At 42.5% G+C, this 144,179-nt stretch overlaps 2 long non-coding RNA genes and 1 pseudogene across 2 annotated transcripts in view; 1 reads left to right on the forward strand and 2 right to left on the reverse strand.

Moving 5' to 3' along the window:
- Positions 1-3,941, forward strand: part of LOC129048373 (uncharacterized) — a 6,388-nt gene extending 2,447 nt beyond the window's left edge. Inside the window, exon 3 of the long non-coding RNA XR_008510672.2 lies at positions 3,850-3,941. This is a non-coding gene — a long non-coding RNA (uncharacterized LOC129048373). The remainder of the gene's footprint in view (positions 1-3,849) is intronic.
- Positions 3,942-43,754: 39,813 nt separating this feature from the next.
- On the reverse strand, positions 43,755-117,635 carry LOC129048374 (uncharacterized). Its single transcript, XR_008510673.1, has 3 exons — positions 117,555-117,635; positions 55,229-55,336; positions 43,755-44,078 (listed from the first exon to the last, which is right to left on the reverse strand). It is a non-coding gene; the product is annotated as an uncharacterized LOC129048374 (long non-coding RNA).
- On the reverse strand, positions 65,555-66,266 carry LOC100434564 (large ribosomal subunit protein eL19-like; annotated as a pseudogene).
- Positions 117,636-144,179: the final 26,544 nt, after the last annotated feature.

Raw genomic sequence — 144,179 nt, forward strand, 5'->3', positions numbered from 1 at the left:
CAATATGTGGCCTTTGGGTCTGGCTTCTTTCAGTTAGCATAATGCTTTTAAGGTTCATCCATGTTTATCAGTATCAGTACTTCATTCCTTGTTAAGGCTACTATTCCATTGTATGGATATACCATGCTTTATCCATTCATCAGCTGATAGACTTTTGGGCTATTATACATAATATTGACATGTATGAATTTTCATATGGACAAATATTTTCAACTATCGTGGGCATACTGTACCTGGCATAAAATTGCTGGATCATATAGTAAGTCTATATTTAACTTTTAAAGGAATTGCCAGACTACTTTCCAAGATCATGACACCCTATTACATTCCCACCAGCAATCTATGAGTGGTCCAGTTCCTCCACATCTTTGTCAATACTTGTTATTGTCTGCCTTTTTGATTATAGCTATTCTAATGGGTGTGAAGTGATATTTCATTGTGGTTTTGACTTGCATTTCCTTAATGACCAATGATGTTGAATATCCTTTCATGTGTTAATCGTTTATTCGAATATCTTCATCAGAGAAATGTCTATTCAGACCTTTTGCCTATTTTTAAATTGGTTTGTCTGTCTTTTTGTTGTTGAGTTGTAAGAGTTCTTTATATATTCTGGATATAATTTCCTTATCAGATAGATGATTGGCAAATATTTTCTCTCATTGGGTAGGTTGTCTTTTTACTTTCTTAATCGCATACTTTGAAGCACAAACGTTTTAAATTTTGATTAAATTTGATTATCTGGATATTTTTTGTTCCTTGTGCTTTAGGTTTCATATCTAAGAAGTCATTGCCTAACCTAAAGTCATCAAGATTTACACATATTTCCTTCTAAAAGATTTGTTGTTTTAGTTCTATATTTAGGTCTATGATCTATTTTAAATTAATTTTTGTATACTGTGTGGGGCAGGGATCCAACTTCATTTGTTTGCATGTGAATATATAGTTGTTTCAGTATAATTTGTTGAAAAGACTGTTCTTTCCCCCATTGAATGGTCTTGGCACTTTTCTTGAAAATCAATTGACTACAGATATATGGGTGTATTATTGGACTCACAATTCTGTTCCATTAATCTATATGTCTATCTTTATGCCAGTACCACACAGTCTTGCTTACTGTAGCTTTATAGTAGTTTTTGAAATCTTTGCATGAATCCTCCAACTTTATTCTTTTTATTTTTCAAGATTGTTTTGGCTATTCTGGGTCCTTTGTATTTCCATAAATACTTTGGAATCACTTGTCAATTTACACATGCACATACACATACAAAGGCAGCTGGAGTTTTGATAGAACTTGTATTGAATATTGAATTCATAGACCATTTGGGGAAGTATTGCCATCTTAACAATATTAAGTCTTCCAATTCATAAATTCTTTATATTTAATCTTTTGAAATTCTTCAACAATGTTTTATAGTTTTCAGTGTATATATCTTATAGTACTTTGTTTAAATCAATTCCTAAGCATTTTATTCTTTTTTATACTATTGTAAATGGAATTGTTTTAATTTCATTTTCAGATCATTCTTTGCTGTTGTATAGAAATATAATTGATTTTATATAATTATCTTGTGTTCTGCAACCTTGCTGAACTTATTTAGTAGTTCTAATATATTTTAGTGGATTCCTTAGGATTTTCTACAAGATTATACAGTCTACAATATTATGTTATCTGCAAATGGAGGTAGTTTTGTGTCTTCATTTCTAGTCAGGATGCTTTTTATTTCTTTTTCCTGGCTAATTCTCCTGGCTAAAACCTCCAGTGCAATATTGATTAGAAGTGCCAAAAATGAACATTTTTTTTCTTGTACCTGATTTTTAGGGGGAAAGCATTCAGTCTTTCACCTCTTTTTGGCTATGGGCTTATTACAGATGCCCTTTGTCTTAGTTCATTCAGGCCGCTGTAACAAAATATAATAAACTGAGTGGTTTATGAACAATAGACATGTATTTTTCACAATTCTGGAAGCTAGGAGGTCCAAGATTAAGGTGCCGGCAGATTCAGTGTCTGGTGAGGGCCCACTTTCTGGGTGATCTTTTCTCTGTGTCCTCACATGGTGAAATGAGTAAGGGAGATCTCTCGAGCCTCTTCTATAAGGGCACTAATCCCATTCATGAGGGCTTCACCCTCACAGCCTAATCATCCCCCAAATGCCCACCTTCTAACACCATCCCCTTGCAGGTTAGGGTTTCAACATATGAATTTCGGGGGGACACATTCAGACCACAGCACCCTTTCTCAGGTTGAGGAAGTTCCCTCCTATTCCTACTTTATGAGTGTTCCCTGTTTCTTTAAAAAACAAAAATTATGCCCAGCTTAGGGCATAATTATGTCCTCCTCCATTATTTTATTTCCATATCATTCAATTCCAGCTTAGAGCTGTCTGAATGTCTCGTTTTGTACATTCAAGAAGGTATTGTCATATCTGATGCTCACAGTGACAACTCAAAGACTAAAAATTCTATGATATCCCAAGTTTCAGGAGGCGCAGCACTATATAAAACACTTTGAAATATTTCTGTCCAAAGTGGTTTAAATATTACTTATAGTAACTAGTAAAAGTTTAAAAAGTGGTTTAAATAAAGTGAAAAGTATTACTGCTCAAAAGGTGAACTCCCCCGCCCATCCGGTTCCCCAGTGAAGTCCTGAGCTGCTTGCTCTGTTTCCTTCTCCATGTCAGTTAAAATCAACACATTCCTTTTATTACCTGATGAGGAAACAGGTACCTCTCAAGCCTGCAACTGGTTATCTTCCAAGTCCTTTAGTTCTTCTTCCTTTATCCCCACTAATTGCAAGTCTCCCTCCATTATCTTCTTATTTCTACATTGTTCAATTCCAGTGGAATACAGGAATTGGCCCATGGGGAAGAACAGAAAAACAAACGGAATGAAAATGCTTCAGTGTTTCAGGAGATTTGTTTGAAGCTGCAGTGAGGGTGAGCCTCTCTGATCCGCTTCTCCTCCCGTGTCCCTGCTGGGCTAAAGGAGTTCCCATGAGGGAGGCTGGCAGCTGACAGGACCACCCAGGACTAGGACTTCTGGCCCCCAGACTACTCCTGGGTGTGCCCCATAGTGGCCCCTGAAGGGGCTGCCTCCTTCTTTGCTGGACCTCAGCCTCTTTGCTGGGCCTTGGGTCTCGGGACCTCCAAGGCATGTCATCTTCTTTCTCTGTGTCCTCCACTGCTCAGATTGTGGCCGCTTCAGCCATGGCAAATGGCAAGGACCCCAGTTTCACTTCCCAGCCCACCCACACACCAGGCAGAAACTCTAATAACCACTTTTCTGGGTTTCTACATCTTATGTCTCTGGATGACTAATCATCTCCAGAGCATGAACAATTGAGTCATCTCAAGCCCCAGGCTTGGATTTGTGCACAAGGCAACCAGCTTCTCCTCGGCAGGCTCTGGGAGCACTGGCTGAAGTAGGTGTGGCCCTCCTAAGTCACTGTCCTGGCCTGGAACTCTTGGAGCACAATAGGCTCCTCCGGGTTTGTTGAAGAGCCTTTGCTCAACTGAACCTCTTTATTGTGGGCTTTTGCTCCTTTCTGAACAGGCTCTTACAAGTAGAGCATGCAAGATCACGTTATGTTTAGAGTCCCCATGAGGCCATGCTCTGCAGGCGGCCTTGGGACACCAGCGCATCCTCTTCTGGGAATAGAACTCCAAGCTCCTTTGAATAACAACTACTCCCCTTCTCTCTGAGCTGACTCAAGCCGGCCAATTTACATAATTCCAATCTCTGGTGACAGTTATTGCTTCAGGGATTGGCACATAACCCAAGTTTGTCCTACTAGAATAAATCCTGGGACTTATTTATAAGCTGACAGAAGGAGATGTATTCTTTTTTCCACAGCCTCTATCCTGAAGAGCGTTGGACCCTGGAGCTGCTGGCCACATCTTGATCTGCCATATGTGGTCCAAGAATGAAGTCAATACGAAGGGGAATGAAGGTGCTGAGGGATAAAGATATTGTTTGACATTCTAGGAGCTCCTGGATCAAGCCATGCCTGAACTCAATTTATCCCTTGAACTTTTCAATTACATGAATAAATTCTCCTTTTGCCTGAGCCAAGGTGGATTAGTATCATTGGCATTCAGAAGATTCCTAAAGACTCAGGTCTTCTGCACATCTATAACCATGGCAATTGTGGTCCTGCTCTCCTTTCCCCTCCCCTGAGCAGGCAAGCTTTCCTTCTCCATCATGCAAACCTCCTGGGTCATTCAGAGTATTTCTCAAATATTACCTGGAGTTTCCCAAGACTTCTATTCTCACTGACCATTTCCTTCCTAAACTGCTAGGATGATAACCTATAACTTTGCATCTAACCAATCCCTTAGCACTTTCCTTAGAGACTTCTTAGAGATCTTTTTGATGCCTAAGGGTAGGAATCAGGGCTTCTCTATCTTGTATATGCACTGCCCACCACCCACAGGTCCATAGAATAACAGCTGAGGACCTGTAGCTCTACAAGGGCAGGGACTGTGACATGCCAAACTGTACATGGTAGTTACCACTAGAGGGCGCTGGCGATGGGCAATAAGCAGGACTTCTGCATTTTACATCTGTGTTATCATTTGAGTCTTGTATGAGCATTTATTTTACAAATCTCTATCTTGCAAAGCAAACCCTCAGTGTGAATAACTGAGGAGTGGTGGATCCGCCAGCTCTTCCGTGCAGTGTTCTAAAGCCTCTTGCTCCTGTCTTTCCTATGGGAAACCCATAGTTACGGCTTCAAGCAGAGACCTAAGCACCACCTCAGGGTCTTGACCTTGTGTGGGAATAATCTGTCACCAAGATGCAGACAGAGACAAACTGCTTCACAGAGCATTTTATCCCCTAGAAAATCCCCAACCCCAGCATCCTGGGTGCTGCCCAACCTCTTCAAATACAAGGGCAAATAAAATAAATAAAAGTAAATATTGTACTCATAAGCAATAGAATGCCTAGCAACCAAGAACAAGGGAGGGCTGAAGGAAGAAGGTTGACTTTCGCAGGCCCTTGTGTATAAACTGCAGTAAAAGTCTTCTCTGTGTGAATAATATATTTTTGAGCGTTAAATTATAGAAGGTGTAAGGAATGCTAAGGCTGAGACCCAACAGAGAGAGCTGGCCCCACCCTGAATGGGAGGGGCAGAGGTCTCCTTGGTCTTTGTCCCTGCTGACTGGTATTGAGGGAGGGGGAGTCTCCGCTGTAGCTTCAGGAATGGAACACAGGGCACCAGGCTTCAGTTAAACCCTTTAGGGACCCTTAGCCCCGAAACAATGCTGGTGCAACCCCACATGTAACTCAGAAGAAAATGTTAAGTCACGAAATAAATGTAAGAGCGCTGATGTTTTTCTATAACGCCCATTTCAATGCTTTGTTAGAAAGTATGTACGTAAAGAACATGACATTGTTCTCATTAAATTTTTTTGTTACGAAAACTTTTAAACACACTCAGAAGAGTAGCATTTTTGAACCTCTCATCTGCGTACAATATTATTAAAATTCTGCCACATCTGCCTCGTTGATCTTTTTGCTCTTTTTCTTTGTTAAACTATTTGAAAGCAAATCCAAGGCATCATGTCATTTCATCTGCACATACCTTGGTATAATCCATGAAAATTATGGACATATTCTCATATAACCATAAAGCCAGTATCATACCTTAATGAGTAGGGTATATTTTGTTTGTTTTTGTTTTGGGCATCCTCCAACCTCCAGTACATAACCCATTATCAGATTTCCCTGATTGTCTCAAAGGGTCTTTTGCATTTGGTGTGCATTCTCATTGTTAATACCCTTGTGTCGTAAGTCCCCTACGTGCATGCTTAGATTGACTTTTGGAAATCTAAGATTATTTGGTATTTATTGAAAGCAGAAGAGAGGGAAGAAAAAAAAAAGAAAGACAAAGCAGTGAAAAGGAAAACATAGAAGTGGTATTTTTATAAGATCTATGTGAAATTTTGCTGGCTGTCACCTTTGCCCATATAGGATCTCCACTGCTTAGGATAGGATTAAACTGTCCCAGCTTATAAAGCAGGCATTTTCCCCAGTGTCTTCTGAATTCTGAAGATTTTGGGTGGGATGTGGATAAAGCGTTGCTGTCCTTGTCTGTCACCATGACAACTCCAGCCAGGACTTGGCCTTGCTAGGGTTTTCTGGTGGATTGTGGAGCCTGCTAACCCTAGGTCAGAGTGAGCAGGAACGTGGATTTACAGATATACAGCTGCTCCTTGGCATGGCTTCCCCAAGAAAGTAGGAGAGGGGATCTTGAGGGCCAAGGTTAGTAGCAAATGTGAAAGCTAAGAAGAGACATGGAAAACTTCTCTTGACTACGTGGGGGTTGGTGGGGGGGGGGGTACATCTGACTCCCATGAACAGACAAATTTAAGACGAGTGAGAAGCGTTCTTACCTTCTGACCCAGCAACCCCACCTCTAGGAATTTGTTCTGAGAAAAAGCCAGAGTTTGCACAAAGATTTATTTTGTTTGAGAATGTCCCTTAAGCATTCTTTATAGCAATAAAAAGAGCTGGGAGGATTGCCTTAAGGCTCAATGATGCAGAATTGGTTTAATAAATTATAGTTCATTGCTATAAGGGAACACTAAGCATCCATTCAAAATATGTTTTGAAAAAATATTCGGAGATATGGGGAAATGTCCACAATATATTAAGTGGAAGAAAAAAGAGGTTATAAAAAAATCAGTCTGATGTCAGTCTCATTTTTTAAAAATTAAAAGAAAAACAAATGAGGGAGGGACTGAGAAGTCTAAAATGTTTCTTAAAATATATATAGTTTTTTCACTAAGTGATAAAATTTTTGACATTATTTTTCAAATTTCTTACGATGAACACCCATCAACTTGTAATATAAAATTTTAATTTAATTTATTTATTTATTTTGAGACAGAGTCTCAGTCTGTCACCCAGGCTGGAATGCAATGGCGTAGTCTTGGTTCACTGCAGCTTTGACTTCCTGGGCTCAAGTGATCCTCTTGCTTCAATCTCCTGAGTAGCTGGGATTATAGGGACTCACCACTACACCGGGCTAATTTTTGTAAAAAAAAAATTTTAGCAATAGGGTCTCACTATGTTGCCAAGGCTGGTCTTGAACTCCTGGCCTCAAGTGATCCTCCAGCCTCGTCCTCTCAAACCACTGGGATTACAGTTGTGAGCCACTGTGCCCAGCCTAATTTTTATATTAATAATAGTAAATGTAACAAAGAGGCAAAAGGAAAGGAGGAAGGAAAGAATGGGAGAGACAGGGAGGGGAAGAGAAGGTAAAGTCCAAAAAGAAAAGAAAAGGGAGAGAAAGAAACAGAAAAGAAAAGAAACCTGGGCCTGTGAGATTTAAGAGCAGTTTTAGAAAGTTCATTTAGGGTTAAAAAAAAATCTGTTACAAAAGAAGAAAAGGAAACAAAATAAAGATTTAGAAAGTCTAAGTAATTTTTAAATAAGTTGTTGGCACATATACCTTGACTGGACAACCTCAGGCCAAAATTTTCTTTGGAGAGTGTGGCTTCCTTCCTTTATAAGACTAACGTAATAATGAACCTTGACTTTTTAGGTTGTGAGGATAATAAATAATTTATAATACTGTACAAATGAATTTATAGAATTTTACTGAATGGTCATTAGGTAGCCGTTCAATCAATTAAGAACCCGGTATCGAGTTTCACAATTTATTAGCTAATAAGGGTCTGCCTAGGGGACTGTTGCTCACTAAAATGTGATGACAAAGTTGGATAATACTCTCCCCATGAAGTTTTCCAGGCCAGTCAGAAAGTACTGTGTTCAACGTGAACAGAAAGATGTGCAGCTCCTGGTGACAGCTACTGGCCTACAAGCAAATGAAGCTTAAAGCAACATGTTTCTTGGGGACACTGGCCAGTGTGGCCTCTGTCATCAGGATGGTGGTGTCACCTGCCTATTGTCCTAGTCCCTGGTTCTGCAGCTTTTGCTGGGGCTTTGGGGAATAGGATGGCAGAGGAGGGCACAGTTCGGGCTGGGAGGGTCCCCAGAACTCCTTCCCTCTCTGATCCCTTATTGCCTTTTCCAAAACAGACCCATGGCACGGGGCATTTAGAACAGCACACACATCCTACAGAAAACATTCAGTTAATTCTCAGTTGTCCAGGGCTGTGTAGTCTGGTTATGATTTCAGGCACGCTGATTGCCTTCCTCTCCCCGATCTTTGGTTAGCTGAGATGCCTCCTAGCATTTCCACACATCATGGCTGAGGAGAAAGTTGAAGCTCCTGCCAAGAATGGGAGATGATCACTGTCCAGGGCTTTCTGGTCCCTGGCACACTAAGAACCTCTTACGTGTTGGCTTCATCCTCAGCATTCATCTAACAGGTATTTATTGAGCACCTGCTCTGCACTGGAGCCTATTCTAGGTACTAAAGATATAGCAGTGAACAAAACAAAGTTTTCCTTCCAGAAAATAAACAGTAAGAAGACAATAAACAAGAAAAATACATAAAGCATATAGTATGCCAGATGGTTTAGAGCTAAGAATGAAAATGAAGTAGAGACTATAGCAGCAAGAAATCTGAAAGGATGCTATTCAGACACAGTGACCAGGGAAGGCCTCGCCAAAGAATGCTATTTGGGTGTTTTTTTTTGTTTGGTTTGAGATGGAGTCTTGCTCTGTCTCCCAGGCTGGAGTGCAGTGGTGTGATCTTGGGTCACGGCAACCTCCACTTCCCAGGTTCAAGTGATTCTCCTGCCTCAGCTTCCAAAGTAGCTGGGATTACAGGCATGCACCATGACATCTGGCTAATTTTTGTATTTTTAGTAGAGATGGGGTTTTGCCATGTTGGCCAGGCTGGTCTCGAACTACTGACCTCAGGTGATCCGCCCGTCTTGGCCTCCCAAAGTGCTGGAATTATAGGCACGAGCCATCGCACCCAGCCAAGAGTGCTATTTGTAAATGGGAGTGAAGGAGGTGAGAGAGTGACCCGGGCAACGATTCGAAGAAAGAGACATCTAAGCAAGGACGCCGCGAGTGCAAAGACCCTGAGGTCAATTGGTTTCCGGCATGCCTAAGCAATATTTCTCAATCTTTTTCTTATTGCCCTCTTATGGAGTTCTTTTACACATTTTTATTTTCACTAATTGCCCCCTCATGACATTTTAAAGCCATAGATACATCGTATATCTGTTCATTTACTGTGTGTATATCTGTGCTTTATAAATGTTAAAAAGTAAGATACTTTTTGCCCTTAAGAGCCAACTTGTGTACCCTTGGGAGTGGCATAGTCTCCACTGAGAAGGCAGAACTTCTGCTCAGCAGGAGGCCAGCGAGGATGAAGCAGTGAGGCCAGAGCTGCAGAGGAGAAACATCCCAGGGCCAGGGCCAGCCCAGCTCAGTCAGGGCCTTGTAGCTCATCACCAGGACCCTTCACTCTGAGCAACACGGTTTGACTCATGTTTTATTAGGATTGCTCTGGCCACTGTGGGAATATAGAAACAGATGGCAATAATCCCTGTCTTAAATAAGGTTACGGTAGAGTGAAGAGACGGCGCTCTCTTTTTCCTCTCCTTCCTGCCTCTGTTCCTCTCTCCCTTTCTCCCTTCTCTCTCCCCTTTACTCCTTCTCTTCCTCCCTTCTTCTCTCCTTCCTTCTCTCCCTTCCTTCCCTCAGTCCTTTCATAAACATTTGCTGAGGGCCAGTTCTGGGCAGGTAATCAAGGGATGTTTGAATTCACTGTGCTGAGTTGTTATAAAGGTGTGCACAGCACGTTATGGAGGCACAGACAAAGGAGCTCTGTGGGAACAGAGGAGGGGCCTGGGCAGAGACTCAGTGGGCTTCTTAGGGGAAGAGTCATTGGGAGCCAGATATGCAGGGATGAAGAAGGGCTGGCCAGGAGCAGAGGTATAAGAAGCACTTCAGGTATAGGGGGAGGCATGGGCTGAAGCCAGAGACATGGCCAGAGGCAAGAGGCAGGAAGCTCCAACATTTGGGCTAGGCTGGAGGGAGGACCAGGTGGGAGGGAGGTGACAGAGAGGCCTCAACTGTCCCCAGCACTGTCACAACACCTAGCTGGGAGGAGCGCTCCGTAGATGCTGGAAGAAGGAAGCCATCGCTCATGAGCTTCTTTGCTTATGTAGGATCTTACTTACCATACCTTGTCTTGGGTTCAGGTCTCTCAGCGTTGAGGGCCTCGGCATCAGGACACAAAGCAGGGCCTGATCTTATGGGGCCTCAGAGGCCACATTCAAGATCTCAGACTTCATCCTGTGGCATGAGGAGCACGGAAGGATTTTGAGCCACACAGTCACGTGGGTACTTGCATTGGCTACTGCATTCAGGTGGTGGCTTTGAGGGAGCCCAAGTGAAGGCAGCTGGGGGGCCGAGATGCAGTAATGGGATCAAGTGAGAGATGCAAAGGGCCTGCAGTCAGAGCCCAGGTGTGCAGGCTCTAATCTTCCAATCTTCTCTAATCACACTCATTATTTGTCTAACTCTGGCAATATGAGGAAGTCAGGATCCAGCCCAGCTTCAAGGGAAAATCCAAATCTGTTCAAAGATGGACATAACTGGAGAGGCATGATTGCCTCTCCAGCAGACACAAACATCGCTGTCTGCTGCTCCTCCCGCTTCAACCTTGGACACAGTTTCCAAAATCCTCTTCCCATTTTGAATGACCCATGATAAAGTCAGTGAGAGAGAGGTCACAGAGTTTTCCCTGAGGCCTGGGCAGGTGCAGCTTTATTTACCTGACAGGTCCTTGTGACGGGCCTTGGCACAGACATGGTCTTCCCAATAAGAATGGCATGTTCTACGCAGACCGTGACCTGCAGCCCAGGCTGCCCAGGAGCTCCAGCCTGAGTGCCTCGCACTGTCAGTGTCTCAGCCCTGTGGATCCCTGCTCTCTGCTCTCCTCTTTTTCATTAACTTTAACTGCACTTGGGCAGATTTGCAGGAATAAATCAAGAACAGAACAAAGATCTGCATCCAAAGCACAGACTGATGCTCCTTTTGGGGCCAGAGCCCATGAGGAAAATTGCTTCTGCTCATCATTTTTCATTTTCTAACAGCCTCATCTTCTCCAGTTTCTAAATCCCTGGAGGAGCCAGTAGCAAAAATGTTTCAATGGCCAAGTCTCGATATTGGAGGAAAACAAGACGTGGAGGTGGACCCCTCCCCACCTCCAACTCCACCCCACCATTCACTACTTGGGGTTAAGGATGAGAAAGGAGAAGATTGCTCACCCCGCTGCAAAGAGAAGTGGAATTTAAGCCACAAGAGACCTGGACAGCTGCTTTCAGCAACACTGATTGCATGTGAAGAAGGGGATTGCACAAGCCCAGCTGCCTGGGGAGGTTTCGTAAAGCTTGGAATGTGAGGTCTGCCTAGCCAGGGCCTAGACACTCCTGCTGGGTTTTCTTACCCATGGCAGTGAAGACAGTTCATTGGAGGACGCAGCTGTAGTTTAGGATGCCAGCCCCAAACCCTGGGAAAAATGCTCAGATGTCCTTAAATCATTGTTAATGCCCCAGCACGTGCTCAACTCCTGTTGCTCTCTTTGGGACTAATGCTATACGTAGAAAAGGCTTGTGCTATAGTGGTGAAGGGTCAGGCTTTGAGAACAGGTAAGTCCTGGCCCAAATCTTGTCTCCAACCTCCTATTATACTATAGCATACTATATGACACAACACGATGCTGTACTGTGCTACACTACACCACTATTGTACTATCTAATACTATCCACTACACTACACCCCTATTATACTATCTATTAGTATTCTATTCTATCCTTTGTTATACTGCCTAGCACAGTGCCTGGCACTTAGTACACAGAAAAATGAGTTATTCCCATTATTGAATAAGTTTGGGATGCCATCTTGGAAATCACTTGAAACGGCCAAATCTGAGGTTCTGTGTGAGGCTGGACCTGAGAGGGAGGTGAGGAGAAGGAGAGAAGCGGGTAGCATCCTTCAAAGCAGCTGAACCAGCCTGCTCCCCGGACAGGGTGTGAGGGGCCATGCCTAGAGGGGAGGGGGTGAATCAGCTCGGTGTTCCTCAAGGAAGCCTCAAAGGTCCTGGAGCAGGGCCAGAGGACGAAATGCAAATGATGTTGTTTTATTGAATAAGCCAAACTCACCTGGCAAATCTCCATCTAGCAAATCTCAATCGGGTACTTTCCCACACCCCCTGTGATTCTCTCTCCCCTGGATTCATTCAGACGCTCATTCTCCTATACCCCCACTATCTTATACACAACTCCACAGTAGCAAGGATAATAATGTTTTTTGATTATCTGCCAGCTCTTTGATGGTGCGGACTGAATTCTTTCACCTGTGTGTCCCCAGCACTGATCACAGCACTGAATCCTTTCACCTGTCTCTCCCCAGCACTGATCACAGCACCTAGATGGGAGGAGTGCTCCGTAGATGCTGAAAGAAGGAAGCCGTCGCTCATGAGCCTCTTTGCTTATGTAGGATCCTACTCACCACATCTTGTCTTGGGCTCAGGGCTCTCAGCGTTGAGGACCTCGGCCTTTCTTTCGGGTATTTCCCAGACGTGACACGTGCCCGGCATGAAGGCAGCTATGTGAGTTAACTATCTCACAGTTTACTCTTTCCAGTTTCACAGGCTGCTCCTTCTTCCTGGTAGTTTTCTGGCATTTGAGCAGGGCCATACCTGCCCCCTTCACACATTCCTGGGCTTAGATCCACATTCCCTGGGTCTTCATCATTCCAGACGCAAAGACCTGATCTGTCTTGCCTGCCAGTGCTCACCCCACACCTTGACAACCTCTCCATCATTTTCATTCCTTTCGCTGGCCCTGCTCCAGGACCTCTGAGGCTTGAGAAGCAGCAAGCTGATTCACCCCGTCCTGTCTAGGCGTGGCCCCTCACACCCTGCCCAGGGAGCAGGCTAGTTCAGCTGCTTTGAAGGATGCTGCCTGCTTCCCTCCTTCTCCTCGCTGCCCTCTCAGGTCCGGCCTCATACAGAACCTCGGAGTCAGCCGTTTCAAGTGATTTCCAAGAATCATCATTGGAAAAAAGCCTTGTAACCATCAAGTGGTGCTGATCTAATATGAGCCAGCACAAATCCTACGTTAAACTAAGCAAATGGCGTTAATCTCATCATCGTCATCAAGCCTAGGCCCACAGCCTGAGGTGACATGGGGTGACTGAGTCTCTGGATTGTGTGAAGGAAGGCTCCAGTGATCAGGTTGCTGCAAGATCAGGTTGACTTGGGGTAATAACTGCAGTTGCAATTACATGTGCTGTTTACATACTTTGCCCCTTGTACTTGATATAGTCCAGAAAGAGCCCTGGGCACAGCTGCTTATCGCCTCTCGAGGGTAAGCCACACACCCTGTGGGAGCAGGAGATCCACCTTTCCCCTGAGAGAGAAATAGGGCCCAGATAATGTCTAGTTTAGGTACCTCTTCAGACCAGATACCCTTGAAAGGATATCGCTTTCTTGTCTGTCTTTCGATATCATTACAAGATGGAACGCCTCCTCTGCATAAAGAAAGAAGAACAATTCTCCAGTATCTTCAGTTTTTTAAAGAATAGAAGGATTGGTACAATCACAAGTCTTTGAAACAAATTTCCAGTAGTTTTTCCAGGTATTGCTGGAAGATTTGGAAATAAAGAAGTAGCCCTTTAACCCAGTCCAGGAAAATAGGCAAGCTTCATCATCCTCTAAATGATCATGCCCTCAGAACTTGCTGCAACAGAAAAACCAGCTCTATCTATGTACAGTACTGAGAAAGTAGGGCCACTTCCTCTCACTTGGGATCTGGGATAGATAACACATGCCTAAAAGCAATCTGTTAAGTATGACTGAAAGGGGCCTGCAGATTAAAGTTGCAAGCTTCCAGCTTTGGGGTGCCCAGGAGGGCATCTCCTCCTGAGGATCAACAACAAAAAGAACAAAGCAATGAATCTGAGCACAGCACATTCAAGTTTATAAACTCTTTTCTAACATTCCACCTCACTGCAACAGAGCAGTGCTACTGTGAAACTGGGGACAAAGAAGAGAAGGGCATCTGTAATCAGGGAGCTCAGGGTATGTGCAAAATGATGATGATAAAAAAAGGCAAGGAACAGCATAATATGCTGGATTCAGCAGGAGCTGGGCCTCTGAGAGCTGGGGAGCTAACAGATTGCAGCCAAAGCTGCAGCCCTCACGTTTTCTGACTTGAGAGATAATGAAGCAATAAAAGCAGCAGAGGCAGCCAGTAAGGGCTCTGCTCCACAGGGCTGTCTGTGTGAGAGCAGCTGCTTGTGGGTGCCTGCTCAGAGTCCATCCAAGGACTGCAGGCGTCCAGCAGACTAGCAAGGCAGAGGACCAAACAGCCAGGCCTCGGTGGCCCAGGGCTAATTCCCTCCTTCAGAGACACCAGAACCTTGGCTCCCCAGCCTGTCACTGAGCCTGTCCCAGGGTGGGGCAGCCCATATGGTTGAGCTGTTGCATCGCCAGAGACGCCAAGGATAAATAAACCCTGGGACTACAGATGGGAGGCCAGCCAGGCTGGCTCCACTTTTTGATCTCATCACGGGGGGCAGTCCGTGTGGAAACCCTGGGAGGCACCTTAGCGATTTTCCAGGCCAACAACTTCATTTGTCAGATGAGAAAATCCCCCTCCCCCTCCTAGGGGTTAAGGGACTTGCCAAAAGTCACATAGTGAATCAATTGCAATGCAATAAAAAGCGGTGGCTGAGACCACAGCTGGGCTTGAGCTCCAGCTCTATTGCTCTGGAGCTTGGGCAAGTTACGTAGTTCTCAGTCTCTTCATCATACAATGAGCATAAGGTTAGGACCTTCCATGTTAGGTTCTTGGGGAGATCAAATGCATGAAAAGCCTATTGCCTGGTTCATAGTAACTGCTTAGTAAATATTGTTAGTTGTAACTTATTGTCATGACTTTGAGTCGTTGGAAGTAGATCTCAGAGTCTCCTTCTGCCCAGGTTGGGGATATAGTGTGATGGATAAAATCTTGGGAAACTGAGTTTGAATTTCGCTTCACCTCTAGTTTTGTGACTTTGGACATGGTATATAATCCTTCTGAGCTTTCATTGTTCTCATCTGTAAAATGGGAGTAACTCTGCCACCACACACAGGTTTGCTAGGAGGAACAGGTGGCGAAATGATGACATGCTCATGGCAGCACATGACACTCGGAAAATCACAGCTGTTACCATTAGCAGCTAATCCAAAGTTCCTTCCCCCACTCGGCAGTGAGGACAACTGCTTTTAGTTTGAAGAATAATAAGTTGATACAATGAAGATGCTGAGTGTGTGGCTGCCCTAAAGGCTGGCAGGAACCACACAGTCAGCTGGTGGATGGCATGATCTGAAATGGACCACATGTTTGAAATTATGAACCCAGATGTTAGGTCTTGGCACCTAAGGTTCACACCATTAGACTCAATCCTTTAGGTGTCTCTAATGGTCTTCAAGGTGCCAGGAAGCTTGCATTAAAATGCAAATCAGTTTCCTGAGAAAGGAAACACATTAAGTTATCCACTTAGCAAATTGCTGAGCTGAGCTGATTTGGGGTGAGAAAGGGGAGAATTTGAAAGCACAGAGGTAAGAGTTATATCTCTAAAGAAAGAAAGTTATTTTTCTACTGAGCCCAGTGATGAACCAAGGCTATGAACAATAGGTATAGTGGGGTCTCACAAGGTGACTGGGGACACTGGAGGAGAGAGGCAAGGGGCAGAAAAACTGTTCTTTTTCATAGCCTTAGGATCCTGTCCTGGCCAAAAGCACATAGGTGTAAATTCTTCTCCAGTCTTTGCTGTGTGAGGCTGGGGGATTGCGGAGAACTCGTCCAGATGATGAGGCTTAGAAGAATTCTCGGAGATGCACACATGGATGATGAGACCCAGAAACTAACACTTGGGAAAAAGGGTCTGTTTCTTACACACGTTGTGTCCCTTGATGCTTCACACCCTGACTTAAACACACTGGGGCCCAATGAATGGTCACACAGGGAATGGTCAAAGCTACAGAGATGAAAAAGATGGTCAAGGACGTTAAAGGTTTGTTTTGTACACAGTAGAAGTATGTCTCCCTTAGCAGTTATGGCATCCCTGTTCTTAACACAATCACATCTTCACTTGCTGTCTTGAACACGTAGGACAGCAGAAAAGTCCTGGCAAAATTTCTATGTTAAGTCCATAGCTTGCAATTCTTTCACTGAAATCTAGAATAGCATGCCTTGAAGCAAAGAATAAGAATCACTTTATGTGTACAATGTCTTCCTATACTAAGAATGTGGGTATATCAATATTTCCCTACAGGCTAGTGCTATTTTAAAGATTTAATTTTTTTAAACTTAGGGTGCTTGGGACAAAGACTAGTGAAAAAAATCATCTTTATACTAGGAAAGCCTCTTCTAAGCACCTCTCTCAGGTTTGGGAATTTCTGATTCCCAGTTTTGATCTATCCCACAACCTTAGTCTACCCTAGAACCTCCAAGTTGGTAATAAAATCCTAACAATGGCTGCACCTTTCTAAGCCCTTATTCATTAGCACTGTGCTCATCACTTTACATGTTGATTCTTTTATTCTGTACAGTAACTCCAGACCATTTTCATCCCCATTTCACAGATTCAAAACTGAGGCTCATATGAGTGATTAATATGCTCCAAGTCATATAGGCAAGAAAGTGGCAGAGCCAGGATTTGTACTCAGTGTGCGTGTGAGTTCTAAGGCTGAATATTAGCTGCTTGCTGCTTAACCACTCTGCCTCCATTGATGAGAGGAAAACATACAAATCCTTCTCTTCAAGTTGCTTTTTCTCTAAAGTATCCTTCAGGCAAGGAGAAAAACCACTGTTGAAGAAAATACCACTAAACACACAAGACTCCCAGAAGAACAAAGAGAGGCAAAGGAGGTCCAGGGAAGTAATGGAATGTGGAACAAGGATTCGGCCATATAGAAAATATTCCGCACTTCAACTTCTTGATAAGAAGTGCATCAAAGTACTTCTTAGAAAACTCTACCAAGAAGACATAGCAAACAGATCTTTTCAGATATGCTGCATACCACTCTATTATTAGCTCCATTGCAATCTATTCACTGAGTGATAAGAATTTTCCAACAGACTGTTAGCTCTAAAAGTCAGTATCTCCTGGAAAGATCTTTAGGTGCAGGAAGTCAGATAAAGTATTTTTTAGAATGATTTCTGAGTAAGCTATGTAATTAAGGTTTTTAGCTCCACTGCTCACTAGCTGTGCAGCCTCAGGCAAGATGCTCAGCCACTCAGTGCCTCTTTATTCTCATCCTTACAATGGGGGATCACTTATGGTGCCAAGGTGCAGTGAAGGGCTGGACGTGTAGCTCATAAACCCTAGGAAGTGGCTTTCTCTATAAGGCCTGATTTGACAGCTTCTCAGAAGATTTTATATTTGGGGAACCTTGACAAGAGAGAAAATCCAATCCATGCACCACAAATGTAATGCCTCTCAGTCTGGAAACATACAGCAGGCAAGTGGCATGAGCCAGGACACATTGGAGGCAACAGGTGCCCGGTTTGGGTCTAAATCTGGCTGAACCTCTCAGTGTTAAGCCAAAGGATGCATGCGGGGGTGAGGAGTTCCCTCCCTATCTGTGACTGTTAAAATCCTTGCTTCTCCTATGGGTCTGTCTGAAGATGATCGCCATTCCTGTTGAGGCATAGTAGGGAATAAGCCAAGTGGAGTCTTAGCACTTTTACCCTGAATTGTGTGGCTTTTGTCAAGTAAAGTCAGAAGGACATTTATTTTCAAGACAGGCTTTTGTTCTTTTGGAAAAAGAAAAATCTCTCATCCTTTCTGCATGTGGCTACAGCAAGCTTCAATTCACAAAGCTGCCAATTTTAACACATGTGCATGGGCACACACACATGCATACCCACGCACACTCACGCACACACAAGTTGATTCTAGTCCTGGCTCCCTCTGAAACAATCCATCTTCAGCCTTTGCTGTTAATTACGACTTTGCACACTGATAACCAAATGATACTGAGCCTGGAGTGGCTGTCCCTTGTCTCTCCGCATCACATTTACGCAGGTTGATGAAATCATTCTGGGCAAGGTTAAGTCAAGCCTCCGTGGTGCAAAGGTTCTGCTTAAAACAAATACTGCTTGCTTTTGGGACCTGGCAGGGAAATAAAAAAGAAAACCAAGATGCTCCAGGCTTCTGTCCTGGTTTCCAGGCAACCAGATGCTGGGTACAGGAAGGGAGAGGGGCTTTCTTCTGGTGCCAGACAGTATTGATAGACAGAGGGCTAACTTTCAGAGCCAAGGACATGGGGAGGGACAGAGGAAGCCTGCATAAGCCTCATTACCCTAATCAACCATAGAGTCAGCTCGCTGGCAGGGAGAGCTGGAAAATGAGCCCATCCACAGGGCTGAGCCAGGGAGAGAGATGCCTTTCTGCAGTACTTTCCAAAGGTACTGCCGCTATAAGCAGGAGGATTCCCGGGTCACCATCATCTTGGCTGCTAAAGATGGGTGTGCAGTTCAGGTGAGCAGAAGGAACCTGACAACTGTCTCCTCGGGGAACCACTCCAGGGTGTGTTAGTCCTGGTTGGAGGGCAGAGGGCACAGAACAATGGGCAGGCCGAGGTGTCTCATGCTTCAGTACCATTTAATGGATCCTCTTCATGGCTACTGTGCACCAAGCACCTTGCTAAGCCAAGGCAATCCAAGGGTGAAATGGATGGACAAGCACCAAGCCATCCAATCACCTTTGCTATTTCTTTTTGTAAATATCCAGAGCCCCGTGGGATCATGGGGTATAGTGGAGTCTTCTGGGGGCTCCTCTGCAGATCTGGGCTAAATCTGAGCTCTATCACTTACAAGCAGAGCCAGTGACTCTCAGCACAACACCTAATCTCTCTGAGCTTCTCTCTCTTCTGTCCAAAGGGTCATTATGAATCAGCATTCAGCACAATCATTATTTCTATTTAAAAAAATTAGAGTTTTCTATCTTTTCTCAAGTTTCTCTGGCGACACAGTAAAAACTCTGTTCAGCTAAGATGGTAAGAATGTAGCCTTCCCCTGTCATTGTATTTGCAGTCCTTATAGTGCTATATGGCACACAGAACGTATACTACATGTACATTACAAAAACATGCGGCAGACATTCAGCATCTCATTAAATTCTGGATGGCATAAAACCGTATGCCAGGAAGTAGCATTCCCATTTTGTAGGGGATGATTCTAAATTGCAGAGAGGTTAAGAGGGCTGTTGGTTCACAAGGAAGCAGGGTGTCCACGCCAGAATTTGCAGGAGGAAGAGTTTGGTAAATTGCACTGAAAAAAGAAGTCCCCAGCCCCGCCCATTGTGGCTGTGGCCTTCTTCCGGCCACTGGACTCAGGCCTACTGGAGTGGTTCCTGGTACCCCTGGGGGGTGTATGCAGGCTTCTGCCCATCTGAATTGCATGACCCTCTGTGGCTGCCAGGTTGTCCCCATGTTGCATTTTGGCATCTCATGTTGAGCAGCATCCGCTGTTCTCTACTGGTGCCTGTGTCCTGGATCCGAAAAAATGAAGCAAAAGAAAACAAATACAACAAGCAAACAAAAATAGAGAGGAATCAGATCCTGGGGTTTTAGTCCTGGCTCCCCCGTTTACTGGCTGTGTGGCCTTGGGCAAGTTCCTAAAATTGCCCAAGACTTGGGTTTCTCATCAACAACAGGGCAAAAACAGTGCCCATCTCACAAGACTGTGTGAGATTCAATGACAGATGCAGACAGCAGGTTCAGCAGAAAGTGCCTGGCACTTAGGAAGAATTCAAGGCTTCTTAGTGGAAAGTCTTCAGAAGATGCTCTCCGTGCAGCTAGTGCAACGTGGCTTCCTTTAGCGAGATGTTGGGGAGGAGCCTCTCCAGGTCTGGGGTTATGATGCCTACAGGACAGGGACAGTAACAGCCACTGGCAAGTACTGGCGACTTACAATGCACAGGCTGGCCACTATCCTAAGCACTTTATAGGATTTGCCTCATCTATTCCTCACATTGACCCTGAGAGGTAGACCCTATTGCTGCCAATTTCGTTTTACAAATGAGAAAACTAAGACCCAGAGAGGTTAAGAAACTGACCCTGGGCACACAGCTGTTCTACCCCAGTTTGTCACCTCTCTGCCCCCAGCCTCCCAGCCCAGAGCACGTTCTCCCAGCTGGCCTTTTGGGGTGACTAAAACCTTTCCAAAGAGTTGTTACTCTCAGATGACTCCCAGAGCATCTCAAGGTGGGCCCTGAGAGTGAGGCTGGCACTCTGCCCCCACACCTTGGGGAGGCCAGGAGAGCTCTTGGTGGGAAAAGGAGCTGTGGCCCTGGGGGTGCTGACAGCTGAACCATCATTCTTGCTTCATGTGCACCAGACTGACTGCTTCCAGTTAAATAAAAGTATCAAAACCCATCACATTCATAAGAGCACCTAGGGATAAATGCAGTACTGAGCTGTCATCACGCTCTCACTCCGAGAGTTCCAGGAGCTCATGTGCCATGCACATGGAGCTCCTTGGCAGTTGGGACGGCTGCTTCCCTCTCACCCAGGTGATCGCATTTCCCAGGCCAACCTCTGGGTCCTGCCATGACCCCCCACCACCTCGGCAGCTATTTCCAAGTTTTACTACTACTTTCTTGTGTTTTATTTTTTGCACCAAATTGTTCTACCAACTTGCCACATCAACAAGGCCAGCCCTGCTGTGCAGGAGGGGGTTTGAATGAGTTGGGCACATTCCAAACCGGGCTGGGATGAGCTGGGGCACTTCAAGGGTCTCCCTAGAGGTTGCCCCTAGGGGGGCAAGGGCATAAGGAGGGACTCCGGATGGATCCCTGATCCACTTGTATCTGTTTTATATCTTAGAGCTCTGCATGAAATTTTGTTTTAACAAAGGGGTTGGCGGCCAAAAACGCATTAAGTAATTAAATAGTTAAATGCATAAATCAATTAAATAAAACTGCTGAACAACCTGATTTCTCAGGTCCTGCCTAGCGTGAAAACCCTTTTTGCATAATCAGCAGTGGACGCTGAAAATGCGAACTGCTGAGTGAAAATGAGAACCACGCTGCCCGTACTCGCCGCCCGTACTCGCCGCCTGTACTCTTCTTCGGTATTTTCCGGGGCTACAGAGGTAACAGGAAACCATAAATAAGGCCAAAGACAATGAAAGATGAGACCTGGGTTTGGCACGTAACCAAGAGTTCTCTGCTCCTGTGATACAGACAAGGCCCGGCGACTATGGCGAGGGTCTGTGAGCGGCGGTGAGGCCAGCCCTGTTGCTGGGGCTGGAGGACACCAGAGTCCAGTTGAGCCCCACTCCCCAAGATCCTAATGTCCCCCATCTTCAGCTCTTGAGTGGTTCTTTCTACATCTCAATGACAGTAGGCACGATGCTGTGGGAACGTGGGTGACATCCAAAGCTTAGTGATGCCTTCTGGACACAAAGCAACTTCTGCCAACCAGAAGAAAGACTGCGCACCTGCACACAGAGCACACACACACACACACACACACACAAACACACATACACACACACATACCTACACATACACACATACCACACACATGCATATATACAAATTTGCACACACATACACACATACATATACACACATACACATGCACAAACACATACATACACACATACACACATGCACATATGCACGTTCACACACATACACACGTGTGCACACACATACACACCGCACACCACACACATACACACATACATGTATGCACACACACACACCCCCTATACATACACATATACACACATGCGCACACACACCCCTGCACATACATACACACGTGTGCACACACACACATGCACACACACACAGCACATACACACCACACACACATACACACACACACACACACCACACACACAGCTATTCGTTTGAGGAAAAGCATGGTTTATTTAGATGGTGCTTTGCATAACTTTCTAAATTGAGTTCAAATTGGCATAAGACCATGTATTTTGTGCTGTCCGTTGACCCCTCTTAATGTCATGACCTGATCTTCTTTTGAAGATTAAGGCAGACATTCATCACCTGACCCAGGGGGCCTCTCCTTGGTGGCTCTGGTCTGTGGCTATTTCCACAGCGAAGCAAATATCCTTTCTGTCAGGTCCCAGGGGACAAACTCTGAGCCAGGGCATGTGGTGGGGGCCTGGGGACTCCTTAAATCCTCCCCTCTCTCCTACCCCCTAAGGGCTTATGGATCCTTTGGGTACGATGCAGAGCAAGGACCAGGCCACCTGCCTCCCACTCAAGCCTCCGTGGGGTTGGGACAAAGATTTTTCCTGAAGGAGAGGAAGACTGGACAGAGGTTTCTGGGTTGTGCCAAACCATGGCTTAGTTCTGCCTGGTGATGAGGAACAGCTGTGCCCCAAAGGCAAAGCACCGTGGCCTGGTAGACTTGGGTTCCTCCCCAGTGTTTTGATAAAAGCTTGAACAGAGATGAGAAACTGTGTCTCTCCCCAGCAGCCTCTCTCATGCCAGGCCACAGGCCCATCTCCTAGCAGGTTACCAAGACCAGAGGTGGGCTTCCTTCTCTCCCGCTATCTGAGGGGTGGCACACTGGAGTATTCTCTGTCACCGTGGAGAATGATAGAGGCTGGAAAAGGTAGAAAGGACACCCAGCCTGCTAGCTGAGGAGACGAAGCACAGCAAGTCTGCTGGAACAGCCAGCATCCCAGAGGAGGAAGAATGATGACCGCAGGAAACTGGTGCAGTTCAATTCCCACCTCAGCCTCCACCAGCCAGGCGAACCTCAGTTTCCATAGCTGTACTTAAAGAGCTTGTAGGAATTGAGACAGGTAGGTTGTAAAGGGCACTTTGGTAGTTTGAGGAGATATGAGTTGAAAGATGGAATGAGTACCTTTTTTCTAGGAAAGGGACAGAAATGATCTGTCATCTCAGATCATAGTCATGGTTAACAGGCTGTCCATCTCTGCGCTCCTCTGTGGCTTGGTTTTTACTGCATCTCGATTTTGCAGCTTTCCCACTTCAACTACCAATTAAACAAGCATTTAGCCTTCTTTGTTGGGTTCCTTTTCCCTCACAAGTAGAGCTAGCTGGCTGGGCGCGGTGGCTCACCCCTGTAATCCCAGCACTTTGGGAGGCTGAGGCAGGGAGATCACAAGGTCAAGAGATCGAGACCATCCTTGCCAACATGATGAAACCCCATCTCTACTAAAAATACAAAAATTAGCCGGGCGTGGTGGCACACACCTGTAGTCCCAGCTACTCGGGAGGCTGAGGCAGGAGAATTGCTTGAACCTGGGAGGCAGAGGTTGCAGTGAGCCAAGATCGCGCCACTGCAGTCCAGCCTGGCCACAGAGTGAGACTCTGTCTCAAAAAAAAAAAAAAAAAAGAAAGAAAAAGAAAAAAAGAAGTAGATCTAGCTGCTTTTAGGGCAGCCACCCTACCCCCACATACCACTTGATAATGGTAAGAATCACCAGGGGGACCCTATTATTTAAAGAAAGAAAAAGAGGAGAAAGGAGCAATCTCACTCCACTCCAAACAGACCCAATCTGAATGGTCAGAGGGAGGGCCTAGAAATCTATATTCCTAACAAGCTCCCTAGGGGATTCTTATCCTAAAGCAAATTTGGGAAATATAATTCAGGGCATGGCCTCCACACTATTTTTTTTTTTTTGTCAAGACTCAAGATGAGAAATACATTAATAAATACACTTTACGTTGCAAATCAAGATGTACTCATATAGCTGGCTGATTAAGAATGTTTCATGGGGCTGGGCACGGTGGCTCATGCCTGTAATCCCAGCACTTTGGGAGGCCGAGATGGGTGGATCACATGGTGAAACCCTGTCTCTACTAAAAATACAAAAATTAGCTGGGCGTGGTGGTACATGCCTATAGTCCCAACTACTCAGGAGGCTGAGGCAGGAGAATCACTTGAACCTGGGAGGTGGAGGTTGCAGTGAGCTGAGATGGAGCCAATGCACTGCACTACCACCTGGGTGACAGTGAAATTCCATCTCAAAAAACAAAACAAAACAAAACAATGTTTCATGGAACCTGATTATCTGTACTCCATTTTGCCACAGTCCATTCCACTCTATTCTACTTATTTCATTTTTAAAAGTGAATGTTTCATGAAACCTTATTATCTGCACCCGTTTTACCGCAGTCCATTCCACTCTATTCTACTTGTTTCCTTTTAAAAGTGCTGGATACCACCCAGTGATCAATTTCACTAACCAGCTGGCAGTTTAAAAAGTGTTGATTTAAGGTGTGACTTTCTGGTAATTCTTCAGGCTGGTTGTGGACTTTATCAGTGGCTACCAGAAGCCAGTCTTCCAACTCATAGCTTAAGAATCATCAGGGCCCTTGATAAAGGTGAAAATTTTCAGGTCCCATCCCCTGAGGTTTTAAACAGCTTCAGAGAGTCGTCAGAACCACAGTGTCCAGGAGTCTCAGCACCACTAGCTGGAGATTCTGAGCCCAGGGAGAGAGAGCTTCTGATTGATCCAGGTGGGTCACATGCTCGCTCTTGGTCAGATAAAGGATGACACACCTTGATGGGCAGTTCTGCCAACACTGCGTCCCTTGGAACTGGGTAGCTCCCTAAAGTAAGTGGAAGAAAGGGGAATGGGTGCTGCCAGCAACACCAATGACCACAACAGAGGCCATCTTAGGCCACCCAAATAGCAGTTTGTTAATCTCTCCTTCGTCTTAACTGCTAGTATCCTCCCCGATGCAACCTGGAGTGCCCAGCTGGTGCATACAGCAGGCATCCATGTGCATGAGTTGTATGGAATACCTGGGAATACTTGTATTCTGACTTCTGGTCTTGGTCTGAAGTAATCAGGCTTTTGACTCTGTGCTTCATTTTCACAACTGAAGCCAAACTCTTTAGGGCTGGCTCCATTGATTGCAACAGAGTCTAGATTTTTATTTATTTTATTTAACAAACTCTTCCATATACAAGCCAGTATTCTAAGTGCTTTACAAATATTAACTTATTGAGTTCTCATAAAAACCCTATAAGAGAAGTACTATTACATGCCAGGAACCATTTAAGGGGTTGTACCCATATTATCTCTATTCTTCCAATCCATCCGGTAAGGGGACAGGAATTATTTTTCTTCATCGACAACACACTGAGATTCAGAGGTTATATAACTTGCTCAAGGTCTCACAGCAAGTGGCAGAGTTGCACCTTGAACTCTAGTAAGGAAGAATGAGTAATGCCAAGGGAATCTTTGAAATGGCATTTAATCCTAGAGTTACCAGTTAAGCTCTTCCATGCTAAGAACATCCAAGTTCAAATGGGCCAAGCCCTGGGGGAAAAGTTGTGTCTTCTTACAAACAGAAACAGAGGCACAAACCAAAAGGACTTGCCTAAGTTCCAGCTGTGGGCAGGAAGCCAGTAAACACATGAAACCCCCAGCGGCTGGCTGAACATTCCTATAGCTTCGATGTGTCCTCATTCTGTTAAAATGTAATGACCAGGAAATTCATCACCGCTTATATGAATTTTTTTTCAATGAAAAGAAGAAAGCTCTGTTCACTCATGGAGACTTTTATTCAAGCTTCAAGCTCTATTTTAATTTTCTAGTAGCAAGTATTGCAGTCAGCCGCACTCTAAAACAATGACCTCAAATTCCTCTTTGCCTTCATTGCAGTGACAATGTTGTTACAGCTGACTAATGTTTTTTTCTCAGTTAGCATGGCTAACCAATATTTTCTGAGTTAAATACGTCTCTCCAGGTTTCCCCAGGTAGGTTCTGGGAAGGAAACTCTTACCCCTGATTTGGGAGAAAGGTCTCTGGGTTCATTTAAAAATAATAAATATACAAGTGTATATTAATTAATGAAAATAAACAAATGACATCATCTGTGGGTTTAGAACTCTTCTGTTCAGCTGTTGGATCCAAATAGGTTTTTATGATCCTGGATTTACATTCAGATTGGTATAGTGCCTGTGACTATGGTAGATTTTAACAGAGAGAAAGGAGTTACATTATAATCTGTATGCAATAATTCCTTTCCCATAGGTGGCAAGAACATGCTTTTCTTCCTGAATTTCCTTCACTTGGATGTGAAACGTAAAAATAATCAGTTGGAAAGTGTATCAGTTATTTATTGATATTTATTGCTGTGTAAAAAACCACCCAAAATATAGTTGCTTAAAACCACCATGTATTGTTTCTCATGGCTCTGTGGGTTGATGGGGTGGTTGTTTTTCTAGTTTTAACTGAAAGGCTCAACTGAGGCTCATTTGTGTGGCCTCATTCAGCTGGCCCCTCAGCCGGGTCTGGGGGGTCTAAAATGACCTAATTTACCTACCTGTCTGGCACCATGATACTTGGCCAGGCCTCTCTCTTCATGTGATCTCTCAACATCCAGTAGCTTGGGTTTTCTTACATGGTGGCAACAGTATCAGGGCTTCATTATGCCCAAACTCTGGAGCTCCTTAATGTCACCTCTGCCACATTCTATTGACCAAAGGAAATCATAAGGCCAGTCTAGGCATAAAGGCATGATGAAATAGATTCCATATTCTAATAAAAAGGGCTGCAAAAACTATTTTCTTTGTTTTCACATACAAAATACATTCACTGCTTGCCCAAAAGTTGTATCCCATTATAGTGTCAGTCTTGGTCTCAAAGTCAAGGATCTCGATCCTCTAAATGCAGATACAGATAAGGTGCCTTGGCTGCTTTTCTACAGGTGCAGCACTATGGACACATCTCCCCTTGAAGCAGAGGCCTATAAACTAAAGAGACGTGGTACCTGCCCCCTACTTTGCAACATACTTGGTGAAACAGGGACAGGATAATCGCCATAAACAATTCCATTCAAAAAGAGGAGGAATGGGAGGCACATGGCGGTTACCAGTCCACAACACTCTGAAATCCAGCCAGGCATCAATTGCCAATTTCCCAACTCTAGGAGTATGGAATGCTCCTTGATTAGGATCCACTTCTACTCCTTTGGAGTGGTTCCAGAAGCCATTGTTCTTGGCTCTTGGCTCCACTCTCTGGGATCTTGGCTCTGCCCCGAGTTGTCCTTCCTTTCCTATAAGAGATGGCAGATGTTTGCAATTGAGTTGTTTTCTCTGCCTGCTTCTGCCTATAGAAAGTGGAGGGTCCAGAAACTCTTTTCATTTTGAACTGTCTTTGTCCAAGTTGGGGGTAATTTCAACAATGCGATATCGGTGTTTTTTTGGGGGATCCTGAATATACATATTTTTAATTTTACTTTAAGTTCTGGGATACATGTGCAGAATGTGCAGGCTTGTTACACAGGTATACATGTGCCATGGTGGTTTGCTACACCTATCAACCTGTCATCTAGGTTTTACGGCTGCATAGTTGTCCATGGTATATATGTGTCACATTTTCTTTATCCAGTCTATCACTGATGGGCATTTGGATTGGTTCCAAGTCCTAACAATGCAATATCTTTAACACTTTGTATGTTTCCCTTGACTCTGATTGGGGTTGAGTCTATGCCTGCAAAATTATATTCCTTATTCTATTTTGAGGCAGATCTCTCTCTATTTTGAGCTGAGTGTGAATCTGCTGTGGGATACTCCGTTAAGATTCTTAAAGCCTGTTTGGCTCAGAGGGTCTGTTGGGCACCAGCTTAAGGTTTTCTGAGGTCTTAATAAAGGATCTTACAGCCACAAACTTGATGGATTTTTAACCTCAGACTTTGTTTCACTTGAAAATTTTCTACTGGCAGGGGCGGGAAGTGTGTGTGTTGGAAATGAGAGCATCTTATTTTCTAATCAACCATGTCCTGGATCTTTTATATTTTTTCTAAATTCTGCTTGTAAACTAAATAGCTCTCTCTAAAGCTCATCTCTCCCACTACATATCATATACAGCTAGAAGAAGCTAAGTGGCACTTACAATATTCTGTCTAGAGACTTCCTTAGCCATATCTATGAATTCAGTAGGTAATTTTCTGTGTTCCAAGTTACCATGAATGATAGTTTGGACTATCATCCACCACTTCATAACCTAGCTGCCTTTTCTCCACCTTCAATAGCAGTTTCCTCACCTTTTTCCAGCCCCCACCCATGCCATCCATCCCACCTTCTGTGCACATTCTAGTTCAGAGCCAATGCCACCAATTTTGTGTTTTTGTTCCTGTAACACCTCACTTTTATCTCTCTTTTTTTTTTTTTACAATTTTAATTATCTTTGTTTTAATGATTTATATACTTACCTCTTCAGTTGTTTTAAATGTTCATATTTACAATTCATTTATCATTACATTGCCAATCGTCCTTACAATGTCCAACATTATTGTGCTAAGTACATGTAACATGGAACTCCTCATCATACTTTATTTGACTGGTGTCACCAGTCTTGCCCCTTTGTTTCCAATTTTTTTCATTTATTCATTCCATTAACAAATATTCACTGGGAAATACTAAGAGCTACTACACTGTTCTAAGATGTCCACCACTGGGGTCAATAGAGCTATGAACTGATGCCTCCTTCCATGTGAAGTGTGGTATTCGAGAGAAGTGGTATGAGCTGACTCACATTTCACAGGCTCCCTCCCCATGCTATGTTGCTATTAGAAAGAGCAGACGCAGAAGTAGGGGAAGCACTGGGAGGCTCTGATGACATTCTGAGCAAGAAGTGAAGGTGCCAGGACCACACAGGCAAGGAAGGAATGTGATAGAGTTGGGTAGCAGTAGCAGTGAAGATACTGAAAGGGACCGTGAAGCAACACCTCACTTTTAGATACCAAATGTAATGGTTAATTTTATGTGTCAATCTGACTGGGCTATGGGGTCCCCAGATATTTGAGCAAACATTATTCTGGCTGTGTCTGTGAGGGCATTTCTGGATGACATTGATATTTGAAATAGTAGACTGAGTGAAGCAGATGGCTCTCTCAGTGTGGGTGGGCCTCCTTCAAACTGAGGTCTCCTCCAATCAGTTTTAAGGCCTGAATGGAGCAAAAGGGCTGACCTCACCTGCCTGACTCCTTCTGCCTGAGTGCCTTGAGCTGAAACATTGGCCTTTACCTGCCTTTGGACTCAAACTGAATCATCATCTCTTCCTGGATCTCAAACCTGCCTGCTTTTGGCTTAGAATCTCTACCATCGACTCTCATGATTCTCAGGCTTTTTGGACTCAGACTGAAACTACACCGTCAGCTTTTCTGGGTCTTCAGCCTGCCAACTGCAGATCTTGTGAATTCTGAGCCCCCATAATCACATAAGTGAATTCTATATAATAAATCTTTTCATAAATAAATATATATCCTATTGGTTCTCTTTTCTCTGGAGGACCATCACTAATAACCCAACTTCTATATATTATTTACTGTTGTATATCAAAAACATCCCCAAAACCTAGTGGCTTAAAACATGGGCAGACAAACTTTTGTAAAGGGCAAGAGTGATGTTTTAGACTTGGTGGGCCATGTGGTCTCTTTGGCAACTACTCAACTCTGTTGCAGCACCACAAGAGTAGCCATAGACAATATGTCAGTGGATAAGTGTGGTGGTGGTGTTCCAATAAAACTTTATTTACAAAACATGTGCCAGATCAGATTTGGCCCATAGACCCCTGATTTAAAACCATAGTTTATTATTTCTCATGACTCTGTGGGTTGACTAGGAAATTCTGCTGGTCTTGTCAAGCTCACTGTTGCAGGCAGCTGCAGTCAGCTGGTAGCTCAGCTAGGGCTGGCGGGTCGAAGGTGACATCACACACATGCCTGGGGCCTTCATGCTGGCTGCTGGCTTGGTTTGTCTCTCCATGTGGTCTCTCATGATTCAGTAAGCTTGCCTAGGTTTCCTTACATGGTAGCTGAAACATTCCATGAGGACAAAGGCAGAACTTACATGCCCCTTGAGGCCTAGGCTCCAGAACTTACATAACTTATGCTGCATTCTGCTGGTCAAAACAAGCCACAAAGCCAGACCAGGTTCTAGGCGTGGGCAGTAGACTCCACCTCTGGAGTCTACAGGGAGTTGCTCAATATCATCGTCATTATTTTTCAATCTACCCCCAGAAATAAACTGGAATGCCTTAGCTTTCATATCTCCGTAGAAATCCACAAGACTCCATGAGCAGTTTCAGCCCCTTGCTACCAGCATGAGTCAGTGGAAGCCAATTCACTAGCTGAATTATGAAACTAAGCTCTCTTATCAGCCTTGCCTAAGCCTTTTGATAGCTTTTCTTAGAATCTTGGTCTAATTCTGAAGGCAGCCCGAGGTAAGAAGATATGTTCACTGGGCCCTGGAAAGTAGAAACTAAAAGCCTATGGGAGATACCCGTGTTTACAAGAAAATAAAGATGCAGCCCTGTTAGCTTTCCCCATCCTGTTCCCTTTACCTGGATGCCACAAATAAGGGGTCACAGGGTGACACTAGACACTACAGAGCTTTAACATTTTCAACTAGATCATGAGCATTTCCTGGAAGTGTTTCAAACTTTCTCAAGCTTTCCTTGGGAAATTCTCTGAGCATTTTCTTATCTCCAAAGTTGAAATCAGATTTCCAAATTGAAATCAGCTATTTCTTTTAACAAAAAAATTAAAATTCCTTGCTGATCTGGGCTATCAGATACTTCCTGTGGAATACTGATCTCGTTATTTATAAGTCAAACGCTTTGGGATCAGTCTGCTAACAGATGCACATTTAGTTGTAGTATGTCTTTGATTCATAAGCCAAAAGAAAAAATGTTTACTGATATAACATATAATGCATTTTTACCTTTAAAATAAAATTTCATATAAAATATAAATGTGTTAAATATATACCTCTAGAGGCTAAGGAAATAGTAAAAAATATTTCTCCTTCCTCTGCTTAAAGCATTCTTTTCTAAAGTAGCCATTTTAAAAAGTCATCATCAAAATGCATGAAAATGGAACCTTCCCAAGGCACCATTAATTCTCCCGTAGAGAAAGCCAATGTGGTTGATTATTTGCTTTATAAAAGTGTTGATTTTTTATGACTCTTTGTTTAAAGCTATTTATCATTGAAAAGGCTGTGCAAGGCCAGATATAGAATTCATTTTCAAAGGTAACTTATACCAAAGAGGCAGCAGTGGTATTATCTGCCATGTGGACATAAGAACTCTTGTTCTCTGAGTAGGTTTTAAATCAAAAGCGTTAAGTAGAGTTTAAGCCCCGTGTCATTTTAAATTCCAAACTTTAGATCCATGAAGCATGGATTTTATGATGGAAATGACAACTGACCCTCATCTGTAACAAATACAGCAAACTAACTTTGTGGCTCCCTCAGTAATTCTGAGCAAGTAGTGCAGGCAGATAAGATATGAATGACTAGGAAAATGTGTATAAAATCCATGGCCAATGAGTGGTTCCTGAGGGCTTACCAGTTGTCCTCTCAATGTTCAGCTGGTGTTCCTGTCTGCCTGTGCCCTAGAAAGGGCTTCCTATCTGCCAGTCTCTCAGTAAAATTTTTTATAAGCAACTTTACAGAATTTACCAGTATTTACTGGAAATAATAGTAAAACAATAGCAGTTACCACTTATTATTTACCATATGCCATGTACTAGGCTACATACTTTCATGCTTTATGTCATTTTATCCTTACAACAACCCTGTGAGATAGTTTAAAGATGCTTTTCCAAATTTTATAGACAAAGAAATTGAGGCTCACAACATTTAATAATTTTCCCAAGGCTGCACAGATTATAATGAGCAACGCTGAGACTCAAACCCAGATCTGTCTGACTCAGACCCTGAGCTCTAATCTATTGCAATAGTCTTACACTTAATCAACCACCCTTCTTGTGTTGCTATCTCTCTAATTACAGTGTAAGCTTCTCAAGAGGAGAGACATGCTATATTCTTCCATGGTATCTTCCAGGGTAACTGGTACAGACGTTCAATAAAAGGAATTTATCTGCTAGTTTAAAAAAATTGTATATTCATAATTCACTGAGGTTTAGAATATCTGTCTGAAAAGTCCCCATCTTTCAGGGAGTTTTTCAGTGCCAGGGCACAAAATAATTTTTTTTAGCATTTAATTTAAATTTAATCAACTAAAAACTCACAAACTAGCAGGTCATGTTTGGAATGAAACTCCAGTGAGGCTGAAACAATACAGGAGGTGAGGAGCAGATCTCTTGGAGAAAGCAAAAGAATATGCAAAGATGCATCAATTAATCATACAGTGCTTCGGATGATCAATGTCTCCTTCAACGCGCCACAGAGCTCTGGATTTGAGAGGAGTGTTAGCATTAAAGCTTGATAAAGTTATAGTCATCTCACAAATTCCACTGTCACCTCATTAGATATGAAAAATAGAATGCTTTAGGACACTTGGAGATACTTTCAGTAAAAATAACATTTTTTTCTTTATAAGGGAACTGAAAACCACCTCCTAATTGCGTTGTGAGCAGTCATGACAGACTGCACAGCCAGTGGGGTCAGAGCCAGAGGTCTGGTAGTGTAAACTGTCCTCCAGCCTATGAGGGTTTCCTCTCCAAAGAGAAATTGTTGTTAAAGCCTTAATTGAGAGGTCAGTGGTCTTAGGACAAGCAGGAGATAAGCCACCAGCTATGTGAAGTAATGTTGACTTTGATCTGCCAGGCCTTTTGGCATAGAAAGAAAGCCAGCCTTGAGCCAGAGGTTCTCTAATCTTCTTAAAGATAAGCTGTAACTGTTTGGCTGGGGTGGGGGTCCAGGGCAGAGAAAGGATTTCTCTTTTTGTGCTGTGGCCAGGCTTATGAATGACTCAGTTACTGCCTGACATCCCTGCCCAGGCTCTAACCATACTCTGGAATGGCAAGGCAACCTGTCCTAAGGGGGCTTGTTCAAAGGAAGAGTCTTGAAGAGAAGATCATTATATCTATGGGAGTTACCACCATTCCCTTCTCAGGAGCTGCTTTGGAAGATGTCCAGTAGATTATTTATCCAAAGAAAGCCAGGATCAGCAGATAACTGATCAAAATGTCTCAGGAAAGGAAGTGTGGGTGGGAGAGAGAGAAGGAGAGAAGAAAGAAAGATGTGAAGAATTGAGTTGTTCGGGATCTCTGTGCAATTCCAAGTTTATGAAAATAGAATCGTACCACTTAGCAATATATATATATTTATTTATAATACATATATATTGCAAGCATATATATCTATTTATTATAGCATGCATATAGCTATGTATGCATATAGCTTTTTTATTTCTCCATAGCAAAAATCAATTTATAGAAATTGGTGGAGGTTCGTCCAAGAAATGGAACCTTTCGCTAGAAAGACAGCTCAGAAGTTGGTAAATTCTGCCTTGCCTCTCACTGATTGGAAATCACCAAAATGATTGATTCCTGGGATTGGAAACCACGCAGACAGGAAATAATGGGACCAAATGACTGAAGGGGATCTTAAGCACTCTCAGATGGAGAAAGGATCAGTGCCACTGTCAGGAGTCTTTGTATAACCCTTCTGCCCTTACAGTGTATTTTAAGGCATCATTTTATAAAGCTTCAGCCAGAGAAGGGAGAGATTTGGGGTGCTTTACAAATGGGTGAGCCAAGATGCATAACTTGTGTTTGGAAAAGAGAGCTCAACTACAAGTAGCACCATTCAGAATAGACATGGAGCCTCCAATCCCCAAGTTCAGAAAAAGTTTCTTCCATCCAGTCAGGCACTATAAACTCTGACCCAAACAGAATGTGGGCACCATCTACACTAACATTCATCCTAGCAACCAAGACTTGGTAGGCATATGTGTACCCTTGTAGCTAGGAGTGATGGCACAGTAGTGACTGCTTTCCACATCTAGTGGGCTAGACTGCACTTCCACAAGCACCATCTTGCTTTGACTTGAAGATTTCACAAAACTGCCATGAAATAGGTTGCGCTTATTGCCACCTCCCTTTTAGATTTTCAGAACTGGGGTTCAAGAATCATGGGTTTACATGTTTGGCTAATAAAGGTTGCTTAGCTAATAAGAGGCAGCAACAAAATCTGTACCTGGATCTTTGAATATAAGACAGAAAACATACTAAGGAGGCACCATGCAGCAAGACCCCAGAGTCAACTTCCAACTAACATTTTATAGTAATTGGTAATTTAGACTAGAAAGGAATCTCAGATGCCAACTCTCTTCAAGTCAGGAAATTCCCCATGGAAAGACATCCAGACCTAGACTCCCACTCATCTAGTACCTATACCATGGTGAATATCCATCACAGATCATCAGGGCGTCACCAGCCAATGGAGTCTTCACCTTCTAAAATATTGCTGGTTGCCATGGCACAGGGAAAGAGAATGTGGTAAATTATGCTCTAGCTCTTGGCTCTGCCATGCACATTTCAAGGGCCAAATCAAGTCACATGATCCCGCTTAACTTCAAAGCGGGGAGAGAAGTGCCACCCTACTATGTACCAGGAAGGGGAAAAAAAGGAGAATTAGTAAATGTCTTAATGGCTTTCCCAGAGTCCCTCTCATGAATCCAGGGAGATATTGATAATCAGTATGCTCCATTGAAGTCAGTGGTCACAGATGTGAATTTTGTTAGTGTATTCCTTGAAGAACTTAGCCAAAAATGTTGTCTGGTATTCAACTGAGGAATGGTGTTATCTTAATGTAGCTGAAAAAAAAATGTCATAATGCCTGGAAGAGGCATCTTTGAAGATTTCACAGACAGACAGCAGACCCAGGGAGGATGCTCAGAGGGGAATGCTTATTTTTTTGGAAGCACTGGGGTCATAAAGCCATGATAAATGTACTCCCCATATCCCTCTACCAGTCTATCTTTTCTGCACATAAAAGAGATAGAGAGGAAAAAAGAAAAAGAAAACAGAAACTCCAAAAAAGAAATCTAGAAGTAACTGCAGAGAGGGTTCTTGAAAGTGTGTCACAGTACTCTAGAAACAAACAAAGAACATTTGGAAAAAAGTCTTTAGTTCTCCTGAAGACACAGAATTTCAAAATAATCCAAAAAGCCTCATGCCTGGTCCCCCTTCTTCCATCTCAAATTCTTGAGAACCCTCCTTGGAACACGCTGAGAAATGGATCTCTAAGTCAACAAAAATTTAATGTCAATTTCTAAGCACCCACAAATTCCTAAAATACACCAATTTAATATTATTTATCATTTTGATATTATTTATCTCCAAAGTATGCATTGCATCATTATCATCAATCGAATATTTTCCCAAAGGAACGAAATTAATTGCCCACCAGAAAAGTTTTGAAATGTTTACATGTATTGCTTTGTATAAGCATAAAAGTAGTGTGTGGGAGCCTGTTTATAAGTTAGCAAAGTGTTAGTAAACTCTGGTTTGACACTGATAAGGTTCATATGAAAGTCATCACTGAAACTGTTGCCTAAATAATAAACAGGATCTCTAGGCCTATCCTTTTTCAAGCATGCCTCATTAGATTAAAAAATATATACTGTACCCCGAAGAAACACAAAGTATACAGAAAAGATGGCAGCATGATTGTTGCATTTAGTGCAATGTTTAGGGAGAAACAGCTCTTAGGGAGATCCAGTGTCTCACTGCCCAGGGTCTCAGTTGGGTCAACTATGGGCAAGTGACTGAGCATTCATTTTCCTCTTTTGCAAAATGGTGATAAGAATATTGCTTTTCCCATAGGGTTTCTGCCGGGACTGAATGAGATAAGGCTTGGAAGTCACCTTAAACAGTCCTGGCATAGAGTAAGTCCTCAATGGACTGGCAAACTGCCACTGTTGTCAAGCGAGCTTGGGTTTTCTCACGAGACAGACCAAACATCGTGATGCTTCAAAAGGGTCTTTCAGTAACCATGCCTTGCCAAGAGAAGACCTTGCAATTCAGTGTTTGGAAGGAAAAAATGGAATGCAGGAGACCCTGGACCTTTGCCCCATGATCTGGGGGTAGTTCTAGATCTACCAGAAACCACTGGGTGATCTTGATCTTGAATGGGTCACTGCAAATCACCTGGACCTCAGCTTCTAAGAAACAAGAAATCTAAATCGCATCCAAAAAAAAGAAACCAGTAGCATTAAAAAACAAGAAGGCTGGCCAGGCGTGGTGGCTCATACCTGTAATCCCAACACTTTGGGAGGCCGAGGTGGGCGGATCGCAAGGTCAGGAGATAGAGACCATCCTGGCAAACATGGTAAAACCCTGTTTCTACTAAAAATACAAAAATTAGCCAGGCATGGTGGTGCATTCCTGTAATCCCAGCTACTCAGGAGGCTGTGGCAGGAGAATTGCTTGAACCAGGGAGTTGGAGGTTGCGGTGAATCAAGATCGTGCCACTGCACTCCAGCCTGGCAACAGAGCGAGACTCCATCTCAAAAAAACAAACAAAAAAAAACAACAAAAAAGAAAGCTGATTGTATTTTAAATCACAGCATCTACTCTTCAAAAGATATCTTACCAGGAGTTGAAACAGAAAATTGCTTAATGCAGCAATGCTCTGACTTTCACAGAGTAGGGAGTTCAGAGACCTGCACCTGAGGACTCCTCTTCTCCCAGCTGCATTCCGCCCACTTCCATTGTGAGCAGTGCCTCCTGGGTTGTGCAATGAGGGACCCTGACTATCTTGCATTGTGGCTCCCAACGTAGTACCTGCCGACAGCAGAAAATCAACGCATGTTTGTGGACAGCCCATCTACTGGATTGTAGCATCTCCACTCCATAGGATTTCGTACTCTGTTTGTACTATGCTTGGCACAAGATCATGCCCACAAGCATAGCTCGTTGGTCATCCACAAATATGGAGAACTGATATTGCGCTGAGCATGGAAGAAAAAATAGAAACAGACCTGGTCTCTGCCCTCACAGAAAGTCATGGTAGAAGGAAGCATAGAGAATGGTGTTAGTCTGCCATGACTGGATTTGGGGCCTGGTTCTTCCACTGGGCTTATTCATGCAAATGTCTCAAGCAGCTTCCCTAATTTCTGAGTGTCCATTTCATCTGCAAAATTAAAATAATATTCCCACTTTGTACACTGTTATGCGTCCAGATCAAATAACTTATAGAAAGCAACTAGCATATTGCCATCAGACTCAGAGCTCAAACGCCAGCCCCTTTCTTGTAGTGTTTCACCAAGAAGGGCGTGGAGCTGTTAAAAAGCCTGAGCTTTTATTTGCCTCTATATCATAACAATGGCTGTCTACCTTTGGGACTGCCCTGCCCTGACCCAGTTTCAGAACCGAGACTGTCCAATTGTGTTCGCATTGGCGCATTAATCATGTAGCTCCTGAGTGAAGGGCTCGCACGGTCATGACTATCATTACCTCCAGACCAGGCACTGGCAACCACTCCACAGATCATTGTTCCAAGCAAGCCATTGTTCCAGCTTTTTCCTCTGGGCAAGGCTTGGATGGAGTAAGGTCTTCTCCAGCCTTGGAGGCTACACTGTGCAGTTTCAGAGAAAGACAAAAGGCTGGATTCAGTCTGAACTCAGCCTGCACATGAAGCAGCTGCTCAACTAGCTGGAGCTCCAGGCCAGCTCTTGGGCTCCCAGGTCACAGGCCAAGCCCAGCCAGACAATAGAGGTAAGATGATGCCACCCTCCAGTGGGAAGGCAGCACCCAGGAGGTGGGGCCTTCAGTCACTCACTTCATTGTTACAGTCATAAGGAAGGAAAGCATTTAGTTTTTTTCTTTAGGGCAAAAATTGTTAAAGGAAGAAAAGAGCTGAGTGCTCTTAGCAGCCCTCCCACCGCTTCTACTAGCAAGCCTCTTCTGCCTAGCTGGCCACCGCCTGGTAGTGTTTATTTGTATAATAAAGGCTGAAACAGATTATACCTAGCCAGGGAACACATGCATTTGATAGAAGCTCATGTCTCAACTTCTTTGTAATCACCGCATTTTAGACCCTTGTAATTTTCTTTGTGCTCCCTTAGAAGGCACAAAGCAATGGTTTTGTGTTCCCATCAGACTAACCTGATTTACAAAAAACAAAACAAAACAAAATAAAACAAACAAAAATTTAAGAAAAAAAGATTTTTTCTGCACAGTAAAAATGTGTTAAGGTAAAATGGCAGGCCCTATTTTTAGGGGGGGCTCCAAAGCACATTATCCCTTGGCTCAGTGCAAACACATACTACCCTACCCTGCTAATTCCACCCCCATAGAACTTCCTCTGCCTCTTCCATATAGGTTTTATCCACATTCAGCCACAGTGGAATTGCTTAGGCATGTGTATGCCTTCCTCGTGAGTGGGGAGCTCCAGGAGAGCACATATTATGTCCAATTCATCTGCACCTGCCCCACAACACCCCGGGACGGTGCATAGCACCAGAAAGGAGGACTAGCTTTCACATATATTGAGAAACTGCAGGCTATGTGATCCCGTATATTATCTCCAATACTAATATTATGCCTGTCTTCTGGAAAGAAATGGAAGTTCACTCTGAAATTCCAGGGATACTTTGCTCTTTTAAAGAAGTAGTTTCCCAGGTGTTTTTTAGACGTGGTGGACCATGTCTAAAATCTTTCTTTCCAAATAGCTCTACTTATCACCCTATACCAACAATTCTCATCCATAGCATCATGACCCACTGGTGGGTCAGATTCATTTGTGAGTTGCAGTTCAAGTAATTTTTGCTAGTGAGACTTTAAGTAGCTAGGATATTAAAGTTTAAAAGACAAAAAATTATAGCAGATTTCAGGCTGGCCGCTAATGACCTGTTTTCACTCATTTGTCTTCCCATCTGCTATTCTGAGGGAGAAGGAGGTAGAGTTGGGGAGTCCATTACCCTCTCCATCCTTTTCTATCCTAGATACCCCAGGTCAGAGGGAGCCGCCATTGTTCATGTACTCTCCTAGCTTTGGCAACACATTCATGGAAGGCTCTACTTCCCAGAAAATTTGCAGTGCAGAGTTTTTTGGAATCTGTGTTCCCCATGGATTGTGATTGCGACCTACACTGGGACAGGGGAAGACTGGCAACCCCTGACCTCCACTAGCACCTTTAGAAGACTTCAGATTATCAACTTCCTAAAATGGTTTTAGTTTAAAAAGCTACTCATCACTCAGGCCCATTAGAACTCCCCCAATCCCATGTTACAAAGAATAATATGTAGCAACTACTTTTGGGAGTTTTTTTTTTTTTTGGACAGAGTCTTGCTCTTGTCACCTAGGCTGGAGTGCAGTGGCACAATCTTGGCTCACTGCAACCTCCACCTCCTGGGTTTAAGCGATTCTCCTGCTTCAACTTCCTGAGTAGCTGAGATTACAGGTACGTGCCACCACGCCCGGCTAATTTTTTGTATTTTTAGTAGAGATGGGGTTTCACCGTGTTAGCCAGGATGGTCTCGATCTCCTGACCTCGTGATCCGCCCACCTCGGGCTCCCAAAGTGCCGGGATTACAGGCGTGAACCTCCGCGCCAGGCTGGGAGTATTTTAATGTACTTTGTCATACCCCTTACTTTAGTTTATTCTCAAAATTGCCCTAAGAAGTAGACCAAGAAAATATCAACTGTCCCATTTTATGAATGATAAATTGTTTCTGTGTTCGAAAGAGGCATAAACAGCAGGGCAGGTGTGACAGGGACACACTGGTTTAAGCAAGCACGGTTCTTACTGAACAAGCAGTAACGCAGTCTCAGCTTTGTGTAGCACAAAGAGAGGCCTTTGGCCAGAAACCACGTGTATTGTTGTACTGTGAGATCAGCTTCTGCATTAATTGCCTGGGAAATATCCCCGCTCCCTATTTTTTTTTTTTAAGCAATAAGCATTTTTGCATGAATCCAGAACGAGCACTCATGGCCATATCTAAAAGAGCACAAAGCACTTTGGGAAGTAATTAGAATTTATGCTTTTTTAGTCTCATCTCTATATCACAGAAGAGTACATGTGAAAGGATTGTAGATAGATTCATGAACGTAGAAATAGCCAGAAAAAAGACCCTGGAAATAAGGAAGCATTCAAGACCTAACTTTTGCTGTTGAGAATTTATTCCAAACAGCTCAGCAGAAAAACCAAGCTAACTTTTAAATGGTGTGCACAAGATCGCAGGGCTACTTTGCTTCATCACGTACTTTTATTTGAAATTGCTAAAAATCAAAATAAACAACAATTTAAAAAATAAGACCTATGTAGAAATTTAAAATTACTGAAAGATTGCAAATCTATCAAAAACATTTCACTTTCACAATACACATTAGTGCTGTTGTGTGAGAAGCCCATAAACAAGGTGTTTGCCTTGGGGGCCATGCCATCAGTCCCAGCCTCAGCAGGAACATGCCACATAGTCTTCAGCAATTGCACCGTCACATGTTGTCAATGCATTTGAGTGCAGGAGGCATGTGCTCAGCTCTCCCACTTACAGCAATTTCATTAAGTCTGTGTGAAGATTTGAAGATACTGGGTGGCAAGGCATTCGCATGAGTAAGAACACTTCCCTGCTTCCCTGAAAAAGGGGGCAGAAAGCTGGGGGCTTATTGGCTCGTGTAACTGAAAATACAAGAGGTAGAGAATGAGACATGGCCAGATCTGGAGGCACCAAGGACGTGAATCAACAGTCTTATATCAGTCATCTCTGCTCTTCGAGGCTGTAATGGTTCATTTTATGTGTCAACTTGACTAGGTCTTGGGGTGCCCAGATATTTGGTCAAACATTATTCTGGGTATGTCTGTGAAGGTGTTTTTGGATGAGATTAACATTTGCATTGGTAGACTGAGTAGAGCAAATTTCCCTTTCTCATGAAAATGGGCCTTATCTAATTCCTTGAAGACCTGAACAAAAAGATGACCCTTCAGTAAGAGGAAACTCCATCTGCCTGACCGATTTGATCGAAGACATGTCTTTTCCAATCTTCAGACTGGAACCAAAACATCCATTCTTCTTGGGTCTTGAGACTGCCTGCCTTTCGATCTGCAACTTATACCATTGGCTGTCCTGGGTCTTCAGCTTACCAACTGCAGATCTCGGCACTTCTCAGCCTTCAGTGTTGTGTGAACATCATAGAGCATACTTATGCAAACCTAGATGGTATAACCCACTATATGCATAGGCTGTATAGTAAAGCCTTTTGCTCCTAGCCTGCAAACCTGTACAGCATGTTAGTGTACTGAACACTGTAGGCAGCTGTAACACAATGGTAAGCATTTGTGTATCTAAACATATATAGATATGGTAAAACTATGGATTATAATCTTATGGGCTATTACTGACTGAAATGTCGTTATGCAGCACATGACTCTTGTGTATGTATGTGTGTGTATATGTATATGCAGCCTATTGGTTTGGTTTCTCTGGAGAAGCCTGATTCATAAAAAAGTGTTGGCTACATTCAGGCAGAACCTTCAAGCAGCTCCAGGCTTGTGCTCTGTCTTAGCAATCCTGGTAGATTCTTCCTCAAATTTCAGCCTAAATCCTAGAATCGGTTCTGGTTTCCCTGCTTGGGTCATGTGCCCATCCCTGGACCAATCACTGGGGCTGGAGTTACAGGATGTGCTGATTGATTGGCTATGCCAGGGAAAGTGCCCATCCCAGGAGTCAGTGGGGGAATTGACTGTACTAGAGCCATGTGAACTAAGAGTGAGCAAGGAATGATCCCTAAAAGAAAGTCAGGGTGCTGCTACCCTAAGACAGAAAGAGATGGTGACAGGTAAAAACAGACGTTCTTTACAGGGTCATGCCCCAGTTATTTGAATCAATAGGGGCTTTGTTAATTTAGCCAGAAAAGCTAGGATGTAAATCCCTGCAATGCCACCTAGCAGGTAGTCTTGGACAATCCATTTTATTGGACAATCCATATACCAAGCCTTCACTTCTTCACCTCTAAGTGAGAATAATATTTAGATTGGACATAATGTATGTAAACACGTAGCAAAGACCTAGCATGTAATTCAGGAATTGGTAGCTAACCTTATCCTATAATACATGAGAGTTAAGCAACAGTGGCCTAATTCTTGTAGTGATAAAATGCATTCAGACCAGTGGTTCTCAACCCTTCTTTATCCGCATATAGCTAAAGAACATTCTGTTACTCATAAATGGAAGTTGTTCATAGTGGCACGGAGTAAGAAGAATGGTCTCCCTTAAGTTACATGTCAGAATCTCCAGAGGAAGGGCATACATTGAAGATGCAACTGCTGATGCTGATACACAGCTCACCCTCTCCACCCACCTTGGGAATCACTGATACACCATTAAACTGGCTTATTGGAGCATGCCGCAGCAAAATTATCTCTAGATGATGTCTCTATCCAAATAATTTCTAAAAGGAAAAATGTCATTCAGAATCAATGTTTACCCCTCCCCCTGTGCTCCCAACAGCAGAAGGAAGATAATTCACAGTTATGCTTAAAGTTCTAATCATAACCCATCTCTGTTATAACCATGGTGGTTAAAAATGTGCCTGCTATTTTAAGTCCATAATTATTTTTTAATAGTACTATCATTTCTTTCCATTAAGTCTGTGTCAGTGAACTAGAGCTTGGCCAAAAAGAGTGAAAAATACATGTAGTCGAAAGTTGACTGATAATAGAAGTATGCCTTTTTTCTTAATCTCTGATACCAAAATGAAAGGGATAAGAGAAGCCAGGAAACACAACAAATGACAACTATTAATTTAGTGGTAGCATGATTTGCATAGTAATGCAGGAAATGTGCTGCTGATTATTGTATTTGCTCTATCATTAGAGCGCTGAGAAATGTTTGGAACTTGTCTGCATTCCCCACTGGTTAACACTTTTTAGATAACTAAGCCATCTTCAGTATATGAATTATTCTATCTACCCAAATCCACAACCATCATTCAGTATATTTCCCTTCTTAAAAAACTTCCTTTTTCCCCATAAATACATATTTGAAAAAAATGTATAGAAATCACATTCACCTTGGTTTTGCACCATATATTTTGAAGCATTTTTATTTTACCCATTTGTATCACATTTCATGGAGATTGTGGACTTGTCCACATTAGTCACTGAGAACCCCAATTTCAGGAATTGTGACACCTGAGAACCTCCTCAGATCCTACTCAGGGACATTTAATCAATAGATTTCCAATCCAAGGGAAGTTCCGGAAAGAGAAGCCTACTGGGAAATTGAGAAATCAGAGAGGATGGATGGGGGAAAAGGCAGAAATATAAAATTTTAAATTCCAGAAATATAAAATTTCACTTACATTACTAACTCAGATTAGTCCAACTTTTGGATTAATTATGTACATTTTCTATTTTTGTCCTACTAACCTTCTCAGCTAAGTGGTCTACCCGGAATTCTGGGATCACAGCTTATAATTTCCTACCTCCACTTATTCAGTGTTTGTATCTTTTAGATGCCATCTTCCTATTTAATCGAACTCCATTGTCAGAGGCCATTTCAAATCCCAAACTCTTCAGGAAGCTGCCCTTGATCAGTTTCACCTGATGGAGTTACTGCTGTGGTTCAAAATTGATATCACCCATTTCATACCTCTTGGAACATCTACTATTGTTTTCTTTTTCTCCTGTCCTCTCTTCCTAAATAATTTACTTCATTTAACAAACATTTACAGAAAACAGCAGACACTGTAGGCACCAGCAATACAGGAATGATTGAAACTGACAGGCTCCCTACCATCATGAAGTCTCTTAGTTGGTTTATAACAGGATAACATCACATACACATTTAATTATTGGCAAGCATGAAAGGGGTGTGGGTGAAGCTGGGTGGGTTAGGGAAGGAAAGGAAGAGTAACAATTTAAATAGTAAAGGCAATTCTCTTTTGATGACCAAGTGCCTGAGTAAATGTGAACTGGGAGATGAGTATCCATCTGGTCTTCCCTCTGGTGTACCTCCCTTCCCACCCCTCCTTACCTCCTTATTGAGGGTTTCACAGGGTGAACAACTCTCTTATTTAGTATGAATTTTTTTCTAACTTGGCCCCTAAAGGCAAGTCAACACTTCATTTATTACTCAACAGAAGATGCAGCACTTAGGATCCACCCTTGAGGATCTACAACAAGAAGAGCTGGGATTGCAGTGGTCTCAGGATACTGGAGCCCAGGTGGATTGTTTTCTAAGAGAGGGGCAGTCCTCTCCAGTCTGTCAGGCAAGCTCCAAGTCCCCCTCGTTCTTCCCTCCTCATTTCCACAAAGGGCCTCTTTCAATAAGAGAAATTCTCATAATCGAACTTTGCTGGAATATTTTCTTCCCTTGATGCAAGTCCAGGGCATCTCCCCAAAGACTCTTGATCATGTCAGAGGTGGCTCAGAGCTGGTGAAAAGAAATCTGGGTTTAGTGGTAAGATACTTATTTTATTATTTTCCACTCAACTGGCCAGGGTCTTATCTTCTCTTTAAATGTATTTTACTTCAGTGTTGTCAAAGAAACAGGAGAAAGCATAAGCTGCACGCACATTTCAGACAAGCCTATGATTCTCAACCCAAACTGAGATCCTACAAGATCTGTTTTTCTGTTTGGGATAAGTAGCACGCCATATCAAAAAGTGATGTGCATTCTCAACCCTGACCCAGCTAGTCCTGCTATGAAGGTCTGAGCCTGTGAGGAGAATGCATCTGGAAGACACTTCTGAGAAGTCTCCCAGAAAATCTCCTAATCAGCACTATCTAATTTAACACTTTTTCCATGAAAAGGAAGTTCCAAGAGCAGTTCTGCTACTTGTAGAAACAAAAATCAAAATGGACCTATTCTCATATTGTAAAAAACCTTTCAAATAAGATTCCGAAGACACAACTCAGCCTTGAATCAAAATCAAGACATAAACATGAGCTCAGCAAAACAGCATGGAAATAAATCAATCATGTATGCTACATGCTTCAATAAATATGCCAACAATAATAAAATTTTAGGTGTGGTCTTCAAAAGCCAACGTTTCTCATATTAAATTCCCTGTAGCATTTTCGAATTGAGTTGAATAACAAAATAAAGCAGTTTGTATATTTATGGGATTCTTTTCTTCAGAAACTTTTTGACTCGAATAAAATGCATTCCATATGTATGATAGCTAAGCTGCATTTCCATGAGACATATATTTTCCCCATTTTTCAGTTAATGGATGTTTCAAGGGACAGTTTTCCAAGTTCTCCTCCCACTTTCCCAAGGCAAGATGTCTTAAGGAAAACAAAACAAAACAAAGCTAGGAGGAAATACTTCATCACTATTCATTATTTATAAACAAGTATAGTTCAGATCATGAAGGAATGGCTCCATGCATCAGTTTCACCTCTCCAAATCCAAGTAAACCACTCCCTAGGCTCTTGGTTATCTGATATTCAGTCCTGATAGCCATAGATCAAGAGAGGCCCTTTGCAAAATGGCAGATACTGAAGGATACTAAGACGCAGACACACACAGACACACACACACACACACACACATTCTCAAATGACACAACTTTAAAAAAAAAATTACGAGGAAGCAAAACAAATGGCTCTTCACCATTTTTTTCTGCCCCATAGCCCCACCTAGGGAAAAAATTGTAAACTATACTTAAATTAATTCAACAAATATTTACTGGACATCCATAATGTGCCAGGCGCATGCTGGGGTCCCAAGGACACAATGCTGAGGATGGATCTGTTCCAGAGTCCAGAGGAGGGAGCAGATGGAGGCTCTGTGGCTCAGATTTCGGGGAGGGGAGTGTTAGGGAGATCCCCTGGGGAAGTTGATATCTGAGCTAGAGGCTGAGAAAAAGAGAGGGAGGTGAAGGTGCCAGGCAGAGGGGTCAGCAGAGTGGAGAGGGCTGGGAGAAAACATTTTCCCAGGTCTGCAGCTCCCAGTGCGGAGGCGTAGCAAAGCTGAGGCTGGAGGGCAGCAGGGCCAGACCTCCAGGGCTTTGCAGGGCACACACAGGAATCTGGGCTTCCTCCTGAAAGGAGTGGGGGTGGCAGGAGGTCACCAAAGTGTTGTAACCTTGCAGTGACAAGGTGACATCTGGGTTTTCATCAGGGTAGTGACAAGGTCAGGGTTGTGCTTTTTCAAAATCACTTGCATTGTGATTCAGAGGCTTGATCAGAGTGGGGTGGCACAGCCTGGAGGCCGGAAGGGTCCTTGGCAAAGCAGATTTGCCAGTGTGCAATCTCCTCGAAGTCCCTCAGTGCCAGCCTCCTCGCCCCTCTCTGAGAGGCGTCACTCATATTCTAGGAAGCAAGTGGATCACATGACAAGATGTCCTCCAAATGGCACAGTCCTTAGTCAGAGACCATCTCAAGAGGTTCAAGCAGCCACCTGGAATCCCCAGCCAAGGCAGGCATTCAGTCAAACCCTGGTCACCTGGAAAGGCTTGTGAGTCATCAGATACTGGGCAGCTTGCAATAGGTTGTTTTTAAGTGTTTTAAGTTCCAACTTACTTATCTCTTAAAAATGCTAGGTATTTACCTTTTAATCAAATGGAATACAACCAGTACTTGAAAATATCTGTGCCTCCCTCTGCTCTGAGAGACCCACAGTACAAGACTCTTTGCCCCAAAGGCTTGCAAATGCAAGAAATAGTCATTGGTTTTCTTCTTAGCCTCTGGGGTAGAGGATATTGTGCTAGTTAAGAATATTATGGAAATATCCCAGAAATGGGTTAGACATTTAAGAAATAAAAACCCTAAGGGTCCCAAACCTGCTCTTAATCCTAAGAGTATCAAGTTGAGCACTCGCCTCCATACCTCAAACTGGAATAAGAGATCTGCGAAAATCCTCAGAAGTGGAATTTTAATTTTTTTAACTTCTAAAGGTTAGATGTGAGAATAACATGATGATAACCTCTTTATCTACCAGGACAGCAAAATCCAGGCTTAGGATGCAACGATGCTTACATTGATTAATAGAAACTAACCAGCCAGCAAATGCCTTGAAAGTTCCCAGATAATCTGAGAAGTGACAAGAAACAGAGACCATAAATAAAGTTAAGTGCCCTAGAGAAAAAATACACCCAAAGTGTCTTTGGTCTGTCCCACAGAATAATTCTTTTTCGTGCTACATAGCAAAGGAGCTCAATCTAGTTCTTCCTAGTTTTGTCTGGTTTACTGAAAACAAATTCCATATAGGGTTCTCAGATCTTTTTTTCTACATATTCCTCTGAAGATTTAAAGCTTTGCAAAACCAGACTGTACCCAGAATAGAGTCTCACTTTTTTCTTTTAAGCAGGGATAAATAAGAAGGCAAGATCTTTGCAAACTTTTAGTATCCTCTACAGACCTTATCACTGGATCTTTTGCTAAGAATATTAAATATTTGTAAATGGATGTTTGATAATAACGCCCTAAAGAAATAATTTTCTATTTAAGTTTATAAAATTCAAACACTTATGTTATCTCCAATACTCCTGGAGTGGTTTGATAAATGGTAGTTGGGCCACAGGAACCTCCCTGCTTCTTGAGAGTATCTCAGAGTATTTGCTTAAGAAATATACATGGATTCCTCCAGGGCAGTTCCTATAGGCTCTGAAACATACCCCGAAGGTTAAGTGATGAGCAGAAAGTTTAAACTCCTCAAGCCATTCAGCTTTAAAATAACACCTGGACCAAACCCATCAACGAATACACTACTCTGTTATAGCAAATGTGTTGTTCCATGGCCTTCCAGAGTCCTATGATTTTTCCTCTGTTGACCCTGCTACAGTATTTCTTTGGAAAACTACTTTTTCCTCCACCATCAACCCTTGCACTTTAGTAGAGCTGGCTCCAGCTCTGTGTTGGGAAGAGGCCACTGACTCAGGCCTGCCAATCAGAGGATCACATTCTCCCTCCACACTGATTGGTTCAGGGATAGGTGATGTTGCAGTCAGAGCCAATGAGTATCAATGACTCTTGCTGAACGAGATTATTCCTATTGGACTTGAACCTGGCCCAGAGTGAGCTTGAGTGGCCATTTTGCCATCATGAGATGAGTCTGCTGAGAATGGAGCTCGTGCTCCACAAAGGGTGTAGGAGAGAGATGGAGAGATGGAGACTGAGACCGAGGAACATCATTTCAGCCCCTGGATCAAGAAGCATGCAAAATGACAAATCCCTGTACTTATGTTAATAAGTTTTCTTTCATGCTTAAGCCAATTTGAGACAGAATTTGTGTCATTTGCAACAAAAGGAGTCCTAATTGATAAAATTGTATGTAAACATACGAACTGCTGACAACACAATTTTGAGCAATATGACATTGTGAATACAAAGCTGAAAATGAATCAACGACATTGCCAGGTAGGACTTATTCTCCCATCAACAACATCTTAACGTGGCATATCCTCTTTTGGTGTGCACAGTGCTACTGAATAAATGAAAATTCTATTTTTTTTAAAGCAATAACACTAAGATAAGATGTTAAATCAACAAAGTGAGATAAAAATGGAGACCCAGGTCTAAGGAAACAAAATGAGGATAACAACAACTCATTATTATTGTACATAATGGTACAGAATACGTACTATTAAAAATCAAATTACTATGGGGTTTCAATTCCAATAACGGTGAAGCAGCTACTATTGGGCTAACTCTGGACAAAATATTTTTTAAAACAACTATTCAAATATGCTAGAGAGCAATCAAAGTCAGGCAGAACTGGAAGAGATTCAACCCTTGGCAGATGAGAGTTACAGTTACATTGGGTGAGATCTATGTTTATATGATTTTTCCTTGAGGGCATCCCCTTAGTCTACAAAGTGTTGGGTGGCTCAAACTGAAGCAGAAAACCACAGAGTAGTTGGTTTGAGATACTAGAAAATTAAGTTCTGGACAGCCGAAGCATGTGAAAAATGAGGGAGGAAATCACAGAAAGTTGACATTGAGAGCCCCCAAGTATGCGTATGTCCTTTCTTTAAGTCCCCGGCTGATCTCTGATCTGCACATAGTTAGGGAAACTCCAGAGATTGTAGCAGAAAGATACAGCTAGAAGGATTAAAAGGCTGAGCAGAGATTTCAGCTGCTGGCCTTAGCAGGGAAACTAGTGTTGAGTCTGAATCCTGCCAGATTACAGGTGCTTGATAAATAGCTGAGGTTTTTCATTGAAATTCCAGAAGGGTCATTCTGATAAATAAAGACTATGTCCTAGAACTAAGAATTTGCTCTTAGACAAAGGGAAAAAACAAAACGAACCCATCCTAACAAAGTATAAACTCAAGCCTCCACAGGTTCAAGATGATTAGATAGTAATTTAACTCCTGGCTAGAAAAAAAAATTCACACTCTTCAAAGGAAAATAACAGAATCCAGAGAATTTGTAACATATATTACACAATGTAAGGGAGACAATTTTAAAACAAAATATGAAAAGAAAGAAGCAAATGTGACCCATATCCAAAGATGAAAGTAGTCATTGAAAGTGATACCGAGATGACACAAATGTTGGAATTAGTAGACAAAGATTTTAATAAAACAAAAATTGACAAATGGGAACTAATTTAACTAAAGAGCTTCTGCACAGCAAAAGAAACTATCAACAGAGTAAACAGACAACCTGCAGAATGGGAGAAAAGATTTGCAAACTATGCATCCGACCTAAAAGTCTAATATCCAAAATCTATAAGGAATTTAAACAAACTAACAAGGAAAAAAATGAACAACTCAATTAAAAAGTGGGCAAAGGATATGAACAGACACTTTTCAAAAGAAAGCATACATGTGGCCAACAAGCATATGAAAAAATGCTTAACATCACTAATCATTGGTGAAATGCAAATCAAAACTACAGTGAGACCATCTCACACTAGTCAGAATGCCTATTACTAAAAATTCAAAAAATAACAGATGCTGGTGAGGCCTCAGAGAAAAGCGAATGCTTATATACTGCTGGTAGGAATGTAAATTAGTTCGTCCATTGTGGAAAGGAGTTTGGCAATTTCTCAAAGAAATTAAAACAGAACTACTGTTTGACCCAGCAATCCCATAATTGGTATATACCCAAAGGAATATAAATCATTCTGCCATAAAGACACATGCACACATATGTTCATTGCAGCACTATTCACAATAGCAAAGATTTGGAATCAACCTAAATGTCCTTCAGTGGTAGATTGGATAAAGTAAATGTACATATATACCATGGAATACTACACAGCCATAAAAAAGAACAAGATCATATCCTTTGCAGCAACATGTGTGGAGCTGGAAGCCATTATCCTAAGCAAACTAATGCAGGAACAGAAAACCAAACACCGCATATTCTCACTTATAAGTGGGAGCTAAACATTGAGTACACGTGGATGCAAAGAAGAGAACAACAGACACTGGGGCCTACTTAAGGATGGAGGGTAGGAGAAGGGTGATGATTGAAAAACTACCTGTCGGGTACTATGCTTGTTACGTGGGTGATGAAGTAATCTGTACACCAAACCCCTGTGATATGCAATTTACCTATATAGCAAACTATGAACATACCCCTGAACCTAAAATAAAAGTTTCCAATTTAAAAAAAGAAGTCAAGAGAAGAGAAAGAGATTCTGGATGTATATACAGCCACCCCTCCTTATCCATGGTTTCCGCGTCTGCAGATTCAACCGACAATGGATTGAAAATATTGAGGGAAAGGAACGCAGAAAAATAACAGTACAGATAAGAAAAAATACAGTGTAACAATTATTTATACAGCATTTACATTGTATTAGGTATTATAAGTAATCTAGAGATGATTTAAAATATATGGGAGGATATGTGTAAGTTATATGCAAATACTATGCCATTTTATATCAGGGACTTGAGCATCCTCAGAGTTTTATATCTCTCGGAGTCCTGAAATCAATCCTCTACTAATACCAAGGTAGGACTATATATCAATCTACTAATTTGAGGTAGTAGAAATAAAAGTTTACTTTCTTTTTAAATTTTGTTCTATAAATCTCCAAAAATGAAAAAAGAAAACAAGAGGGAAACACAAAGAATCGGTAAATTCCAGCCTGAAGTTGAGAGACAGATATATTGTAGAGGGAGGGGTTCCAGTCCCACCTAGATCAACAAATCCAATGTCCTGTAATGCAGATGAGTCAATAGGGCCAGAGGGCTGACAACCTGTCACAGGGCACTGCAGTGAGGGAGGGGCATTGCCAGCTCTAGAGCCCGATCCCTTACCCACCAACTTCATGCTTTAGAGTTAATTCCATTTTTTCTACATACTTCCTACGGATGAAGCTAACTATGAAGTGCACACATTGTGCTTTGTGTGTGTGTGTGCATGCACATGTGTGTGTTGTTTTTCAAAGGTGCTCGAAACATGGTTGAAAGCTTTCTGACAGAGCCCTGATTGTTTGGAGAGAGGCAGGACTAGCAAAATCAGAGGAATGTGTAACATAAAAATGAGGTTAAAAAGGGGCTATTGTTCCTATAACTAATCTTTACATTGAATCTTTCCTAGCAAAGGAGCGGATGTAGCGTTTTTCAGCTCTATCAAAAAGACCTGACATTTCTGTGAGGAGGCCAAACAATACACAGTTATAGAGATACTAACCTGCAACCTGGTCACACAGAATATGTCCTCTACAGACCTAGAAACTAGTAGATACCCTAGAAACTAGTTCTCCTACTGGTGTAAAAAGGATGCTAAGAAGAAGAGACAAACACACAGGGTCTTTGTACCCTAAAGCCCAGAACTACAACCAACCACTAGCCTTAGAAACTTAGGAGTTAGATCACAGACTGCACCATTCCTAGATGAAAGAGGAAAAGGGCTGACTGACATTTTAATTTTAAATTTAAAATACTGGAGGAGAATAGTTCATATTTGGCATTTCTGCAGTCTAGAAAAGCTGTGTTGACCCTGATTGGCCTTCAGGTGGTTATTCTGCATTGCCATGGAGTCTTTATCTCCAAGGGTGTCCGGCTTCTGAAATCAGAGATGAGTAGGGAATGTCAGTCAGGGTCAGAGGAATGCTGTGCCAGGCATGGATCTGAAGGACTCTGGTGGTTGACTCTGCAGAAGTCAAGATCAACCCTGAAGCCTTTCTCCAGATGCTCTTGGATGGGCTGAGGTTACAAATACCACCTGCACCACCTACATCTCTGAGAGTTGGCCACAACTGAGACAGGGCTTGGGCTTTCTGGGGAAGACCCTGCATTTGCCTTCCTGTGGAGTGCTGATTGTTTCTTCCATGAGAAATTCACTGTCTCTGATAATGTTCTTATTTCACATGATCATCTGAGGAAAAAAATGGATAAGCAAGTTAAGGAAGTGAAGAGCAGAGGCCACTGGGATGAAGGCTAGAAGAAATGAATTCACGAAAGCTATGAAAGATGACATTGATGCTAACACATTGTATAGACTGGGGCTTAATCTGCTGGGTACCGTACCAAATGCTTTTCAGGTATTATATTATTAATCCTGATGGAAACCATAAGAGATAGATGTTATAATTATCCCCATTTTACAGATAAGGAAACGGATGCTTGGAGGTAGCCTGCCCAAAGTAACAGCTCTAGAAAGGAGAGGACCAGAACTAGAACCCAGTCTGACTCTGGCTCCTTCCCTTCTTACCCTCCCCTGCCTGCCCTTCTTCCCTCTCACCCCACAAACAAAAGCTCTTCCCCTTGGGAAAGATCTGCTGTCAATCATTCCTACCTTACAATCATACACTTGCAGACAATGAAGTGTTGCATCACCTCCCCCAGGAGAAAAACTTTTAAAAAATCTTCTCCAGTGATCAAGAAGGATGTTCTGCTACCAACTCTCCCTATATGTGATCTACATGTCCAAAAATGGTAGATGATGGGGTACTGTTATACTGCAACTTTAGCCCATTGATGAAGTCAAGTAATTGATACAACATTGCTAGCAAGAAACAGCAGCTCTGCACCTAAGAAGGGAAGCGGGGGGCGTACTGCATGGATTTTACAGGGCTGTTTCTGCCCTGAGCTTTCTTCCTCTTCTGTAAAATGAGGGATTTGGATGGAATGCTTGCTAAGGGACGTTTAAGCATTGTGATGTTGTAATATCTATAAGAAAGCAATTAAACTCTGCTTTTATAAACCTTCACATTTATTGTGGCATTTTTCATCATCAGATTGGCAAAGACTGAAACACATGGGGCTAATGAGGGGATAACAAAACAGATGCTCTTGGCCTTACTGGTGGGTGAATACATTGGCTCAACCTCTGTGGATATCTATAAAAATATAATAACAATGACAATCATAATTTGCAGCGCATATACCCATTTACACTGATAACTCATTTCTGGGAGATTCTCCTAGAGCTATATTTGCACATGGAAGATTAACTATGGTGCTGTTTATTGTAACAGAAAGCTAGGCATGACCTGCCTGCCATTTGGTGAAGGATGGTATGCTAAATTGGGCTACATCTAAATAAATGGGACACTATACCAGCCTTAAAAAGAATAAGGTAGATGAACATGTTAGAACAGGATCTCCAGAACAAATCACTAGGAAGAAAAAGTAGAGAACTAAATAATATGCTCCCATTTGGTTTGGCTGTGTGGTTCGAAGGTGTATATGTGTTTGTGCAACTGCAAGTTTAGAACATCTCTGAAAGGATTGCTTTAAAAACAACTGTTAACAGTGGTTGCCATGGGAGGGGACTTGGGGACCCAGAATAAAAGGGAGAGTTTTTTTTTTTATTGAGGAGCTTATTGTGCTCTTTGAATTTTTTGCTTTGTACATATATTACTTTGTTATTTAAAAAAAAACTAGTTCAAAAAGTTTTTTCAGTTTATCAGAGGTCATGACAAAAACATAAAAATACTGCAGAGAAATTGTGTCAACTTGATTATACAATGTATCACATACCCACATACATATTCAGCATTACACAGTGTTACATATATATGTATGTCTACTACATTACATATACATGTGTATGTGTATATACATACACATATACAATTACATATATATGTGTATACACAAACACACACACACTCTCTCACACACACACACCAGTTGGATAATTTGTTGGCCCAGTTGGTTAAAAGTTGAAAGCTCATGAAATTCCAGTCACTGGTTCTCTCCCAATTTTGAGACTCAGCCTCTCCCCTCCATAACCACAGACTACGCTTGGAGCCTAGGTCAGCCACCTACACAATGGACTTTCCAAGATGAAAGATCACGTTTTTTTCCCCTCTCATCCAGTGCCCAAACATCTCTCCCACATCCCCACCGAGTGAACACATTCAGCATCCATCTCTGACTTCAGCCAGAGGAGCTGGGCATAAAGAGGCCTCATTGTAAGCCCCATGGCAGGCAAATGGGCCAACACTTGTTGGCCATGGCCTGAAATCTCCGATGTACACACGAAACAATCAAATATCTCTGATTCACGTTTGTTGAATATTCTTAAGCCCTGAGAGAAAGGAGTCAAAAATAGCTAAGAGTTTTGAAACCCTTTAGGAAAAGGCACTCTTTGGCATACTTGTTTTTTCAGCATTCAATGAACAAAAAGGTTCACTGTTTCGACCACCAAGAGAACAGCCAAGTTTTTAGAAACGCAGTCACACTTTTGGCTGACATAAGGAGATTTTCCAACTGGGCTTTCATCCGCACACGTATGGGTGGTCTCTTCCACCTACCACGGACTTTTCCGTGCCAACAATTTTGTTTGTAAATCTAAGTGTAATAACAAAGCTTGTGTACTCATGGAACTCTAGATGTTCAGCACGAGGAAATACAAAGGTGCATTTAGGTGGCTCTATTGCTAAGAAAACCTTGATTCTTTGAAAGATGGAAAAGTCACTTTAAACAGATCTCTTACGTCTTTATGGCGAAGTGTAGCTGACTCGCAATTCCTTCTACAGAAACTCAAGATTGAATTATTTCCACTGGGTAGATTAAAATACACAATGTTTTCATGAGGATGACTGGACTTCATAAATTTGTCACTGCCTGGCTATGTGCAGCCTTTGATCCTTTCCACTGGGCCTTGTTTTGAGCAAAAAGCGTTTAGCTGCTGGGTGACACATGTCTCTGCATCCATCCCTCCTGCATGTTGAACTTGGCTGTCCTCATCAAGAGGAAAGAGACAGGGCCAGCTCTTAGGTAAGGGCCATACTGAAACATTGAGCCTTTTCCATTGTAAAGTAAAGCTGCTCAGAAGCCCCCAACCAAGTGGCCCTAGTTTAAAGGTGTAGGCCATCTGGCCAGCACGTCTGTCTTCTCTTTATCCATTAGGGTGGATTCTGCTGGTTGGCCTGATTGGGTCATTATTCCCCTTCTCTCATCCCAACCCATCAGTGCCCTACTCAAAGAGGACCCCATCCCCTAAGAGAGAAATACTGTTCAATCCAATCCGTGCAAGTCACTGAAGTGCGGCAAATAGCAACTGAGCTTTCTAAGGGCCCTGTGTGATGCTGGTACCAGGAATATAAGAGAATAAGATATAGAACCTGCCTCCGAGATGCTCATCAGCTAACAGAGAAGACAGACAACCCAACAATAAAGTGATCAGTGCATGAGGTCTGCCCTGTGGATTTTGAGCACTTACCAATCAGGTACCTACCCCAACCTTCAGGGGCAGTGGGTGCTGCAGGAAGGCAGGCCAATCAGGGAGAGCTTCCTGAGGAGGTGGCAACTGAGCTGGGTCTTAGAGGATCTGTAGGAGTATGGCCAGAGAAAGGTGATGGGAGGCACTTCTAGGCAAAAGGGAGAGAATTAGCAACAGCACAGGTGTGTGCAACAGCACGGAAAAGCAGGTATTTGCATAGCTGGAGTGTGAAGTACAAGGTAGGAAGCGGTCAGAGATAATGGGTATAATTGACAACATGGACTCAGCTCTTCATCATTGTTTAAAAATAATTATAATGATGATATTTGGAGTTTTATTCCATTTTACACATGAAGAATATGGGGGTCCAGAAAGATTGTGATTTGTTCAAGATTCTCTACCTAGTACTTAGCAAACAGAGCTCAAGCCTTGGTGCATGGGATACTGAAGACCTTGCTCTTGACCACTACATATAGGTTCCTATAAAAATGGAATACAACAGAGACTCTAGTAACCACAAGAGAGTTGGAAGATTAAGTCCTCGCTTTCTGGAAGTTGTGAAGGCCACATCAATAATCATGGTGTCAAGGAGTGGCCACAGTGGCAGGCAGGACAGTGGTACTCAGTGGAGGAGGCAGCAGCTGCCCCAATAAATGCAGCTTTACTCAGCAGAGCTTGTGATGGGCAGTGGTGCCAGGGCTGTGGTGCTGCTCAGTGAAGGTGCAGGGAACAGCTAAAGTTCCCCGAGGGAGGGGCAGGACCCAGCTGAAGTGGCAACACAGCAGCTGAATGAAATGGCATCCATAATTGGGGAACAACAAATTCACTTGCAAGAGCAATGGAGAAGAGGTGGGGGAGAGGACATAGGCAAGAATGGGAGAGACATGCTGTACTTTATCTTTAAATATGTTTAACTTTATCCATGTTGCACTAGGTGAGACTGCTGGAACCTCATATTTAACTAAAGATTAAAATAGGCCATCTAATAACAAATTAAATACCTTCAGTAAGAAGCCACCAATTCACCTACTCAATAACAGTTTTATTGATCACCTACTATGTGCCAGGCAATTTGCTAGGCCCTGATCTAGACAATGCAATAACATAAGAAAAAGGAATGAACACTAAACTACTAGAAAGGAGGACGTAAAATTATTCCCTAAGTAAATGATATTACTATATATCTAGAAAAATCAAGAGATCCATTCATAATAAAAGTGTCATTAAAGTGGCCAGATATAAAATAAACATACAAAAATAATAATTTCTTTAAAATACAAGAACTAATTAATTAAAAAGATAATAGAAGAACCAATTCATAATAACAATACACAGGAATAATGCCATAAGAAAATTATGTGAAAACGACAAAACTTTGTGGGAGACACAAAAAGAAGGTCTGAGTAAACAGAGAAAGGTATCATGTTTTAAGACAGAAAACCAAAGTACTATAAATGTATTAGTTCTTTCCCAATAATGTATATGCTGAACTTAATTGAAAAGATAATTTTAAAGATGTTCTAGAAGAATAAAAAGAATAGCTTAGTTTAAAATTTTAAAAAGCTATACAGATCTTGCTCTATCAGAATTTAAAACAATCTTTTACTGGAACAAGAACCAACAGCAAATGAAAGAGAGCAGATAGCCCTAAAATGAACTTAGAACAGATGTGTATGTATGTGTGTGTGAAAATTCATATATATAATATACATAAATGTGTATGTTATAAATATAAGAATCCATTTATTAATATATTTATGCATATATTATTTATTAGTATATACAAATACATATTCATATATTTATGATAAAATAAGCTGCATAACATAATTAGTAAAAAGTAGTTTATTCAGGAAATAATATTGGGAAATTTAGCTGTCAATCCAAATTATTATCAAACTGCAAAATAGCTACAGACTGATATGTGTTAAATGTTAAATAAATAACAGTAAAAAACCAGAAATGCAGGTGAACACCGAGTTCTGGAAGGAGAACTTTCTAACTTAGAAATGATTAATGAGTTGACAAATAGAACACTTAATAGATTCTACAACATAGAAACTGTCTAATTCCAAAATAGCATTTTAAAGAAAACGAAGGCAAATGACAACTCAAAAAACTATTTGCAACCAGAATTGTAGATTCATTAGTTTTAATGAACCAAAAATATTTATTTAATCACTAAGGAAAACACTGATCCCTAAATTTAAAGATTGGCAAGTGATATAAATAGACCATCAAAAAAAGGCATCGCAAATGTCCACTAAATATAAAAATGTTCCTCTCCATTAATCAAAGAAATGTGCATTAATATATGAATGTGCTCCAGTCAGTATCACTGTGTTACAAATTACCCCAAAATCTAATGGCTTAGAAAAGCCATTTTATTTTGCTCCTGATTTTGTGGGCCAGTGATTTTAGAGGGGAAAATTATTACAATACAACATGGAAAAGTATGACATAAAATTAAATACAGTGTATATTTTGTTTTCTAATGTATATCAATTATACATGCACAGATAAACACTGGAAAAACAAAAAACAAAAAAACACCCTAACGCCAACACATTACCCTAGTGGAGGAAATAAGGGTGATTAAGGGTGTTTCTTTTTTTTTTTTTTTTTGAGACCGAGTCTTGCTCTGTTGCCAGGCTGGAGTGCAGTGGGCGATCTTGGCTCACTGCAACCTCTGCCTCCCAGGTCAAGCGATTCTCCTGCCTCAGCCTCCAAATAGCTGGGACTACAGGCACCCACCACCATGCCCAGCTAATTTTTGTATTTTTAGTAGAGATGGCGTTTCACCACATTGGCCTAGGATTGTCTCGATCTCTTGACCTCATGATCTGCCTGCCTTGGCCTCCCAAAGAGCTGGGATTACAGGTGTGAGCCACCACACCCGGCCAATTTTTGTTTTTTTATGTATATTTCTTTTATGTTTTCCAAATGTTTTATAATGCATATTATTTTGCTTTTACATTTAGAAAAACAGATAAGAGCCATTGCCTTTTACAACAAAGGGGAGAATCGGTCTAGAGTCACGGAGAGTGACAAATTTCTCTGCAGCAGGTTTTTCAGAAACCTTTCATAAATCCGTTTAAAAATCCTCCTCAAGGTAAGATTTCTCTAACCACATTTCAAAAGCACTGGAAGCTATTTTAGATCCTCTAGATACATCAAACAGGCTTATTCCAGCCACTATTTATATATTAAAAATGAATAAATAAGACAAAAGACAGACAAACAGTAAAGTAAAAATCAGAGTCTTGGGGGACTTTTTAAAGAGTTGAGTGGTCTCAGTAGCTCTGCAAAGTGTCTGCAGAGTTCTGGAATACCCATAGCACAACCTACCATGAAGCAGGAAATAAATAACAGCAGCACCCAGAGATGGCCCTGGGTTTAGAGTCAACGTGCTGTACTCGTGGTGACAACGGCAGCTCTTTTCTGAAAATCAAGGTCTTCCGTGCCATGAGCTTCACCACAGCCTTCTTGGTGGTGGTGGATTCGTGTGCAAGAGTCATTTTAAGAGGGCACAAACCTCACCAGAGCTCTTCAGCAGGGCACAGAATAGACGCAGGCACCCAGGGGCTGCTTTGAAGTGTTGCAGTTTTACCAAGAGAAGGCGTGCTGCATGCTGTCACCCTCCTCCCTCTTGGGACTTCGGCACACAGCAATAATCAATCAGAACACTTCTCTGCCATGTCTAGATACTTCTTGAAACTTTTCTTTCAATGATGTTCCAATGGCCTAGGAAGGTCCTGCAAGAAGAAACTGACCTGACAGCTCCCTGGGACACAAGCCTTGAACTGGCTCCACCGGGAAAGTCTTTGAGGATGTCCCCAGCCAGTTTTACCAATGTATCAAAAGCCTTACCTATGGCCTCTCTACATGGACTGCTGATTCCACATCCATCTTCTCTTGAATTCCACACAGTGTGTTGGAATCCAAGAAAAATTAGCACAGAGCCCAACTCTGGTTGGGCATCTCCCCTCACTGCCGGCAAGTTACTTACACCCACCTCCATCGCCCTAGAGACTTCATTTCACAAAAGAGCAGGGCCTTAGTCCTACACTCAGCCCTTGGGCTCCTTGAGGTTATGCGTGTCTCTTTCTATCCTCCCTCCTTTGCCCAATGTCTACCTTCCCAAGAGTCTCCAGGATCTAGGACATTGTCAAAAACATGGCAGACACTCAAGAAATGTTCCAATGACTAATTCAATCATGCAAAAAATGGCGATAATTCCACTCATGTAAATGATCAGACTGGATATAGATGGAGGCTGTCCCATAGAGCCCTGTGCTTTCTTCCTAGGCTCTTCCAAAATACATGGGTGCCATGGTGTCTTTGTCTGGAGCTAGGTTCCTTAAGCAACTTTAGGGCCTCCTTAGTACTCTGGAAGCATGTTCTACATTAAGGGTTATCCACTCTCTGGCTGCATTCCACCTGGACAATCCATGCTGGAAATGCCCTACAGCTGGAGACTGAAATTCAGAGTCTGCAAGTAGGAGAGCTTAAAATAAATAGTGACTCCAGCAAGACCCTTCGTGAGAAGTCTGCATGGCATCCAACACCCTGAAATGTTCAGCCACTTCAAAAGGAGAGTAATTGCCAGATATCTGCAAAAGGGGCAAAGGCCTTCAGGCCACTTGCTTTGCAAGTGCTGCAGGGGAAGCAGTGGCCCAGACTGCCCGGGACCATGAAGCCCAAGAAGCAGATGTTTTACCACAGTCACCGCAGAGCCTCGATCGCCTGACATCCAGAGCCAGGCGAGGGGCCTCCCTCCCAGATGGTCACTAAGATATCACCAAACCAATTAGTGTTGATCGTGACTCCTGGAAGGAGAACGTCCTGTTTATTTTTTAATGCTGCTTGCTTGTTGCTGGTGTCACGGTAGGAGATCCATTATAATGACCAGGCTCTTTTCCATTTCACCCCCTTGACCCCCGGCCACAACTCCCTATTTTGTTTGGCATTTTGAAGTCTGGATTTCTCTAGCTATCATCAGAGTTACGTCACTGGACACAAGTGTGAGCTTCAGATGCCTCATAAATGTCATCTACTCAGTCAACTTCTGGCTTCATTTCACAGATCTGTTTCCCATCCACTCTCATTAGAAACTGAACATGACTTTGTACTGGGGAGTTGAATTGACCAGTAAATCTGATTCTGATATAGTGAGGTCTAAAGTGGCCTCCCACTCCATGACCTTCTATGACCTTGGAAAAATAGTGCATCCCCCTTCACAGCAATCCATGGGTCTTGCTCCTTCATGCACACAGACACAGGTACACACACACACACACCACCTAATTTTCATTCTCTTAGACCAGACTTTCTCAACCTCAGCATTATCAGCATCTTACGCTGGATAATTCTTTGTGGTGGTGGCTGTTCTGTGCATTGTAGGCTGTTTAGCAGCATCCCTGACCTCAACCCACTAGATGCCAGTGGCACAACCACCCCCTCCCCAAGTCATGACAACCAAAAATATCTTCAGATGTTGCCAGATGCCCCCCCAGAGAGTCAAATCACCCCTGTTTGCAGACCGCTGCTTCCTTAGACCTAAAAGGGTGATATGGAATGTTACTTCTAATTTTTTTAGAGCCAAGAGATAATAGAAGCTGAGTAAGAGAGTTCCCATTTTACAATTCATTTCCTGGATTAAACAAATCAAAGAGTTTAAGTAGCTGGAAAAAAGCCCAAGAGTTCATTTGAACGAGAAGTGTTCCTGAGGAAAAGCCAGCAGTTACTCCTTGAAGTTGCAGGGGATTGAAGACATCAGCCAGGGGGACTCTGAGACCCATTCCCTCCATCTTCCCGTCTTATGGGAGGAGGACGTCGTGATGGTGGAAGATGGCAAGGGAGGCCCTGGAATTCCCCTGCTGTCCTGTTTGCTCCGTCAATATCAGCTCTATCCCAGCTAGCCTCCTCCATTACGTCAGAGTAGAAATACAAAGGTGAGAGTTTTAGCTAAACTGAGCATTTTTATCAGAAGTCAGAGGAATTACAAAATAGCTCCTGGCTGGGGGAAGGGGCACTGCTGTGTAATCTCCCCAGCCCTCCCGAGACCCCTTGCATCCTGCCCTGAGATCTTGGGTCTGTTGTCTGTTTCTCTCCCAGGACTGTGGACTTCCCAAGGACAGGGGCTGCACCTTATTCAAATGATTACTCCTTGAGCTTCGCACAGAGCCTGACCCACATTTTTATTTTAACAATAGCTTATATATATCGAATGCTTACCTGTACCAGGTGGTAAACACAAAACATTTCATATTCAGCATCTCGTTCAAACATTCTCCAAACTCTTAAGAGGTAGGTACTAGATTATCCCCATTTTATAGAAGCGGAGATTGAGCTCTAGGGGGTTAAATGCCTTTCCAAATTTTCCCAGCCTGTGACAGAGAGGGTACCAAGTCTGGGGCCAGGCTGTTCAGACAAAGCCTCTTAATCCCTGAATACTCCCAGGCTCTTGATACATATTTGATAAACAAATGGATGAAAGAACAAAGTAATGTGCCCCCTGACAATCTTGCCAATCAGAGTGTTCACTAGACTGTGGTGACTGCCAGGAGACCTTATTTTCTCATTAGAGGGAAATTTTGGAAACTAGATTCTATCTCACCTCTCGTTGCTATATTGAACACATCCCCAGTATAACTGGAAAATTTTCGCTGGAGCCCGGTATCCTTTCCCTTTTAGGATGGAAGCAATGAGCACGCAGTTAGAACTGCCCTCCTAGGGCATGGAGCCATGACCGCACCAGCCTGCTCTGAGGACGGGAGTGCTCTCGGTGGTGAGCTGGAGAAAACTGAAGCAGGAGTTGGGAGGTGAACAACTCTGGCCAGTGTCAGGTCCATTTATTTCAGCAAATATTTATTGACAACCACCCAGCCAGCTCCTGGGTGGATGCTGCTCAGATGGTCCTTGCCCTCCAGGTTCCCGGAGCCAGGAGCGAGAGTCACAAACCCAAGCAAAGCTAATAGAAGCCGAGTGTGGATAAATGCTGTAATCAAGGTTCAAACAATTCAATGAAACAGGAAGGAAGTAGTTCATTCTGCCCAGACAGACCAGGAGTGACCTTTGAGTGGAGGCTGGACGAGAAACCGGCCTGAAGAAGTGGTGGAAGACTGAGAGGCACAACTGGAGGTGAGGCCGGGGTTAGAACCCTTGGGGAGAGAGACCTCGGTGGTGTGGGGAGGACATCAGAGAAAGCTGTTAGGTTGTGGGTGCGAGCGAGGCTGAAAGAGAGGCTGGGGCCCACGCAGGACACACATTTCTTTATCCAGTGGAGCATTCTGCCCACTTTGTTCAAAGAACAACAGATTCTGAGCATATCGGGGTCTAGTTTGCAGGCCACCAGAAGCAGATCCTGAAACAAGTATTTGGGTACAAGTTGTTTATTTTGGAGGGGATCTAGGGAGCATTGATGTGGTAGCAGGGCATGGAGACAGGGAAGGGAAAGATGCCAGCACCGGCATGTTACTGCCAGGGGCCACAGGGCCTCAGTCCCTCTGGCAGGGACATGTGGGAGCCGTGGGAACTGACTTGCAAGGGCCAGTGGTGTGTATCATTCCCTCACTCCAAGTTCAGGGACATCTGTTGGTAACCTAAATTCATCTACAGTGAGAGTGGGAGTATTTACACCACAGAAATTGGCAAATGCTACAAATGGGAGCTTTACCTGGGCCCATCCTCTCCCAGAAGGCCGTTTACCTGCACCTGCTACCTGCCGAGGGCCTCAGAGATGATGCTTTCCTCAGAGTCATCCTCCTGAGAGCACAGGGCACTGGGGAGCTGGCGCGTTTCTCCCCCAACACCCATCAGTCACTGGTAAGAGCCACTCCTTGTGGTGTCACCTACTAAGGATTCCAGCCACCCTAAAAGAGGATACATATACTCCCAGCCGCAGAATGCTCTTGGGGGAAGGAAGCCTCAGTGGCTTGCCACAGAAACCCATTAGCTTGTAAGGGAATGGGGATTGCTGAGGGGCTATGGGTCTGAACTACCCATGAGTGATACTAAATAAGATGTCCACTGCCCTTGAAAAAATTGCCAGGTAAGTGGAGTGGGGCCCACATACTGTTTCCATCAGTGAGCCCTCTCATCTCTTCCCATCCACACATCTGCATGCTTCCCAACAGCAGTCAGCCCGCCACCACAGATGCTGCAGACCATTCAGGTGTTCATCACTCAGAAGCTCACAGTTCTAGGGATATTTTGTCTCCAATAGGGATCCAGAAGGAAAGTACATTCTTCAAGATCTCTTTCACTGCTAAAATGTCATTTGTGGAGTGAATATTTTAGGCAAAGAAGCCCCATCTCACACACCCACAACCTCATGCCCAGTCACTGAAGTTCGTTCTGCTCCCCCCAAAGTAAAATTCTAAATACATAAAGCTCAGGCCCTGGAAGAAGACAACTTGCCTTAAATAAGTCAGGACATATCTTCCCAATGGCAGATACGCCACTCGCTGGATCCTCCAGAGAAGCAGATCTTGTTAATAGGGCTTGTCGCTTCTGTGCCCTAGTTTTGCCACTTGGGAAAGCTCCTAAGATGTGACTGTGACAATGGAAAGAGTTTGGATTTGGCTGTATTTTCATCTTACGAACCCTGACATGCTCCATTTTCCCCCTGCTTGGGGACTTTGTGCAGGCAAAAAAGATTTTCTATCTCCAGAGCATTGAGAGCTCTTTGGAAGCAAAGACTCGTGTGTGATAAGGAAGGTCCCGCAGGAAATCTCCTAATTCTGAGCTTTGGAGGAGCCAGTGCAATCAAACCCCGAGTAAAGGGGACCATGCTGGGAGAACTGCTGATATATGCTCATTTGCAAGGACTGAAGCAGAAAAGATGAAATAAGCTTGAAGAAAGAAGGGAAGAATGATAGAGGTGACAGTGTTTTAGTCCCAGTTTGCCTGTTGCAAAGAAATGGACAACTGTGCTTATTGACTGCCTCCCCCCGATTCCCTGTAAATCATCCCTTTGCAGCTTGTGTCCCAAATAACTTATAAACAATGTCTCCTTTACTCAGCTCTCCAAAAACAATCCCTTTGTTTAACCACAATTTGCAAAAACAATTTCTTCATTGTAAATAAATCCCTAGACTCTACAATATTCCCTGATCCAGGAAAACACAGGAACATATTTTATAAAGCTCTGTGTATTTCCAAACAAGGGACATTGTTTCACCATAGAAACTCTATTTTTAAAAATCCTATTGACAGTAAAGCATAGAGAGCGCTCTTCTGGTGTGAAGATAAAGGCAGCCCAGAAGTGAGATGCCCTGGGGAAGGTAAAGTGGAGTAGGGAACTCAGAACCATTTGCTCCATCTATTCAGTCCATCACCCAAGGGTCTCAGAGTGGGACTTGCAGCGCTGGGGCCAAATAGAAAAGGGCCTGCCGGAGATAGCTCGAGCTGGCTGGACAGAAGCCTAACCCTCCTGGAGATCAGGAAGACATAGCTCAGCTGTAATAGCCTCTCCGGCAGGCCAGGGCTGCCATGGCAGGTGGGCAGACTTCCTGAGTCAGGGTCTGAGGGGTGCTGCTCCCTGGTGCACCCACAACCCTGTAGTGAAGGGCAAGGCTGCCTGTATAATCAGAGAGGGGCACACATAGCAATGCCCCTCCTAGCTGGCAGTGAGGGATTTGGTGGATCACTGAGACCCTTATTCTACTTTCTCTCCTACCAAAGAGCTTGTTTGCCAGCTCATCTCTGCTCACTGGGGCTTCTGAGAGAGGATATTGTCTTCCTAAGAGTACATGGCACTGGGGGAGCCTGAGTATTCACTCCTCAGCCCCCATCAGCCACTGGTGACAGCTGCTCCTGGTGGTGTTACCTACCCAGCAATCCAGCCCGCCCTAGAATGGGGACAAGCACATTCCCAGCCACAGAATGCCATCAGCGGGGGAGCCTTAACTGCTTGCAGTAGCAATCTATGAGCATAGAAAGCAATGATGAGAGCTGGGGTACTATAGCCAGGGCCCTGATGGTATCTACTCTGGTCTGAACTGCCCACAGGCCATATCAAATAAAATGTCCCTTGCCTATGTGCCCAGGTCTTAGCATTTTTCTAGGACCTTTTCTGAGATGTGACACACACATCACTGCCTTCTAGAGAGCCTTCAGAATATTACCCATGCCTTTCTCAATTACTCAATTACTGAGCTCACCCAAAGGCAGTAGGGCCAAGAGGCGGATCCTATGACCCCAGGCCCTGCCTAGTCCCTCAAATAATGTCTGCTGAAGACACACAGCCCCCTGAGGCTAATTGAAACTGCCATGGCCTCCCTGAATCGGGGAAGAGTGGAAATTATATGCCATTTATTTATTTTTTTAAGGCTTGTTTTATTTTAATGGCTGATCTATGTAATCACAGAGGCCAGTATGTACAGACAAAGGGGGAGCTTTTATTTCTTGGTCTTTTCCTCCTTAGACCAAAGTCTTGATGACCTCCTCCTTCTTGGCCTGGAGGTGCTCTTCACAGTGCTTGCGTGCTTCCTTGGTCTTAGACCTGCAGGCCTCAGCCTGGTCAGCCAGGAGCTTCTTGCGGGCCTTGTCTGCCTTCAGGTTGTGGATGTGTTCCATGAGAATCCTCTTGTTTTTGAACACATTCCCCTTCACCTTCAGGTACAGGCTGTGATACATGTGGTGATCAACCTTCTTAGATTCATGGTATCTTCTGTGATACATGTGGTGATCAATCTTCTTAGATTCACGGTATCTTCTGAGAAGCTGGCACAGAATCCTCCTTCCCCTCGTCCACATGATCTTCTCTGGCATTCGGGCATTGGCTGTAGCCTTTCACTTAACTATGCCCATGTGCCTGCCCTTCTGGCAGGCCAAGGTGTTTTCCGGTATCGAGCCAGGAATGGACAGTCACAGGCTTGCGGATGATCAGTCCCTCTTTGATCAGCTTTCAGATCCGCTGATGGGAGTTGGCATTGGCGATTTCACTGGTCTCCTTGGGGTCCAGCCAGACCTTCTTCTTGCCACAGCGGAGGACACTAGAGGCAAGCCTCTTCTGAAGACTGAGCATGCTCATGGTTGTGGCTGCAGCAGCGAAAGGAAAGAGCCAGGAAGAGAGCAAGGGACAAGATGCCTGGGCAGGGGGGACCCTTGGCCATTGGGACATTGCTTTTCCCATGGGAAGGGGACACCAAAACAAAGACCCTTCCTCAGAGATGTGCCCAACGCTTAAGATGGACAGCCCAGCGATGCCCCAGAATGTTCTGTTGCCCCCACACTCAGTGGCCCCAGACCACTGCCTTCATCTGTAGTTCCCAAGCCAGCCTCTTCCCTGACACCACCTGCCATTTCATATGATCCACCCTTCCCATCCCCTCCAACCTGGCACTTCTGTTCTGCTCACACTGTGACTACGAAAAACAACAGCCAATGGAAGAGACAGCCCTGATGAACTCAGCTCGCTTTAGTTTTACACACGGTTCTCAGTCAAAAAGCCATATGTTTCGGTCTGCACACACTTTTGCTATGAATCAGTAAAGCAGCCAGGGATTGTGGATGTTTGCATGGGGGGCTGAGGAGCTGGCTGTTCTGTGCCTATCCAGCCTGTTTCCTGCAGGGAGCATTTCTGACTTCTCTTTGGGCCTCCACCCCTTCCTCCCTCTCTGGCTGCAGCTTAAGGAGTGGAACTCCCAACCCAGGCAAAGCCATCCAGCACCTTCCCTTCCCTGTCCTGAGGTGTCCTTAGCGGTGGTGGTGGGAATGGATCAAGGCTGGTCCAATCAAAATGAATCTCGGTAATTTTACTGGGTATTCTGGGATAAAGACACTCTCTTTTGCTGGACTTGGGGCTGTCAGCACACAGGGATGGAGAACGAAGCCCCTTAAAGGAAGTGAGGCCAAGGGATGAGCCCTGTGACATCATCCGAACCCTGAATTAAGCTCAGACTAAGCCAGATGTAACCTCTGGACTTCCAGCTTAAAAATAAGCATAAATTATCTTTGGGCTTAAGATACATTGGTTTTTCTATCACTCATACCTTCAAAAAGAGTCCCAACCAGCGGATCTTGCAGTAGGCATTTCCCTGGCTTTCTGGAGGATTTCTGAGATGACAGATGCTTCTCAGTGATCAGCTTCGCCGGTGGCAGGTGGAGCCATCTGTGCAGTGGTTGGGTGTTGTGAACCCTGCCTCTGCCCAGCTTTCTAGACCTTTGCTCTCATCCTTTGATCAAGTCAGAAGCCTGGGGAGGAGAGGGGGCATCCTGGATTCCTCTGTTCCTTTGCTCCCTGAATCCAGTCAATCATCACATCTGATTAATTCCACCACCAGACAGCTCTCAACTGCATACTCTACTCTCTCTTCTCTGACACCACCCTCATCGGAGCTCCTACCACCTTTTGGGAGGGCTTCTAAAATAGACTCCTAACTAGTCTCTCCATTCTACGCTTACCGCCCAGTCCTTTCTCCACCTAACATCTAAAGTGGAATTGCAAAATAGAAATCAGATCATCATGTCTGTCCCTTCCCTGTTTCAGTCACTTAAATGGTTTGTGTGTTTGTCTTATATACAATGCTGTGGCCATACCAGCCACCACCTTTTGGTCTCTGGAATGTACCAAGCTGTTTGGTATGTACCAAGACTGTGTTCATTTCCTATCTTACAGTTCTCTAGGTCGGAAGCCCACATGGGTCTCACAGGGCTAAAGGCTCGGTGTCTGCTGGGAGGCATTCCTTTCTGGAGGCTGTGGGAGAGAATGTGTTTCCTTGCCTTCCAAACTTCTAGAAGCTGCCTGCATTCCAGTGTACAGTCCATCTTCAAATGTGGCATCTTTCTGACCCTTCTGTTGGCACATCATTCTCTGGCTGCAGCTGGGAAAGCTTCTCTCCTTTTAATGTTTCACGTGATTGGGGCCCCCTGATAATCCAGGCTATCAACCCATCTCGAGGACCACAACCTTAATCTGCAAAGTTCCTTTTGCTGTGTTAGGTAAGATATTCACAGGCTCCAGGGATTCAGGTGTGAACATCTGTGGGTGGCGAGGGAGAAGTGGGTATTTTTCTGCAGACCACAGGCCCTTTGCACATGTTGTTTGCTTTACCTAAAGTGCTCTTCCACCCGCTTCTCATCAGCCTAACTCATTTAGGCCAAACTTTGGGTCCTCAGAGAGACCTCAGTAAAAATCTACTTTAAATTAGACCCTCTGGTTACTATGGCTCCTGTTTCTTTCCCTCGTAGCACTTTCAGCAGTCTGTAATTAGATATATTTGTATAATTACTACTTGATCATTTTTCCCATTGGGGTGAAAACTCTGTAAGAACAGGAACTGTACTGATTTTGCTATTTGCCTGTGACATTATCAGTCATGTGGTGGGTGCTCCAAGAATGAAAGACTGGAGTGAAATTGGCTCAGAACTTTAAGCTCAGCCCTGTCTCCTTCTTCTGGACCAATCCTTACCTGAGGCAAAAGAGATTTAAGGAGTTCCAACGTGGATTTCTGGGATCTAGTATCTAGCCTCCCTTGCTGCAACTCCATCCCCGCCTTGGGCCCCCATCATGATCCTGAGTACCCGCTCTGATGCTCTGGGCCCAAGGCCCTGTGTTCATCATCTGCCTTCTTTTCTCTTGTCCAAGGATCCCTGGATTCAGGTCTACTACTCGAGCCCCTGCTGGGGAGGGAGCACCTTTCTTTTGCAGCGCTTCTTGGAATTGTTAATTACACATGTTATCTTCTGCCTCCCTTAGTAAGCGGTACACACCAGAAGGAGAGTGTTTGCTTTTCTCCTGTTCACTGTTGGGACTGCAGGACCCCAGCCAGTATCTGCTCCCCTCCCCCAGACACTCTACACCCGCTGATGAATAAATGGATGTCTGCATTCTTCTATATCCTTTCTAGACCTTCCAGGCTTGCCCATGCATCACCGCCATCCTCCGTGTGGGAGCACCCTGGTGCCGACTACTCTGCTGACTGACTACAGACCCTCCAAGGCCATGTCTACACTTCTTGTTTCCAGTATAGCCCTTGCACCTCTATGCCATGCTGCAGGAATTTTCTCTTTAGTGCCAGTTCTAGGATTAATGCCAATCAGAAATAAGCACCACTTCAGAGAGAATATAGAATTTAGCCAAACAATATTTATTGAGCACCTACTCTACACAAAAATCAGAGTTGCACAAAAGTGAGCAACCACAGAAACTATCCTCAAGAATCCCACAAAATTGCAAAGGAACAAATAATTATCCTGGAATAATAAGCATCCCAATTCCACTGCTACAGCTATGGGAGTGGGATGCAGTGGGAGGAAAAGACAGGGGCTTTTCCAGTTGTTGCTGCCACCAGACCATCCTACTAACAGAAATCTTATCTATAGGCTGCCCTAACCCTGGCTTAAGAGGAGGGGAGGCAGTGCAGCCTCATGGAAAAGGTTTAGGTGAAAGCAAGAAATGTTAATAAGATTTTACTTCTCATTTAAATGTAATTAATGTCTGATTCCAGACAGACAGAAGCTCAGACTCAAATGTTGAAAAGACTTTGGAAATCGTAAGGTCTTCTCCACATAAGCACACATCTCTCAGGTGAGGATGTCCCTGTCTAACTTCCTGCAGAAGGCCTGCAGGAGGAATGAAGGTGGTGTCCACAGTGAGTCTGGAGCAGGGGCAGAGCTGGCCAACTAGGAGGGAGGGCTCAGTCCTCACGGGGCCATGCCTCTCAGAGTCTCTTTCTCAGATGCCAAAGTGCTCAGTTGGGAAAACTGCAAAATAGTAGTAAAAAGATTTTCGAGTTGGAAATATGCAGCCCTGGAATTGATAGGAAGCAGCCAGGTTGTGAAGTTCCATCATTTGCCACTAAGATGGGGAGATCCTGGGGCAGGTGAAGGACTGGCAAGCAGGTGGCATCTCAGCTATCCATCAGTCTTGCTTGATCATGGAATCCCATCTGAGAGCTGAGGGGAAGATGTTTGTGGATCTCGAGACGTTTCTCCAACATATTTGCAAGTTGACATTAGTTCTTTACTCCAGGCCTTGGTTATGGCTGACACAGAGTTTTACTAACGCAAAGTGATCTGCCAAACTATTTTGGCTGTGTTTTGCTGGAAGCCAGAGAGAAGACAAAGAACTCTATAAAAAATAACAAGCAAAGCAGAATGCCCTGCCTGTCTCCCTGAGGTGACACCAGCTATTTTCCCATGAAAATAAAGGGAGCAAGGAATAATTAAGAGAAGGGGTGGAGGTGGGAGAGGGAACAAGAGAAACCCATCTGTAAACACAGGAGGGTTTTTGATGACTTTTAAATAGCAAAAGAACAATTATATGATTTTGCAGTGATTCAAATTTTTTGAAAATTGAGAGAAATTAAAAGAGAATTAATGCTGTTGCTTTTGTTTTCTACCCAGCATCTTGAAATGTTATGTGAGCATCAAAATAAGTTTTAAGAACTGCCACTCTATTCTCTGATGTGAAGGGGGCTCTGTGGGGCTTCTATGGTAATCCGGGTAAGCAAAGAGTGGATTAAGGCAGTAATTTTCAGTAGCTAAAAAAAAACTACAAAGGCACAAGTGCTACCAATTATATCTCAACACAAACCAGTACCTCCTTAAGCCTCAACACAGAGAAGGCAAACAATTTCATTGTCAACCAGGGTGTTCTCGTAGAAAGCCTTGGAACATGCTGGGCGCATTAAAGGGGAGCTATCTCGCATGTGCAATTACTCAACACATCTTTAAAACTGTAAACACTTGTTCACATGTGGAGAAGTTTAGAGCCATGCAGGCTTGGAAAGCCCACCTGGCAGGCGGGTTCCCTCCGCTTCTCCCCAGTTGAGTAACCATCCTCGGCGCCCACTCCTCCTCTGAGAGCCAAACACCGTCAGCAGAGAAATCATTAAGGATTGGGGGATCAGAGTTCATACATGAGCCATTTTTATCCAGAGCACTCCCTTTTCTCCTGTCTGGGTTGATCTCCTCCATAAACCTTGCCTCCATCTTTCTCCCCGCCACCTGGCTTTTGGCTAGCAGCTTTCTCCAGCTTTGAAGGGTGAGTGGCACTGAGGATGCAGATATTTCCAAATAAACCCAGCAGAGGAAGATCGCCCAGGGTTGGTTTTTGAAACAGCAGAATGCGTGACCGCAAAGAGAATACCCACCATGCACAGAAAAAATAATCTCTCCAAATGTGTTCAAAAAAAGAATGTAGACATCCCAAAGACCCCTGCCTATAAATATGGGAGTCAGATGGAAAGAAAGCAAGGTTTATTCTCCCCCATTGGCCTGGCTCACTGAGAACTGCACTCATATATATGTATGAATCACATGTCATACATGGAAAAGACCCATGAGATCATGTTGCTCAACTTGCTGCCAACAGGAGGGCATGGCTGTTTCTCCTTTCCCAGGGCTGATGTTACAATGTCTCCAGCAAGGAACTGATTGTTTTACTTTCCTGGTTTAATTGGCCATTGTGAGGTCACTGGGGAGCGAGCAAAGCCAATTCCCTGGCCTCTCAGATCCACACACATCCTGGGCTCTGGAGAGACATTCGAAGGAGAAGTGCTCTAAATTCAAAGGGAAATATTCCCACCACGGAAAATGGCAATAAATCCATGAGAAATTAAAATTTTACTTGAAGTGGAAATTTTATCATCACCAAATTCTGCCAAATTTTGGATTTGGGGATTGGTAAAGAGGTTTCCAAAATGAAATGCTGTCTAAAGGTTGTTTGTTTTAAAGGATGTAATATATACTAAAAATGAAATAATCATCCCACCGAAATAAGAGTTATGTCTTTCCCAACAGACCTTTTCCAGGCTCAGTCATTTCACTGTTAATAGCAGAGAAAAAGTAATCAGCTAGGTAATGGGTACCACTAGCACTGAAGTCATTTAATTAGCACCAGTAAATGAGAGCTGCCCAGGTGCTCAGACGTAATTAGCTGTGCCCAAAACATCTCCCACATTGGCCAGCAATTAGAGTCAAGGACAGGGAGCTAAGCGCCATTGGAGAAGAATCTGCCCAAGCTGAGGACATGACCAGGCCCGTGGTCCAACCCTTCAACAGGCTGAGCAATGCCACAGTCCCCAAATCTTCAGGAAGGCCTCACGCTTGAAGAGGAAGCAAAGCAATGAGTTATGGGCTCTGAGGCCGTGTTGTCTAGGTTTGAATCCTAGCTATATGCTTTGACAAGTTATTAAGATCTTTTTGTCTCAGTTTTCTCACCTGCAGAAGGGGGATAACAATAAAATCGACCTGAGGTTCAACAGTTAATATGTGTAATATGCTTAAAAGGCTAAAGAGTTAATATGTATAATGTGCTTAGAAGACCGACTGGCACATGGTAAGCCTTCTCTAAGTGTTGGTTAGAGTAAGAATAACTCTATTACTTTTGATTATTTTTGTTATAATTATATGTGTATCTCACTTTATTTTTACACCATCAATCAATCGTGGTTGCAATCAACCAGCTATAAATGGTAGAAACAGCAGAGTAGTAACAGTAGAAGTACTAATTATAATAATGATGATAACAATGGCTTCTACTTAGTACCTAGCATGTGCCAGATTTTGATCCAGATGCTCTACATCGGGAGTACAGCCCACAAACCAAATCCAGCCTGCTACCTATTTTATAAATAAAGTTTTATTGAAATACAACCATGCCCATTTATTTACATATTGTCTTTGACTGCTTTTGGCAACAATAGAATTGAGTAGTTGTGACAGAGACCAGACAGATTGCAAGGTCTATCTGGCCTTTCATAGAAAATATTTGCCAACCCCTGCTCCACATAGCCTAAATTAATTCTTCCAATAACTTCTGAGGTTATATTTGTTTCCTCTATTCAGTTAAGAAGACCAGAACTCAAAGAAGGACAAGGATATGCCTAAAATCTCTCTGATGGGAGCTAGGCACCATTTGACTCCAACATCCACCCCTTCCGGCCATGTTCCACTGGCTCCAGGAGCCCAAAGCATGTTCCCCGTGCTGTTCCCATCACTGTCCACAGTAGTGGGAGATGAGCTGGGTATAGTCAGGTGGGTGCCACTGCTGAAGGTGCTCTGCTTTCCATGGAGGGAATGGCCATCTGCAAAGCCAAGTCCTTCTGGCAATGACCCACTGAGTCAAACACTCTTCCCCTGACATACACGTTGGTTTATTCATATTCCCTGCTGTGGCTGCCTTGTGTGAGGCAGGATTTTGGCAGACGCAGGTGCCCTGCCAGGCCTGTCCCCTGGCTTAGCTGGGGGCAGTTTCAGAGCTATGACAAGCAATGCGCATTGAGGTACTCCTCAGAGACTGGTTGGTAATACTGGTTTACAAATGATGGGGTAATTACCTAGAGATCTGTAAAATTTCAAGTTTGTTCAGATAATCAAGTTGATTGCTACCACATGTGTTGGATGCTAAGAAACATTCTCCTTGTTGGAAAAGTGACCCATATTTTAAAGTCTTTGAAGATAAAAGGATTGTCTTGACTTACCTTAGATGGTTGCCCATTTAAGGGTTACCCAGCAGTCACAGGTTACAAGTACAGTGGGAAGGGCCTCAAATGCTGGGTCTGGACATAGAAACATTGCCTTTTGATAGCGGTGTGGACATGGGCAAGCCACTCCCTTTCTCTTCAACAATTAATGATCCAGATGATTCTGAAATCCCCATGCTCTGAAGTTGTGTTCCACTCTCTGCAAGAAGTCCATTCTAGACAATGTGACAATGTAGTGTGTGGCCTTTGAAGTTACACCATCCAAGCTCACATACTTGCTCTACTGCGTGATCTTGGCTGCGGTAGTTAACTGGTCTGTAACTCTTTCTCTTCACTTGTAAAACAATGAGAATTGTGGTACCCACCTCTGCTATTTTAATCCTACTTTGGGTATTTGAAGAGAAAACCCAGGTAACACACTTAACTCAGTTTCTGGTCCATGATGACTATTCATGCATCATGCATGCACAAATCATTACTTTCATCATGGCAAGCAATACTTTCCCATTTGGGATATCTCTGAGAAATCAGTTTATAAAGAAGTCAACTGCAAACGCATCTAGTCAGAGTCAAGTACACAAAAGCCCTTGGCCCTGATGCAGAAATCTTTCTGCACCATCTGGTTTTAACCTACATAACTTGAATTGGGAAGTTCTCCTTGCTGAAAATTCTGGGGCTCCTGGAAGAAAGGGACGAAAGCTTTGTATAGTCTTTGTATTTTTCTCATCTCTGACTTTGTTTCTGCTACCCAAGCTCTATGACCTGCCAGTTGGTGTCTATAAGCTTCTGGCCAGTCCCAGTTTGAGGAGTTGATCTTGGAGTCCTCAAAGGCAGAAGTTCTCAAATGCACAAAGTATAGGCACATGTGGGTTCAGGTGTGTTCTTCTCACTGCCTAGAACAGCTCCTCCTCTACTGTCTTTCCATTTAACTCCTTCAACAGATGCCAACTGAGCATCTGCTACATTCCGTGGTCTGCTCTAGTAAACAGGGTAATCTCCATTTCACATGGAGCTCACATTCTATAAGAGGTGTAAGGATGGTATATGAAAAAAAGACAAAAGATAGATACTCTATGTGTCAGTAAGTGATGCAAAGAAAAATTAAACACTGAGAACAGAGATAGTGAGAAGGGTATCTTTTTATTCAAGGCACTTGGGGAAGGCCTCTGTGCTCAGCAGAGATTAAAAAAAATCCAAAGGAAGTGAGAGTGTGAGCCTAGCAAATATTTGGGGGAAGAATTCTAGACAATCACATTAACAAAGGTCCTGAGGTAGAGGTATACTTGGGAATTGGAGAAACATTGAGGGTCAGTGTAGAGCACAGAGGAGGTAAGGAGAAGAGAAGGAGGGGATGAGGTCAGAGAGCTGATGGGGAACCCTTCAAAGTAGGGCCTTTGAAGACATGGTGAGGACTTGGGTGTTGTGATTTGAGGGCAAGGAGAAGCCTCCAGAGGCCACTGGGCAAAGGAGTGGCAGAAGGCCCTGGAAGTTGAGCACAAAGATTCTAATATACAGCTGGAATTCAAAACCTACTCGTGCCATCACTAGCAGCTCAAACCTATGAACCACACCCATCTATAGTGGTTTTAGGATTTTCCATTTTAGATAACCTGGCTTCTACCACTTCACAATAACCCACAAGCTAACCCTGTTTGCTTCTTTCAATACCCACTTCCACCAGAAAACTTTGTCTTTTTCAAGGTAAAGTGCCATATTCAGTGTGATTTTCTAGCTTATTTGAATAGAGGTGTTTATGGTATTCTCTTATGGTAATTAGTATTTCTGTGGGTCAGTGGTGATATCCCCTTTATCATTTTTTATTGTGTCTATTTGATTCTTCTCTCTTTTCTTCTTTATTAGTCTAGCTAGCAGTCTATTTGTTAATTTTTTCTAAAAACCAGCTCCTGGATTCATTGATTTTTTGAAGGGTTTTTCATGTCTCTATCTCCTTTAGTTCTGCTCTGATCTTGTCTTCTGTTAGCTTTGGGGTTTGTTTGCTCTTGGTTCTCTAGTTCTTTTAGTTGTGACGTTAGGGTGTCAATTCGTGATCTTTCTAGCTTTTTGATGTGGACATTTTTACATTTTACATGGGGATTATTACAATTCAAGGCGAAGTTTGGGTAGGGACAAAGAGCCAAACCATATTATTCCACCTCTGGCCCCTCCCAAATCTCATGTACTCACATTTCAAACCAATCATGCCTTCCCAACAGTCCCCCAAAGTCTTAATTCATTTCAGCATTAACTGAAAAGACCACAGTCCAAAGTGACATCTGAGAAAAGGGAAGTGCCTTCTGCCTATGAGCCTGTAAAATCAAAAGCAAATTAGTTACTTCCTAGATACAATGGGGGCACAGACAGTGGTAAATACAGCCATTCCAAATGGTAGAAATCAGCCAAAACAAAGGGGCTACAGGCCCCATGCAAGTCCAAAATCCAGCGGGGCAGCCAAATCTAGAGCTCTGAAATGATCTCCTTTTACTCCATTTCTCACATCCAGGTCATGCTGATGCAAGAGATGGGTTCCCATGGTCTTGGGAAGCTCTGCCTCTGTGGCTTTGCAGGGTACAGCCTCCCTCCCAGCTACTTTTGCAGACTGGCCTTGAGTGTCTGCAGCTTTTCCAGGTACATGGTACAAGCTGTTGGTGGATCTGCCATTCTGGGGTCTGAAGGATGGTAACTGTCTTCTCACAGCTCCACTAGGCAGTGCCCCAGTGGAGACTCTGCCTGGGGGCTCCCACCCAACATTTCTTTTCTGCACTGCCCTAGCAGAGGTTCTCCATGAGGGCTCCACCCCTTTAGCAAACTTCTGCCTGGACATCCAGCCATTTCCGTACATCCTCTGAAATCTAGGTGGATGTTCCCGAACCTCAGTTCTTGACTTCTGTGCACCCACAGGCTCAACATCATGTGAAAGCTGCCAAGGCTTGGGGCTTGTACCCTTTGAAGCCATGGCCCAAGCTGTACCTTGGCCCCTTTTAGTCATGGCTAGAGAGGCTAGGGACACAGGGCACCAAGTCCCTAGGTTGCACGGAGCAGGAGGGCCCTGGGCCTGGCCCATGAAACCATTATTTTTCTCCTATGCCTCTCGACCTGTAATGGGAGTGGCTGCCACAAAAATCTCTGACATGCCCTGGAGACATTTCCCCATTGTCTTGGAAATTAACATTTGGCTCCTCATTACTTATACAAATGCCTGCAGCAAGCATGAATTTCTCCCCAGAAAATGAGTTTTTCTATTGTATTGTCAGGCTGCAAATTTTCCAAACTTTTATGCTCTGCTTCCCTTTTAAACATAAGTTCCAATTCCAAACCATATCTTTGAGAATACATAAAACTGAATGCTTTTAACAGCACTCAAGTTATCTCTTAAATGCTTTGCTGCTTAGAAATTTCTTCCCCCAGATGCCATAAATCATCTCTCTCAAGTTCAAAGTTCCACAAATCTCCAGAGCAGGGGGCAAAATGCCACCAGTCTCTTTGCTAAAGCATAACAAGAGTCACTTTTGCTCCAGTTCCCAACAAGTTCCTCATCTCCATTTGAGACCACCTCAACCTGGACTTCATTGTCCATATCACTATCAGCATTTTGGCCAAAGCCATTCAACAAGTCTCTAGGAAGTTCCAAACTTTCCCACATCTTCCTGTCTTCTTCTGAGTCTCCAAACTGTTCCAACCTCTGCCTGTTACCCAGTTCCAAAGTTGCTTTCACATTTTTTGGTATCTTTACAGCAGCTCCCCACTCTACTGGTATCAATTTACTGTATTAGTCTGGTCTCATGCTGCTAATAAAGACATGCTCAGGACTGGGTAATTTACAAAGGAAAGAAGTTTAATGGTCTCACAGTTCCACATGGCTGGGGAAGCCTCACAATCATGGTGGAAGACAAAGGAGAAGTAAAGGCACATCTTACATGATGGCAAGCAAGAGGGCTTGTGCAGGGGAACTCCCATTTATAAAACTGTCAGATCTCATGAGACTTATTCACTACCAAGAGAACCGTATGGGGAAATCACCCCCATGATTCAGTTATCTCCACCTGGTCCCTCCTGTGACATATGGGGATTATTACAATTCAAGGTGAGATTTGAGTAGGGACACAGAGCCAAACCATATCAGGTGCATTGTCTCTTTGTTTTCATTGGTTTCAAAGAAATTCTTGATTTCTGCATTAACTTCATCAGTTATCCAGGATCCATTCAAGGACAGGTTGTTCAATTTCCATGTAGCTGTGGTTTTGAGTGAGTTTCTTTATCTTGAGTTCTAATTTGATTGTGCTGTGGTCTGAAAGACTGTTATGATTTCATTTCTTTTGTATTTGCCAAGGGAGGAGTGTTTTACTTCCAATTATGTGATCTATTTTAGAGAAAGTGTCATGTGGCACTGAATAGAATGTGTATGCTGTTGTTTTGGGGGTGGAGGGTTCTGTAGATATCTATCAGGTCCAGAGCTGAGTTCAAGTCCTGAATATCCTTTTTAATTTTCTGTCTTGATTATCTAATACTGACAGTGGAGTGTTAAAGTCTCCCACTATTATTGTGTAGGAGTCTAAGTCTCTTTGCAGGTTTCTAAGAATTTATGAACATGGGTGCTCCCATATTGGGTGCAAATATATTTAGAATAGTTAGCTCTTCTTGTTGAATTGATCCCTTTGCCATTATGTAATGCCCTTGTCTTTTTAAAATTTTTGTTGGTTTAAAGTCTGTTTTGTCAGAAACTAGGATTGCAATCCCTGCTTTTTCTGCTTTCCATTTGCTTGATAAATTTTCCTACATCCCTTTATTTTGAGCCTAAGTGTGTCTTTGCACATGAGATGAGTCTCTTGAATACAACACACTGATAGGTCTTGACTCTTTATCCAGTTTGCCATTCTGTGTCTTTTAATTAGGGCATTTAGCCCATTTACATTTAAGGCTAATATTGTCATATGTTAATTTGATCCTGTAATTCTGATACTAGTTGGTTATTTTGCAGACTTGTTGAGGTAGTTGCTTCATAGTGTCACTGGTCTTTGTACCTCAGTGTGTTTTTGCAATGGCTGGTAACGGTTTTTCATTTCCACATTTAGTGCTTCCTTCAGGAGCTCTTGCAAGGCAGGGCTGGTGTGACTAATTCCCTCAGCATTTGCTTGTCTGAAAAGGATTTTATTTCTCCTTCACTTATGTATGACCACATATGAAATTCTGGGTTGGAAATTCTTTTCTTTAAGAATATTGAATATTGGCCCCCAATCTCTTCTGGCTTGTGGGGTTTCTGCTGAGAGGTCCACTATTATTCTGTTGGGCTTCCCTTTGTAGGTGACCTGGTCTTTCTCTCTGGCTACACTAAACATTTTTTCTTTCACTTTGAACTTGGAGCATCTGATGATTATGTGTCTTGGGGTTGATCTTCTCATGGAGTATCTTACTGGGGTTCTTTCAATTTCCTGAATTTGAATGTTGGCCTGACTTTTTAGGTTGGGGAAGCTCTTCAGGACTATATCTGTAAGTATATTTTCCAACTTGGTTCCATTCTTCCCACCTCTTTCAGGTACCCCAATCAGTTGTAGGTTCAGTCTTTTTACATAATCCCACAGCTCTCAGAGGTTGTGTTTGTTCCTTTTAATTCTTTTTTCTCTAATCCTGTCTGCCTGTCTTATTTCAGCAAGATAGACTTCAAGCTCTAAAATTCTTTCCTCTGCTTGGTCTATTCAGTTATTGATACTTGTGGTTGCATTGTGAAGTTCTTGTGTTATGTTTTTCAGCTCCCTCAGGTCATTTATGTTCCTCTCTAAACTTGTTATTCTGGTTAACAGCTCCTGTAATGTTTTGTCATGGTTCTTAGCTTCTTTGCATTGGGTTAGAACATGCTCTTTTAGCTCAGCCAAGTCTGTTATTACCCACCTTCTGAAGCCTACTTCTGTCAATTCATCCATCTTAACCTCTGTCCAGTTCTGTGCCCTTGCTGGAGAAGTGTTGCAATCATTTGGAGGACAAGATGCCCTCTGGTTTTTTGAGTTTTCAGCATTTTTTCATTGATTCTTTCTCATGGTTGTGAGTTTATCTAGCTTCGATCTTTGAGGCTGCTGACCTTTGGATGGGGTATTTTGGGGGACTATTTTTTGTTGATGCTGTTGTTGTTGTTGCTTTCTGTTTGTTTTTCTTTTAGTAGTCAGGCCCCTATTTCACAGGGCTGCTGCTGTTTCCTGTGGGTCCACTCCAGACCCTATGCACCTGGGTCCCTCCCACACCTGGAAATGTCACCAGTGGAGGCAGCAGAACAGCAAAGATAGCTGCCAGCTCCTTCCTCTGGAATCTGTCCCAGAGGGGCACCAACCTGATGCCAGCAGGAATGCCCCCGTAAAAGGTTTCTGGTGACCCCTGTTGAAGAGTCTCACCCAGTCACTTACCCTGCTTTGGGCTGCTCATCACCCTGGACTTCTTCTTTCTTAGTAGTCATCAGCCTTTTTTTTTTTTTTTTGCTGCATTTCTTGCTAGAGTATAAGCTCCGTGGGGAAGAAACCATGCCTTATTTGCCCTTTATTCCCAGAGTACATAGTAAGTGCTCAGTACATATTTCCTAAAATAAATGAACAAGTAAATGTAGAAGTGCCACCTCTCTTTACAGAGCAGCTTCCACCCCCTCCATACCCCTACACCACCAAGAATGGCTATGTTCGCTCAATGAGCTGGACCACCAACCAATCTAGGATCAAGACCAAGGGCAGGGGAAGAAATGTGGCTACAGCCAGTGTTCCTCAGCAGGGTTGCTACCAGTGTTTTGGATGAAATTCTTCTTTTAGGACACTTGACATCCTAGATTCCAAATAGTAATGCTTGACTCACTCCTAGTCCCTGTGAGAACCACAGTTCTAGCATCTTACAATGGAGCCACTGAGATCTCTGTTGAAAATGCCCCACAGTCTGAAAGAGACACACATTAACCACTAACAAAAAGCACAGGTGTTTGCATGTTACACAAATCCTGCAGTTTTTACTAATAAATGTATTCAGAAAGGTAGGGTAAAATTGCTTATAATAATTAAAAATCTTGTTTCTAGATTTTCTCAAGACTGTCTTGAGGTTAGCATCCCAGGAATTCCTTCATTCCTAGGCAGGCCAGGATGATCAGCAAATCTAGGTGTCAATGTGACCTTTGAAGGATGCATGCTTTTTTCCAGAAGCTGTCCTGCAGGACTATTGAAAATAGGTCTCAGATAATTTTCCATTCTCAGTGTGGCAGAGAATCTCTAATCACACCCTTACCATTGCAGATTAGAGGATGGACTCTTAGAGAGGCATATGACTCTTCCCTATTCACCCAGTAAAGTTTTTCCACGACAGCCATTTCCTGCTGGCAACATCAACATCCAAAGTAAAGTAAAAAGCAATGTATATATTACTATATCCTTCAGTCTCTTCAGGAATTCATGCACTCCACTTATCTCTGACTGGCTCCTGGCTGTTTCTAGGAGTGCATAGAGCATGGCAGAAGGCAGGAACTGCACAGGAGATAATAACGAGGCATCCTGTGATCTTCACCCCATGCCTTATTGGATCAACTTTGAAGCCATGAGTATGAGCAAATGATTCTGGAAAAATAGGACATAAGCAAATGACTAAAATTTCAGGGGCTTTAGTTTCTCTCCAACTAAGAAATAAACTTAGCTGCTTGCCAAATTGCATATTGAGATATTTAAGAAAGCAGGGGGAACTTAACAATTAAAACTATTTCCATCTTAATTTTTTTTAAGTAGGAATAAAGGGCTATAGGCCTGAGTTCCAGGCTCCTGCCCTATCTGCCTATCGAGTTACCTTTAACTTGGTGATTACAATGCAGACGGGAGCGCCTGGATGTGGCCACATGAAAAGCACCTTGGCGGTTATCTCACAGTCGGCCGCTCACAGAACAAGAAGGGTCTTTCATGCAGCGGTGCAGGGCCCAGGGAGCACAGAGATGCTCAGGGCACCTCAGTGTTCCAAAGCAAGGCTTCATATCGCAGCCACTCAGGTGGAAAGAAGGGCCTGCCCCATGCTCCTCTGCTTATGTCTAGGGTCACAGATGAATAGAGCCTGATTGAGGAGCAAAGCAAGCCTCACAAGCAGCTTGATGGTGTGCAGAGGAGGGTGTTTTGTTCAGAGATAAGGCTGGAGTCAGGGAGGCTGTGGGGTTCCTGGGGCGGTCGGTTGATGTCATCGGAGACAACACAGCATTGCTGAAAATGGCCAGCTCCCTCCTGGCCATGATGAAGCCGAGAGGACAGCATGGCTTGTGTAGGTGCCAATGGGAGCTGTGTCTCCATCTGCTTCCAGGAGGCTTAACTTCCAAGAATAAATGATCTACTTTAAATTTCACCCCACACACTTGTTTTGTGGCCTCAAATAATTTTCCATTCCATACAACTTCAAAAATATAAGCTATCATTTGTTGAGTACCTCTGCCAGACAGGGGCAAGGGCAGTAAGCACAATGGTTAAGAACACGGGTTCTAGAAGGAGGCTCCAAATCCTGCACAGAGTAGGTGCTCAATGAACAGTAACTACTGTGGCTATTATGGACAAATCATAACAGTGATGGCCACTGGTTGCAAATGCCCATCTAAAAAACAAAACCAAGCATGAACACAGGGTGTCTTTCCATTTATGTATACCCTCTTCAGTTTCTTTCATGAATGTGTTACAGTTTTCAGTGTACAAACCTTTCACCTTCTTGGTTAAATTTATTCCTAAGTATTTTATTTTTTGATGCTTGCTATAGTTTAGATGTTTGCCTCCCCAAACCTCAAGTTGAAATTTTCTTGATTTCTTTTTCAGATAGTTTGTTGTTAATATATAGAAATGCTACTGGTTTTTGCATGTTGATTTTATATTCTGCAACTTTACTGAATTTGCTTATTGCTTCTCAAAGTTTTTTCATGGAGTTTTCAGGGTTTTCTATATATAAGATCATGTCATCTTCAAACAGAAACAATTTCATTTCTTTTTTTCCAACTTAAATGGCTTTTATTTCTTTCTCTTGCCTAATTGCTATGATTAGGACTTCTAGTACTATGTTGAATAGCAATGGTGACAGTGGACATCCTTGTCTTGTTCCTGATCTTAGAGGGAAAGCCTTCAGCTTTTTACTGCTGATGTAATATAAGCTGTGGGCTTGTTTTATATGTCCTTTATTATGTTGGGGTACATGTATCCTACACCTAATTAGTTGATAGTTTATATTATAAAAATCTGCTAGATTTTGTCAAATGGGTTTTCTGCCTCTAATGAGGTGATCACATGATTTTTACAATCTTTATTCTGTTAGTACAATATATCAAATGTGTTGATTTCCATATTTCTGTGGTTTGAATATTTGATCCCTCCAAAACTCATATTGGAACTTAATCGCCAATGTGGCTGTATTGAGAGGTGGAGCCTTTAATAGGTGATTGGGGAATGATGGTTCTGCCCTTATAAATGGATTAATTCATTCATGAATTAATGGATTAAAGAGTTAATAGATTACTGGGAGTCATGGGAGTGGGACTGGTGGCTTTATAACAAGAGAAAGATAGCTGAATGAGCATGCTCAGCTTCCTCACCATGTGATGCCATATGCTTCCTTGAGACTCTGCAGTGAGTCCCCAACAGCAAGAAGTCCCTCACCAGGTGTGGCTCTTTGACCTTAGACTTTTCAGCCTCCGTAACTGTAAGAAATAAATTCATTTTCTTTATAAATTACCCAGTTTCAGGATTTCTATTGCAAACAATAGAAAATAGAATAAGACACATATGTTGAAACATCCTTGTATCCCAAGGATAAATCCCACTTCATTATTGTGTATGATCCTTCTAAAATGCCACTGAATTGCTAGTATTTTGTTGAGGATGCTTGCATCTATGTTCATCAAGTATATTGGCCTGTGATTTTTTTCTTTTGTAGTGTCCTTGTCTGGCTGTAGTATCTGGATAATGTTGACTTTGTAAAATAAGTTTGAAAGTGTTCTTTCCCTTCTTTTCTTTCTCTCTCTCTCTCTTTTTTTTTTTTTTGTTGTTGTTATTGTTGTTGTTGAAGAGTTTGAGAAGGACTATCATTAATTCTTCCTCAAATGTTTGGTAGAATTCACCAGGGAAGCCACCAGGGCCTGAGCTTTTTGTTAGGAGATATTTTATTACTGAGTCAATCCTTATCCATTATTGATCTGTTTCAATTTTCTATTTCTTCATGATTTAGTCTTGGTAGGTTGTGTGTTTCTAAGAATTTACCCACTTCTTCTAGGTTATCCAATTTGTTGGCATATAATTGTTCATGATCCTTTGTATTTTTGTGATATCAGTTGTTATGTTCTCTCTTTCACTTACAATTTATGAGTCTTCTTTTGTCTTCATTAGTCTATGTAAAGTTTTGTCAATTTTGACTATCTTGACTATCTTAAAGATCCAGTTCCTAATTTTATTGATCTTTTCTATTCAGACACTTTGATTCTTCTCAAGCCATTAGAGATGTAGCCTTCCTTAAATCCCATGTTGTTAGCAGGACCTGAAAGGTCTCAAAGGATCAGGTCCTACCTGCTTTCATCCCTCCCAATTCTCCCCTTGCTTACTCTGTTCCAGCCAAAATTGCCTCCTTGTTATTCCTGTCACTAGGACACACTCCCACTTCCTGTTCCCTCTGTGAGGAACACTTCTTCCCCAAGATACATGCATGGCTCACATTCTCACTTCATTCAAGTCTCTGCTCAAATGTCACCTCATCAAAGAGAATAGTATCAGTTTCCTTAATTCTGGATGCTGCAACAGAAATTGTAGTCAACTAATGTAATAAATAACATCTAGAAGTGCTTACTTTAGTTAAGAAATTGGTACTAGAATTGGGATGATGTTATTTGTTTAGCAGTAAAACGTGATAAAAGTTTATTTCTCATTTATGCAAAATTCAGTGAGGCTTGGAAAGCTCTTCTGTTTGTATCTCCTCCAGGTGGTGACTCAGGGATCCAAGCTGTCCCATTTTGGATTTGCATCACTCAATGTCACTTCAAAAGGGGGCAGGGGAAGAGTCTGGGAGATTGCACGGGATGTTTCTAAAGACCATCCCTGAAAGTGCCTTACATCACTTCACCTACATTCTTTGAACACAGTCACAGAGATAGAAGCTCACTGCCAGGAATGCTGGGAAATGTAGGCTTCCACTGTACCTAGGGAAAGTAAAGACTGTAGCAAACACACAGCAGCTTTGACTCTGCCACAAGAGTTACATCTGGATTGGAATTCTGCCTCTGTCTGCTAGCTTGGAGCTCTTTGGATCTTTTTCCTCATTCAAAACTTGGAACTAACGACGCCTACCCACAAGATGTACAGAATGTAACATATATAGTAAGTGATAAGTATTTGCTTATTAATAAGTTTAGATTGAAAAAATTATATAGGCCTAAACTCTTGAATTAAATTGTCTTAAATATTAAAATATTAAGCAAAATGACAAAAAAAGGAAAATTGAAAAAACAAAGAAAATAATTAAGCAAAATAACCCTGAAACTACAGAATAAAATTTTATACCAAGAGGACAGTTGGAAAAAATGACACTATTAAACATAAGCAATCTGTCAACAATTGAATGTCAGTGTAATCTCTTTCTTTTCTGGTCGGTTTTCATACACTGTCCTTCTCCTCCTCTTCCCCAGCAAATTACTCCTTCTCCCCTTGTGAAAACAGACAACTATGAAGAATCATTTGTAATTTTTAAAATTTTTAATTAACAGAGTTTCCTAATAGCAGGAGATATGAAATAGACAATATATTAGGGGAAAATCTCGTATTAACACCACAAAGTTTAGAGTAGATAATTAAGAATTAATGAATCGCCTATAAAAACTTCCACAGGGATTAACTATACCAGAGAAATGCAGTAGATACAATTTAGGAGTGTGAGTTCTTTAATTAATTACAAAGAAACTTTTATTTTACACAGGGGCCACCCCTGAGAGGTTTTTCCCATGAGCCAGGGGAGTGAGTGATCAAGAAGGCAGCTTCCAATGACTCAGACCCCTCACCCAAGGTGAGGATTGAAATGAGAATTAAGCAACTAGAGGCCTCTGCTTGCCCTTACTGAGAGCATTCTGCAAAGCAATACAGACAAAAGGAGGTCACAGCATGGGAGAGATGAAACAAATGAGGTTGGAGAATTGACACATGGCATCTACTTTTTAGAGAACTTTGTAGTGAAGAGAATGAGAAAAAACTACCATTTGACAGCATGGCAAGGTCAAGAGAAGTTGTTTTGTTCATTGATTGTCATATGTGTTTGTTATTTGATTATTTTAAGAGAAGGAGGAATGAGCTTTCTAGAGAGGCTGAGGAAAGAAGCAGAGAGGTAGCAACCGACTATATGAGGAGCCCAGGGTATATCAAGGTCCTGTGGTGGCCTTGGAGGGTAGAGCCCAGTAAGGCATGGAGGAGCTGGCCCAGGGTTGGAGAATACATGAGAAGAATGGGAGGACACTCAAATACATTTGGAGGTTATCGGGAAGCAAGTGAATGGAGTTCCCAGCAGATCTCACATTCCTCTGATCTCAACATCCCTCTGCTAAGAAATAGTATGAAGAGACAGCAGGAAGAGAGAGTGGTAAATGTGGAAACAAACCATTTCACAAATGACAGAAGAATCAGAGGTGGCATATTCATATTCTATTGCTGCATAACAAACTACCATAATCTTATATTCATTTATTATCTCAGTTCCTGTGGGCTAGGAGTCTGGGCATAGCTTCTCTGCTCAGGGTCTCATTAGGCTGCAATTGAGGTGTTGACTGAGATATATTCTCATCTAGAAGCTCACCTAGGGAAGAGTCTGCTTCCCAGTTTATTCAGGTTGCTGGAAGAATTCATTTCCTTATGGCTGAGGGTCCTGACTTTTTGCTGGATGTTAGCTAGAAGCCACCCTCAGGTCCTAGAGGCTGCCTGCAGTCCCTTACCAATGGGCCTCTTCAGCAAGGTCACTTACTTCATCAGGGCCACCACCATTTGAGATACAGGCTTCCTTGAATCCAAAGTTGTTAGCATCAGGTCCCACCTGCCTTCATCCCTCACCATTCCCCGCCCCCCTTGCTTACCTTATCCAGCTACAATGGCCCCTTTGGTATTCCTCTGTCTCTAGCAGGAGTCTCTACCTCTCATATGCCCAAATTTTGCACAATGCAACTCACCCACAGGAGTTACACACAGTCACCTTTGCCATATCCAAGCAAGTCAAAGGTGCTGCTCACACTCAAGAGCAAAGCGTTATACAAAGGAATGAACACCAGGAGGTAGCATCACTAAGATCACCTTAGAATCTGTCCATCACAGACACTTCCTTAGTGTGGGTGTCCAGAGCCAGAATCTAGTGCAGGGACTGGGGCAAATGCTCCTGGCACTGGTGCCTCCTGAGTCAGCCGATACAGATGAAGCCTTAGCTTCTCCACTCTCTGTTTGCTTGCTTGTTTATTTAGAGGTTTTGCCATGCTGTTTTGCAGTGAAAAAAAAAGAAGGGAGGTGGAGATAGTAATATTTACTTTCTGAAAGAGAACCCTCTTCTCATGTAAAGGTTAAAAGAGCTGTGTTATTTGTGTTTCCTTGGCCCAGGTTTTCAAAAACCTGAGTAACAAGTGCCCAAATACCTCCATGTGCTGACAGAATTACTTGTCCTGCTTAAATGTCTCAACACCCATGGGGACAACTTGGGGTGAGGGAGACAATAGTATTCCTGACCCTGACCTTGAATTTCAAGTCTCAATCTTTATTGACAGAGAGGCAAGCCTTTAGTCTTCACAATTGTACAAAATAAAATCACCAGCATTCTGCCTTTCAGCTCAGCCTGGCCATCTTCATAGTTGAGAACAACGGCCCATTGTTGGGTTAGAGAGCTACAAATGGAACAGTGGGGCTGAATCAGCAAACTGTGTTTGGTGTGTGTACACTGACAGTGGAGAGATGACAAAAAGATCCCAGGAACAATGAGCAACAGGCACGTGATTCTGGAGGCGTGTGAATGTGTAATTCTGACTTGCACTCTTGGTAATGAAAGTGAGGCACAGAAATGCCAAGAACACACAAAGCATTTGCTGTCAATGCATTTGTACTGCAATTGTTTAGGCACTCTTTTAATCAAGCCATAATTGGTGCTGGGAAATTAACACATGGGCACCTCTCTAAAAATCTTACAGGCTCTAATTGTGCTCACAGTCTCAAAAGTACCACGTGGTACTGAAACAAAACTTCAGAATTAAAACTTTGCTCCCTCAATTAGGGTTTTCTGTTGCTACATAACTGTGATTTAATTAAGGAGGTCCTATGTTAAGATACAAATGCCATGAAATCTGAGGTCAGCCTCCCCATGAATTGTTCGAATCCTTGTCTTCAAACACCTTATCAAGCAAGCATATAGCTTCTGCTGGTGTTCCTCCAAGGACTGTGAACTTACTACTTACTATGGGGGTCCTCTAATGGACTGAAATCTGCCTCCTGGTAAGTTCTATCCAAGATCTAAGATCTATCTACAGGAGCTACACATTCTAAGTGTAACTTTTCTTCCCCTTGACAGGCTGTCAGATATTAAGAATCAGACTTCTTCCTGAAGAGTGACTTCAAGGATGGGTACTATACTGAAAATGGAATGTCTCAGATTGGCTTTCCAGAAAAGTGCCTGAGATAAAGACAAGAAATATATCAAGGTTTCTGGGAAGACAAGTAATGAAGTACAGGAAGCAGGAGAAGGGAAAGAGGAGGAAGACAAACAAGGGGGCAACTTCAGGCAAAGCCTCACCAAACCCTAGAGCTAAGCAAAGCTTCGGAGCTGTCCCATCCCTAGTCAAGGCTGTTGGACTTTCATATTCTCACCCTGAGAGTCGTTGGTCAAGGGCTGCCTGACGTTGGGGGAGGGCCAATGTAAACTCCCAGGAATTGCAACTCTGCACATATCAGCAAGTGCTCCGGTATCCTAAGGGAAGTTCTAAATAAAAATTTAAAAAATCAAAATTAAAAAAGGACACAGGTTCCCACACTGAAGGCAAAAGCATCTGGTACCTGGAAAGAGATACACAGAAATGGCTAAAAAAAGATCCAAGGGGGATCTTTATGGAGCAGTCACATATTGGCTATAAAAAAATAATAACTGGCAGTTACATAGTGAGCAGCGAGAACTGCAGCTGCATTCCATCACTCAGCAATGAGAACATCTGACAGCAATGTGCCTGCCTCCCAGGTAGAAGATGGGAGGCCACCTCTCTGGAAAAGCAGCCGTTCTGACAGAAAAATCCAGAAGTGCTGAAGGTTTAGGGTTCCCAAAGGATAAAGCTGAATCAACCTATAGTGAATGTACAAATAGACAACACACACACACACACACACACACCAGTCTTAAATATAAACAATCAAGGAGCACAATAAACTTAAGGCATATCTTAAGGAAATCAAAGCAAACAAAATTTAAAAATAAATGTGTGAAAAATCAAAGTAATGTTTTAAAATAAAAGAACACTGTAATTGCTATCCTCAGAAAGTCAAGAGAAATTATTTTACCCATGAAATAAGAATCAGAGTTATATAAAAGGAGTTGATATAAAACAAGAATAATTAAAATATCTTAAAAAGCAGAGTAGACATAAAAGATTCAATAACAATTTTGGAAGACAAAGTTAAGAAGAAGAAGAAAGAACTAGCAAGGTAGGAAATAAAATGACAGCATAACTCTAGGTGATCCAACATCCTAGAAAATAGGTGTGTTCCAGAAGAGAGGACTGAAGAGAGAAAATTATTTTAAAAAACTCAAGCCTCAGACTTCTCAAACTACTGGATGGGGGCAAAACTTTCAAAATTCTGAGGAAAGATGATTTCCAACCTAGAATTCCATTTCCAGCCTGACCATCAACTAAGTTTGAGGGTAAAATAAAGATATTTTGAGAACATTCGTTCCTAAAACAGATCTCTCCTGAATCCTTTTCTTTAGGAAGCTTTAGAGCATGTGCTCCATTAAAAAAAAAAAAAAGAAAAAATTAGTACAGTTACAAAGTAGGAAGAAAAAATGGGATACAAGAAGCAGGGGCCCTAACACAGAAGAAGGAGAATCCCTGGCATGGCTGATTAAGGAGATACAGGTTAGCCACCACATAGCAAACCTAGAGAGCAGACATTCAGGGTTGGAATTTAAGAATGGAGAGCAACCAAAAATGTCTCCACAAAAAAGGATACAACTGAGAGATTAGCTGATGAGTTTTCATGTATTGAGAGGATATTTACACTTCTAGTGAAATGTTTGAGGATATACTAGTGGTAGGCACTAGAAAACGAAGAAAACAAAGAAGATAATTATTAGCTCCAGGGAAAAGAAAAAGCTGCACAAGAAAAGAAACATAATCATAATACACTATGTGACTCAGCTCAAAATATGTACTACCACAAAGAAAGTATTACACATTAAATATTCTAACTAAAATATAATATAACTATCAGGGAGGGTGGAAGAAGAGAAATGGAGGAAGGGTAGAAAGAGGGCACGTGTAAGTTACATCTTTGCCTTCAACAACAGGTCAATAGACAATCTCTAGAACTAAAAAGAAAAAATCAAGGAATTGAAGTGTATATTAACTTTCTATCACTGCCATAACAAATTACCAATAATTTAGTAGCTTACAACAACACAAATTTGTCTTAGTGTTCTTCAGTTTAGAAGTCTAGGCCGGGTGCAGTGGCTCACGCCTGTAATCCCAGCACTTTGGGAGGCCAAGGCAGGTGGATCACCTAAGGCCAGGAGTTCAAGACCAGCTTGGCCAACATGGTGAAACCCTGTCTCTACTAAAAATACAAAAATTAGCCAGGTGTGGTGGTGGGCACCTGTAATCCCAGCTACTCAGGAGGCTGAGGCAGAAGAATCACTTGAACCCGGGAGGTGGAGGTTGCAGTGAGCTGAGATCACAGCATTGCACTCTAGCCTGGGCAACAAGAATGAAACTCTGTCTCAAAAAAAAAAAAAAAAAAAAAAAAAAAAGAAGAAGAAGTCTAAAACATGTCTCACTGGAGTGACCATCCAGGCAAAATCAAGGGGTCAGCCGGGCTCTGTTTCTTTCAGGAGACTGAGGAGAAACTGTTTCTTTGTTCTTTGAACTGTTGGAGGCTGCTCACATCACTTGGCTCATGGCAAAGAGCCAGTGATGATGTATCAAGTCTGAGTTCTAACTTCTGCTTTCTTCTTCCAATTTTAAGGTCCCTTATGATTACATTGGCTCCATCCAGAGAATCCTGGATAACCTTCCTATTTTAAAGTCAACTGATTAGCAGCCGTGATTCCACTGGTGGCCTTAATTCCCCTTTGCCATATAAACTAACATATTCACAGGTTGTGGGAATTAGGACATGGACACCTTTGGGTTAGAAAGGACAACTATTCTGCCAACCACAGAGTGTAAGTGTGTATTGGGAAGTGTGAGAAGAAACTGTGAAAAAGTGAAAAATAGCTCCTCCTGGGGTTTGGGAAGAACAGGGTAGAGCCAGCTGTTTTCCTTATAAACTAGAACTCCTCTGCCTTTTAAAAACAAAACCTATGTTAATGTATAACTTTAATTAAAATAACAATTAAATTACAAAATAAAACTGCCATAGCCAGGGAGAAATATTAAACAGGGAAGAGCCATGACCAGATTTGTCTTTTTAGAAAATTCCCTCTTGAAGCTGTGTGGATTCAAAGATGGGAGTTAAAACTAAATTCACTCATTAATGATATGCCTGGGGAAGCATCTCAGGTAGAGAGAAAAAGAACCGCTTTTAATGATGTCTAGAAGGTGTGATCAAAACCCTACAGAGGAAATCCAAGAAGAAAAGAAAGAAAACACAAAGAGGGTGTATTTAAAATCAGCATCCAGAACTCTGTACCTGGACTCAGCTCTGCAACCATGTCGGTGTGACTTCCTCCTGCAGGCCATGACCCTCTGGAGAAGGGGCCAGGCCTTCATTACAGTCAGATGTAAACAGGCACCTGGTAAGTGCTTGCACAAACAGCAACCCACAGCTTGTAACTACACAGTCATCCCATTCAGGTCTGCCAGGAGTTCCCATGACTGCCATGGGACTAACAGAGCATTTTTGTTCTCTTGGCTATTACCTTTTAAGTATTTCCTTAATTTAAAATTAATGTAAAATTCAATAGCAACACAAGGAAAATCATACCTGAAGGGTTAATCGTCCATTGAAACAAACACCGGCTCCTTTCACTGGCATTTTGCATTATTGTATCATAAAGATAATGGGCAATGACTCATTCAACCGAGAAGGAAATAGTTCAAAGCTAAAATTATTTTGGTTCATTCCCAGTATTGACAGAATGTGTGTGTGTGTGTGTGGGTGTGTGTGTGGGTGTGCATGTGTGCACACACATGCATATTTTCAAACAGTCCATAGAAATAGGAGACACACCTATATTGGATACTACAGTAACAGTTAACACAGGAAAGTGCTTGATAGTTTAGGAGGTTGACAAGACAATCTGGAGGTAAGTAGCATTATTAACCCTGTTTTATAGATGCAGACACCAAGACTCAGAAAGATTACAGAACTTGTGAAAGACAGTTGTTAGTGAGTGAGTGAGCTGAGGGATTTGAACAACTGTCTCTCTGACCCTCAAATTCGTACTCTTTTTCTCTGTATCTTGCCATCAGTGAAGCTCAAACCTAACACATGACAGGGTTTTAGAAACATCGATCAGAGCAGAGCCCGACTTACAAGGCATGGGCAAAATGACTAGCAGAAACCATGATACCACTGTGTGGGTATCACGAAAACCACCATGAGCAACACAACCACAAAGCCCCAGGCATCTCAGAAGGGGCCACTCCCCAGAGCTCTGCCTTCGTTTGCTGCTACCTGGTCCTCTAACATGCCCTGGCAAGTAGTAGATACCAAGTGTCAGGGGCTTAACAGAAATTTTAAGGAGAAAGACTTACAACTAATTTTTTTAAATTCAGTGCATTTTAGGAGAAGGTGGTCATTCACATATCTTAATCTGTCAACTTTAGTCAAACACTTTGGTCTGCTCAAAGCTCATCGGTATCCCAGAAGATCAAGGTCCAAGATGGTAGCCTCATCCAGGATGGAGACATAGAATTCCCTGGCAGTGCTCAGTGGCATCAACCAACAATGGATTCACTGAAACCACCTCCATTTTATTAAAAAATTTGCTAATTAATTGGGAGTAGGTGAGTGATATTATTTAGTCAAATTTCTATGATGAGGCACTCAAAGTGCAAGAGTTCATTAACTTATTCTGCAAAGGACCAAGAACAGTAGTTCCTGCTGAGCTCTGGCCAAACTGCAAACCCATAAGCAAATAAATGATTGATATTTTAGCCAATTTGTTATCTCCAAACCTTCTATTCTTTCTTAAATTCTCCAATCAAGCTGCCCCACCTCTCCACCAAAATGCTCTTGCCAAGGTCATCTATATATTGCTAAATCAATGGTTTCATTCTAAGTCCCCATTTCATTTGACCTATAAAAATCATTTGAACCAGCTGATCACTCCTTCTTCCATGACACACTTGGCATCCATGCCCCATAAAGCCTTGGTTTTTCTTCTGACCCATTGTTCCCCGTCTCAGCCTCTTTTTCTGATTCTTCCTTTTCTCCTTTGTTTTCATGTTAGTGTGCCCATGGACTCAGTCTTTAGCCTGCTTTTCTGCTCTACCTATGACTACTGTATCAGAAATCTCATCTAGCCTCATGGTTCTAAATATCACATATGAATGATGTTTTCATATCTTTCATATGTGATGTTTAGAATCATGAAAATGAAGTCTGGAGTTTGGAAGATGCTTAAGGAGATACAATTTTATATAGGGTCATCAAGACAGGACTTTAGACAGGTGTTCTAAATTAAATGATAGTTTAGTGAACATATTATGGACAAATTCAATAATATTCCTCAAGACTCATCTTCCAATCTCCAGACTTCATTTTCCAACTGCCTCTTATACTTCCACTTGGATGTCTGATAAACATGTCAAACATAACATGTGCAAAACTGAATCCTTGATATCTCTGCCAAACCAGCTCCACACACACAGCCTTCCCCATTTCAGGTGATGGCAACTCCATCCTTCTACTTGATCAGGCCAAAAGCTTTGATGTCATCCTTGACTCTTCCCTTCCTCTCCTACTCTACATCCAATCTGTCCTGAAACCTCCCTTTTGGCTCACCCTTCAAAAGCACATCCAGAACCTGACCACTTCTCACTGCCTGCACTAAAGCTGGTCTGAGCCAACCTTGACTCTTGCCTTGATTATTGTGATAACTCCTATGTCATCCCTCTGCTTCTACATTTGCTCCCAAGTTCTCATCAAAACAAACAGAGTTGTTAAATGTCAGATGATGGCACTCATCCACTCAAACCCTACTATGGTTCCCTATTTCTATCAGAGTAAAAGCTAAAGTACTCAAAGTCCTATATGATCTTCCCTCTCCCTTACCTCTCCATCATCCACATTCTGTCTCTTTCCCCGTTCCTCATTCCACTCTAGTGACACTGGCCTATTTGCTTTTCCTCAACTAAGTCAGGCACACTCCCACATTTGGGTCTTTGAATGGCGATTTTCTGTCCCTGCCATGCTCTTCCCCAAGGTATCTACCTGGCCAACTTCTCTCCTCTTTTTCAAGTGTTCGCTGAACTGTCATTTTCTCAAGTCTTGTCTAGACTACCCTATGTAAAATTGTATCTCCTTGAGCACCCCCTAGCTTCCTTACCTAAGCTAGAATGGGAGCACCACAATGGCAAGGATCTTTGTGTTTATTACTGATTGATCCCAAGCACCTAGGACAATATCCGGCACTTAATATATTCTTAATAAATATTTGTTAAATGAATAAATGAATGAATGAATGGCCCAAAGTCAAAGTCATGCAGATCATTAGGGGAAGGGCCTTATATAAGTCACTTCTCCTTTTAAAGTCCTGTTTTCCATGTTGTAAATTGAGGGCACTACACTAGGCCTCTTCTTGTCCCAAAGCACTATGGCTCTGATTTGATGGATCTGTCCTTCCTGGCAGTCTTATTTTCTTCTTCAGCAATAGTCCCCAGTTTTCACTGGGCATCCATTGCCCATTCAATCAGGCCATGTGGTCTGGAGGGAATCCCACATCTACTTTTGGATGTGATACATGATCCAGGCCCACGCCCATCAGCACATTGCATTTTCCAGGCCACCATAATTGGTTCAGGAACAGGCAAAGGAACCAATCAACGACATCCAGTGTCACTTCTACGTGAAAATGCAAGGGAAGCAGCGCGTACTTTTCACCTCAGTGCCAAGAGCTTGTTAGGTCTAGAGTTGTCATCTTGAGAACATGTAGCTGCTGGGGACAACCAGATTGAATGAAGTCAATTCCACAGAAGACAGAACAAAGAAATGGGAGGACACCAAGTCCTTGTAGCATCAACCATACCCTGAATTTAGCTGGTACCCTGAACTTTTCTGGGATGTGAATCAAAAAACTCCATACATGGCTTAAGCCAGTTCGAGTTGAGATTTCAGCCACTTGCAGTTAAAAGAATCCCGACACTAGAACCTAGGAACATTTGTGAGACTGTCTTTACTGGGAGACAAGCTAAAATTTGAGATGGCCCCTTCTCACTGATAGACTATACGATTTACAGCCTCATCCCCACCCCACCATCCATTTTGGCACAAAGATTGAAAGTTCATTACACAATGAAATCACGATGTGATAACCTCTACCTGCCTTCATTCTTTCTTCCATCTCTATGTGTGAATTTTTAAAAAAGCCTTAACCAATAAAAGGAATTATTCAAGACTTCTCTATTTTCCCAACACACATAGATCATTACACATATAGCAGGGACCCAATACATACTAACTGAATGATCGAATAAAGAGAACATTACTAATAAGTTTTTTCTTTCCCTTTTTTGTTATTAATGCTTCAGACACAGCAAACAACAGATAAAAATGATGATGGATTTTATTGAATTATATTTGGTACATGCTACATGCTACACCTATTGGAGCCAGTTCTGGCCTTTCTAGTTTAAGAGGGACACAGGGTACTTGGAGTGAGTACAGAGATTAAACCAATGATATACTTGAAAGTACAATATATTAATCCAGTGTAAGAGAATAGACAACAGCAAGAAACAACTAAAGAGACACTTACTACTCAACAAATTTACAGAATCCAAGAGCTTAGAGATCATCTGACCTAATAACCACCTCATTTTACAGAAGAGGAAACTGAAGCTTTCAGAACTAAGGCGACTAAAGGAAATGCCAAGGCATCTGAGATGCATTCTAGGATACCGCTTTTCAAACTGTGGGTCAACATCTATTAGTGGGTTGTGAAATTAGTTTGTAGGTTTGGTCAATTTTTTTAATGAACAAATGAGAATAGAACAGAATAGCAAAGAAAAAATCTGAATGCATTTTCTATAAGGGTAGGTGTTACTGCATAAAATTTTTGTTTCAGTTTACACACACACACACAAACATACATATTGTGTCCTGAGTCAGGATGTAAAATGCACCTCATACTATGAATCAAGTTTTAAAAAGTTTGTAAATCACAGATCAAGGAAGATGAGGGCAGTGACTGGTTATGCATTGTGTTCAGAGCCCAGCAGAGAAGACCTGCCCTGATTCTGACTCCATGTTCAACAACAGTGAGTGCAAACCTGGACAATCATCAGAATCACCTGGGGAGAGTTTTTAAAATACAGATGCCTGAGCACCACTTCCAAAGGTTCTGAAGGTCCAGAAAAAATGTTTTATTTTTTAAAAGCTTCCCAGGAAATTCTCATGTACAGATTAGTTTTAAGACCAAATATCCCTTTGAAGGAGAAAATCAGCAAAAGCTCATCCTCTATTGAGATCAATCTACAAAGTGCTACAAGAGTGGCTACAGAGCAACTTCAGGTTGTCTTTTGGGGCACTGACACATGGGTCTCCTGCAAAGGGTGATGTTTGCATCAGACACCACCCACAGATATTCACAAATAAGGATTTAAGGTTTCCTGGAGACCTAGGGAAGCTAGAAGGGAGAGAAATAAAGGAGGAAGGCCAATAATCCTGTAAAGAGGCCAGTATTATCCTGACACCAGAATCAGTCAAAGATATCACAAGAAAAACAAACAAACAAAAAACTACAGATGAATATCTCTTATGAATATGGATGCAAAAATCCTCAACAAAATAATAGTAAACCACATCTGGCAACACATAAAAAAGAGTTATGCACCATAACCCAGTGGAATTTAGTCTCGGAATACAAGGTTGGTTTAATATCCAAAAATGAATGAATGTAATGCACCGTATCAACAGAATAAAAAACAAAACCACATGACCAGCTCAATACACACAGAAAAAGAATTTGACAAGATTCAATACTTTTTATGGGAGAAACACTTGAGCAACTTGGAATAGGAAGGGATTTCCTTATTCAGATAAAGGGCATCTATGAAAAGTCCACAGCTAACATCATACTTAATAGTGCAAGACTGGATGCTTTTCCTTTAAAGTCAGGAACTAGACAAGGATGTCTATTCCCACCACTTAAATTCAACATTGTATTGGAGATTCAAGCCAGAGATATTAGGCAATAAAATAAATGGCACCAATATTGGAAAGAAATAAAACTATATTTATTCATAGATTACCTGACTTTGCATATTGGAAATCCTAAGGAATCCACTGAAATCTATTAAAACTAATAAATGTTTTCATTGAGTTTATAGAATATTTTTCTTTTCTTTTGAAGACAGGGTCTTGCTCTGTTGCCTGGGATGAGTACAGTGTGGCACAATCATGGCTCACTGAAGCCTCAACCTCCCAGGTTCAAGCAATCCTCCCACCTCAGCCTCCCAAGGAGCTGGGACTACAGGCATGTGCCACCATGCCCAGCTAATTTCAAAATTTTTTGTAGAGATGAGGTCTTGCTATGTTGCCCAGGTTGGCCTCGAACTCCTGGACTCAAGTGATCCTCCTACCTCAGCTTTCCAAAGTGCAGGATTACAGGTGTGAGCCACCATGCCTTGTACAGGATTTTCTGTACAAGACCAATCTACAAAAACAAAATTAGTCCTATACACTGGTAATGCACAATCTGAAAATAAAATTAAGAAAACAATTCCACTTATAATAGCATCTGAAAGAATAAAATACTTAGGAATAACTTTACCGAAAGATGTGTGTTATACTCTAAAATTTAAAATGCATCGATGAAAGAAAGTAACAATGATCTAAATTTAGGATCTCAAAGTGGCTGGACAGAAAGTCAACAGACAGGGGCAGGAGGGAAGGGTCTGGAGCGTTACCAAACTACCCTCAGGAGACAGTCAGGCATCTGAATTACGCATACCATTTTTGACAAATGCGGTTTCAGATGTGGTTTGCATGCAAGATGACTAGGTTTTGAGTCATTTAACAGAATTGTTTTACGGATTGAATATTTGAGTCCTGCTCAAAATTCAAATGTTGAAGTCCCAATCCCAGCGTGATAGCATTAGGAGGTGGGAACTTTGGGAGATAAGCAGTGAAGGGTGCAAGAATATGCTACCTCAAATTATGCCACTTGGTCAAAGGATTATTTTGAGCTAAATGCACTTAAGGAAACAGCAGACGCAAGAAAGGTGGCACTCTGGCCTCCCCCTTTTTCTACCTAAAAGTAGAAGATAAAACTCCCATGGGAAAAAATGTCCTCCCTATACCAGAAGGAAAATAATGTTCTGGTCACAAGAGACGGAGTCAAGGCCAGGAGAAATCTGTACAAATCTTATTCAAATAACCCCTCCGAGTTACTTTTCCACCATTAACTGCCCTAGCCCAAGCCTCTTTGTCCTGTAATGTTTCCATAATTTGCTACTCTTTGTCCAGTTCAGTATGTAAGTATTCAATTCTAACGGCTTCTTTGGGTTGTCAGTTCCTTATGAGGGCTGAGTCACATAAAACTTAAATAAATATATATGTTTTTTTCCTGTTAATTGTATTTTTCTCAATTTAACTCTCAGGACTAGCCAAAAATGCTAAGAGGAAAGAAGTCAAATTTGGCCTCCCCTACAGTCGGTTTAGAGGAGGTCATGTGGGCAGGAACCCCATGATGGGATTAGTATCCTTACAGGAAGAGGAAGGAACCAGAGCTCTTTCTCTCCACCATGTGAGGATGCAGCAAGGAGGCAGCCATCTGCAAGCCAGGGAGAGAGCCCTTACCAGGCACTGAATCAACTGACAACCAGATGATGGGATTTCACAGCTTCCAGAACTATGAGAAATAAATCTTCCTTGTGTAAGCCCCAAGCCAGTAGTATTTTGTTATAGCAGCCTGAGCTGACTGAAACAGATTGCTTTTGCACATTTCACATTCTCTTAAAAGGGAAATTCCTTGAGATCAGGAACTTTGTTATCTCATAGGAGTCCCTGTACCTCCAGTAACTGGACAAGCACTTGGAACATAATAGGTGCTCAATAAAGACTTGAGGAATAAGAGTCTCCCTGAAGGCAACATCTGCGTCTACATTGGTTGTGTAGCTCCTATATTATCCAAGGTCGTGCTTCACCATCACTTTCCTTGTCTATGAAATGGAGATTAGCATTTTGCTACATGAATTAAATGACAGAATATGTATCCAGCACTTAGCACTCTTCCAGAAATATTGGAAGCATTTAAAGATCAGGACACTTTTGTACTATTGTGATTATCGTTATTGCTATTATTTTTCTTGTTGCATACAGCAAGTGCTCATTAAATATTGATTGGCTCAATAAACAAATGCAGATGAAGTACCAAAAAGAAAACATGGGGCCAGGCGCAGTGGCTCATGCCTGTAATCCCAGCACTTTGGGAGGCCGAGGCAGGCGGATCACTTGAGGTCAGGAGTTTGGGACCAGCCTGGCCAACATGGTGAAATCCTGTCTCTACTAAAAATGCAAAAATTCGCCAGGTGTGGTGGCAGGCACCTGTAATCCCAGCTACTAGGGAGGCTGAGGCAGGAGAATTGCTTGAACCCAGGAAGTGGAGGTCACAGTGAGCCGAGATCGCACTGCACTCCAGCCTGAGTAACAGGGTGACACTCTGTCTCAAAAAAAAAAAAAAAAAAAAATCATGGTTAGTGAAGATTGTTCAGCTCTGTGCCCACAGGACAAGAAACCTTCCCTTCAAGTCTTCAATATGCATTAAATGCTGATCAGTCTGCCACAGAAGCACAGTCTTGACTTGAATCAGGGGGAGTACATAGAGACACCCGAGGATCCAGCCAGAAGATGAGCTATACGTGGCTTCTACACACAGCAGCAGTGAAACACCCTTGCAGTGGCACAGAGGGACCTGCGACCGCAGAACACTCCTCTAGGAATTTTTCTGAGGAAAAAATGATCGCTCATGAAAAACTGCCTGTTTTCCAGAGCACCGACCACACGCATTGCTCACCAGCAAATCTAGAATATTCAACTCCCTACTGGGGTTTTCTAACCCAGAGCAAAGGCCGTACTGTGCTACATTATATGCAGGGCGCTCTTTTTTTTCGTAAATTCCATCCTGGCAAGCAAGGGCTCCAGAGGCCAACACCAGGGTTTGGAGAGCTAACACTTCCTTAATTGTACCTACACAGTTTGTTGGATCCAAGCTTGCATTTGGAATCTGCTCCCATAATTACAATGGACAGTGCTGAACACACACAGGGGCTGGCAGTTGCGGTGTCCTTATCGGGCTTCTCCCAGTGTATGTGAGGCATCTCCCTCTCACCTGCCATCCACTCGATCTGTGGGACTGGGATGATAAACATGGGGCTTGAATAGCCCAGCCTCGAACCGGTGCTGGTCACAGGTGTGCATGTCTGCATTGGTGGTGGTAGCACCCGATTTGAAATATATTCATATTTTCACAATTAGTAGGGATGGGAGGGGAAATTTTTGTATAAACCCATACCAGTTCTAACACAAGTGTATCACTGGTTTTATGAAACATGAAACCACACTATTGTAGAATGTGTGCTTGCGGGATTCTTGCGGGTGAAATTGGAAACTTGTCTTGGAATAGGGTTGTCACCTGCTAATTGAGAAGGGTGTGTAAGAGGAGCTACGGTGGCAATTTGCTGTTTCATACTAACCCACAAAAGTAATAAAAATCAATGTGCAAGAACGTGTTAAGCCTTCTTTAACTTGCCTTCTGAATGAATTTTACCTGAAGAACTAAGCAAAACAAGAAGGACATTTATGAACCTTAAGGCATCTCACAATATTGGGTACTACAATAAACTCAACCTTGCTGAGGACATGCTAAAAGATACATTGTGCCTTTTCCTGACTACCCCACTACAGCCTACTCTATTTCCACTCTCTGTTTACAGAAGCAAAAAGGATCTTCTTAATTCTTTCTCTGACATTTTCATAAAACTCACAAACATGCCTCCAGCATATTTCAAAACACACTTGTACGGGAGAGCCTCAACAGTATGGTGCAAAGACAAAGAGAGCCAAGCTTGACATTGAAGACCTGAGACTGACCTTCAGTTCTGCCCTTTAATAAGAAAAAGTTTGGGAGCATTTCCCAACGTTTTTGAGCTTCAGATCCCTCGTTTATAAAATGAGGATATTTTCCTTTAAAATCCTCCTGGCACACTTGTGAGGATTAAATAAAATGAGGGATGTGAGAGAGAACTTCAAGTAGTGCCTTCCAAATCATTGCCCCAGAATTTGCAATCCTTCCTAAGTTTACAATCTTGCTTAATATTTCACGTGTTTTCTGTATCCATTACATAATTATAGTAAAATGCAATTATTTTGGCTTAGAACCAGTTGACAGAGTTGATACAAGGAGATTATAACTATGGTCCAAGATAAGAGTTCCTGCTTCATTTATGGGACATTCTTAAGTTTGCATTTGGAAGGCTGGAGCCAGTGGTGACAAGACCCAACACCTAGGCTGTGTTTATTAGGGCCTTTATAACTCAAGCGGCCTCAGTGGGGCACCCTTCGCTTTAGGAAAGGCAGGTAGAGGGTGAAAGGGCTCACACCTAGTCCCAGTGTCTTCCAGTAGAGAGTATCCTTCAGGCAATCCCAACGGGGTTAGGACCTCAGTCCACAATGTGCCCCCACCTACTTTGCTGCTCCAGGAACTTCATTTCAGCAGGTCTGGTTCCTTCCCAGAGTAAGACAAATCCTGTGTAATAAGCTCTTTCTTGCTAAACTCCCAAAAGACTGATAAATAACCAAGATGCCAATCCATGGGTTTGTAATGAGAAATGGCAAACTCTTAGCAGACTGGAATGGTCACATCAGCAGGTCAGTGCATTCCCTCACAGAAACAAGAAAATCCACACTATAATTTGATAACTGTGGAGTCAGAACAAATGAACGCAGGTATTCTTAATGCATATTCCTCACAAAAGGTACTTTGAGGCATTCTTCCCCATTCTTGAATAGCTGGAGAACTCTAGAGCACTATGGCTTGAATTGTTTGGCTAAGTCTTCTGGAAAACTTTGGGTACAGAGTAAACATGTTTTTGTCTGTTCCCCCAAACATGTGCTTGGCCTCCACTCCATGCTTGGCACTGTGCCAAGTGTTTTTCACCCTTTTCATTCAACCCTTCCAGCAATGGTATGAGGAAAGGTGTGTTGCTATCACCACGTCACATAAACTGAGGCTTACGGGAAGACACTTACCCAAGGGCATAGTAACAAGTGGCAGGGCAGGATTTAAACTCAGAGTCTAATCCTCACTCTGAGCTATGAACTTCTGCTTCTCATAATGGGCTAAATTAACATAGCCAACTTCTGGCCATGGCAACCCTTGAATCTTTGCTGGGAATTTTGGTGTTTCTGAAAGTCCTCAGTCACCTTTAATCCAACCACTTATAAAGTTGTTGATTTAAAAAATGCCTTTGTTGCCAGATATCATCTATGATACTTCTCTCCTCCATGTGTCTTCCTATAAAGAGACTCAGTCACAGACTGTTAATGTTGCAATGGACTTTTGAAATCATGTGATTTAAAAATCATTTACTCTTTACAGAAAATGAGACCCAGAGAAGTTAAGTACCTTGCCCAAGCTTTTCCTTAATACTCAACAACTGTCTATTGAGTGTCTACTAGGCACAAGGCATAAAACGTAAGTCAGTGGCAGAGTCAAGACTAGCTTTCTAATTCTTGCTCCAGCAACTATTCTTCACTCTATGCTGCAGCAGTTCCAAAAGTAATTGAGGAGCGGTTTTCTTTTTTAACCAATATGTAACCCTTCCCCTTGATAATGCAATGTAAATTGTGCCTTGGATCCAATTGCTTGCACCCTTTGTCACCATGTTAGGATCTCTATCCCTCGAGATTTCTTGGGCTGTAACAGAATCTCTCTTGCTCAATGCTCTCTGCCACATGGATGTCCCAAAGGTCGGATCCTGGTGGAATACACTGGCTGCATGTTGCAGTGAGGCCTAGGAGAAGTCTTATGTCACAATTAGTTCCTTAATATAGTTTTTAACCCATCCAACCACTCTGTAAAAATAGCTATTGGATGAGTTAAGAAATTAAAGAATTAATGAGCAGACACATCAGGGCCCAATCACTGCTTGTAGGATCCCAGATAAAGAGCTCAGACTAAAAAGCTGGTATCACCACCAATCTTGATGCAGGAAGTCTATAGATACCCCTACTGTTCTGTCCTATAGGGTAAAGCCAGCAGCAATGGCTGACTAGAACCTGTCAGCTGAGCCAAGTCTCAGCTATGGATGTATGCCCCATGGCCCATGTCCACCAGCTTTTATGCCCCAGTTTGGGGTCAAATGGTGGGATGGTGAAAGAAGAACAAGCAGGAAAAGCCACTTGCAATGAAAATGAGTAAAATCTTTGTTGTTTCATTGAGACTTGCTTTTCATGCTTTTAACCATAGAGTAGAATTTGGTCCTGTTGGCAAGTGCCTTTTGAACTACTCTTCTGAAAACGTTTTATTAAGATGCACCCAAAGATGCAGCAGGATCCTGAAGCAGCTTTTGGAGACAGTGCAGACATATTGCCATGCACTTCGGAGCTTTGACATTGCCCAAAAGCCAAGATAAATTTCAAATCCCTTCTGCTACTACTGCCTATGATATGAGGACTGGGAGAAAAGAAAAATGATGTCATTCACTTTTCATTGAGTAGATATTTATTGAGTACGTATCATATTGGAGTCACTAAGGACGTAATGATGGACACAGCACAATCCCTTTTCTCCAAGAACTCAGAGTCCTGGTGAAGCCGCCAGTACCCTAGTACACTGAACAGTGTGATGACTATGTTAAAATTTTGTTTTAGTGTGCTGCAGCAATGTCTTTCTCTAGGAAAGCGAAAGTTAAATAACATCACAGGAGGAAGTAGTGTAGTGTATTAGTTTTGTCTGTGAACTCTAGAGAGAGCTCACTGGAGTTTAATTCTCAGACCTGTGATTTCTGAGCTGTGTGAAACTGAGCATATTTACTTGAACCTTCTAAAAATCTCTGTTTCCTCATCTGTAAGATGGAGCTAATGGTAGCAATACACAGGGAGTTATTGTTAGCTTTCAATGAGCTGAGCCTCTTTAAAGTGTGTAGCACAATAATACCTGACTCGTGTTAAGAGCTTAGCCATTTTATTATTTTAATTATTAACCCAAAATCCACCTAAATTAATAAATCCACCTAAATTAATAAAATATTCTATCTAAAGAAGGAAAAAAAGAGAAAGAAAGAGGAAGGAAAGGAAGGAAGGAAGAGAACTAGGGGGAAGGGAAGGGAAGGGAGAAGGGGAAGGGAAGGCAGAAGGGGAAGAGGAAGGGAAGGGAAGAGAAGGGAAGGGAAGAGAGGGGAAGGGAAGAGAAGGGAGATGGGGAAGGGACAGAAAAGGCTATGTGCTTGGTCCTCAAATTATCCCTAAAGAAAAAAAAATTAAATAAAAACCAACTAGAAGCAAAAAGCATAATTGGTGCATGATCAAAAAACCAGAACCACCTCTTTCCTCCTTGTAGCTTTCCTGACTAACAGGCTTCCCCTCCAGCCCTTACTGAGCCTGTCTAGGGGCCACGACAGCCTCTTGCTTGTGCTCAGAGCAGTGGCCATCTGGGCACCACACATCTATTTCTCATTTCCTCTTTTGTTCTTCTTCCATGATCAGAAAAATATTTGTAAAAATGACAGTTGTTTGGCAAATGAGAAGCTCCACAAAACTTTCCAGGGCCTGGGGCATGAATGCTAAACTCTGCCATCTAACCAGCAGGTCCCCTCACAACGCTCCATATGAGGATAATTGATGTTTGTTCGTGGGCAAGTCCAGATTTGAGCATTTAAAAAAATGGAGTACCTCCTACATGTCAGATTCTATTCCAGGGCTGGAGATTGACGGCCTCTGCCCTTACATCCAAGCAAGAAAGACCCACGGTAAGCAAGAAAACAAATCCGTAGTCATTTCAGACAGCTACAAGTACGATGATGTAAGAGCAAAAGCCTGTATGTCTGTGTGGAGGGTGGGAGCTTTTTCTTGTGGGGTAGCCAGGGAAGTTCTCTGCTCAATCAACACTTGCCAGAGTCTCAGCTGGAGTCACTGTACAAGGGCTCCACAAGCCTCTGCTTTCAGCAAACGAGTAAAATTTCACTGTTAGATGGATTTCTCTCTACTCGGATTCTCAGAAAAGAAACTGATTTAAGGCAAGTCTTCATTAATGTCAACACTCATCCCTTTACAGTGCTGGATAATCAGATACATGCCATAAAGCCCCAGGGCAAATGTAACACAGAAAATAGTTAAGAAAAATAATTGTACCAAATGTGATCTCAAGCTGATAGCACCAGTAGGTCAACATAGCTTCTGCCACCTGTGGCCCCAACTTTCTCTCATGATTGTAGCGTCCCTGGGGTACTGGTCTCATCTCCTAACTGGCCTTCCATTCTTGCACACAATAACCTAAGTAATCTTTTTAAAATGCACCTCTGACAGAAACAATAAACACTGGGGATTCCAAAAGGCGGAAGGAGGGAGGGGACAAGGGTTGAAAAACTACCTATCGGGTGCTATGTTTACTACTTGGGCAATGGGGTCATTAGAAGCCCAAACCTCAGCATCATGCAATACCCATGTAACAAACCTGCATAGGTACTCCCTAAATCTGAAATTTTAAAAAGTAAACATAAAAATAAAATGCACCTCTGATCAAGCACTCTGCTGCTTAAAATCCTTAAATGGCTCCCATAACTCTTCATCTAAAGACGAGGAGCTGAAGCTGGCCCACACCCAAGGCTGATGTTCAAAATATATTAATATAACTCCCTATGTGCTTATCAGTCAAAACACAAGCCAGCCAAAAACAACCTTATGAACACACAACCCCGATACATGTATATTTACTTTAAAATTATATATATGTACTACCATCCACCCATATGTTAAATATCAGTAAGATTATTTTTTCTCATAAAAACATGCAAATAGAAGTTGTACCATTTCCTTTCCCAAGGGATTGGCATGTGCACGCCAACCATGAAAAATGACCCTCTCGTGTTAATGTATAACATAAAAATTAATGGAGACAAAAAATGTATTGTTAATTTCCATGCTGCTGATACAGTGTGCCTTACTCCATGCACTTGGACCTGAAAATTTAGTGTAAACCAAATTTTAGCAAAAGAAACTATATTGTAAACACAATGAGGGAAACTGGCTATTTTTAGGAATCTTCTTTAGGCGTCTCTTTTGTAAAGTAAATAAATACTTTGTAATTAAATCAGTTCAATACAGATTCATTTTCTCAGCTCCTACAATAATTTTTTTTTTAAAAAATAATCACCACTAGGCTGGGCATGGTGACTCACACCTGTAATCCCAACACTTTGGGAGACCAAGGAAGGTGGATCACCTTAGGTCACCTTAGGCCAGCCAACATGGTGAAACCCCATCTCTACTAACCACCCCCCCCACCCCACACACACACACACAAGAATTAGCTAAGTGTGGTGGTGGGCACCTGTAATCCCAGCTACTTGGGAGGCTGAGGCAGGAGAATTGCTTGAACCCAGGAGGCAGAAGTTGCAGAGAGCTGAGATCATGCCACTGCACTCCAGCCCGGGCGACGGAGCAAGACTCTGTCTCAAATAATAATCATAATTATAATTATGATGATTATTTATAATTGATAATAACCACTAAAATGAAGCCAACTGCCAAGAGACTCAAAAAAACAAATTATATTTCACGGCCACCTGCAATCTAATTATTTCACTATCTATCACTGTAGAATTGAAAGAAGTTATTCTCATGAACACCCTGAAGGAAGCTTTCCATTATGGTATGAATAATTAGTGAGTTCTTTTGAAAAAAATGGTGCAGGCCCAGTAGACAGGTACAATGTTTCAAAAATCCAAAGGATGGATACAGCCAGGTGCAAACAAACTTTTCGCTGTTCTCTAGACACTGGCCCCAGTTTCCCATTTCCGGCCTCTGTTTACGCCGGTTCTCACCAGAAACACCCCTCCTAGACCCATCCGTCTCTCACCCAGACGACCGCATGTAAGCAGGTACCCACACATGAGTGTGCACATACACAGACACACACGCTCCAACACACACACACACACTCCGACTCAGTCACCCAAATCCTGTCGACTTTCAAAGCCCATCTCAAACACAGTCACGGATCACACAACTGTATTTTGGTCAACAATGGACCAAATATACAATGGTGGTCCCCTAAGATGACAATAGGGTTATTTTTACTATGCTTTTTCTAAGTTTAGATCTGTTTAGATACAGAAGTAGTCACCATTGTGTTACAATTGCCTACAGTATTTAGTACAGTAACATGCTGTGTAGGTTTCTAGCCTAGAAGTAATAGGCTCTACCACGTAGCCTAGGTGTATAGTAGGCTATGCCATCTAAGTTTGTGTAAGCACACTCTGATGGTCACACAAATTGCCTACCCACACATTTCTTAGAATCCTCCCTCGATCTGTCCCAACTGAGACCAGAAATTGTGAAAATCAATTCATCTGACATCTCATATCCTTTTCTCTGAACCGTACTTAGTTAGAAAACAAATTTAAAAGTGCTGTCCTGCTTTACTCCTCCTACTAAATGCCGACCATGTTAAGATCACAGACTTTATTTTTATACATTTCCCACAGCACCTAGTTCACTGTTTTGTAAACAGCTGATCAATCTTTGTTTGGCAAATGAACAGAAAAAGACCTTAGCATCAAATAACCTTCCATCGCTGGTAACAGCCCAGGTGGTTTATGTAGTTTCTTTTTTTTTATTTTTTTTTGAGACGGAGTCTCACTCTGTCGCCGAGGCTGGAGTACAATGGCACCGTGTCAGCTCACTGCAACCTCCGTCTCCTGGGTTCAAGCAATTCTCCTGCCTCAGCCTCCAGAGTAGCTGGGATTACAGGCGTGCACCACCGTAGTTTCTGAAACTATTGTCTTTAAAGTGTAAAGTAGGTCAGCAAATCACTGACGAAAATTACATAACCATGTTATGTAAAAGCCTCAGACCGTGCAGGCGAATTTGAAAGTTTATGTTCCACTCCTGAGCTTGTCATCATAACACCTTCCTGACAGAGTTTATGATATGAGTCAGCTCTCCCGCCCAACAGTCCATCTGAGGGTCCAGGCCAGTGAGGACAGCATCGGACACTGCAGGTGGGGCCATAATTGGAGCCCCTCCATGGGAAAACTGTCACTTCCCACCTCCCATGGCAGCCTTGGCCTTTGGAGTTGCCAAGAAAGCCAGGCAAGACTTGGCTATTCAAACCCCACAACAACCAGCTTTAAAAAGTCACAATTCTAGGCCATTTATCACAAATAACGCACACTTCTATTTATAGGGTAATGAAATTTATGTGTAAATCTCAATTTTATTTTATCTTTTTTTTTTTTTCTGAGACAAAGTCTCACTCTGTCACCCAGACTGGAGTGCAGTGGCATGATCTCAGCTTACATCCTCCACCTCTCGGGTTCAAGCAATTCTCAAGCCTCATCCACCAGAATAGCTGGAATTACAGGCATGCACCACCATACCCGGCTAATTTTTGTATTTTTAGTAAAGACAGGGTTTTGCCGTGTTGGCCTGACTGGTCTTGAACTCTTGACCTCAAGCGATCCACCCGACTTGGCCTCCCAAAGAGCTGGGATTATAGGTGTAAGCCACCGCACCCAGCCTAAACCTCAATTTTAAAATGAGTTCAACCAAGGAATGACTAAGATGCATTCTATAGCTAAAATTATTCTTCTATGCATCCCCCAAGACTGTGATACTGACAATTATTACAATCTTATCTATGGCCATTTGTAAATAAAAAGAATAATACTTCCCCTCAAAAAATAAAACAGATGGGATAAGGGGAGGGAAAAAGGGAGAGGTTCTAATGGTCACAGCTAGATCTTTTAGGTGGTTGATTAGATGCCTCTTTTTATCAGTGACAACTCGAAGTTTTTGTGAAAAGTAAATTTCAAAATCTGCTAGAATCACTGTTTCAGCATCAACTCCCAGATAAGTTGTGTTTATTTTGCTTTTTTAAACAATTATGATGATAATAAGGTGAGCTGTACTATAGATACCTGAATATATATATACACGCACACTTACACACACACATATACTTTTTTTTTTTGAGACGGAGTCTTGCTCTGTCACCCAGGCTGGAGTGCAGCGGTGCAATCTCGGTTCCCTGCAACCTCCACTTCCCGTGTTCAAGCGATTCTCCTGCCTAAGCCTCCCAAGTAGCTGGGATTACAGGTGCCTGCCACCACGCCCAGCTAATTTTTGTATTTCTAGTAGAGACGGGGTTTCGCCATGTTGGCCAGGCTGGTCCTGAACTCCTGACCTAAAGTGATCCATCCTCCTCGTTCTCCCAAAGTGCTGGGATTGCACATGTGAGCCACAGTACCCAGACTTGAATATATATTTTTTAAGTCAAAGTTCAGCTATCCTTCAAGGAAATTTGAAAGTCCAAATTATTTTTGATGATGATGAATTATACTTGGATAAAACCTACCCTCTACTTTTAACTTTTTATTATGGAAGATTTAAATGTCTACAAAAATAGGAAGAGTAGCTTAGTGAACGTGGAGGTACTGTATCAAGCTTCAGAAATTTTCAATTTACAGCCAATCCTGTTTACCTATACTCCACATAGCTCTCTCCCCTACTCATATTTTGAAGTAAATCACAGATATTATATCAATTTGTCTATAAGCCAGGTGCAGTGGCTCAAGCCTCTAATCTCAGCTACTTGGTAGGCTGAGGTAGAAGGATCACTTCAGGCCAGGAGTTTGAGACCAGTTTGGGCAACATAGTAAGACTCTGTCTCTAATAAATAAATAAAATAAAATTTAAAAAAATTAGCTGGGCATGGTGGCATATGCCTGTAGTCCCAGCCACCCAGGAGGCTGAAGCAGGAGGATTGCTTGAGCCCAGGAGGTCAAGAATGCAGTGAGCTATGATAACACCACTGAACTCCATCCTGAAGGGCAAATCCTATCTCTAAAACAACAACAGCAAAAGGATTCTGCACAGCAATTTATCTATAAATATCTATATATTTATAGATAATTTAGATATTTATAAATATCTATATATTTATAGATAATTTAGATATTTATAAATATCTAAATTATAATTATAAATATCTAAATTATAGATATTTATAGATATATGTATTTATATAGATATATATTTATGGATATAGATATTTTATATATCTATAGATATAATTAAATATAGATCTATAAATATAGCAATTTATCTATAAATATAGATATATAGATATATCTATAAATATAGATATAGCAATTTATCTATAAATATCCCAATATGTATATCTACAATATAAGGATACTAAAAAAAACCTCAATAATATCACCACACCTAATTCTTATGTTGTTAAGAATTAACAATTCCTTAGTATCTTAATATTGCCAAGTATTTAGACCATATTCCAGTGTTCACATTTCCTTGATTATCTCAAACATTTTTAAATTGTTTGTTCAAAGAAGGTTTCAAATTAGGTCCATACAATGAGACTAAATTGGTCGGTAGTCTGTAAAGGCTTTTTAAAATATATATGTTCCTCCTTATCTCTCTTTTTTTATATCTTTGTAATTTTTTTTGTTGAAGAAACTGGGTCACTTATCGTGTAGAATTTCCCATAGTCTGCACTTTGCTGATTCCATCCCTGAGGAATTAACCTGTTCCTCTGGACCCTGTACTTCCTGTAGTTGGCAGTTGGATCTAGGCTCTGGATCAGATTCAAGTCTGATTGCTTTGTAAGACCACTTCATGAGTACAGCTGTGTTCTTCCATCATTCGGGTTGCTTCTCTGTTTGTGATGTTTGCAGCCATTGATGATCACTGCCTAGATCCATTAATTCATTAAGGTCTGCAAAATGGCCCTCTCTAATCCACTTTGTCTCCCAGGTAGGAACCTCTGAAGCTGAGGATGTATTCTCGCTGGCTTCATTATTGTCATCATTCCTCTTCGTGACCTATTACACATTTCTGAAGAGAAACTCCTCTCACCAGCTCTTTTGTTTCCTAAGGTAGGGTTCTTATAGAAACAAGATATGCTTTCTTCTTTCTTTCATTTACCAATTTTCAAACTAATGAGTTGTACCCTAGCATTCTGCAAGAGTGACTGATGATTTTCCTAGCACCATTTGGAACTCATGGATTAAAACACATTTGATGTGTTTCAATCCCTCTTAGTTTTTATCTTTATTGATGTTGAAATATTTGCCCTGAGGGAGCTTTTGCAAGTTGTCTCCTGAGTCTTTTTGCATGTTTCTTCTAGTCTTTGATAGCTTTTTGGCTTTCAGTTATGACAATTGCTCCAGGCTCACCTTGTTTATTTCCTCCCAGACCTGGAATCCACCATCTTGCCAAGAAGCTTTGGTTCCGTCCAGTAGAACCACAACCTGGGTGATGGATGTTCCCATTGCAACTGGTTTGGTCATTCTTTCCAGGCCTTTTGAGTGGACAGGCCTTGAGAAAAATCTATCAAGTTCATACTGATACTCCTCATTCAAAATCAAGACTGTAAGATTTTACCTAAATTCCTTGATCTTAATCTGTATCTACAAAAATCCCATTTTTCAGTGACATCAATATAATTATTCATTTGCTTTATCCCACACACCATACTTAGAACAATAGCAGAATAATAATATAAGCATTAGCACCAAAATATGATTACTAAAAATAGTTTAATATTTTTTTGAAGTTCTTTTTATCCTAAGGGTGTATACTCACCAGGGACATGCAGTCAAGTTATCTTATTTAAAAGTCACTTGGAGCAGTTCCTGTCTCTGCTTATGCCATCAGCTCAATCCAGAGTTAGGTTTATTTGTTTCATTTTATTATCAGCTTTTAGAGACTACCTTTTAAAATTTTAGTGTTATAATTTGGCTTCATAATTATGTAAAACATTTGTATGATTCCAAAACCAAATTTGAAACTCAAAATGTAAGTAACAAGGCTAGCTTTCATCTCTGAACTCTCCACACTATTCCTTTTTTCCTCAAAAATAACTTATTTTAAAACTACCTTTTATTCTTCCTTTTTAATATAAGCAAATCATATATGTGATTATATATTTATGTGTGTATATAATATATATATCATGTATGTGATTATATACATGAGATTATATATGTGTGCATATATGTATGTATATATAATCATACACACACACACATATATATTCCCTTTCTTTGATAAATAACAGCAGACCATTCTTTTTTCTGCCTTGGATTCACTTAACATGCCTTGGAAGTCACTCCACAGCTATCACAGGGTTCATCCTCATTTCTTTTCATAGCTGCATAGTACATACTTAATCCTGTAGCTGTCCTATAGTTTATTTAACCTGTTCCTTACTGGTGGACATTTGGGTTGTTTTCAGTCATCTGCTCTTATAAAAAGTGCTGTGATGAATAGTCTGTGTATCTGTCTTTTCATATTTTTGCCAAGGTATCTTGGCAATTCCTAGAAGTGGCATTGCTGGGTCATAGGGTAAATGCCCATGTGGTTTTGCTAGATAGTGCCAGTCTCCTCCCTGGGATTATCCCATTTCATATTCCTCCCAGAATTGAATGAGAGGGCCTGTTTCCCCATAGGTCTGCCAATAGAACATGTTGTCAACCTTTGGGGTTTTGACATCCGATAGGTGAGAAATGGTACGTTGGTACAGTTTTTATTTTACATTTATCTTATTATTAATGAAGTTGATTATCTTTTCATACTCTTAAGAGAGATGGCCAGGCATGGTGGCTCACGCCTGTAATCCCAGCACCTTGGGAGGCCGAGGCAGGCAAATCACTTGAGGTCAGGAATTCGAGACCAGCCTGACCAACATGGTGAAAGCCCATCTCTACTAAAAATACAAAAATTAGCTGGGCGTGGTGGTGGGTGCCTATAAGCCCACCTACTCAGAAGGCTGAGGCAGGAGAATTGCTTGAACCTGGGAGGTGGAGGTTGCAGTGAGCTGAGATCGCACCACTGCACTCTAGCCTGGGTGACAGAGTGAGACTCCATCTCAAAAAAAAAAAAAAAAAAAAAAAAGAGAGAGAGAGACATTTGGATTTTCTTCTTCTGTCAATTATTTGCTTATATTTCTAACCCATTTTTCTACAGAAAGATTTGCCCTAAGGGGGCAAATATTTGAACATCAATAAATATACTATCCTTAGTTTATTTTTCTACAGAATTGTTGTAGTTTTTCTCCTCCATTTTAAGGAGCTTTTTCAAATACATTAGGGCTACTAACAATTTGTCTCTAATATAAGCTGTGAATATTGTTTTTCCTAGTTTGTCATTTGTCTTATCTTACTCATGGTGGTTTTTACTTTTTGTTGTTGTTGATTTTTTTGTCATACGAAGTTTTTTTTATTTCAATACAACCAAATTTTTCAATCTTTTCCCTTACCATGTCTGGATTTGAGCCGTAATTCAGAAAGCTTCACAATCTCCAAGGATAGAAAGCCATTTGCCAATATTTTCTTATGTTTACAGTTTCAGTTTTTACATTTAAATCTCTTATCTACTTGGAATTTAACCCAGTATACAGAGAAACAGGTCCGATTTTGTCTTTTTTCCAGTTGCTATCTACTTATCCCAACACCCCTTGCAGAGAAGTTCATTCCCCCACCAATTTGCAATGCCACCTTTCTCATCTACAAGTCTCCATGTGCAAGTCGGGCTATTTCTGGGTCTTCTACTTTGCTTTGTCAGTCTGCCTATTCACATGCCTGTACCAACCTGTTTTGATAACAGAGGTTTTCCAGTATGTTTAGATGTCTGGTGGGACTTTTTCTTACTGCACTTTCTTTTCAGAGTTTTCTTGGCTTCCAAACAAATTTGTCTGGCTTCCAAGTGGAATTTTTGCCTATTGCTCAATTTTCCAAAAAAAAATTGACACCTGTTTGACTTCATTGACGACCCAAGTTGGCTGCTTGGTCACAGAGCCTGGAACACAGTAGGTGTTCAAAAAATGTCAATAGACGTGAAGTGCCTGGAGATCTTTGGCTGGAGGTTAGCATACCATCTCAACACCCCACAGCAAATGTTAATCCTTGATGATGATTCTACAAAGAGTTTAATCCCAATTACTTCAGTATAACTGAAAACAAGACTGGTTAATAATACTTAAGAATTTTTTTAAAATAGAAAAATAATACCCTTCACATTGGTGTGCCTCCAATGAGGCAGTTTACTAGACTTTGAGGGATTCTTTTCACTCAGTGCTCTTTTAAATGTTTTGAATGTGTGTTACATGCATGGATTGTTTACATAATCACTCAACAAATTTCATGTCATTCATTAATCAAAGTTACTGCATCTCAGTTAATTCAGGTGGGAAATTTCTTTCTCGTGTACTCTACGCATATGACATTTGGGACACTTGGCATCTGGTGTAGAGGGAACCACAGGCTTCTATCTGGGGTAGCCTGTGGGTGACCAGGTCTGGGCCTAATATCTTGGCTTTTGCATCGTTTTGTATTTTTTAAGAACATAATGTCCTAGGAAAACAAGGGAAAGAACAGCTCCTTTCTTTAATAAATGATTCAAATGTTGGAAATGGGGAAAACATGGCACAAAGGAGCACATTTTCCAGGTTGTGACTTTTCTACTGGAGAAGCCCATGTCAACCAACACAGCCTTGGTTAAGCGTAACCCGCCCTGGTTCTACTGGGCTAATCTGGTGTGCTGGGTTTGGATAATGGACCTGTGTCAAATGAAGCCAAGAAAATCCAGGCTCACTTAAAGGTCCAAATGGAAACGAGAAGTCTCGGAAGCCTCTGTGGATATGCGTCTTACCAACAGACAGACTCTTAGGTTTGACCCTGTGCAATCCTCCTAATAAAACAGAAGGACTCAGAGATCAGCAGATGTGTCAAAGGTCCACTGATGGTCTGGTGGTGCTTAGTACTCATCTCACCAATGTATATTCAGACTTAGCAAAATGCTTTTAGTGGAGGCCCAGATTGAAACCCTGACTCAGTTTACTAGCCGCAGAAACTTGAGCCTATCTGAGACTCAATCAAGATAATAAAATTAAAAGGAGTAAAGAATATTAGGCACACAAGTGCTCAGAACAGTAGCCAGCATTAACTATCCTTAGTATAATATAGCTTTCAGAACTCTGTCAAAAGTGCTCTTTATCATAAGAGAAAATGGGGCCCATCTTTACCCCAACTTAAAGCATTATCTAGTCTCATTTCAAGCTTTGAAGAGATGAGTAAACTCTCCTCTCCATTTTCCTCCATGGTCACAATCGATAGTGTTTTCAATTGAGAAGATATGAGTTTACCTAAGTGTGTGTGCAAAAGCCCAGTTGGAAATGGCAATGATGCATTACAGTACTCCATCCATCTGTTCCAAGAGACTGAAAGCTTTCTCTTCCTGGCAGATGGTTGGGATCCTGATACCTACGTGCATGAGAAGCCACTCCAGAATGCCAGCCGACATTTGCGTGCAGAGACGTTGCCTGTGGAGCTGTCTCCAGAAGAGGATGCAGCTGCAGGTACATGAGGACCACACTCCCCCTCCCAAGCCTAATGTTCCCTACATGGCAGCGCACTGAGCGTTGGCAATGCAAAAACCACTTCTCAATTACTCATAATTGAGTTGCAGAAAGAGATTATTCTTTGCTGAAACTTGACTTCTTATCCTGGAAGCAGGTTTTTCTCATTTGGGATGGGAGGGGGACAAATTATATTAAAATTTGCTGGAAAATTTTGCTTGGAACAAGGCACAAAAATGTTCCTTGGAGGTTGCAGATGCCTCAGTTGTCATTCTTTAACAAAATCAGGGCTCTCTTTGTAAAAACAAACACAACCCAGGCATGTTCACTCTCTTTGGAATGTATCCGTGGTGCTAAATTAGATTTTTTGAATACCCTCACCACTGGCCCCAAGGTTGTGCATGGCTATTGCTGACTCTACAACAGAGGAATTAAAGGCTAAATTTATTCTGCTGACTCCCTGGTTCTCTGCTTATCCACAGGGCACAGGGATTCATTTTGGAAAATCCTAGAGATTACACACAGGCTTTCTTCCAGGGATAAGTTAAAGAATTTAGGAAACACCCGGGCTTGTGTCTTAACACACTTGAAAAAAAAAACATGTCTTATAAGGTGTCCCAGTGACCCAAAATAGGTAAAACACCTCCCAAGGAAGCACTTTTCTGTAAAATCTGGTTCTTTAACCCCTGTGCCTCTTCCCATTCTCAAAACTGCACAAGAAGCAGCATGCCCAAGGTTCTAGCCCAAATTGACATTGCATTAACATTGTCAAAACATTAATGGAAAGTGTCCCAGGAAGGACTAGTGAGATTTCTTCTACCCCATTGTTGCTGACTCTGACTTCCTGGTTCCATTAAGATTCCAAAGGGGAGGAGAAACTTGATGCTTACCTCAGGGAATTCTCTGAGTATGAAACCTTAACTGAACCCTTCTGAGATCAGGAAGAGCTCATATCCAGAAGCTGTAACCCCTCTCCTGGACAGACAGGCTTGCAGGGAGCCCCAGCTCTGTCCACAGGAGCCTTGACCTGTGACCTGACTCTAGACTTGGGACCCCCCTCTCCAAGAGGCAGGGAGGGCAGACCTCCCAAAGCACAGGGTTCCATCCAGGGCTCTTTATAATTTCTAAGGCTGCCCTCTAAAACCTACTCCTTTGCTTCCCTTTATCTTCCCCTCCATCAATTCCCTTCCCTCCTATTTCCAAAAACCATAACCATAACCAAATTTGGCCTGATTCTTTAACCTATAAACCTAAAAATTCAGAAATCAGGCAGCTCTAACATTCTTGAATTGTGCCTTATGATACTTTAGTTATTGCTGTTGTTGTCATTTTGTTTGTTAGAAGAATACTTTGCTATGTAGGTGAATTTAAAAAGTGACCCTGGACCATTATATTTCATTATAAAATACAGCGGCATAAGGCCCTCTCCAAAAGACATGCTACAGCTCCTGCCTTGTTGATTTAACCATATAAACCTGTGAGGAGCATGAGCACACATCCAAATAGACATATCTCACATGAACATGCTAAACAGAGACATGGCGCAGGAGCTATGTGGGGCCTTGGGCTGAACCAGCAGTTAGAGCATACAAAATACCACTACAGACAAACTACAGATAAGTTTTAGAAAGTCTAGTTGATACTACATGAGCAAGCCAGTGAAAAGAAATAATTGCCTGTAGCAACACAGGATACAAAATATATTTTTAGAATAGGGTCTTAAAAGTGTTAGGACATTAAGGATTCTAAGGAAATCTGGTCTGTATCAGTGAAAATAATTTTGAAAACCGAGGAAAATGCTGAAGTCCAATGTAAAGGAAAGGGTGGAAGGGGCAAGTAATTGACAGGTTTCCTGGTGGCTGTGCACCTGCGGAGCACTTGCTCACCTCACTCACCTCACTCGGTGCTTTTCCAGCCATGTTTTATTTCCTTTGCAGTCCTCAGCACCCACCGAATGACCCCTGATAATAGCAATGGCCAGCGTTTCTCTGATGCTCTGCTAATTCCACACGTGACCTCATCTGAGCCTCACAATGACCCTATGAGGTAAGGATTATTGTCTCCCATTTTACAGAGAAGGAAACTGAGACCCAAGTGGTACGCAAGTGTCCCTTGGATACCTACCACTAAGGGACACAGCAGAAGCTCCACCCCACTTGGTGACTCTCAGTGACAAGCCCTCCCTACCTGGCCATAGCACCTCATGTGGTATAAAGCTCTGTCACCAAAAGCGTATGGAAAACACTCACACGAGTAAAACCAAATATCCACTTGCATTGTCCAAAATGACATCCAGCATTGAGATGCCAGGAAATATTCCTAGACACACATAGGTTGTCCATTCTTCATTCAGCAGTTTAGAGACAAAGGCATAATTAGGCCCATCTGTAAATAAAGTGAGTCCCTGACACAGGACACAAATAAAGTGCTTCACTGTCTTTTGTCCACATTTGTATTTTTCTGACAATGTTAGTTTTGTGTTTTGAAATGTATTCATTCTTGGGTCACCGGGGGAAGGCTGAATTGGAGATTATGAATGCATTATGAATGCATTTGGACTGAGCCTCATCTTTGCTGGAGATTTAGAAATCTGGTTTGTAGTTTGAGGTCTTGGAACACCATTGCATTTCCAGCACTGTCTTTATGTGAACAGGTCTGTCTTTAAGCCAATGACTATTTTGCTCAATTTAAAAGGGGAAAAATAATCTTGAGTAGGGCAAAAAACAAGGGCCGCACATATGATTTGAATTACAGTCAGATAATCACCATTCATGACCAGTCCAAGCTGGAAGGAAAGCTTGAATTTCTCCTCAGAGACATTTCCCGACTTAACTTTTAACAAGGGCTACAACTGAGTGTGGCCTTTAAGTGAAAACTAAAGAAGTTCAAACTATTTAAGGCCTTTACTGACTTCTCCAGCCTGCTATGAAATTAGTGTTTTTGGAAGAAGATCATTTATGAGTTTCATTGGAAGCAGAAAAAAAAAAAAAAAAAAAAAAAAAACCTCCTTTACTCCTCAACTCCCTCAAAAAACATTCTAACGACAGTTTTTTTCAAATAAATTTTCCAAGCAACAGCGCTGAGCACTGCTCCTCACCTTCTCTGTTTGAGGAACTTACATCAAAATCTGAACGTGTACTCTGAAGGTTTTCTTCCTCACTGGATTCCAAGATGACTAGAAGTTCATCCTAACCTGTGAATGCTTGGGAGTTGTTCGGCACACAAAAAGCTATGGGGTAAACAGTATATTCTGTGCCTCAAAATCCTAACAACATACATGTTTCCTCCAGCCACAGTTTCTTCTCAGAAGCTCAGTTACCTTTCAGAGACAAGGAATGAAAACCAAAGATCCATCTGCAATGGATGGCATCAGGCAAGAAGCCCCACAACAGTGCTTGTTTTGTGGGCAGCACGGATTTGGGCTGTGGCAGAATCATCTGGGGAACTGTAAAAAATATCCCAGTGCCCAAGCCATATCCAGGCCAGTCACATCTAAATCTCTGGGGATTCCATTGTCCTAGCGAACAGGTTCTGGGCTCTGGAGTCGGCAAAGTCTGGTTCCTATCTTAATTTTCCTGCTTACTGTTTTTCAGACAAGTTACTTAACCCCTCTGAGCTTAGGTTTCCCCTTATTTAAAAGAAAAAAAAAGCTAAAGATGTCCACTTTATGAGATTAAAATGAGATATAACATTGGTGAACATACTGTCTGGCTTTAAGTGATCCATAAATGTGTGATAACTTAATGTTTAGAAAGTTACCAATGTTTTCCCCCAGAATTTCCATCTCCTATCCTCAATCTTTGCCTTTCCTGCAAAAGCGTACATAATTTGAGGAAGGAAAGGGGATAATGATATAGATAGAGGATTAAGGAGGACATATCATGAATCGAATAGAATTATGTTCCCTCAAGAATAGAATAGGACCTCCTGAGGACCGGGGGGGCAGATAAGAGGGAAAAAGTCAGCAGGATGCAAGGATAAAGTCCCCAACCTAGACCCCTGATCAAGTCCTAGGAAGGAATCGATTCCCAGTTATGCTTGTGGGATCCAACAGCAGGGGACACCTGTGACTCATTTTCTAGGAATAGCTCCAAAAGGAAAAAAAAAAAAAAAAAGTGTGGAATTTCTAGGTAGATGGGGACTTAGCCTCATAAGTTTTCTATTCTTCAAATGCCTTACAAGCCACAAAATGATCCCTTTGCAGTATGAAAGCAGCAGAGAGCCCCTGGACCTGAGGTGGCCTTGCAGATGAGAATTCAGGTAAAGGAGCTAAGGCTACAGCGACTGGTGACCAACAGCCAGCCCAAATGAGGAAGGAATTAGCGGTTACTAGTGTGGAGAGATGGCATCAAGGAATGAACATGCCCACCTACACCCCCTGGGCTAGTGCTCCCTCATCAGCTCCTTAGACAAAATCCAGGGTAAATTAGATGAACCTGAACAGGGAAAAGTAAAGAAGCTGTATCTCTCACGCTCAGTGTTGTGACCTGAGCCTCATACTTGAGGCTCGAGCTATCAGTGTTATGGTTGTTTTTTTTCCTCAACAATTTTCGGGTTATGATGCCTCCATTGTGCAATAGGCCTCAGGAGAGGAGATTTACATAATCGTCGTGCAAGAGTCAGAGAAAACAAAATGGACAAGAGGAATTGTTCCTGCCACATGAGGGCCTCACAGCTGAACTGCGATAAATCAGCTCAGCAGTCACTGAGTCCTTTTATGGTCTCTAGTAGAACTAAGATCCAAGATAACTACGCTAAGCCTAGCTCCTAACAAGCCCTCCCAGCAAGATAAAGAATGAGTATCTGGTCAACCAAAGAGGTAATTCTGATTACAAAACAACAACTAGGCTTTCTGGTTCTTTTCCCTCAATTGATGTATTTGATCAAACCACATAGTTCTAACCAATAACCTGGGGCTCTCTGATTGGCCCTGCTTCCAGGCTTAGGGTATGTCTTACCATAATGTATAAAATAAAGTTGCATACTAAAGTTAACAACTTCTGAAATGCAGCTATAACAATTATGTGATTACTATGTTACCTCGAATTAACATGTGGCCCATAATCTTTTGATATTACAAAACTTGACTGTGCCATGAGATCTAACGAGTTTCATTTAATAGGAAGAGTTATTTGGTAATGTTACATACCAGTTCGTTGTTCAAAACATTTATGGGGATTTAACGCTATGAAGCAGATAAACAAGTGTTCCCCAGCTGCTAAATCTCACTTCATATATTTTAAACAATCCACTGTACTTGTGATTTCTGAAATGTGAAAAGATGTCACATCCAATGCACGTTTTTAAAATGTTACTTCTGAAGCTGCATCTGCTTCACATCGCCTGTTCAAAGTTTTCCATTTTCCTCTGGGGTTACTTAATGATCATATTAGAATGGACAAAAGTCAAAGACTGCGTCCATTATCTGAAATGTAGGCCTTGATATTGTACACTTACCTAATTTAAAAAAAAAGAGAGACAGAGAGATCTGAAACACTGGGAAATGTGTCAACCAGGCAGTGAAGCTGTGAGGATTAACAAAGTCAAATTTACAAAGTAAAATCAGGTTCTCACATGAAAGAGGGAGGCGTGGAGGAACTGTTAAAGCTATATTATTACTCTAAAGTGACTGGGTCACCCACTGAACTTTGTGCAATTTTTCAAGCTGTTCTGAAATGACGAATATGGCATGTAGTATATAATACACTGAAATGTGTTGAAACTTTGGATAACATTCCCGGTTTAATATTTAAAACACTTGGTCAGCGAGAACACACTACAGAGCCATTTCACCGCTCCGTGCATTGCACTTTCACAATCTCCCATCTCATTTCATTCCACAAGTTTGGAAATCTTGCCTCCCTCCCTACGTTTCAAACAGCCCCGTCTTGCCAGCTTATTTTACAAAAAAGAAAATTAAAGCAAACCATCAATGAGAACATAGTTCTATGAAACAAAGAGAATGGTGCTGTGTTTGACATCCTTACTGGTCTCCCAGAATTTGTTCTGTGTTTTGGTTAGCTGAATATGCTTGGCGCCCCAGGAGTCTGGCAGCATGGTTAATATCATGAACAAAAAAAGGATTTAAAAAATTCAGTTTGTATTTGGGGCTCTTTTTGAGAAAAAAGAATGGATTACATAAGCAGACGCTTGAGATAGCTATTGTTTTTTTTTTGAGACGGAGTCTCACTCTGGGCGCGATCTTGGCTCACTGCAAGCTCTGCCTCCCAGGTTCACACCATTCTCCTGTCTCAGCCTCCCAAGTAGCCAGAACTACAGGCACCTGCCACCACGCCCAGATAATTTTTTGTATTTTTTAGTAGAGACGGGGTTTCACCGTGTTAGGCAGGATGGTCTTGATTTCCTGACCTCATGATCCACCTGCCTCGGCCTCCCAAAGTGCTGGGATTACAGGCATGAGCCACTGCACCCAGCCAATAATTATTGTTCTTTTGCAATTATACACCATGTGTGCCCCAAGAAGCCTAGGCCTCCTTAGAAGCAACAAAATGAAGGTGATGTCAACATATCCGAAAGCAAAGAGGCCACCTGGCAAGTAGCCAGCTAATTTGACCAATGTAAATAACGCACTGGCATAACTTACACTCTAAAAATAGTTCAGAATAACTGCAGACTGTGGTCAACCTCCCAAATATTATGGAATGCAAGTAGAATTTCCGGAGCCTGAATTTAAAGATGGCAGCTTAAAGAAGTATTTGAGACCCTTCAAGCAACAATTGGATTTTCATTTGAATGAATGACGTGAACTATTCTAAAGCAATAGATAATATTGGCTAAAAGGCAAGATGTTTTTAATTAAAGAACAGTAAGAGATAGTAAATGAAGAAAAAAATCTGCCTACCTGGGAAGAAGTTCAACAAGCAGTGATTGAAAGAATGAATTCATTTTTTTCAATATAAGCTCTTTAGAATCAGTTCATGAGGCCCAGAAAAAAATTGGCCACCATATATTTTTACTTAAAACTTCATTACCCAAGCTGATGACCACCTCATTCACCCAGTTTTTTCCTTGTGATTTCTGGTAGGTCGCCCAAAATCCAATGCGCCATCAGAAAGCTGTGCTGTGTTCCCAATAAGGTTGGTTTTAACATCATAGATTCTGAGGATAATTCTCAAAAAGAAATGGCTATATCTATAGAATAAGTGAGGCTTTGTCACAGGTTACAATTTGGAGGAGTTCAAAATTCTTTGGTTTATACTTTTAGAGTCATATCTCACTAATTTACCAATGAATAAAACTATCAGGTGATGGTATTCTCTTTGTGAGGGGAAATTCTCCCTCTTTCTTTTCTTGACCCATGGCACTCTTGTTAGCAAAGTATGGTCCATACACACAGAGCAAACATGCATCCCGCCTTCTTGCTGACCAAGTTACACAGTCTACATGCTTCATCCATCCACAGCCCAAAACAGGCCATGTTTCCCAAGCCATGTGACCTGGGTAAAAGGGCTGGGTATTACAGAAAGTGTAAGAATGTGTGGGGGTGTATTCAATTGAATATTTTGAAAATTGGTATGTGTGGTTGACAAGAAAAACCAAGCAATACAAAAATTTTACAAGGAGGAAGACAATATTGTAAAGAGAATTGTTTACTAAAAATTTTTAAGCAGAACCCTTTTTAAAAATTAAGTCTTGCTGGGCGTGGTGGCTCACACCCATAATCCCAGCACTTTGGGAGGCCGAGGCGGGTGGATCACGAGGTCAGGAGATCGAGACCATCCTGGCCAACATGGTGAAACCTCATTTCTACTAAAAATACAAAAATTAGCTGAGCGTGATGGCATGTGCCTGTAATCCTAGCTACTCGGGAGGCTGAGGCAGGAGAATCACTTGAACCAGGGAGTCAGAGGTTGCCTTGAGCCGGGATCGTGCCACTGCACTCCAGCCTGGCGAAAGAGAGACTCCATCTCAAAAAAAAAAAAAAAAAAAAAAAAAAAATTAAGTCTTAGAGGAGCCCAAGTATTGATCACATACAAAAGTGAAATTGCTTGATCCAGTTGGCTTTTGGTCAGGGATAGGGGCCACACATATCCTTCAAATCGTTGTTTCAAACCACTTAAACCACTTTATTTTGCCAAAGATTTGTTTCCCTGGTAAATAAGATAGCCTCTGAACTTGCTTTATAGTTGACCCAGTGATATCTCATTAGCCTTGGTAATAATTAGTGGTCTAAAGTGTTCTACCTTGTAAAGTGCTATAGCATTTAAATGCTTGCATGGAGCTTTAAACTTCCCCTTAGAAAAATTGATTTAGAAAAACTCACTATGTTATTTCCCTTATATAAAGTTTCACAGTTTAAAGGTTTGTTTATTTATTTATTTATTTATTACTTATATATTTATTTTTTGAGATGGAGTCTTGCTCTGTCAGCAGGCTGAAGTGCAGTGGCATGATCTCGGCTCACTGCAATCTCTGCCTCCTGGGTTCAAGTGATTCTCATGCCTCAGACTCCTGAGTAGCTGGGATTACAGGCACGCACCACCACACCCAGCTAATTTTTGTATTTTTAGTAGAGATGGCAGGTGGATCATGAGGTCAGGGAATCAATCGTTTTTAGGCATAAAAAAGAAGACAATCAATTAAAATCCAAGATGGAACCATTCCCCTGGAATTCTAGCTTCTGGCTCTGCCTATGAATTGGACCATTCACCAAAAATGAAATCTTTACAACAGAGATGAGCCTTTCATTTGCTCCTAGCTGAAGCTGCAAATCCCTTGTGCCAAGTATTTTGCTGGTGTCAATTAAGGCAGGCTTCTCAGATTGCCACAGGGAAATCACAATAATCTCATACTCTCTTCAGAAATAACATTTAGGATTTTTGTTAGGGAAACAATCAAATAAAGCCCTGACAAAATTATTTCTAGGGGAAAACATGCCTGTAACGAATGTCACTGGAAATGATTACAAGCTTGAGCTATAACCAGGTCACTGAAAGGGATGACCAAGAGGAGCTCCTTAGTGATAACCAAGAGGCTCAATGGAAATTAGGGATCTGAAGACCTCACTAGTAACCTGTACTATCTAGAATTGTTCGTGATTAACTAGGAGATGACTGCAGATGCACCCTCTGGGAATTCAGTGAACAAACCAATGCTCTGGACTTTATTTTTAAAAGGTTTTCTGGGCCAGGCTCGGTGGCTCACACCTGTAATCCCAACACTTTGGGAGGCTGAGGCAGGTGGATCACAAGGTCAGGAGTTTCAGAACAGCCTGACCAGCATGGTGAAACCCCGTCTCTACTAAAAATTCAAAAATTAGCTGGGCATGTTGGTGCGCACCTGTAATCTCAGCTGCTCGAGAGGCTGAGGCAGGAGAATCGCTTGAACCCAGGAGGTGGAGGTTGCAGTGAGCCAAGATGGCGCCACTGCACTCCAGCCTGGGCGACAGAGCGAGACTCCGTCTCAGGAAGAAAAAAAAACATTTTCTATGGAATGTTAAATGCGATTTCCCCCTCCTTCTACTGCAATATCATAAATACCTTTGGTAATTTGGGAAGAGAAAGGGTGATGAATCACTCCAGGTCCAATCCAGCACAGCTATGGAGATGTCAACAAATGGCCATGAAGAGGCAGACAGGAATCAGGATGGGCTGTGCTTTGTGATAGCACCATGCACGGTTTTGCCTAAGATCCATCTCCTAGAGGGGGCTGTGCCTGGCCAGTGATCTTCGTGTTGCAGCCAAGAGTAGAGACATTGGTTAGCATCTCAGCAAGTTTTCACGTTGGGCTGCTTTCAAAATGGCAGAAAGAGGAGAGAAATGCATTGTAGCAAATCTTACCATAATATTCCATGCAGTCAATGCAGCCAGGGAATTTGCTTTTCCCTTCAGTAACAACATTTATTTTACAGGTTACAAAGACTCAAGCATTTCTTTCAAGGTTTTGAGAGAAAAGATAAAACTAATTCTTGAGTCATTAAGGGCAAGGAACTTGGTAGAGACAGAACTCCTTGAGTCTTCATTACAGGCATCAAACAGTGGATTACCAATTAGCCTCATTCTCCCAGATGAGCCGGGAACAGGGTAGGTCCAAGGAGTTTATCCATATCTTCTCCTCTGGTCCACTGTAACAAATAAATTCACAAGAGAGCTGGAATATGTGTTGGCCTTGCAAGGAGTCTGCTTCAACCCAGTAACACATCAGCCATAAGCAGGAGACGTAGGAATCAGTCCAGTATACATGAAGCCCACTGGGCCTACTACTGTGATTGCATGCTTTCCTAAGAAGATAATAGTAATCTCACTGGCCAGAAAATGTGAAAAATAAGGAGACAGGTATCTGCTTGGACTGGCTGTGGATCTATGACAGCATTTATTTTAAGACATAGTAATTATTTGTATATGGGTCTGTCTTCCTCAATAGACCATGTAGTCCTAAGAAAAAAGCAAACATTTCAGCATCTAGCACAATTCTTGGCACATGGTTGAGCTACAATAAATGTTTTTCCAAAAAGTAATAATTTCTGTCTAGACTAAAAGACTGTGGACAACATAACCTCTTAAAATTTCTTTTCAGCCAACAAATTCAAAGATGAATGGTTGAGAAAACAGGATAGATCTTATGTTTACTACATCTCTGTAAGTCAAGGTCACATCAATAAAAATAGGTCTAACCAAACTCAATCACAGAATTGTCACCTGAGTCTTACTTGAATGGCTGTGTGATTTACTTGCCCGGCCAAGTCAAGGCTGGAGTGTAATATTCTATGCTCCATTGTGTTTTGATGGGGGCTTTTAAGGGCTGCAACCGGCTTTTTTTTTTTTACAGGGAGGTGGGGCATGGGAGGACAGGGTCTCACTTTGTTGCTCAGGCTAGAGTGCAGTAGCACAATCATGACTCACTGCAGCCTCAACCTCCTGGGTTCAAGCGATCCTCGCACCTCAGCCTCCTGAGTTGTTAGGGCTACAGGTACATGCCACCATACCCGGCTAATTTTTTTATGTTTTCGTAGAGGCAAAGTCTCGCTATATTGTACAGGCTGATCTTGAACTCCTGGCCTCAAGCGATCCTCCTGCCTTGGCCATCCAAAGTGCTGGGATCACAGGCATGAGCCACCACGCCCAGCCACAACAGTCATTTTTAAAGGTAGCTTCCTCCATTTTCCCTGGGTGACACCGGGCTTTTCATAACAGGGCACTTGGAATCAGAGCCCAGATGTCAGAAGACATGAAACTGTGGGCTTCCATGCTTCTTTAAGGGACCATGCCTAAAAAAATCCTCCTGGGCCCCAGTGGCCTCTTTCCTTTGCTAGGGATTAGTCTAGAATGTAGGGTTTGGACAAATGGGTCTGGGCACTGCTCCTGCTCTGGGCATTGCCTCGGGAACAGTTTCCCGGCTTGGCTTCCACAGGGCTACACAAAGACCACTTTTGTCTTTGTCAGTTACCTGCCTCACTTGTGGCTCTGCTCTCCCTCCCGGCGTTCTTGGCTCCTGGGCAGCAGAACCTCACATTCATCACACCTCTGTGGTCTGTCTCAAGTGGGCTGGGTTTTTGGTTTTGGCCTTTTTGTTTGTTTGATTGGGAGGTTTTTGGCATATTGAGAAGACAAGTTTTGCCCTTTGGACTCCCCATCATTCCCGATAGCACACTGCTAGGGAGGCTGGTGACATTGCTCCACAGAGCAGAGAAGCCCTGGCCCCCAAGAATCCATTCGGCCCATGAGGATGGGACTGGGCTCAGGCACGACGTCTGCCCCAGGCAGGTAGACAGAGGCTGCCCACCCTGGGCATCAGACTCAGCCGCCTGCAGGAAGCCTCGCCAGCATGCACAGGCCTGCCTCGGGGCTGAGCCCAGGCAGCTGAGGGAGGCCAGGGGGGTGATGGCTGTTGGCAGAAGGTAAGACCAGCCCAGGGAGGAGATGTAGTCCTGTCTGGCCTTCTGGGGGAAGCAGAAAGGAGACGTCTGTGGACTTTCACTGGGCTATCCAAGACCCAGAAATTTGTAAGGATGTTATTGGAAATGATTATGAGCTTGAGCTATGACCAGGTCGTGGAAAGGGAAGCGTGCAGGAGCAGCAGGCACCTGGGAGTGCGTGAGGAGGAGTAGGACTCCCGGCCCAGGCATCTGTTTGCTCCCACGCAGTGGCTTGGGCTTAGGGCTTTTCACCAAAGTGGCAATAAAATAAACTCTTACAATGTGTTGGATTGACTTCAGGTATTGTCCCTGGACTCCTGACCACATCCCCTAGATCAATACATCAGAGTAATCCAGCCGGAGTCATTTAAATATATCAACAGTGGCTTCCTGGAGCCAGTTTCCCCAGTCAAAAGCGATTTTCAAGATGTTTGGGGCAGGTTGTCATTGGAATATGGTTTTACAAGCCCGAATTACTCGCTCCTAGAGTCTATGGAAAAGTGTTCCCCTTTAAGTAAACTTCCTTTCTTCCTTTAAGACCCTGGGGAAAAATAACAATTCAAAAGATTTTTTTCTAAGTTCTTTCTACATTGAAGGTTTTTATTGCCAAAAATCATTTGCTGTGTGTAAAGTACTGTGAAAGGTGCAGGGTGCCTTATCTAGATGCTATCTGGCAGACGGGTTGCTGCAGGATAAAAAGACTATTTTCCATTTGACTTCAAGAGTTGGTCCAGCCTATGTTGCAGGAGATAAAGGCTGAAGGACAATAGAACTAGCCAGGGTTGAGGGAGTCAAGATAAAAGCAAAGGGTTTCAGCAGTTCGCCCAGATTCTTGGACATACTAAAAGCCCAATCATCTGACGTAAGTTCAGAATTTCTTTTACATATTCTGCATCTATTATTTTGTTTAAATTTCTCATTATTTGATTTATCCCAAGTTCATATCCACCTTAGGCACTCTTCTCCCTAGGATTCCTCCCTTTTCTCTGTTCACCCAAGCTTCCTCCATCTTTCTAGTTTCCCTCAACACTCTTAAAAATTAGGAGACCTGGCCGAGTGCTGTGGTTCACACCTGTAATCCTAGTACTTTGGGAGGCCGAGGCAGGTGGATCACGAGGTCAGGAGTTCAAGACCACCCTGATCAACATGGTAAAACCCTGCCTCTACTAAAAATACAAAAATTAGCCAGGCGTGGTGGCACATGCCTGTAATCCCAGATACTTGGGAGGCTGAGGCAGGAGAATTGCTTGAACCCGGGAGGCAGAGGTTGCAGGGAGCCAAGATCACACCACTGCACTCCAGCCTGGGCAACAGTGCGAGACTTGGTCTCAAAAAAAAAAAAATTGGAAACCTTGGAATCCCAGCCATGGCACTAGCCAGCACATGCCTTTGGATGAGTTGCTTTCACCCTCTGAGGCTCATCTGTAAGATGGGGCCATCAGCTCCGGCCTTATGGAATTATGAGGAATTATGGAATTATGAGGCCTTATGGAATTATGAGGCCAAGAAAGAAAAAGGAATATCACAGTGCTTTGGAGACTCTAGTGTGACACAGACGCAAACAACCACATCTTCTCCTTCAGACCCAGGGCACAAACGTCTGTACCACTTAATGATGAGCCCAACCACTTACACTGGCATTTACATTCCTTCTTGGGGGAGGATATTTGGTATTTGGTTTCTCTCTATTATGAGGTTTTAGGGGTAAGGAAGAATTATCAGGACACAAAATATTCACAAATGAGCACACAAAATGGAATACACAATTAGAAAACATATATCACTGCATTATCGTTTATATATAATGATGGCATTATTATTCAGTTAGAATGGTTGAAATCAGAGTCATAGTCACTGATAAGTGAGAAAATGGTAGAAGAGGACCAGTTAGCAATTAAAGAAAGGAAGAAATAAGCACCAAGAAGGTTGACACACAGCCTTGCTGGAAACAGAGATGACCGCAGCAAAGGATGAGAGGGTCCCAGGAGAAAATGAAAATAGCCTCAGATATTTTTGCCAAAATTATCTTCTTTGTTACCTATTGCTCTGAAAGTCACACGTGAAGGGAAAGATAATGGCCCTACAAAACAATTCTGTCAGAAGAAAAGGATGCCTCAAATGCCCCAACACTTGATTCATTCTCTGTTCAGACTAAAACATCAGCACACTGTTGCGCTATAACCTATATTCTGCTTATTCTGAAATAAACCTGCTTTTGTCATTTTTATTGGTTTTTCACTATATAAAACAGCAATTCTGGTCTTGATTTTAAGATGTTTTACCCTTTCTAGAACCAAATATCCTCAGATAATGAGGATCTGCACACACCTGCCTCCTCCAATGCATGGTGTGTCCATCAAGACAAGAGTCCCAATCCAGCTGTTACTGAAGTCCACAAAACAGGAAGGAACAAGCCACTGTAATTCAATTACAGAAACCCCCATGGTTGTACCTTGTAAATATTCAATAAATTGTTATTTTTGATGATCTTTGAAGAATACAATGCTACCATGTACAAGTAAAGATTTTTTTTCAAATTGTTCACTTGTTATAAAGAGGAAATGGGCCAGGTGCAGTGGCTCACATCTGTAATCCCAGCACTTTGGTAGGCTGAGGTGCGTGGATCACGAGGTCAGGAGATAGAGACCATCCTGGCCAACATGGTGAAACCCCGTCTCTACTAAAAATACAAATATTAGCTGGGCGTGGTGGTACGCCCCTGTAGTCTCAGCTACTTGGGAGGCTGAGGCAGAAGAATCACTTGAACTGGGGAGGCAGAGGTTGCAGTGAGCCAATATCGTGCTATTGCACTCTAGCCTGGCAACAGAGCAAGACTCCACCTAAAAAAAAAAAAAAAAAAAAGACATGAATTATTTCAGTGGGAAAAGAATTATGGTCCCCAACTATAACAGACTGGTGCTTTCTGTGGAATAAGCACCTCATGAATTTGGGAGCTGTCTGCCTTTAAAGTCTAGGGTACATGACCGTGTGACTTACCATCCCTGCTTCTGAAGCCAGTTCCAGATTTCAGGACCCATGGGGTGATGAGAAGCTAATGTCAGCGGCTCCAATGTACATAACGTGATAACATGTCAGGAAGGAAACGACAAATTCTATAAGTAAGGTGCAATAAACTGTGAGGCTAGACCTGAACTGAGAACACAGAATGTGTCTGGGAGGAGAGCTGGGAAGAGAACAGTAGTGATTTTCATTATTTGGAACTTTTCAGAATGGTGTCAAACTTCTTCTCAAGTTAATCACTTTAAGATGCTTCAAGGCGCTTGCAGCGTAACAAATAACTCCATGCACCATCCGTCATTGCCAGGAGTACTCCTGGTACTCATCATTCTTCTCCCACCTGTGAAATAGGAACGAGAATGACGCTGCTGCAAAGGGAGGGTAAGAAACAGCTTTGCCAGGCCCTTGCAGCTGTGGGTTGCAGCAGGTGGCACTTTCGAAGGTTAGTGTGATGCTAACCTTCGTAGGTGCCATGTTGGCCAACCACTGGGGTCATGCCCCAACACCACTCCCCACCCCTGCCCTCATTTTTGCCAGCTTATGGCCGGGGTGAGGAAGGGGAATAGTAATCCAAGGTGCCAAGGTGACCTTCAAAAATACAATCAAGGCTGACTGCCTGATCTGGACCAGTCATTCATTTTCATTTGCTCATTCCTCCTTCACCTCTTCTTTCAAGAGAAAACTATATCCATTTTCAAGAACTCTTAATAAATGATGATTTGAGAATAAAGGACCAGAAAGAATGGAGTCATGTGATACACTTTAATTAAAAAACGAGTCATTGCCTCATCAAGGTTTTGCCTTTTACTACCAGCTGCCATGGTGTTTAAGTACATATAAATTAGAACTCAAGCTGAAGATTCTAAGCCTTTAAAAGAAAAAAAGCAGCATGCAAGCCAAATATTTCTTTATCTTGACACAGAACTCTATTGAATCAGTTTCTACACAGCAAGTGCTGGAAGAGAGGAGAAAGATTATTGAATTCAATCAATTTCCATAAGGAGTCTGAGGTTGGGAGACAGGGCATCATCTGCCCAAGTTAAATCTACAAATCTGGCTTTCAAACAAGAAAATGACACATCTATTCATCTAATTTTGATTGAATGGACTGCCAAAAATATGCCCTACAAAAATGAGTAGAGGCTAGGCGTGGTGGCTCATGCCTGTAATCCCAGAGATATACATATCTCTGAAACTCAGAGACAGTGTCACCCTGGATGGTAGCAGTCATTCATATAGGGACAACATGTGAGAGGGGGTGAGATCAGGCAGGAAAAGAAAGAAAATGAGAAGAGAAGAATATCAAGAATGGAATACCAAAATTAAAGGAAGAAAAGAAGGCAGAATGGAGATGTGAGAGTAATAAAATTGGAAGTTGGAAGAAGTAGAGGTTTTGGTAAAATAAAAGAACAAGAATTAAGAGAATAGGACTGTAAGATCTAGATAGTTAAGGATGTGATCAGAAGGTCAGATAAATGAGTTTAAGTCAACAGGGTAACCAAGGCATGGAGAGAGGGGCTTCAGCCCTATAATCTCCATCATTCCCCTCACCAAATCAACAATTAACATACATAAAAATTAATATTTATTGAGATATACACAAACTATACTTTTGGTTTAAAAAAATTATATTTGCATTTGCTATGTGAATACTACAGGTTGAATATCCCTTATCTGAAATGCCTGGCACCAAAAGTGTTTTGGGTTTTGCGTTTTTCAGATTTTAGAATATTGCATTCTGCTTAGCAATTGAGCATCCCAAATCCAAAAACTCAAAATCCAAAATGCTCCAATGAGCATTTATTTTAACCATGATGTTGGTGCTCAAAAAGTTTCAGTTTGGAGCATTTTGGATTTTCAGATTCAGGATTCTCTACCTGTATCTTAAAATAAATCCCTTACAACCAGATAACAGCTTAGGGTTATCTTCTTCTACATATAAAAATGTTGTGGTTCTCCTGAGTTGAACGTTTCCATGGGAGTAGTGGTCAAAGCAAAGATGAGGTCCTTGGCAAAGGGTTCTTGAAGTGAAGGAGAGAAAAGGTCCCTAGAGAGGAGTCAAGAGCCTCTGGACCAAGGGGTCTGATGGCTGTTCACTTAGGCATGGAAGGTTCCAGAGACATGGAAGCCCCACTTGGGAGAAGGAAACCAGGAGCTAAAGGTCCAAGAAAGTAAGAAGAGAGCCTGGGATTTCAAGGAATAGCAGACATCAAAGAAATGCAATTCTTTTGTAATTCTGTGCAATGACATACTGATGAGGAAGAAAAAGCAAAGAAATCAAGGGAGAGGAAGGAAAGGGAAGAGGAGGAGATAAAACAGAGAAGAGGAGAAAAGGCAGGGGGAAAAGAAGAAGAGAAGGCAATGATTTAAAAAATGCGACAGGGAAATCTGCTGCGATACTGAAATCTGCTGACCAGTCCCCAGGGGTCTCAGAGGTTCTGCCTCCAGCTTTCAGGTTCCAGTTTATCCCCAGGGCAGCTGAAGACCCCAAAGACGGGCTATTCCAGCTTCCAGCAAGGAGTCTGCTTTCGTGACCCACAGGCCAAGGGGCTCCTGACCTCAGGCTGTGGACTTCTGTGGTTGACGGCATGGACCACGCATGACTGTGTATCCTGTGGACCACTCCAACATTGCCCTTCCAGGGGCCTGACTGGCTGGGAGAAAGAAGATCCTCCACAGCCTGAGCCACCATAGGACGGAACTTCCTGCTTCCTTCTCTACTTCTAACTCCTCAGCTCTAGGGCTGCACCTCTGTAGCTTTTCTTCATCTCAAAATCACTTGTGATGGGGAAACAGGTCCTGTCTCCACAAGAAGATCACAAAAACACCTTGAGAACAAGACTTAGTCTTAGTCATTCCTATGTCCCATCCCTGTTATCACACCCACAGCATAACACGGCATGGAGCTGGCTCCCAATGAAGGCCAAATGGGTTGTTTCAAAGAGGAAAAGGAAGAGGCCATCTCTTGGCTAGCATGAAGAGAACATTTAGAGCAATCCTGTTAATTCAACAAATCTGTTATAATTTGAAGACATTTGTGAAAATGGCAAAGAAAGGTACTAACTCCAAGGCAGAATTTCCACTCCCACTTTAAGTTCTCCGACTGCTTCCCATTGCACTTAAATAAATCCAGCCCCCCACCAAAATAAAATAAATAAAATAAAAATAAATCCAGCCCCCTTAACATAATCTACCAGGCCCTTGTCCCAACTCTCCATCATCACCTTATCCCACAGTCCCCCTGTCTGGCTGAGCTGTAGCCACAGGCCTTCTTTCTGTTGCTTGTTTCTGCCTTTAGGACTTGTCCGGTTTCTTCTACCTGAAATATTCTTCCCTCAACCTTTGCATGGCGGACTCCTGCTCATCATTCAGGTCTCAGCACAAACACCACCTCCACCAGGGGCCTTCCCAGAGCTGCCTACCTGGACATATACCTGTCAGTCTCTGTCCCATGTCACAGCTGTCACTCTTGCCTCCATGACCCTGTTGTATAGTCTCCATAGCCCTCATCACTATCCAAAAGGTTTAAGTGAATGATTTTTTATTTATTCTTTTTTGTTGTTGCTTTTAGAGACAGCGTCTCACTCAGCCCAGGCTGTGCAATGGCACAACGATAGCTCACTGCAGCCTCAAACTCCTGGACTCAAGGGATCCTCCTGCCTCAGCCTCTTGAATAGCTGAAAGTACCCGTGTGCACCACCGCGCCTGGGCAATTTTTTAAAAAAATAGTATTAGACAGGGTCTCCTTATGTTGTCCAGGTTGGTCTCAAACTCCTGGCCTCAAGCAATCCTCCTGCCTCAGCTTTTCAACACCCTTGGATGAGCTTTGGGAGACCGCACCAGTAATAGTGATTCATTGTCCAGTCTCTTCCTTGAATAGCCTGGCAGACGTGAAACAGTGATGTATTTTGTGAGTGGATGAATGTATGGTTAAATGAATGATGGCTGATATAGTCACACACATAGAAATCTCAAAGCTCAAAGAGAGATGAGAAGTGAAGGTCGGGACCCTTGGCCCCCAGCTAGCAAGGTGTCCTTCCCAGCTGGGCCAGGAAGACCCTGAGTTTTCAGATGCCCCCCTGCTTCTGCTCTGTATCTTCAACTCCCCTCAATGCTCAGCTCCTCCCAATCTGACTGCTACCCACCACTCCCCAGAGGGGCCTCATGAAATTTTTTTTTGTTTAATTTTTTTTTTTTTTTTTTTTGAGATGGAGTTTTGCTCTTGTTGCCCAGGCTGGAGTGCAATGGCGCAATCTCAGCTCACTGCAGCCTCCGCCTCCTGGGTTCGAGCAATGCTCCTGCCTCAGCCTCTCGAGTAGCTGGGATTACAGGTACATGCTGCCACGCTCAGCTAATTTTTTTTATTTTTAGTAGAGACAGGGTTTCACCATGTTGGTCAGGCTGGTCTCGAACTCCTGACCTCAGGTGATCCACCTTCCTTGACCTCCCAAAGTGCTGTGATTACAGGCGTAAGCCAGGAAATTTCCAGATGGACAATTCCAAGGTCTATTCTCGGGCCTCATTCTGGTTCATCTTTCTGCAGGACTTTGTGACTACAAAGTGCCTTTCTGAAACTCTCTTCACACTGCTTTGAGGGCACTGTTCTGCACTAATTCTTATTCTGCCTCCATCCTGAGTCTTGATTCCTCCTATTCCTTGCCTAGAAGTCCTTGCCTTGACAGGCCGTGACCTTGATCTTCTCTATGTACAGCTCTGAAGTGCCTGACAGGTGTCCCTCGCCTGTGTCTGAAGCTGCCACTTCCCTACAAAAGCTCCTTCAGCTTGGGAAAATTCCCCAGGCTTTAGCCCCCTCCTTGTCTACCTTGAGCCTCCTTGTCTCTGCTTTTTGTCTCATTAGACTTCAGTGGCCGAAGGAGTAAACTTCAAACTGCTTACCTTGCTGATGAAACCCTTCTTATTCTGACATCCCCACCTGCATCATACCTGCTCTGGCCAGTTCCCTCAGCTTCACTAAATTCACCCTCCCTTCCAGCCCCTCTGCAATTCCCTCTATTCTCTGAACTTGTCTTGTTCTCTCACAGGGCCACCACATATAGACTATCATGTGAATTGCCTGCCACATACATACACATACCTAAACTTGTGCAGTGCGCAACCTACACAGCCATGCATAGCACACCTGCCCTTTAGTGATGTCTTGCCTTTGTGCATTCTTCCCTTTACCTGAAATGTTCTCCTCTTTGTCCCATCTCTAAAACCCTCTCCCACTGCCTCCAGATCAAGTTATTTGCTTCCCTTTCCAGGCCCCCTCAGCTGTCTGAACAACCTCAATCATCGCACATTCTACTCTAATGATCTACTTATATGTCTGTCCCACCCATTAGTCTGGGAGCAGAGGCACATCCCATTTACTTTGTTTTTAAATTCCAAGTGCCCACCCAGCACAATACCTGACACAGAAACAACACTCATGAAATGTCTGTAGAATTAAACGAACCATTTTTCTAAGTAGAGTTTAGAACAAGCTTGGGCAAATGCCCTCTCATTATCATATCCAGAGAATAATTATCCCCAATCAAGTGTTTTTTATATAAATAAAGGTCTTTAAGGCAGACGCTATCGCCTATACACTTTGGAAGATTCTAGAAGTTTCTCGCACTCATTTATTTATTCCACAAATACTTACGGAGCACCTACCGTGCCCCAGGTGCTGTGTTAGAGCTGAGAAATGGCAGAGGACACAGGCACGCCCAGCCTTGTTGAGCTTGTGTTCTGGAGAAGGCTGGTGAAGGAGTTACACATGAAGCAAATAGACCAAAAATCTTCTCAGATGTAAGAGGGGAACAGGTACCAACGAGAAAAAAATTCATTCAGACAGGGGGACTGGAGCATGCCAAGACACTGGTTAGGGGAGGGAGGGAGTTTGCATTTTAGACACAATGGCCAGGGAAGGTTTCCAAGACCAGAACACCAATGAGGCAAATACGGGATGAAATGTATTATTTTAAAACTATTTCTGAGCACTGTATATGTGCTTGGCATTGCCAAATATTTTCTCTGCTCCCATGAAATAGCTTTTATTTCACCCATAATGCCACACCCTGAGGTGTCAGACAGGCAACCATCGTGTGACCCCAGAGGATGCTAAGGAAGCCAACCAGGGGAAGGGAGGGCTGTAAGGCAGCCCTGGCTCTAGGCCTCAGTCTCCTGGTTTCTCATGGGAAGAAAGAGGACAGGACCCCTGGGACTGACAGATCCCACTTTGTTTTATGTTTTCAAACATTTTACTGGGGCAGGCGGGGAGAGGTGGAGCAGTGATGGCCCTTTAGGCACTCTGAGGTTGCATCCTTATTTGTGAAATAAAGATTTCAGGCCAGGCAAGGGGGTTCATGCCTGTAATACCAGCACTTTGGGAGGCCAAGGCAGGTCACTTGATGTCAGGAGTTCAAGACCAGCCTGACCAAAATAGTGAAACCCTGTCCCTACTAAAAATACAAAAATTAGTTGGGTATGGTAGTGTACACCTGTAGTGCCAGATACTTGGGAGGCTGAGGCAGAAGAATCGCTTGAACCCAGGAAGTGGAGGTTGCAGTGAGCCGAGATCGCACCACTGCACTCCAGCCTGGTGACAGAGCAAGATTCCATCTCAAAGGAAAAAAAAAAAAAAATTTCAACACCATCCCTACCTGCCACCTCCACCTCTGTCTGTCAAAGATAAAGTATATTTCAAAGATAGGTTAAAAAATAAGGCCAAATGTGGTCTCCTCTTTCACAAGACATGGGGGTTTCTTGTCCCCCTGCTGGCCTCCACACTTTTTGCCAATTCAGTCCTCACATTTCCATTGCTCTTACACCTTAACTGGTGCCTTCCCTTCTATTGCACCATTTAGTCCTCACACCACCCCAGGGAAGCAGGCCAATTCTAGAGATGAAAAAGCTGAGGCCAGACAAGGGGAATACAGAGGTTATTGGCTAAGCTGTGACCAAGCAGAAATTCAGTTCTAGGTTTTTCAATTCTTCTTTCCCTCCATAACTGCCTTTTCAGCTTGAATCACCCTGTCCCGTGCAAGCATGAAGATATGCCACAGAGTTTGGGTCTGTAAATAAAGTGATAAAAACAATGCTTCCCAATTACCTTTGATAATGCTACTCTCATCAATGAGTTTGATTAAGCTAATCCTATATTTGGATTCCACCTGACATCCAGGCTTAATTTGTCAGTTTGGACAAAAGGGCATTTTCAAGGCTTAAAGACTTGTCTAACACAAAGCTTAGTGCTAGTGAGTTCTAAAAATGTTTTCCGAATTCCAGCTTTTTTGAATCTGATAAAACTCTAATTGAGGCAGTAATTTGGGCAGATAGGAGGCTGGCTTCTTCCCCTAAGTGATTCTGGGGCTAAGTGCTAGGGAATGATGCAAATGTGGTGAGTGGTTAATAATTAAAGGATTTAATTAACCCTCATCTGGGAACGTGTCTAGTAGCTCAGTGTGTGCCCTGGCAGCTCCTAGCAAGCTGGGTGGCTGCAGGGGGAGAGGCAAGCATCAGAGGCAGAGGAACTGGTTCTTTGGGGGAAGATTTCTAGTCCATATGTAAAAAGAGACACATTTTAACTATTGATAATACATGTTTGGGGCCAGGGTTTCAATGAAGATGGTAAAGACAGGGGTGTTTAATTGTTTAACATCCAGTTACTCATTGTTAGGAACCCAGCCTCTACCGTCTGTGTTCACAAATAGAGGACAAGAACAACCTCTCATTCATCTCTCTGTTTCTAGACCTTAACACAGTGTAGATGTTCAACGGATGCTTGAGACTGAAGTAGAAAAGGAATAAGTAAATGCTAAAAAGCAATTCAAAAAAACAACTCAATTATCATGTAATGCTGAGCCAAAAAACAAAACTTACTTGGGATACAAAATCTGTACCCAGTGTGATCCAGCTATATAAACAAACACAGTTGACCCCTGAACAACATAGGGGTTAGAGGTGCCGACCCCCGTGCAGTTAAACATCTGTGTATGACTTTTGACTCCCCCAAAACTTAACTACTAATAGCCTACTGTTGATTGGAAGCTTACTGATAACATAGTCAATTAATACGTTTTGTATATGTATTATATACTGTATTCTTACAACAAATAAGCTACAGAAAATAAAATGTTATTAGAAAATCATAAGGAAGAGAAAATAAATTTACTATTCACTAAGCAGAAGTGGGTCATCATAAAGGCCTTCATCCTTGTGTCTTCACATCATATAGGCTGAGAAGGAGGAAGAAGAGGAGAGGTTGGTCTTTGCGGTCACAGAGGTGGATGAAGTGGAGGTGGGTGGGGAGGCAGAAAAGGCAGGCATGCTTGGTATAACTTTTATAGAAAAAAATCCATATGTAAGTGGACCAGCACAGTTCAAACCTGTGTTGTTCAAGGGTCAACCATATATGGAGAAAGAGCTTGAAAGAAACATTAGTAGTGGTTATTTCTAGTGGGTGAGATAACTGTGTGTTTTTTTCTTTCCTGCTCCTTAATTTTCTTTACTTTACAACTTTTTAATATTTATTTAGAGGTATAAATATTAAATAGTATATTTAAGATATATATATATATACACACACATACACATACACACACACTGCTCTTAAAACCCATAGAAATAGAGTTGATGTATATCAAAGAGAAAGCAAGTACTGCTATTTTTGATGAGATATGAATTACAAAGATGGACAAGATCTTAGGGATGATCCACTCATTTCTTTTATTAATTGATTCATTCATTCATTCAGTCAGTCAACAAACAACTGAGCACCTATACCTACTATGCCTGGCACTGTGTTAGGTGTGATCCCTGTGCATATTTTATGCCATACTCTTGGAAACTTTTGCATTCATTTAATTCCTGTAACCATCCCTATGTGGTAGGTACTAACACCATCCCAATTAACAAATGAGGAATCTGTCCAAGGTCATGCAACTACAAAGCAGGATCCTAACCAAGGTATCTAACCCTAGAGCTGGACCTCTTAACTGTGCTGCCATTTGAGTCTCCTGGAGGCCAAGGCAGGCAGGCCCCTCCAACTGCAACCACCCTGGGCTCCAACACTCTGTCCCCATTCATCTTTCCCTCCCAGCTTTGTCTTGTGTCTTGTCCTCAGAACCACACAAACTTAGGGGACTCATCGTCCCTTGGGTGACCATGTGTTCTCCTCTGGCCCTCTGGGTTCCAGACTAAATATTTATGGGTCCGTCAATGATCATTCATAGTTTCCCAATATCCTACTACTCTTCTCTAGGCTGCTCTACTTTATCAATGTCCTTAGAATTTGGCTCCATAGCAGAGCCCCTCACTGTGGTTTGTGCATGCAATTGACCACACCCTGGGCTGATGTGTGGTCTGACCAGCACAAAAGGGTCACCTCTCTTGAGCCAGACACTGGATTCTATGATTGCATCTCAAAAGCATGCTCATTTTGGCTTTTAAACACATTATATTTAAACAGTGAACTTGAATTCTTTAGTACATAGCACACATAGATCAAGTCTTTTGTGATAACAAATGCTAAACTAGAGAAGCAAGAAATGCCCAAAATCCAGAAGCCTGTATTCTAAAAATTCATTTGTAGGCCAATTATTTGAAATCAAAAGTTTAATGGAAACATAACAATAAATGACGATGTTCATGGGTCTAATCAAACCTACCGTAGCCCTCCCATAATTGAAATACATTTTGTTTGAAATAATGTATAAAACATTAGCAAGGACACTCATAGTTTTAAGCAAATAAAAGCCATTTAAACACAAAGAATACTCAACTCTGTCTTACCGAATGTAGAGTCATTTCCTGGCATGGTCTTATACTGTTAATTATCAGAGCAAACACACTGAATAAAATATGATTTTAAAAGCAAGTCCTTGAGGTTGGGAGTTCAAGACCAGCCTGACCAACATGGAGAAATCCCGTCTCAACTAAAAATACAAATTCAGCCAGGTGTGGTGGCACATGCCTGTAATCCCAGCTAGCCAAGAGGCTGAGGCAGGATAATTGCTTGAACCCAGGAGGAAGAGGTTGAGGTGAGCTGAGATCACACCATTGCACTCCAGCCTGGGCAACAAGAGTGAAACTCCGTCAAAAAAAAAAAAAAAAAAAAAAGCAAGTATTATTAACGCAGGAGCAAGAGGTGGTTACAGACTTTAGGTACAGAGTCTGGGAGGATTCTGGGAAGGTTTGAGAGCAGGGGAGACACATGATGCTAGTGAGTTGGATCTAAAGCAACTTCCAAACATGCCCCTGCTCTTTTTCCTCATGCAGCCGGTGGTTACATTACTCTTGATCGGAACTCCTCTCTTTTGCCTTCTCAGAATGTCTTGTTTTTGTTTCCAGAATCTCTGTGAGTTGAGAGTCAAGATTGAGATTTTACCTGGGGCATGAATGTGGAAGCCTTAGGCTCCGCTGAATTGAGGGACCCCCCCCCAAAAAAAAAGTTGTCAGGACTCTTTCTCCATTCCTGGACTCTGCTTTCTCTGAAATGCTTTCATTTCAGGCAGGATCTTGACTCTTGGAGACAAAGAGACCTCCAGTATCCCTGGGCTTATATTCCAGCACCTTAATCATCCCAGCCAAAAAAGGGCTCCTCTTTCCCGCAGTTCCCATACAGCTTCCAGATGTGACTCTCACTGGACAAATCTGAGTCATGTGCCCATCTCTCAGCCAATTCCTCGGACCAGTGGATGGGAAACAAGCCCAGGTCTCTTGACCACCCCTGAAGCAGGTGGAAGGGGTGAGTAGGAAGGGGGCAAAACAGTGTAGACCCCATCCAAACTACCGACGGAAGGATATGGAATGGGAGAGGGATGGCCCCCAAAGTGCAGGGAGCTGCTATGACTTGTAGAGGGTGAGTGGATAATGGATGAACAAAAACACCAAACATCTGCCATAGGGATGAAAGGAACTTACCTTTACTGAAGACCTACTATGTAACCAGCGTGGTACTCTACAATGCATTGGTCATCCTACTGGGTATATACCCAAAGGACTATAAATCATGCTGCTATAAAGACACATGCACACGTATGTTTAGTGCGGCACTATTCACAATAGCAAATACTTGGAACCAACCCAAATGTCCAACAATGATAGACTGGATTAAGAAAATGTGGCACATATACACCATGGAATACTATGCAGCCATAAAAAAGGATGAGTTCATGTCCTTTGTAGGGACGTGGATGAAACTGGAAATCATCATTCTCAGGAAACTATCGCAAGGACAAAAAACCAAACACTGCATGTTCTCACTCATAGATGGGAATTGAACAATGAGAACACATGGACACAGGAAGGGGAACATCACACTCTGGGGACTGTTGTGGGGTGGGGGGGGGATAGCATTAGGAGATATACCTAATGCTAAATGACGAGTTAATGGGTGCAGCACACCAGCATGGCACATGTATACATATGTAACTAACCTGCACATTGTGCACATGTACCATAAAACTTAAAGTGTAATAATAATAATAATAATAAAAGAAAAGAAAAGAATGATCCCTGAGACCCTACCCGATGGGTAACATGTAACAAATCAGCCCACAGCTAAGAGATAAGTGAAAACCAAAGCAAGTAGATACAGACCTCCTGGGAGCAGGATTAAGAAGGAAAAGAGGCAAGGAGAGTTTTCAGGAGAGACCACAGCCCTGGAGGCAGGAAAGTAAGATGTAAAAGAGATGCTCCTAGACCTGTCAATCAAGCTTGCCTGAACTCGTCACACTAAGAAGAGCAATGGCATAAAAAGCCAACCTGAGGACCGCCCTGGAGACACTTGAGGGACAACTGCTGAATGGTCTTTTGTCAACATGGTATCACACTCTACAATTTCTTTTTTTCTTTTTTTTTTTTTTTTTTAGATGGAGTCTTGCTCTATCGCTATGCTGGAGTGCAGTGGCGCAATCTCGCCTCACTGCAACCTCTGTCTCTCGGGTTCAAGCAATTCCCCTGCCTCAGCCTCCTGAGGAGCTGGGACTACAGGTACCCGCCACCACACAAGGCTAATTTTTTGTATTTTAGTAGAGACGGGGTTTTACCACGTTGGCCAGGATGGTCTCGATCTCCTGGCCTCGTGATCCACCCGCCTCGGCCTCCCAAAGTGCTGGGATTACAGGCGTGAGCCACCGCGCCGGGCCATCATTCTCTACACTTTCTAAGGTTTGGAAAACTACAATTCCCAGAATCTTTTTCCCTGTGTGGTTCTACGCCAGAGTTTGCCAATAAGATCTGTACGGTGGGCACATGTGAAGTCCACGGTGGCTTCTCAGCCGGTGCTTGGGGATCACTCATTTTGCTACTGCGGACTAAACTGGTTGGAGGGAGTTTCTTCAGAAATTTGTGAGAACTACAGCAGTTTCCTTGGAAGCTTTTTTGAGAAGTGTGAGGTCTTCAGCGTTCCATAACTTTCTGGTTGCAGTTTCCTGGTTTTCTGCAGTGACTCCCCTGGCCTCTGCAACTCCAACTCCTACAATACTCATATGAACCTTAAGTCCTAGATTCAACCCCTTCATTTCCAGAATACTTAGATTGACTCCATTTTCTTGACCAAACCCAGACTGATCCAGAATTCCCATGTAAAAAGGATTCTGCCCAGAGATCAGGATCTGAAGTCTGTAAATATCCAGCAAATGTGTGTGGTTGTCCTGGCTAAAATTTAAACTCACAAATGTACTTTTATTTTGCCCACTTTTTCCATTCCATCCCATTGAACTTGGAGGAGTCATCAATAAATGCCTTCATTTAGAAAGTTGACTTTTTAAGTTACAAATGATGTTGCCATATTCAGGATCAGTAAGAACTGGGTCCGCTCCAAGCACCAACAGTAGTGGGATTTCCCACCACCCACACACGGGAAAAGATAAGTCTCCTGCAAAGTTTTTGTCTCTTAAGCTGAATTTACTTATTTCAAAGCATCTACCCAAGAGTTAAGATAGCCTATAGAACTCCAAGTGTGGACAGACATAATTAACAGTAATTAAGACACCTGTCAATGCTTATGTTTATTAATTTTAAACTATTACCCGTGCTTAAGTGCCAAGTGAGGATGTATAAAGAAAAACATGAAGCAGGGCTCTTCTGGTGGGGCTTCATCATTCATCTCTTCAGTTAATTGAGTCTCAGCCATGATGCTCCAGGCCTCTTCGCTAAAATGCTGCCGCCTGAAAATAACTTGGTGCGGAGGCAGGAAATTCTAAAGAAATTAGTAAGGTGACAACCCTGCTGTCTTTAAATTCCATCAATATTCATATTTTGCAACATATGGTGAGAGGAGCTTGGACTTTGCAGTTAGACAGGCCTAGGTTAATATCCTAGCTTTGATATTTACTAGATGTCTCCCCTGCATTTAAATGTGTAAGCCTCAGTTTTCATCTGTGATGACAGTATTACTAATGAAGTAGGTACAATTGTCTTTACCCATAAGGGAACTTCCCATGGGCAGCAATGGCTCCAAGGCATAGAAAGATAGGATGGGACTTTACTGTTCCCTAACAAGCTACACCCTCCCACCCAAAAGCACAATCTAAGTAAAAGCTATGAGCTTGCTGCTGAAGCCAATTCAATGGTGCAATTTGATGTTGAAATAAAATTAGAAACTCCTAGCCCCTTCCTAGCAGAATGCTACCCCTCA

Source organism: Pongo abelii, chromosome 8 (genome assembly GCF_028885655.2).
Source record: "Pongo abelii isolate AG06213 chromosome 8, NHGRI_mPonAbe1-v2.0_pri, whole genome shotgun sequence".
NCBI lineage: Eukaryota > Metazoa > Chordata > Mammalia > Primates > Hominidae > Pongo > Pongo abelii.